The sequence below is a fragment of the Vidua chalybeata genome, chromosome 2, assembly GCF_026979565.1.
Source record: "Vidua chalybeata isolate OUT-0048 chromosome 2, bVidCha1 merged haplotype, whole genome shotgun sequence".
Taxonomy (NCBI): domain Eukaryota; kingdom Metazoa; phylum Chordata; class Aves; order Passeriformes; family Viduidae; genus Vidua; species Vidua chalybeata.
Window position 1 is genome coordinate 89,327,232 of NC_071531.1, and position 143,680 is coordinate 89,470,911.

The following is a 143,680-nucleotide window of genomic DNA, read 5'->3' on the forward strand; positions in this document are numbered from 1 at the left end:
ATTTTCTATGTCCTCTTTTTAAGTATCAAGTCAACAAATTTGTCAGATACACATAAAAGGTTTAGTGACCTATGCATTTCATCATAGAGTTGTTCTAGAAAGCAAGAACAATTATGTCCAGCCCCTTAACCCTTCAGCACTGCAGCTGATTTAGGAGATGGGTTCATATAATGGCTGGGGTTGAAAATGAGTACTTTAAGCAGTATGAAGATTTTATGAGCCAATGCACTGTCAGAATGTGCTTCAACTCCTTGAAGCCATCACAGCTTTCTCCTGTCACGACTTCCCTGTCTTTTCCCATTTAGCAGAGTATTAAAGGAATGTGTAATACAAAGGATTTCAGCAATGATTGCATTATCAGTTGTCCATGTGTAATGTTGTCAGTGAAGTTACATTCACATGACTATGCGGATAAATTCAGGTGAAGTTGCATTTGTTTCTTCAGATAAAGATTTTGATTTATTTAACCATACAGCAATTTTATTTTGTAATTACATTTGCATCGACCAGAAAAGCAAGTACATAATAATTTGGTTAGCCATAAAGAAATTGAAATACTAGATTATGATATAAAGTATTATATCTCATAGATAGGCAGCCTTGACTTGTCAAAGGTGTATTTGTAGTAAACAGATGAAATTTCCTGGGAACACAGCTTCCCAGACTAGGTCTGTTAAAATTGCTGTTGCTTGCAAATATTTTTGAATATAGGAAAACAATGTTGAATTGATGATATAATCTTTTTATCTTGATGAGCTCCTGGTCTCATAGGTGCAAAACCTTGAAACCTGTTCTAGGTGTAATTCCCATGGAAGCCTGTGCACAGGCCAGGATTAGAGGTGGAAGCTGATGCCCTGAAATCAGTGTGTGATCTATTCCAAAAGAAAAACAGTAACGTGGAGACTGATGACTTGTGACAGGCCAGACTGTACTAATGGATTTTTCTGCAGTGACTGAGCCACTTTCAATACAATTACAATGACATTTCTCAGCAAGAGTAACACTTCTGGCAGTCCCCACCCTGCCCATGCTGCCACTATCACTCCATTCCCAGCACTTCCTTGTGCTCCTCCCCTGTGCTGGCATGACTGTCCATGTCACCATGAGCTGAAGTGGTTCAGAAAATCAATCCAGCTAAAATTAGCAGCCAGTGTGTCACTGGGTTGTTTTTTGACCTAAGTTCTCTGTTCTCAGTGTCCTGACCAGTGGCTCACTTATGCCAGCACAACCAAGGGGACCTGGCAAGGGCAGTGGGCAGCCGGAAATCCAACAGGCAACATTTGAATCCTGCCATTGCTTCATCTCCATTGCCTCCAGCACTGCTATGGCACAAGCATTTGTGAAGCTGCATACTTACCCTTGCTGGGCAGCTTTCCTAACAAAAAAAAAAAAAAAAAAAAAGCCCAAACAAACCAAAGTAATCCCTCCAGGTTTACTTTTCAGCAAGATTAATTGCCTAATCTTGAAGGTCCCATGGTCACAAAAACCCCTCTCCCAGGAAAAGAATGACATGGGGCTGAAAAGTCAATGGAAAGAGTGAACACATAGATAGTGCAGTTCCTGAATGTCACATCACCTATAACAATCTTATAATTGAAATGCATTTTGTACCTTATGTATTTTAAAAATTTGCTTCCTAAATACCATGGGTTTGACAGAATCACTCTTACTCCTCACGGGTTGAATTGGGTTGGCTTGGGGATCTGGGGGGCACTGGTAACATGCTTCATTATGAATTTACTGTATGAAAAAAAATCAAGTTTAAAACCAGCTTAAACTAAAAAAACTCAACAAAACTTGGTGAAAGAACAACCAATGTCAAGTTTAAATATTGAGAGTAATTCTCCTCTACAATCAAAAACAGTAGGCAAGGGTCCTGCTTTGGTGAATGGAAGGTAGCAATCCTAATTTATAATCAGTATCTACACATGATTTCTACATGCTGTGACAGTTTACCTTAAAACTTAAAATTTCAAAAGCATTTTGATAATGTATTGATAATTTGTCATAAGGAAAATATTCCCAATTAGGAGTTTAACTGCAGAAGACAAGATCATTTGTTGCTTTACTCCTCTTCATAAGCAGTTCTCCCTGTGCAAATCACCTGCTTCACATTATTCTTAGCTGAAGTGTCTGCCAGCACATTTTTCTGTAATTCTACATAATGTGTCCCTTGAAAGTGAGCATCAGAGTAAACAGTCTTGCCTAAATGACTAGAGAACTAAGATAAACAGTTCTGTTAGCCTCTAGGAGAGTAGAATTGATGATTTACTCAGAGGATGGTTTTCCTCAGACTTGAATTTTTCAACAGGCCAGAGGGGCTGTGTTTTCAGTAAAATGCAGTGTCACAGTAAAATGCAGTGAAACAAGACAATTCTAAGGCTTGGAAGTGACATTTTGTGCACAGAAATACCAACTAAAAATTGCCCTTTACCTTGTCTTGGAGAAAATGGTGTAACTCAAATGAACTTTTTGTACAGATAAAGGAGGGAGAAATGCCACATGTGTAACAAGAAGGTTTCATGCTGAGTTAGATTTGGTCAGCTCATGTTGGGCATTCAAAGGACTTGTGCATTGAACAAAATGCTGAAGGAAGTTTCTGTTGGGATGTTGGGACAGTAAGTGTGACAGGAGTCAGGTTAAAACTGTGTTTACTCTTTCTATGGCTGCTGTTTTGAATCTCAATTCCTTAAAGCTGTTAGTACAGAATTTGTTTTATTTGCTACCATCAGTATAACTTACTGTCAGCAACTGCATTTAGAAATAACCCTTCCAGAATAATCTAAGTAAAATATGCATTAGTGTTCATATGTTGGAAAATGGGAAAAAACACAACACAACAGGCAATAGCAGGTCTGTGGGATCCAGCAAAGGGACATTACAACAGTTCAAACAGTGTAATGTCCCCTGTCCTGTTCCTTTGCTAGCTGTAGTTATGACACCAGGCTGTGTCTGAAAATTAAAACAAAGAATGAAAGAAGAAAAGCAAGAGCATTTTTTTGAACTGGATGAACTCTGAAGCAGAAGGCCAAGGTGATTAAGGCAAATAAACTACGGGACTGTATTTATTAGCCAGGAAATGGTCATTATTAAATTGTCAGCAAATGTGCTGGAGGCTGGTGTACCAACTCCAACATAGCTGTATGTATCAGTCATATTTTCTCAGTGTTGAAATCATGGAATAATCATGGCATCTGTATTAACTTTTGTTTGGGAATAAGCAATTTCATTTCTTTTCAGCCACTCTTGCAACTGCATCCACCTTTATTTAGAAGGGGTGAACCTGGTTTCTCTGTTGTAAATATTTTAGTGAAGATGGTGCTCATGAAACAGGAGTGGCCACCACTGTCACAGAGGGTGTTTGGAGATACGGCAGCTGCACTGTGTCATATGGTGAAATGGCAAGAGCAAGCAGGAGAGACATGAGGAACACCCGAGAGACTCCTTCAACATCTGTCACTGCTGGAGGCAGCTTCTTAAGAAATGCCACAACACTGTTTGGAGGGAAATGGGGTCCCTGAGGCACCCACCTTCTCTTTATTTCATGAAGCAGTTTTGGCAAAATGCTCCCTTCTGTGCTGGGAGCAGCCATGTAGCTTCCCAGCTGATCATCCTCATCTTCGACTGGAGGAATCTTTTCTGGAAACCACAGCACCATTCAGCCTCCATGACCTGTTTAAGTCAGGACTATATCCAGATACTGCTAGTAAACTTCTGCATGGACTACCTGAGGCTGCCTAAGAGAATACCAGCTGCCTGTGTTTGGATCCCATCCCTCCATTCCTCATATCTTCTTTTCAAGTATGACATTTTGCACTTATTCCAGGGGTGCTGTATATTTGCAATGGAGGCAGAACAGCTGGTCTAGCACAACTAAAGGCAAAAGAAAAATTGTCTTCTCTGTCCAGCTTGAGCAGTGGTTCTCTGCACACTCCTTCTCACCTGATGCAGTTGAGGTTCTCCCCATCATCAATCTGTTCTTTTACAAAAGCACAGATGGAAAAGTTGTTGGATGGGGACAATGACCTCTAAACTGAGATCCAGATTGGAAAAGAACAGAGAAGGTCTGACCCATCAAGCAATAGTAGTCCTTTCTCTGGCATCAAGAGATGACCTTTCTGTGGGCTTTATATATATATATATATATATATATATATATATATATATATATATATATATATATACTGGAACTACTCTTCAAATATTTTGCTGCCACTTGTTATTTGAAGCAGAATTGGCCTTATAGCCAACTCTATGAGTAGATGCTTTTTTGAAAACTGAGTATTTCACTTTTTTGAAAACTGAGTATATATAAAAATTACATAGGTAAGTGCCCCTTGTTAGACACATATTAATTAAGCCTGCAGTGAGAACAATATACAAATAATACATACTGTAGTTCAAGGCTTTGTTAGTATAAAACAAGATATTTAAGTGAAATAAGAACTCTTCTGATTTGGTTTCATATTTGGAAAATTTCAGACCATCAGTTTGTTGCTGGCTACAACATGGTGTAACTTTGTTGTAAGCTCCTTGTGAGGTGACAGCTATCTTGGCTTTGCTTCAAAGATCACTGAATGTGTGCACATGTCTGCACTTGGGCCAAAATATGCAGCAATGGAGCATCTCCATTACATTTTCCAAAGTTATTGAGGTCTGGCAGCACCCTGTTCACTTCCTTGACTTGCTGTACTGCAGCCTGCTGTGCACTGCTCCGGCATGAAGATGATGACCTGACTGAGGCAGCCTATGTTTAGCAAGTTTCTTAGTCTTGTTTTAGCATATCTGTGGAGTTGGCATAACTATGGCACTTATTTTAAAAAGCATTCTTGGACACCATTTTTAAAACTGCCAGGCAATTAAATTTAAAATATGAGAAGTTTCTAAAATCTTGCTCAAAAAGAAAAAATCTGTTTTACTTTGCAGCCCAGCTCACCCTGTGACTGGGGTCAGACTGGTGCTCATCCCTGTTGTCAAGCCCTTGCCCAGTATGTGCCTACTGGAAAATGTCATCTTCACTTTTGGGTCTCTAAAATACCATCAGTGTTGCAGAAAGATTGGGGGTGGCTCAAGTTATTTCTTTTAACCTAAGGGCATCTCCTGATGGACTGTTTTAAAATGACAACACAAGTGCCTTACCACGAGATGGCCTTTACAAACCACAGCTTTGGCTTCCATCTCCTACAGCATCTGGGGATTATTATTATCACTGCATTTTACTCCACAAAATGGTTTTGCAATGTGGCAAGGCTGTGGGTTGTGATTACCCTTGGGCTCCACAGTTACTAAACAATGAGTCCTCCTCTCTACCCAGTTCATGAGGGCGTAGACACCATGAACATAAGTTTTTGCACAGTTAACTTGGTTGTAGTTATGTGAATAACTATATGTGAAAATTATGTGAAATAACACCTAAAGGGATCACATTTAGAATGAGATTTCAACTCAGAATCAGCAGGTCCCTCAAAGGTGGTGTCTGAGTCATTCTGTGAGAAGACAGTCCAGCAGCAGGGATGAGGTCCATGCAGGACACTCATGCTGAGAGATTAAATTAAATTTCTAGAACGTTTTTTCCTGTCCTTGGCTGCTGGAGTGGGAACATTTAGATCAGCAGTTATTAAGGTTAGCACTTAATCTAGTGAGTTCATGGGGTGCTCTCAGCTCTCATTAGCATCAGCAGATGCTGAGGACAACCAGACCTCAGCCTTAAAAATGACCAAGAGTAGATCAACAAAAGGGCCATTAGTGCCAGAACTTTGTGCCAACTTGAGGTGGTGTCACCTCAAAGTACACAGCCAGGTCCCACAAATAATTCTTAGGGTGAGCTGGATATCTTATTAGAAACTTATAATACATGCAACCCATTGTTGAAAGAACCACCAGAAATAACCAATTTTGGTCTAGAGAAGAAATCCAACACCTTTGTCACCCATTTGCACCTCTGACCAGAGCTCTGCATCTGTTTGTGGGCAAGAGACACCCAAATCCCAGCTTTCTCACCTGTGGACACACAGGAGGCTGCTTTCACTTGAGCGTAGTCAGTGGCCTCATGGCTGGAGGTAGGAGAGGGGCTCAGGATCTTGATCCTCAGATCTCCTGGAGCCAAAAGCTTCTCTTATCCCTCTTGTGACAGTCCAATTCATCAGAGCACTGGCTGTCATATAGTGGAAGCTCTCTTGATTTCACATGTTAAAGATGCTTTATTTTGTATAAATAGCAACATCAAGCTAGAGAGGGACCAACTGCCTCCAGTTAACAAGGTAGTCTTTTAAAAGATGAATATATGCACTTACAAAAAAATCTCTTGCAGAAAACTAATATAAAATTATACAAGTTATACAGTAGCATCTACCTTCAGATATGGAATAAAGAAATTGAAAAATCACATTCTGAAGCAGGAACTTCACCTACACTGTATTCCAGTACCCCAAATGAGACACAATTAGCCACCCTTTTCCTTAGAGATACCAGAACATGTTTAACAAAATAGTCTGTCCTGGTCAGGTAAGCACTACCTTGTCTACAGTGAAAATCTTGTGCCAGCCTGGCATCATCTTGAAGAAGGATCCTCAGCAACCTGTAAGGAGTGGAGCAAAGTTTGGTGTTTGAGTGTCTTTGCACTATGAATTCAGAGACTCCATGGGATTGGGACTTGGAATGGGGGGGACGCTTTGTGATAGCCAGAGAGTTGCCAGAGTTGTCTAAATGAAGGAGAAGCAACTAAGAAATCAAATGCTTGTAAACACCTTTTAGGAATTCTGTTTCAGCTTCTTCCATAGATTTGCCATGTGATACATCCATCTTTCAAGTCACTGCTCAAGAGTCGGTTAGGGAGAGAGAAGGGAAGATAATCCTGACAAGCCTGTGCATCCCCTCTGCTTAGCCTCTGTGCTACAAGTGAAGCCAAAGGCAAGGGCAGGCTGGAGGGACCAGAGAACAACACATTTCTGAGCCTGCATCTCCCTTGTTTCACTTTCTGTCTACTGGAAGGAAGAGTGTCAGAGGAAGGAAAGCGTGCCACCCATGCACAGGTATTTTTCCCCAAAATCTCCACTGATTCCATACTGGTCACCTCTTGCTTCTTCTCATTGATCAGCTGTAGCTGCCTGTGCAGGGACTTAAAGGGAAATGTTTCACATTTGACTCATATCCCAGGACTTAAAAATAAAGTAGAAGCTGATTTGCAAAGGCACAGGTGTTCTTTAATGTCTTTTCCCTGAGCTTCAAACATCCTTTCCTGCCTCTATATTTCTCCTGCTTTGGTCTCGGGACATTTACCAGTATCTTCTCTAACAGATTCTGGTTATCCCCCTTGTGACCACTTAACTGCTGTTAGTCACTTTAAAAATAAATACAGACACTAGGGGAAAGAATCTTAATAGAAGCACAATATGTTCATGTTAATATAAGTACCTATTAACTCTGGGCTTCCCAGCGCAAGAGAAACCATCTGAAAATCAGGCTATGGAGACTGGATAAATCTACACTATTCTCCCTGGTATACTGCAAGCAATTAAAACTCATTTAAAACTCAGCCTGCAATCTGAGTTTGTGATCCACAGTGTCCTGCAGCACAGAGTTGTTCAGTGCCCACAGGAACTGTAGAAGAACAGAGGGACAAAGAAACCACCACTGATTGCATAAATCCTTCATAGGCAAGCCACTGTTGATTGTAAAGTACAAACAGCATGTGGAATTTGGGTATTCAAGGATATTGTGCTGTGTACAGAACCATTTCACCACTGTGCTCCCGCCGCAGAGTTAATTCCATGTCTGTTGGTAGTAAAGCATCCCGACAGAGACAAGCAGTAATTATCCTACCCAAAAGAGGGCAGCAGTTAAACTTCTACGGCGCAGTTCATGTTATTTTCAGAAATGGTTTTTAGCAATGACAAATGTTGTTTCAAGTAGCTCAATGACTGGGAATTGTGCCAGAGCCTGACAGTAGAAGCTGTTACTTTATTGATATTTCTCAAAAGGAAGTCAAGCCTGATTATCCATGTTGACACTCAAAAAATGCAAAGTAACATTTAAATTCATAATAAAGGGATGAGAATGCTTTCTGTAAGAGTGAGGATGTTAATCATTTAATTTAAATCAGTCATTGAGCTGCAAAGTGAATTTCAATGTATCAGGAAAGAGCAGACAGAACCAGAGATCTGCAATCTGTTTCAGAAAGTTTCCTCCCTGCAACTTGAGCTCCAGCTGCTATTGCTGGGGTTGTCCAGTTGCTGTCTGTGCCACACCACGACTTGTCCTTACCACAAAGTGACTCCTAAGTCCACTGATCAGTACAGTTTTCTTCTTCTTACTACTTACAGCAATGCTTCATGGTTCAAGCTTTTCCCTACTGCTACTCAGCTGCTAGAAAAGAGTTTTTCTTCCAGATAAACTGTTTTCCATCTTATTTGTTGGCTTTTTTTTTTTTTTTCTGCTGCTGAGGCTTCCATCTTCTGGCTGGGGAACCTCCAGAAGCTCCTTGCCGTCCTTGGTGCAGAACGCCCGAGTCCCAAGGGTGGAAGGGGTCCTGCAGGTTCAACCTCCCGTGATGAACTCAGAGCAGGCAGTATAAGGTCATCTCAAGGTGTCTTACAGGAACCAAAGCAGGAATGTGCTGGAAGCAATTTACTCTGCTTTGGCAAAACCATGTATTAAATCAGCTGATTCTTGAGCCAGCTGTTATAAACCCCTCCAAGCTATCGCCACACCAAGCAATTAGAATTTTTGCAGCTTGCCACCAGGTTTCTCCTCACCCTGTGAAGGAGATCTTGAAGTGGGCTGGATTTAACAGAAACCAAACACAAGAGTAAATCACTGCAGAGAGAGGTGCTCAGCAGGCTGCCTCCAGTTGCCTCCAACCTGCTTGAGGTTCTTCATTTTGCTGTGACTTTGAGTTACAGGCTTCAAGGTTGTGACTGTATTAATGACCAAGGCCAAGTGAAAGGGTGCTAGGAATATGGAATTTGCTTTGGCTAGGGAGCTACATAATACAGGGGTTGGTCTTGATTGCTATGTGGAATTTGAGTTCAGTCAAAGAACATCAGGAGGCCCCTCCATCAAACAGCACCAGTTATGGGGACATGAAATATGGAGGCACCCCGGAATATTTTCTCCTGTGGGCATCACATGCCACTCTTAGCCTGGTACCTGTGAGGCACCTGACGTGCCATGCTTAGCTGTGACAGTAAAGACATAGGATTGGCTATCACCCTGGGTGACTCCACGTCCCTCAGATGTGTCCTTCTGCAACAGCAAGATGACAAATCTCCTAGGCAATGACAATCCACGCTGCTTTGCTACTCACTGGCCCTATGTCAGGCTGTCCCAACTAGTGGGGACAGAAAAACTTCCCTAGGGGATGGGACATTAGTCCACTAGTGCCACTAGGATGGGCACAAACGCTGGGGTACCACTTGGCTTTAGGAGTGGTGACTGCTCACTGCTCCGCTTCTGCCACAGCAAGTATAAAAATTCCTGCCCTTGCACCACACTTGCTCCCGTTCGTCTGCTTTGGGCTGTGGGTTAAAGGCCTTAAACCTGCCAGCCCTGAAATGCTTTTACATCAATACATCTTGTCATCTACACTACTCTTTACCTTCTACTGGGAAAGCTGCCAAGCACATCTGGGCTATGGTTAATTTTGAAAACAGCACTAACAAGACATTCCTGCATTGCTGCAAACATGCAGCCGCTTGGGACACCAATCCCAGCCACCACTGTTCCCCTGACTTAACCACAGTAGAGAAGAATACTTCCAAATCAGCAAACCACAACATTTCAACAAACTAAAGGAAACTCTGTGTGTGCAGCAGTGTCAGTGCCTCAGCTACAGGCCAGGGTAAATAACCTTTGCTTGTCCTGCCCTGGCACTTCATAAAGTGAGCTTCCCAGTGATCGACTCGGCCACGGGAATGGGCTGTGTGGAGCAGGCCCAGCAGCTTGGCCAGCTCCCCACTCAGGCTGTGGGTGCTGCTCTCTGTGCTCCTGGGCTGTCCCCAGCATGTGACACCCTCCACTGATGGCACTGCAGGTACTGGCTCCTTCCTGCTGTGATTCCCATTCCTAGCCCTGGCTGGAATATGGATTAAAGTTCAGAAGAGGGCAAGAAGATTGATAACATCAGAGCTACATGCGGGATGAGGCTGTCAATTAAGTTCATTTTTCATTTCAGATGTTAATTGGATTTGTTATTTTTAGAGCTAGTTTAAGTTGGCAGGTCCAACTATGTGGGAAATTGAATGTTAAAACAATCCTTCAGGCCTAAATTGGAATACACAGTTGGAAATTTCCAAGAAATTGTATTTCCAAAATCTGTTCTGGAAACTTCAAAATGACATAGTCACAGCAGTTCATTTTAATGTTTGCAATTCTGAATATAGTGTGTTAAATATAAAATATAAGCCCTTTGCCTTTTTACTACACTTTTTTTGGTTTGATTTTTTTGGAAACAAAGTATTTTTACCATGTTTTAGATACATGATTGTAAATGCACTGGTAAGTTCTCCCAAAATATTTCCATTTTGTCAAACCAATATTTTCCTTGTGTGAAGTATTTTCTTTGGGGGAAGAAAACCCACTATGGATTTGAATTCACCTCCTTCTGCCCAGGGATTTAGTCTCCAGCATCACAAATACAGTTCCCTGAGGGAAACAGCCTGTCCCCAACCAACCCCTGGGAATGAAAAGACAATTTTCTTCTGGGAGATGCTTTTATTCAGATAATTCTTCCAGAATTAAGCATTTGGGGGGCAGAGCACTGACATGTGTCAGTGTTACAGTCCCTCTGTGCAGCAGGGACAAGGCACACATTGAGAAGATGGATACAGAAAAGGCATTATTACTCCTCTTAATGACATGCCATGGGTGTCCCACCAGATTTGCAGCAGATCATCATCATTCCTATCAGTGCTCTGCCATTTATCTAGCATTTCTGCCTGTGAAAAGGTGCCCGATCTGTGGCAGTCACCTCATTCACCTATGGCTGTGTGGGTGCACATTGTCTGAAATGGGCTCCTTTTAGGTGAGAGTTGTGTTCTGGCTGTGCATGGCTCTGCTCAGTAGTGGGCAAAGGCTAGGGAACAGCCAGGGTTCTTCATGCAGCCCTTCAGCCATACTTTCTTTCAGGATCTTTTGGCTGGGCACTGTCTGACCATGCATTCCTGCAGCTGTGGTACAACACTCAATGGTGACATGAGGCTTCTGTGTGGGGCCATGATGCCAAGAACAACCACAGAACCTCCACAGCCAGGCTGTCAAGGGCTTGGCGACCAGCACATCCAGTTGATGACAGCCATCTTCTGCTCCACTCAGCCTCAGGCCCTCGTGCTGGGGGAGGATGTGCCACCTTTGGAGGCTTTTCCTGAACAAAAGTCTGGCTGGCCAGTCCCAGTGCGGGCTGCAGCCCATGGTGAGTCAGAGGTTGGACTGCAGATCTCCAGAAGTCTCTGCCAACTGTGGCATTTCTGTGCTTCTATTATCTGTTCATCCCTGGTCCCAGCCAAAGCAGATCCAGCTGTAAAGCCAGCCTTGATACTCACTGCTCTTCCTGCCAGTCCCTGGTCAGCTTGGGTATCTTCAGTCTTCCTGGTTTCCACCCAGGTGAGTTCCTCCTATTAAAAATACCCTTCCTTTTGTTGAGTTCTGTCATAACATCAGGGTAAACCACACTCTACACAGGTGCTTTTGAAGCTGAATTTTGACTTTTCTTACCTGTTAGATTTCATGCCTAGAAAACCAAACCAAAAAACCTCTTACCCATCCTTCAATGTTGAGGCAAACCCAAACATATAAATAGCTGGAGAACATACCTGTGAAGTATTGGACAACTGAGCCTTTCATAAGAATGTGCCAATGCACAGTTTTATCCTTGTGCCAAGGTCCCAGTACCAAAGTTAGACACATAAAGGTAAATGTGTGTTCCCTCCTTTCCTTTTTACTGGCTGTACTATTGAGCATGATCAGGTCTCTTTTAGTGAAATTAACTGCTTTGAAATTGGCATCAGACCAGTAAAAGCCACAGGCAGTTGCTGAGCTGAGCTTACTGCTGCTATTGAGGCCAAGAATGACCAATGCTATGGAAAGCAGCTGTCAAGAAGACACAGTAACTCATCAGAGCATGAGGCCACTACAAGAGGCTCATTTTCGGACTTTGCGTTACTAAAGATAACCCACTTTAGTGGGTTAACTTTGCCATGTTACTGAGTGACCTGCAGATCCTTCTCCTTTATAGTTCAGTTTCCCCTCTGGCCACAGAAAGCTATCAGAGCTCCCTTTGGAAAGGAGCAGAATTGTGCAGCCAGCTGTTGCCCTGAAAAAAAGAGAGGAAAAAACCTCACCCATACTGCCCAACAGCATAAAAGCAGGAGAAAAAAAAAACCACTGTAACTTATGACAAGCATATTTGTGGGACAGTTGATGTGGCCTTCATAGGAACAGCCAGGAGTTTAGGGGGAAAAGCTTTCCATCTGCGGCTACACTTTGTGGCACATGGTGAGCTCCTCTGTGGCACTTGGCCGGGCAAACCAGCAGCCTCGGGGTGAGCTGCTGTGCTTTGCTCTAAAGCAGCCCAGGGACGGAGGCGGTGTGGGAGCAGGGCAGCAATGCAGCCTCCCTTCCCTGTACAGCAGCACCCAAAGCTGCAGGCCTGGCTCGCTCTGAGGACACGTGCAGGCTCCCTCCTGTCCAGCAGGACTCCCTGGGAAGGCTGCTGTGTGCTCCCAACAAGGGCGAGACCAACAGGAGGTGCCAAGGATGTTCTCCCCAACACGTGCACCCCCACGGGGTAACCACTGCATGCTGCAGCAAGGCTGGACCATCTTTAAAGTCTTTTTCCTGGCTGCCACTCACAGCCTAAGATCAGCTATCTCCCTCAGCCCACGTGTACCTCTTGCACATTCAATTACCCCATTTCTTACAACAGTTAAGCACCTGGGGCTTTCTTGGGTCATGGGGATGAGATGGGGTGTGCCTTTATCTTTTGAGCCCCACTGAAGTTTGAGAAACACTTAAGACCACTCAAGGTCTGCTTCATCAAGCCCCGTTTTCTTCACACATTTAAAAAATAATAGATGCTGTCACAGGTATTTTTCATCTCACAGCACAGAAGTAAAGGCACTTTCAAAACCATGAGGGTTGCAAGTCAGTGCATCCGTGAGTCTGTTCAAATTTCTGTTGTCCATGTCACCAGGCTCCAGTTTCTTCTGCAAGGCCTGAAGCTACTGTTGCATTTGCAGAAGGTGATCCCATCTTTACAGATCAGATCCTCAGTTTGTTTTGGTAAGATGGAACCCAGGACTCCGTTTTTACAAAAAGCTGCCCACTGTTCATTCACTGCTCAGAACAGAAACACAAAGTAGGCACAGTTTCCATGTTCTTAGCTGCAGCAGATTTCTCTGCCAGGAAAAACATTTTTACACTTTTTTTTTGGGGTGTGTGTGTGTGTTTTAATGGTTGCTATTTCTACATTATCTATTCTTATTTCCTGTAGGAAAGATTTATTATTTTTAATTCCAATAGTAAATTTAGTAACAGTTGCCATTTTCTGCCAATGTTTCTGCATTTTGGGATAGTACCAAATTATATGTTCTAAATTCCTCTTCTCATTGCAGTTTCTCTAGGAAAGCTTTTAACGCAGTTATTTCATACCTCAAAAATTACAGGGAAAAGAATTTTCTTGTGCTCCTGAGACCAATTTTCCATCTAGTTCCAGGCTATCGCCTACTTCCTGCATAGCCTCATTCTTCCATTTCCATTTAAAAGTCAAATGCTTCTCTCCCTCATTTAGCTTTCATGTTGCTCAAGCTAGGCACCTGGTTATAACTTCCACTGCCAGTTCTTTTGCATCCAACGAGGAATAATTTGCTTCTCAAGAATTGCTGCTGCTGCTCAACAAATCTGGCCCTGCTGAAGAGTACAGGAATGAAAGGTCCTCCTTTCTGTTCCTGGTAGCCTTGCTATATAAAATTTTCTGACTTTTTATGAAGTTATCTGGGATTTTTTTTGTTTGCTTTGTTTTTGAGGCAGGGGAATTTTAATACCAACCCTGAATTTTTATAACCTCTGAAAAGAATATCCTTGATTTTGCAGGAAGTTCAGCAGAAACAAGAATTTGAGCCAGCCTCAGGATGTGGCACAAGGTTTACTTGTCCAAATTTTATAAAATTTACTCCCAAGTTTCTGTTTACCTCTGAAATGTCTGCAAAGGATGAGAGGTTTCTACAGACAGTGCCTGATAAACTTGAAAGATTGGTTTTTCAAATTGGTTCTTTAGGTGAAAGGGGAGTTGGCTTCTGTTCCCTGCAGCACAGATTGTAAATCAGTAATAGTGGAAGCACCTGTTTCCTTCTGGGCTGGTTTCTCTTGTTTTGCTTAGTTGCAGAGATTCTGTATGTGCAGGTGAATTATTTACAGTTTAGAAATGAATTGGAGGCAACAGCCAGGGGGGGCAAGCCAGCGTTGTGGCTGCCCTGGCACCACCACCACTGCACACAAAGTGACTGTTCAGTTTTATCTATTCCATTCCATATCTATTCCATCCACTGACCTCCTCACTCCAAACCAAGTTTTACCTGGAATCCTGCTCCTTATTCTTAAAGGCCGTGAGGACAGAAGAAACAGTCTGAAGGTACCCTGAGATTCCACATCAAATGCTGCAGGAGAGATGAGATTTGTATCTTATGTTTGTAGCTCAACCCCATCAATAACAATACAAAAAGAAACCCGCTAAAACTTCTGCCTTAAAGGAGGATTCAATAACACATAACACATTGTAGATTTTGATTCAGATTTTTAATAAATTCTGCCAGTAGAAGCTTTCAAAGGCAATGATATATCAATAAATAACAGTTAAATTGAGTTCCTGAGAAAGAACCTACCACATGAAAGAATGTCAGATAGATGTAAATAACAAAAAAATGGCATTACTATATAAAAAAGCAGTAATACTGAATCTTACATGAACTGTCACAACACAAGCACTGCATACCTCAGAACATTCCTTTCATACAAATGTAAACAAATACACAATCATTTTTGTTTAGTTTAGGCTGATGAATTCATATGTTGTTGCTTAGATATCTAAACAATGGATAGAATAGGATATGCTAAAACATTAAGTAATAATATGTGGAATAATATATGGAAAAAATAATGAAGCTCCAGATTTAAAAATAAAATAAAGCAAAACACATTAAAGGAGTGTTTTCATCAAATGTTATTAGGTCAATCACTTTAAATAGGACTGTTACACTAATCTGAATTATGGATTCTTGTGTGTGTTTACTTATTTAGTTATATATAATATATATGCAAATATGTATGGCTTAATTATCTTTAGTATTCTGATATCATCTTGAATAATTCTCACTTATACATACAAGAAAAATGCATATTTTAACATAGTTAAAAACTGATATTTCAAAGTATGCCTATAATTTGACAGAAATGAAGGCCTATTGTGCTCTATCACAGCAACATTTTAACCTCTAGACAACGGGACAGAATGACCTACCAACAATGCCAACATTTTCCAACGTCAGTGCCTAAAACACTAGGATCCTAAATGGATACACATGTGGGGTCTGATGTCTGGAAAGCCATGTACCTCCAGGTTCCATAGGTGTCCGTGGAGCTGCAGGCACCCAGTCTCAGCCTCACTGCACCCGGGGCCTTGGCGCATTACAGGAGCCCCGCGCTGGGAGACGCTCTGGTCTGGATGCTGTGCTGCCTCTGCCAGCTGGAGCCACAGCCTCTGTGCTGCTCCCTGCCTGAGCCACAGCCTCTGGGCTGCTCCCTGCCTGAGCCAGCCCCATCCAGGCTCTCCCCACAAATCTGCTCCGTTGTAATGTTCTGGCTGCTGATCCTCGGTGGGGAAACGTGTGTGCCCGTGACATGTGCTTGCTAAAACCATCTATTACATCAGACCTCAACATCACTACTCAGGTATAACTTTTGCAATCTGTTTTACAAAATTAATATTGGATACAATCATAAGAGGAAACCATCCACACAATACATTATCAACACACGGTTTAAAATGGTCTAATTTTAGACCCTTAGAAAAATGAATCCACAGGACCTGCCTGTGAATGGCAAGAAAAGGCCATTTCAAATAGAAAACCAATGCTCATGCAACATTCTTCACACACTAGACAATGAAATCACACCCAAGTTGCCACTTGCTCACACTTTCTATTACACTCCAATAAGCAGAAGGAAATAAAGCAGCTTTAAGGTTATGTCACAATTTTGAAATGTGGAAAATACATATAATAAACAAAAATCACGGTGTGAATACAATGGCATCAGTAAATTTAGAAAATTAGAGAGCAGTTTTCTTTTTTTGATTTTTCTTCTTTTTTTTCTTTCTTACATTATTGCACAGAGACCTTTCATCACATGTTCTTCAGTTTTATGCATCTTCCTAAAAATGAAGTAAGTGCTATGGATAAAATAAAATGTAGAAAAGAAGAACAGCAGCATGATTTGTCAAAGTTAATCCCTATAATTTAGTAGGAAAAAAACCCCTGCTATAAACAAAATATAAGTGCTCTTTATTCATTTAAAAAACAACACTGACAGTTGCAGAAGTCTGTAAGTGTTAATCTGAGTAGGGGGGATGCTGACCTCAAATAAAAATAGGCCAGAAATGACAGACTGCTGGCCTTGCAGATTTTGGTGAAGACCAGGATTTCAAGTGTAATTATCATCAAAGTTATTTACAGTAGAACTGACCTGAACTTTCAAGAGTGCCATCTTTAGGATCTGGCCCTGCAAGCTTCTTTTACTCCCCAGGATGTCTCCAGCCTCAGCTGAAGGTACACAAGTGCTGCAGGATCAGCTCCTAAAGGATCAGTTAAAGGCCCTATTGGATTTGAGATTAGTCTTATCTGGAGTACTCTATACAATAATTTACACATATACAGGCTGACAAGCTCCAGTATGATCTACCACACCTTTGTCTTCTACATCAGACTTCTCAGACTGGCAAACTTCCATTCCAGAAGGTTTGGGATACCTGAACGGATACCCGTTGTCATCAAAGAATCTTCGGAAAGTAAACTCATAGAAAGCATGTTCTGTGTGTTTGCTGTTGGAAGAGGCTAGTGGATCCCAGGTCCTGGTGCTGTCACCACTAGCATCACTCCAAGGACTTTCTTCTTCAACTGGATCAAAATTTGAAGTGTCCATTGGATGGCTGATCTTTGGAACATAGGGAGCTGGCTGCCTACGGATGTCGGCAGAGAAGTCCATAGAGTGAAAGAAAGAATGGGCTTTAATATCATCTGCTCCATTTCTTCCAAGCCTGTCCTCAGCAGCACAGCAGAGCTTTGTGATCAGATCAGTTGCCTCAGGGCTCAGCTTGATCTGTGAGGGAATGTGCAGTGTGCTTTCCCAATTTATCACCTGTAGGTAACAAAGGTATTAAGGAACTTCTGATCTGGAAACAGAACTCTCCCAATGGCCAACATGAACTGTACAGGAGTGCATACGTAACGAGTCATCTCACAGTCTGCACAGTTCACAGCTTCAAGAACCCAATTACCAGATTGCATTTCCTGTTAGTAATTACTCTAATGAACCAGAAAAACATTGTTGGCTAGCAGAAAAAAGGGACAATTCCATTTTTAAAAAAGGCAAATTCCTTCCCGAATGCTCCCATAATCAGATTTGAGAACAGATTCAGTTTACACAAAGGAATTCCTTCTCTTTGTGTCCAAAATGTAAACTAGGAAAAGTGGTCACAAGACAGATCCTTCTAAAAAAGAACCATCATTGCTCAACTTTGAAACACTTATATTGCCAACCACAATTGTCACTGGCATATGAGGTACTAATAAGCACCCTAAGGAATTAAATGGATGAACTTGTGCTTGAGAAATCACAATTCTGGTGAGAAGACTCATAAAACGAATATCCATCTCTACAGCTGGAGAAGTCAGTTCTAGTCTGATATTCAGCATCTTCATCTACTGGCAAAGGATCTGTGCTTGCACAGAACTATTTAAAATCAGGCCTTTTTAACCATTACTCCTTTCTTTAGCAAAAAAAAAAAATGGGAGTAGGTCTGGGAAGGGACGGGTTAAAATTTTGCTACCACAGACTGGAACTTTGCTTCAACTTACCTTCAGCTGGGTTTCTGTGGGTGTAGGAGCCAGGAAAGGAGGCTGTCCCACTAACATCTCAAAGAGGATCACACCAACACTCCACCAGTCACAGAGCTGAGTGTATCCTGAAAGCCAAGTCAAAAGGTTGACCTCCACTAGCCAAGGAGAATGTGTATAGAGCTACTTGCAATTAAGTATTAAAACATACAGCACAAACTTCTGCCTTTTCTCAGACAAAAGGTTTGTGATTTCTTCTTGCTGACCTACTTCTACTGCTGTTTACTTCTAGTAAAGATCTAATCCTATTGTCCTTGAACCTTCCTGAATAAATTCTCAACGAAAGTGAGTCATGAAACTATCATTAAGAAGAATGAAGGAGGGTTTTTTTTTATGCCTAGTCCCACAGCTATGCAGCACAAACTGAACCTCAAGTAACAAAAATGTTTACCAACTGATGTCCACCTTAGGTTCAGTGGAGGTGACTCCACGACTTTGAAAAGCTGCTGAAAGACACAGCCTGGCTCTACAGACAGAAGAAAGCCACAGACGACTCTCTGAGCAAGTTACAAGCAAAGGAACAACTTTAATCACTTAATTGCTGTGACAAGACCAATAAGGTGTATGTTTAAGATCTGAAATTTAAACACTGATTTCAATGGAATTTGTGTAATCAAATGATGTAGGATCCAATGTGAAATCTCTGTTAGAGAAGATCAGGCTTAGGATCTATCTTGCAGACAACTCTCAACACCTAATCTCCTTGCTACAGTGACCATATCAGTTCTGCATGGATAGTCACCAAGTACTGTACAAATTCCCCAAGCTAACCTTTTGAATGTAGGGTGTCCAGAGCAAATTGTGAAAAGCTTTCTGTTGGGTTCCACAGGTTCTGGCTGGGAATATGGAGGACATATTTCCACAAGTTTACATCATCCATGCTGAAAGGGCCCATCTGAATCAGTGATCCAGAACTGTCAGCTGGCTACTCACTGATCTGTGTGAACTTGATAGAGGTCAGAGTTGTACTCCATAAGTCCAGATAATCTGCTTTATACTTGAAAAATATCACTCTTAAAATCATCCAACACATTTATTAGCAGCCTCACTCAAAGGCTTCAGAGTGTGGACATTACCCACACAAAGTATGGCCACCCTCAGTGTCAGTGAAGTGATGCTAAATACTGCAGCATGAGGAGTTCTCCTTAATCTGAGCTAAGTGTTTGTGGCCTTCAGAATGACAATCTTCCAAAGCAGCAAGCTTTTTCAAGGAAAAAGAAAAAAAGTGAAACAGGAGAAAAATACAGGTTTACCTACCTTTACGAAGCAGGACTTCAGGAGCAATGTAATTAGGGGTTCCAACTAATGAGTGGGCCAGACATCTCTGGTGCTGCTTCTTAGCTCTTTGTTCCAGTGTCTTCAGCCGATCTCCACATCGACAGTTGGACACATCATCCCAAAGATCACTGGGCTCCATGCTGTCTTGTCTGATATGGCTCCCTTTCAAATGGGAGAGAAAGTTCACATTCATGGTCATAAAACTCGACACACAAAGAGAGAAGTATTTACTCAGGTCCAGAGCCATCTCCTACTCTCACTGAAGAACAGTGTTTTTACTTTAAACCCAAGGTATTTTTATGCCCTCCCATTCACAATAGGTTTTCCGTACAAAATGTCCAACAAAATGTCTCTGTCTCAGCACAAGGAAGTATAGTTCCATATGGGGGACACGGAACTATGGAGTATACTTAAGTTAGCTACACCAAGTGTTTATGACCTCTTTGCCAGCAGACACCAGAACTCAACAGCACATACATATGTATGTGGACTACTCCAAATCTGTGATTAAATCATTTCACCACCAAAAGAGACCCTCCAAACAAGTATAAACTGAAAAATTACTGCTGCTGCAGTGGACAGCCACATTACTGGCAGGGTTTTGAACAGTATTGGAAACAAAAGGACTGGAAACAAGCTAATTGAGTGAGTTAGAGACAGACATGTTATATTGCCATTCATTGTTTGTCCTGTCTCCTGATTTCATGTTTCTGCCAAAAAGTAGGTGCTTGTTTCAAAACAAATAACACAATGCCATCCTAGAAAAAGGGTGAAAATATTACCTTTCTGATAGTATTTTGAATTGTGAGTCCACCTGAATCCAGTACACAGTCCAAAGTCAGTCAGTTTGATATGCCCATCGAGGTCTATCAAAATGTTGTCAGGCTTGATGTCTCGATGAATAAATCCCATTTTGTGCACGCTCTCTATGGCCAAAGTGAGCTCTGCAATATAAAATCTAGCCAGACGCTCTGGGAAGACCTCCATCCGAATCAGCAGGCTCATCATATCCCCACCAGGGATGTAGTCCATTACAAAGTACAAATTGTCTTTATCTTGGAAGGAGTAATAGAGTTTAACCACCCACTCATTGTCTGCTTCAGCAAGTATGTCCCTCTCTGCTTTGACGTGAGCCACCTGATTCCGGTTCAGCACATCTTTCTTTCGCAGAGTCTTCATGGCATACAGGGCATGGGTGTCCACTTTGCAGGCCAGGCATACTTCTCCAAATGCACCAATACCCAGAGTCTTGATTTTCACAAACATAGATTTGTCCATTTTGGCCCTTTTAAGTCTGTTGTAATTGGACTCTTTCTGGTAGAGAATTTTCCTCATTTGTTCTTGTTCTGCTTCACAGAGGCCTGCCTTTACAAAGGAAAGCAAACCACAAGAGCTAGTACCGTAATATTCATAGCAAGAGAAAAATAAATGAGCATTCCTAAAACACATTTCTCAGAAAAATTAACCAAGAACCAGAAAAGATATATTCATGAGGAATATACTCTCTTGTCTGTCTGTTGAGGTATTTCTGAAAAAAGGGCAAGCTCACTGTGCCCAAACTTCTTGTCTGAATTTGCAATACCTGAGATTGCTATGCCTGTCTCTTTTGGCTGAACAAGAAGACATGGGGCAATATTGTCAGAGAGAGAATACAATGTAACAAACCTGACCGTGGGATTTGGTTTACACCTTTCAAATGTGCACTCCGCCACTGCACTCCACTATGTGTATGTGCTCTTAAGCCCAGCTTAATTTAAAATGAAACTTAAACCTATGTGCAGCAGTTCACTTTGTTCATGAATGGTTCCCCAGGGCAACTCAGATTAACAGCTCCTACCTTGGGTGCTGTTTGTTTGGTTTTACGTTGTAATTAAAAAGCTGGTTTTGACCTACACATTCCCAAGTGCCTGGGAACCTTCTTTAGAAATTGTGTTTCTTCCTCTGTCATAAACATCCTCCACTCTAAAGGTTTTTAGATCTCCTGAGCATCTGTTCTATAAACTTCTCTTTTTCCCCTCCCAAAATATGTACATAAAATACTCAGGTCTGGTCTCCCCTCAGCCACTGCAGCCCAGACCCTGGTGCTATTTCCCTCCTAAATGTATTCTTTTCCCTCTGCACCCAAGCTGTAGAACAGCTGGCTTGCCCACCTCCTGTCTCCAGAGAGCCTCCCAGTAACTGCAAGTAACATTTCACAGGGCTGTGGGGAAAAGCCTCCTGGAAAAGAGAGAAGCAGCAGGATGCAACCAGACTTTCCCCATCTTCCAAGACAGAGCCTGCAGAGTACCATCTCTGCCAACCTCAGTGTCTGGCCCTCTGTTGAGAGCCACTGGTGGCCTCCAACAGCAGAAATCCCTAGGCTGACCCCCAGGCTTCTCTGACAACTCACTTCCTGCAGCATGCTCTTTTCTTTCTGCACATCCCAGTTCCAAAATCCTGAATTAACTGGCATCAACTGAACTACTTTTGATCAGTGCCTGGTGAGAAGGGGCCATTGGGAGGGTAGAGGGGGCTGAACCTGACTGATTAGCAGGCTAGAAATCCAAGCATACACCCACAGGGCTGCTGCTTAGGCTGATTTAATTTCACATCTGTCGTCTAGGTATCTAAAGATGAATGTGGGCAGCCAGACTATGCAATGAGATCCCCACAGTATAAAAATTAAATCTGTATGAATAAAGGATAGGGTAAGTCTACAGAAACTTGCAGAACAGGTAGGATGAAGTTTCAGACTGAAGGAAACAGCCAAATCAAAACAAGGTATGCTGTTTTTGAAATGAAAGATAACTACATCCATCCATAATAAAAGGAATATTTACTTTTTAGAGTAATATAATGAGTGTGCTCTGTTCTTGCTAATTTCTAGAATAATGCAATATTAAAATAGCCAAAATCTGTATTTTCAGTCAGTGATAAGGTTTCTAGGGGAAGGAGTTGTTTTTGTTTATACTTGAATTATCTCTGAATGAGGTAAAGCCAAAGAGTCAGAAGAGAAGAACTAGCACAATTAGATGCTGTTATACCTCTCTAGAAATCATTCCCTATCTCAGTCTCAGGAAAATACTCACAAAACTCAAGCAACACAATACAACCTGTACTTGTAGTGAGGACAAACTATTAACTGTCAGTAAAATGCTAACGTTTCAAGAGATTTTCCAAGAATATTCTCTTAATTCTAACCTCAGTAAACAAATGCCTGAGTTTTCTGGTGCAATGTAAGCATCAAATCAATTGAGTCTGGAAACTGACTGTGCTAGGGAAGAATGGGTAGTTAATTATTACCCATTATGCATTAATAACAGCTTTCCTTAGAGCTTATCCTTTAATGCAAAAGTAGACTAGTCATATTCCAGTCATGCCTGGGAAGAAAAAAACATCCTCTTCCACAAACAAAAATTAAAAACACAACTGCCAGACCAACCATCAGAGCTTGGCAGCTTTGTTTTAAGCACCACTATCAGCTTGGATTCGAGAGCTACAGTTAGGCATGAAAGAAGTTCTATCACTATGCTAAAATGCATCTCCCAGAGACCTGCCTCTAGCTAGAACAAGTTTTGGCAACAGTCCCAAAATCAGTTCGAACTGGTCCAGTATGGTTACTTGCATGACATTATTACTCACATGTGTTCAACAGACAAACTTTCAGTCAAGTATTACATAGTCATCTGAAAATATGGCACAGTGACTGCCAAGCTGAACCACAGCTTTGGTGAATGGGCAGCAATCATGGGACAGCGAGGAGGAACTAGAGCAAAGACTTTTACAAGAGCTGACGAAGTATTGCCAGAATCATCTCAGCCTCAAGCCTGCATTCTAAGTTCTTATCTATAATATTGGGGGGGGGTGGTTTGCCTCATTTTACTTTTCTGGTATGAAGAAATATCATTTCACAACTCAGATTTTTCAAACAGCCTCCCAAGCCTGCATCCACACTTCTAAGGGGATACAGTCTGCTATAGGGAGGTGTCTGATACCTACTACTTCAGTGGATTCTGCCTTTACCTTTTTTTTACAAATTAAAAATAGCGATAATCAATTTGACCCTATTAGATTTTATTATAACAAAACAAGAATTACTTTTGCCATTTCTTGCTCCAGTTGTAACCTCCTGTTAATTTTCTGCTGGTAGGTCTTTATGACGTTCTCTACATGTTGCTCCATGTAGAACTTGAAGGCAAAAGGTGAGTAGCTCTTTATTCGGGATTCTCGCTTTTCCTCATCTTTGCCATTTTTTCGCACAGGCACCGGAGATGTCTGAATCTGCTTTTTATCTTTGCTTGGTTTTTCAGCTTTAGTGTTCTTGCTGCTTTTATCATTTCGCTCACTGCTCTCTTCAGCCTTGTTGCTTGTTGAACTGGGGACCACACGCAGAGTCTGCTCCATGCCCTTGCACAAGCAGTTGATATCAAACTGCTCAGAGGTGCCAGGAAGTAACAAATGCTTGGGATAGGGTGGGGGTGGACACCTCAGTTCCTGGTTACCATAATCCACATCGAGCTGGTAGGCATTAGCTGCTCCAGGTGGTGGCACATGCTGCTCCATGATCTCCAAGCCATCCACAGCCGGTGCCTGTGCAGGCAACCATGCAGGGTGGGAAGGTCCCACTGCAGTCTGAGGCTCTGGTCTCATCACCCGCATGCTCTTCACTGGCTGGAGGATATGAGCAGATGTGACTGCCGTGATTGTGTTTGGAGACGTAATGGAAGGATCGGGTTTTACTGGAGGAACCTGTCTCATAGACACTGTCACTTGTGGCTGTTGCTGGTGGTTGTTGAAGGAGTTTGTTCTGCTTGGTACGGTGGCATCAGGTCTGAAGGATACATGTTGCCGTGGAGATGTTTCCATTCCTGGGTTTTGTACAGAATCTCTGCGTGATGGTGTTGCTGCCTGCCACTGCTGAACTTGAGGATTGTTCATGTCATAGAGGTCCATGTTTAGGCTATTTCTAGATGGAGTCAATAGATTTTGTGGTGGACTGTCTGAAAAATCATTAGCAAAGGCTGGACCTCTGGATATAACATGCATTTGATGAGAAGAAGGACTTGTCTGTTTGTGATGAGAATGTGAGATATACAGGCTTGCTGGTGCTTGCTGAAATGCATGACCAGTATTGTTCTGAACAACTGCCCCTTTATTTGGGAGATTGGCATATCCCCCCTCCTGCTGCATCTTGTTTTGGAAGGATGGACTCCGCTGAACACCATATCCCATAGGTTCCCCCTGCACCATCATGTGCTGCCTGCTGTAATGTTGGCTGTTGCAGCCATGGGACGCCTGCAGCTGCAAGGCCTGACTGCTGTGATTAGCCACTGGATAATTAATCACAGAAGACTCCATATTTGCAGGGTATGCTTTCTGCTGATGGCTTGTTGGTGTGCTGTGAGTGCCTACCCCAGAGGGTCGCTGTACAGGAGCAGTCATAGCTGAAGACTGAGAAGTAGAGATTAAATAGTCCATGTATGGCCTTGGAACCTCAGTAAGCATATTTGCACCTTCTGCTCCAAAGCCTGTCCCTTCATAGGCTGCATTACTGATCTGATGGTAGGACGGAAAAGATTCATTTGATCCTTCAAAGCTTGGCCTGCGGGTTACGTTATTTGGCACAATACCCTTTCCTTTATAAAAAGAATACAGAAGAACATTAGGGAACAATTCAGGTGAACCAATTACTTTGTATTACTCATGCATCTATACATACATACACACACACACACATGCACACTGCTTAGGGAGTATGTGTTTTAAAAACACCTTTCAAAATCTAAATTAAACACTCTGAACATTTAAAGTTATAGGTGCCAAGTATTCCTACTGATAACGAGCTACTGGCTCACAATAATGTTCATGCCAGGAATCATCCAGGAGTCCTATCAAATCATGAAAATAGAAGCACAAATTCCCTAACTATGAACTCATCAGACTACTTTACAGCCTGTTTCCTAAAGCTGAACCAGTATTAGCAGTTATTGCTCTCAGACAGGAGGAAGCTACAGAGCAGAGTGTTAAGTACAACGGAAGGAAAAAAGCTCCTGGAAGGACTTTCTATACAACTTGCTATAAACTACTAGGCCATCACATAGTCCATCTTCTGTACGGTGAGCCACCTGCTCACACTTGTTTTCTGTTTACACCTCTCTCTTCCATCATTCTCAAAAATCCCTCTTTCCTTCTGCTTCATTTAAACAAAGGCATCATACAGTTTTTCCTGTATTCCTTCCAATGTGTTGGACACAGAGTACCCCCTCATATTACTCATCTTCCATCTGTTAGGGAGGAAAATCTTTCAGGGTCTCAACATATTAATGTTAGCTTGAAGAATGTGCAAAGACAAGAAAGCAGCATTCCTATAGTGGAAGTGTTAACGGCACTTTTCATCAGTTCTTTGATCTGGCTTTGATCTGGCACTGGCTGTGCTAAAAAGACAAGGGGAGACTCTGTGCTGTTGTTATGTTTTTGTTCCCCTTCTGCTCCTTTAGCTCTCACAAATCACAGGACTTGGCCCATTTATGCCTAAACCATTTCCTTTTAAAATCCTGTCTTCACAAAGCCTGTAAGAACAGCCATACTGAACTAACAGGCTTGAACAGTGCGCTACAAGCTTTTTGCAGTACAGCACGCCCCAGCTGGGCCAGATGCAGCACACCTGAGCACAGCTGCTGACTCCTCACCTTGACACACAAGCCCTGCTGCCTTCGGACACACAGGAACATGCACGGTATTAAAACAGGTTTCTGCACACTCTGCACACTGAGGGTGTGCACTACACTAAATGACACCCTCAAAAAGAATGCAATGTTTTGAAATGGAATCAGGTTGGAGAAATAATCAGAGATCTTTAAAGTGAAATCTGTAATTGGCAGCTCTTTCTCCTGTAATAGCACAAGGCCAGAATTACTGAGGCTGTTCTTACAACACCCCTGACAGCTCATCTGCTGGGACACAGTGAGATGCACTGATGATGTTGTAGCAATCCAAAGCATCCTAAGTGGCTGCTCTGGTCTGGACACGGGAGGCAGCCATAAGACCCATTTGTCATCTCTGTCAGCAGGATTCATGCTGAGCCTTGGGTGCAAGCTGACTTTGCTTTCCCTTATCAGAGGCCAAAAGAAAGTAGCAGCAATAACTGTGTTTATTTGGGACACATAATTCAGCTGTGCAAATAATCTTGATGTCAAGAGAGGTATGATGTCCGCCTCCTAGATTTATATACCAGTAAGTCTGTTCTGGTCCAATGGGGGAATATTTGGATTTGAACAAGAGATTTCTGTTTAAGAAGGTGGACTGTGAATGTGTACACAGACAACTCTTTGGAAGCAGGTGGCCTTGCAAAGCCAGGATCACTTCACTGTCTCCTACAAGACTGCTGTGGAACACTGTTGTCCAACACTTCTCCTCAGCGATGACCCTACTTTAAAAACGAGCTTATTGCGAGAAAGAAGAACACAATTTAAAAAAAAGAAAAAACAACCAAAAAACCAAAACATGCTCACCTGGTGAGGTTTGCTTAATTACACGTACTATCTGTTCATTTCTAGGATCCAAGTAGCTCATCTTACTGATGTACTCCAGCGCTGCCTCAATACTTCTGCTCCCTGTCTGCTTCAGTGCTCGGACAGCCATCTCCTGTACAAAACAAACCAGAATTGAATCACGTTGTGACAAAACCCAAGCATTGGACTGCAAGCTGAAAAGCAGTAAGTGTTCTTACATTAGTAGGAGCATTTTAAACACCAGATCACAGCTGCCTGAAGCCAAATGGACTCGTATTTTGAAAGCATTTCCATGCCTCACACAAAAAAATCATAAGAAGAAAATAACAAAACATAACAATCTACCCAGATTCCAGCAATTAAACAAGTCTCAAATTAAAATGTGTACTTCAAGAGCCCTTAAAACAATCTTTGAATAAGGGATGGAAAAGCCAGCATAGTTTCACATTGGATGAAATTAAATGAAAATTTAGCTGTTAGTATTTGAGACCATGTCTCTTAATCACACCTGAACACAGTAAAAACTTTATCCTTTCACAAATACCACAAAGAAGCTAATTAGGCAGGAGTTGATGTCTGCTCACTAGAGTTCATAGGGAAGAAAAACTGCTCTTTTCAGTACAGCTGGGACATCATCCACTATTTGCTTGGAAAACAACTGGGCATCCCAAACTGAAAGCTACACAGTCAGTCTTTTTAGCTGTATTTTATTAACAACCACGGTTAGCAACCCCTGCTCTACTCTACAACTCCTAGCAGTTTGTTTATACTTTTACTTATAGCTCAGGTATATTAAACACCTTTCAATGACTCAAGCACCGCATGGCTGGAAAGCAAAATTCACAAATCCTCATGAGGCTGCATGGTCTTTTCTGAAATGATGGAGAAACTGAAATCCAGAGCTTTAATGTTGAGTTTCACTCACAGAACTTCACCCATCAAAAAGTTGGATACCTACTCAAAAGTAGGTGCTGAGCACCCTTCTGTGATCACCTCCAAAAGGCAATTCATAAAACAGATATAAGAGGAGATAAACCTAAACGTGATTAGAGAACTAACTTGAACTAAACTCCCAGCTCTTAGATGGCTGAAGCTGAATTAAATTAATGCCCCCACCAAGGATTTGTCTGCATGTGTCAGTATCCTATTCTCTTGCCACTTTACCGCTATTTTTAGGGGAATTCTGTCATCACAACCTGCCCACTGAGCGCTGAATCAGAGGGAGGTCGTGCCTCCCTGGCTTGGCTGCCCGGTTGCAGATGTGGCAGCTGGGTTGGCACTGGTGCATGGCTCTCCCACGGGTCAGTTCTGGGCACTGGCTGGTAGTCGGGAACTCCAGTTGGAGCGAAGGTCAGCTTTGCTGCACTATACACGTCAAATGCCTGCTAATTGTTTACTTAGCAAGGGAGGCCTATCTCAGATGACACCAATTCACACTTAGCACAGAGCCACATGCTGGCACTTGGCATCTTGTTTTGCTTATCTCAGACCCCTCCTACTCTCCCCAAAATGGCAGCAGTTTCTTTATTACTCAGAGGTCCTGCTTGTGGAATAGCTATAGCAAGCTGAATATTCTTCATACAATTTATGACTCGTAATTCATAGAAAGGCAATAGTTGGTTTCAAATTTCCTATAGCTGAAACACTTCACTTGCATCAACATATTACCAAGGTCAATTTTAAATCAACAGAAAAATATTATGTATGAAGGAAAGAATTTCCCACAATGTTTTTTCCTTTCTTTTTTTCTTCTTGTGGATACATTTCTAAAGTATTAGCAAATTCACATCCTAGTGCTCACCATTCTCATCATCCAAGGACTCTGGGCTTTACAGCCCTGTTCCACATGGCTGCTAACATATTCTGTCCCATTTACAGCAGCTGGATCTAGCCTTAGGTCACAAGTCTTAGTTTCCTAAATTAAATGTTCTCTATAAGCACATTTGAGCTGGTTTGGATGTTGGGTAACAATAGTATTAATAATTAATAAAACAGCCCACAAGGTCCATTTCTCCCTCTGATCTGTCCTGGCTGCATATAATTCCAAGGGGTTAAAATAGGAGAAATGTTATCACGAGCATATTGATATAATCTCTGAAAGCATACTGTAAATTTCTCCTCTTTTGCCATTGCCTGTGTCTGAAAAGCAAGAGTAAAAACAACACTCATCTTCCTGAAGCTGCATGTTCTACCTTCAGCACAGTTTAGGGGACTCATATTTAAACTGCAGTGGGAATAATATGAGGGAACAGGCACAATACATTCCACTGAGCACAGCTAGATAACCTAAGAGGCCAGCAAGAGCTTGGGACCAGCAGGTGTGGCAGTGGCAATCTCACCCTTGCAAGCCCCCAGTGCAACAGCAGCTCTGTGCTCCAGTTCCCCACTTCTCATCTTTCACTAGGTCAGCTCCCACCCTCCAAAGGGTTTTTCCTCATTACACACCCTGTTTGCTCAGCATTTACATTACTGTTGGAAAAAATGAAGTAAGCTTTTTTGTGGTTCAAAAGAACACCTGTGATTTTCCTGTACAGCATCCCATAGCTTGGGCCCTTTACCTTGTAACTCTCATGAGACACCAATATCCCGAGTTTCTGATACTAATAACTAAAACTAAAAAAAAAACCACAAAAAACCCACATACAAAAGGAAAAAGATTTTCCTCAGAGGCAGATCACAGATAATCACAATTCTCCACCCAGGAGACAAATCCCTCTGGGGGCATGTGATACTCAAGGACAGTGGAGGGGCAGTGTTGCAGCTGGCATTTATCCTCCTCTGCATCATTCTTCCTATTGCCACTGTCCATACCCACAGCTCTCTTCTCTCTGGCAGTCACCTGAAAGAGCTCCATTACCTCCAGCACCTTTTCTTTAGGGACAGAAGATATGCTGATGTGTGGCTGAGGATCACAGAGAGTGTGCTCTGCCTGAGGTGGCTGCTGGCTCCTGAGGCACGGTGGCCTTCTCCTTTCTATGTGCAATACAGGGATGAACTCTGCCGAGCAAGGGAGCATGGCTGGCATGAGGCACCAAAGGGCTGGTCTCCAGGAGCCTGCTGAAGGGGAAGTTGGCTCCCTGCAGGCAGCTGGGGCTGGGGCCTGGGCTGCATTTGCCAGAAATAAATATAAGGCCTGTTTTGAAGTTGAGGAAGAAGGGCAGAAGATGGATTAAACAATTACACTCGTTGGAGAGCAGATGCTTAAATGAGATGGAGGGTGTTTGTGAGAAGCAGCAGAATGGCTCAAAAAGGAGGGAAATCGATGCCAAAATCTTGCAAATCAATACACAGACAGTAGAAGGGCTGAGGAAATGAGGACAGACACTGGGCAAGGATAAAAGTGCCCAGCTACAGTGACACGGATGGAGCTGTCTTGATTTTACACCACTCTTACCTTTGTAAGTAAGATTTTACACACACTCACCTTTGTAAGTACCCTTTAGAAAGAGAAGGGGAAAAAAAGGAACCAGAAATGAGCCTGAGGAAAAAAAGCCACTTGCAACTGCAGCCAACTCCAAAACACTCAAGTAGGCACAGGATCAAATCCATCTTCCACTGAGGTCAACAAAGATTTCTATTAACTGCAAGGTACACTGCACTGGGCCCTCTGCTTCAGATTGTTTCCTTTTCACGAGGCCAAGCGCTGTCAGCCGCAGTACGGGTTGAGAAACTTGGCTGCTGGCTGTGCTCTGCTGCCCCACAGCAGCTGCCAGGCCCACAGAGAAACACCAGCCACTGGCAGTGTGCACAGAAACCACAAGAGAACAGAGCGCTCCCAGCCCCAACTCATTCTCTGTATTCCCTTTGGAGGATTCAAACATCTCTCTGTGCAGGGCTTTTATGCACCTTTTTGCTTCCAGACATCACTAACTATTGATGAAAAAATCAACCAGAAAAAGTAACGGCAAAGAGCTACAGGGGGAAAAATGCACATTTACAATTAACTCTAACAAAGCTGTAATTAATTTAACAGTTGCAATATTAAAATGAGATTTCAGTGGTCAGCTATGGTTGTGGACAGATCTAATGGAAAACCAAAGTCAGGCCATGAACCACAAAATGGACTAAGGAAACTGCAGTATCCCAAATTTGTGGACCCAAATAAAAAAACGGGAGGGTGGAGTTTCCCAGCTAATTCTTACAGTGGGCTACCTAAACCTGACTGCTGCGTGGTCCACATGCTCTCTGTTATTTCCCCTGTCTTGCACTGGTAGATGGCAGCCTTCCAACAGATTTCAAGATTTTGCTAGAAGGAAGGCCACCTATGAGCTCTGATGCTCAATAGGAGAAATCTTTGTTTGATGGTAAACAGATATTTGGATGTGTGCACATAAAGACTTCATCTTACTCTGTGCTTTGCAGACAGTGTGAAAGGCTTTCCCCATTTTACCCTCCTGCCTGGCTGCACTCCACCAGCATTGGCAGAGGTCTGCGTTCTTGCTGTACTACAGGGTTGTCCAGCAACATTTTTCATTCAGAAAGCTCCTCGTTGCCAAGATGTATTTATCATCCAAGTGAAGATTGCACAAGGTTACAATAAGTAAGACTTTTTCCCAAGAACATTGTGTCTAAAGGAGACAATAGGTCCTCCAAAATTTGGCAAGGGTAATTAATTGCTAACAACAACAAAATTAATTACTTGCTTTCCATTCACCAAGAAGGACGGGTGACAGATGCAGGAAACAGATACAGGTTCCCTGCAAAAAGGGAAAGAAATAAAGCTCATGCCAAAAGAGGTGACCCAGCATTGATTACAAGCCTTTCTGCGATAGCCCCCCATTGTAGGATTTTTCATTCATGACTTTAAACATGCAAAACCCAAGCAGTTCAGGAAACAATGTGTAAAATGTACTCTACCAGAACTGCTGCAGCCCCACAGAACAGAGAAACCTATTTTGCAATATTCTCTCTCTGTAATTATTCTCTAGCTGGACACTTCATCCAATTTTGTACTCTACTTTTGTTTTGCCTGTTTTCAGGTTGCTAACATTAGGGCCTAAATTTTGCACATAAATTCCCATGCCTACCATAACCTTGATTAAAATATTCTAGCTACATAATTAAGATATTATCCTGAGTATCAGATATTATCCTGAGTATCATTAGTGCTTCTCAGTTTTAGTGCATCAGAAAAGCAGGAGGAAATCAGCAGAGGCAGAAACCTACTGAGTGCTGAAGAAACACTTAGTCCATTCTGAAACCATGTGACCCATTCAGAAACTAATGGACATCTACCCCGTGATTAGTTAAGGTTGTTTTCTGCCCCCACTGCTCCTGTTACAAACTCCTCCAAAGCCATCCGGCTTAGGCTGTAATAAACCTCCCTCCCAGCCTAAATTATTCAGGGTCAGTTTACTGCCTCTGATTTTAGTTTTGATTGTCTTTTGACAGCAGTTCAGCTGTTACGTACACAGCGAGCCCCTTCATCCTAAGGGATTCTCACAGCTTGGCCTCCAGGGCTGAATTTGTTTTCTTCTGTTAAACAGGAATTTTGTTTCCTTTACTGGTGTAGTAGCCTGTGTCTGTATCAAGAAAGATCAGACAGGGACACGATTTTGATAAGAGGTGCACACACCATTCTTGATGACGTGCCAACAGTGGTGGAAAAGTCGTCCTTGTGGTAAAGTCACTTGGGGCTTTAATCCTGGCTTTTAGCCCTTGCTTACAGCATTTCTACCTTTTGTGCTCCTGAATTATTTTTAATTCTGCTAGCACTCCAGGTCTGAAGGTCACTCATTCTTTTGGCTGGATGCTTTAGCTCTGCTTTGCATTGACTATGCATTCCCACCTCACGTTGTCAGAGTGTCTCCTTCCTTCTTTTTTTTCCCTCATACCAGGCTTACCAGGGGTTATGCAGAGGAGACACACTGTAGTACATAAAACTGGGCAGACAGAAAAAGAATATAGACACATGACAAAATGTACAACTCAGTAAATTAAATCACATCAACATAGGAAAAAAATACATGACTGTAAATTAGGAATGGGGAATTGGAGGTAAGGAACAACTTTACCAGACAGTTTTTATATAAATTTTCAAGGGATATTTGCAGAACTAACACAGAGTATGTGCAAACGACAGAGGGAGGATTTTGTAAATGATACAGTGCTCTGGTAAATGCCCTATCAGAAGAAAAACAAATAAAAATAAATCTAATGTGACAGTCATTGCTATGCCACTGCTCATTCTGTTTGCCTTCCAACACTTTTAGTCTTTATTTAGCCAGTCACCTACAGAAGATCGGTATATTTACTACTCTGTTTGTACAGCATCCAGTACAATGGGGTCCTGTTATTGCTGTGTTTATGGTAGGAGGATAACTTACTATTAAAGTAAGGTAATTAAATCCAGGCCAAAATATGCAACTTTGAGTACTAGGCAAAAAGATGTTGGAGGGTTGAAGTGTCAATTCTACTGGGTCCCAGCACAGAAACCCTTGTATCACGACCATCACAAACCAACTCTGAAATAAATTACCTTAATCCTCAAAGCCACAGAATATGACACATTCCACAGAATCAATACAGCTGCAAAAGACCTCCAAGATCATTGAGTCCAACTTTTGACCGAACATCACCATGTCAACTAGACCCAGGGATGGTGACTCCACCACCTCCCTGGGCAGTCCACTCCAATGCTTAATCACCCTTTCTGCAAATAAATTCTTCCTGATGTCCAACTATATTCATTCCATGGCTCTATTTGCTATTGCTGTGGAAAGAATCAGACAAAATAAAACAAAAGTAACTAGATCATCTGGTTACTTTTTTTTCACTTACAAAACCCTTCTTTTGGTGATCAAAGTGTTTCTAATATCTTTTAGGATTTAAAACAACTCTGGATGGTTAAAAATCAAACAAATGAACCAGAGAAGTGATACCAATATTTGAAATCTATCACTTTGATTTTTGTATTTTATTCGCCTTAGAGTGAATACAAAGTTCTCTCACAAGTATCACAGAAAAGACTTTTCTACTTTTCAGTTTTTTTCCCAGCTGCTTCTCCTGAAGTTGATGAATAATCCAAGCTATTTAAATTCTTCCAAGACAAGAAAAAAGTGCTATATAGATTTAACAGCAGGGTACTTATAAAGAACAGCTACCATAACACCTTCATCGTCTTATAAAGGATATGAGTGAAAAAAACCAGAGTTGAGAACAGCAACTGGAAATATGACATAACTTCTTGTCAGATGTCTCAAAAGGTCCAGTTACATCAAAACACTTTTTAACAATATGCAACTTATACTACCTAGCAGCATAGAACGCCTTTTATTTTTCTTTCCTGGTATTTGTTTGTTCTTTTAACTAAGCCTGTATACTCCACTCCCCCACCACAGCTCATTGAAAGACACACTCTGTTTGGCCATGGGCATTTCATGGGAGACACCTCCCCGCATTTTACACTATAGTCCTTGCGTTCCACAAGTTGTTCAAATATGGCTCTTCCCCTGAGAAGGAGAGATATGAACTTCAGGCTATAAGCCAATCCATGGTCCCAAAGTTAAGACATTTGGAAATAAACCAAGCACGGCTGCTCAACATATTTCCAAACAAATGCCTGTAAAATGAAGGAAGTATTTATAAAAAGGCATCTCCAGATAAAGACCACATATGTAAACACTTCAAGAAGCTCTGATGAACTATTCAAGAGATGCAATCTGTTTAAAGAGAAAACACACGTGCACGACTATGTCCATTTTCAAATCCAATCAGAAAACTTCATCAAGCAACTCCTGTTGATGTCCCAGAGAGTGTGTGTATGTACTGACACACATACAGGTATTACATAATGTCTGCACATCTGTGTAGATTATTTCCTTTAAAATAATCTAATTTCAAGTGAGCCCCCTAAAAGTAATATGTAAAAATAAAGAAGACTTCTATTTGTGTTACAAGTCAGATAAAACAAGTAATTTAATTATATTTGCATATACATTTATTGTACTGTTTCTGGAAGCATATCAGGCACTCTGGAAAAGATGTGGAAAGGGGGAGGCTAAAGGAAGCTGGAAGAGGTCCTGCTCCAGGCAACAAAGCTGCACTCTGCACAAAGCTCAAGTGCCATGAAAGAACAAACAGGCAAGGAAAGACAGACCACAACATTAAGAACAGTAATAGAGTGAATGAAAATAACTAAGAGCCCCCACGAATACCACTCTTCTTCCTTTCTTTTAAGTAGTCTGGGAAGGAAAAACAGACTTGAGCTGCTCTCTTCCAGCCAGGACACAGGCATGAGGAAGGGGAGCAGGGTGTAGAGAGCTTTATCACAGAGGCAACGTAATAGACCTGAGGAACAGTGACAAATAACCTGTTCTCCTTGTCCACACCAGCCTTGAAAAAGCACATTTATGTCTGAAAAGCTGATGGCACAAGCCTTATTTCCCCAGATATTTGGTGAAGGGAGTGATACTGTAAACATCTAAGATCCGTGGTGATTTGCTGCCTACCTCAAAGGCTCTAATGCCCTTTTCTGAAGGCACCTGCTTGCTCCCCCAGCTTTTCAAAGAGCACACACTCCTGATTTAACAATCATACTTGGCCAACAGGAATAGGCAATAGTAGTAGTTCCCTGAGTACAGAAAATTCCCCTTCTGGAAAACACACTGCTTCAGATCCCACATCAGTAGAGAGTTGTAAGGACCAAGCATGCAGCATTCCATTTTGAACATATGTAGTACTTGAGAACTATCTATATTCCAAAATTCACAGGTGTCAGGTTTACATTAATGGTAGAATAAAGGAGAGGGAAAAATGTGTATTTGTACATCTGCAGTGCTTGAATTATCCCCTAAATGCACAAAATCTTTTCTACTGTGATGGTACCCCAATGCCTTCTGCACTGTGCTGAGCTCTGCACAGACACAAGAGAAGAAGCCTATTTTGAAATGGATTTTTAATTTAAAACAGAACAAACAATTGTATATACAGCCGTAACTGTTCCTCATTACTCTTTAAGTATGCTCATTGGAGAGCTATTTAAACAATTTAGAGTTCAAGTCTAACCAAATGACCCATGTCGGGTCCATCAACAAACAGAAAGTTGGACAAATCTCTCCTAACCCTTCCTTAGCACTGGAGCAGGAGCACTATAATGTGCTAATTTAGAAACCTTATAGTGAGGCAAATTATGTTATAAGCAGCATTTACAAATTACTGCACTGGCAGGTTTACATTACAGAGCAGCATGGAGGAGGTTTGCTTATTTCATGCGTGAGTGAATGCACATGCACGCATGTGCAACTGTGTATATAACCCCTTTCCAAAGATCCTATTTTACTTCCCTGAAATCCTCTCACTTTGGTTACAGAAACTGGGAACGTCCCACCCTCGGGATACAGTCTGTGTTTCAGCCTGGGCTCCAGTTGACTTCTGTCTGGCAGCCACTGTAGGGACCTGTAATCCATCACACAGTGCTTCAGCCACATGCCTGGCATTAACTAATGTGGCTTAAGAGCTTCTCCTGATCCCACAAGGCAAGGTACAGCACTACTCCTCCACACCTTTAGTATTGAAAAGATAAGGTAACATCCTACAACAGCTTTTGAACATTGAGGAAAAGGAAACAGAGGACAATTAGTAAACAAATTCAAGTACAAGCTCATGAGTTGTCTCAAACCAAGCACCACTATAATCTGTAATGTTCACTGAAAACCCCTTCCAGGATCCTGTTCACGTTTTTTAATAACTACGGGTGTGATTGCACTCATCATCCCCTTTTCATACCAAGCCAAACACTGGGCAAACTCTGAGGCTTGCAACTCTAACTCAAAGAACAAGAGTCATTTATCTGGTATTCCAAAGCAAATCCTTTCTACACAGCACAGAAGTCCAAGTCAGTGGAGAGTACTTCACTAAGCCTCTGGCTTTTAATTTGTGTTACTGAAGTGTTGAATGCCACACCTCCCATCTCCCTGTTTTCTACTTTCTTTATCCAACAGTAAAGCAGTTAAGTTGATGTAAAGAGAAGTAAACAACCCTTTCAACAGCAGCACTGAGCAGCAGAGTTTGCCAAAAGCTAATAGCAGACAATATCAGGTGTAACAGCCCTTATAACTAGGAGGAAAGTACGCACAAGGCAGGAATCTTCAAATTCTTGGTTCAAAAACCCAGTCGCCATTTGGTTTGAAACTTTCCTCTGGATTGGCATGATTTACATCCAGAAAGCAACAATGAATCCAGAAACTCAATTTGAAGACAGAATTCAGCTTGAAAAGACAAGACCACTAACACACACAGAAGTATTTTATTATCACTTCTTCATAAAGCACATTGATGTAATTAGCAGAGCAGGAAAGGTGCTGTCCATGTCACCAATGCAATCAGAAAGTTTTCCCACCCAAGAGAATGGGTAGACTTCAGCCAGACTAATTCCTCCACTTTTGCCCTTGTCTGACTCAGACTAATGAAATCCGCAAATTCAGCCATCAGTGCTGATATTAATACCAATGTAAGTATTAATTTGAGGATATTAATCACACTGCAGCAAAGAGCCTATACAAGTTCCTGGGGGAAAAAATCATAGCAAGCTGCCTTCAGGAGTTTATTGATTCCACTGGCATCTCACAAACTCTCAACACACATAGAACGTAGCAAAGAGCCTTGCTCAGAAGGCATCTTCAACGTTGAGGTAGAATTGAGCCTAGCCTCGAAGGAAAGGTGCAACACACAGCAGAACAACACTGTTGTTTCCAGAGAGGTGCTCCAGGACACTGCCAGGTGTGTGCCAGGATCCTCATGTATGAAATCCAGCCATGAATAAGAAATGAACCTCCAACTCTGCACCCTGGGAGTCCAAATGACGGCCCCTACACTCAAGGTGTGCAATCTTAAAACATAAAAAACAAAACCCCACCTATTCCTGATGCAATGCATCTTAAATCGCTAAATACATTAAGATAGTGAATTCCTGTAAAAGCAGCACCTTGCTGTGCAAAAGCCAGGTGTCATTCAAATCTACTCTTGGAATTGGGTCTCTCATGGTCTTTCAGGTAGGATATTTTGTGGTACTACAATTTACACTTATTAGCAACCAGGGTATATTTGCTGCAAGATCAGCAGGCCATTCATGCCCTCCTATAGACCTCTTTTCACATCCTGAGCTGTGAGAATGATAGCATGACCCCTTCCTGCTAGCACACATATCTCCCCTCTTTTCTTTTTTCTTCTCTTTTCTTTTTGTTTGAGACAGCAGTTTCTTACTCTATCAGGGCAAGTAAATCAAGCTGGATAGAATAGCAGTTCAATGAAGGTTTCATGATGAGCTTATTCCTCTTCATTCGCAGCAAGTGATGTGTTTGCTAATTTTGTTGCTCACGCATTAGCAAAAATGCATTTGGCTGGCATTACATTTACAATAATGCTATTTCATGTATCAAAGCATTTCTTTTCAGTGGCCACAGACACCAAGATGAGGGCTTCCTACTGCTCTTCCTTCTACTAAAAAGATACATATATATTAAGTTATGTAGAAAACAGAATTTTCACAGATATTCACAGACTTTACAAATTACTTCTTAGACAAACTGGATATGAGGAACTTATAAACAGGATATTTAGACTTAGCAAGATGAGTTATGGAGTTTGCTGTCCAGGAATAAAGCCCCAAAGCATAGAAAAGAATTGTGTCAAAGACTGGAAGAGTTTTTTTTTGTGCTGCCAGAGACAGCTGTTACCCACAAAGTTACATGGTGCTGCAAATTTGCAGTGCATTAGTACTGATTATTGCATTTCTCCATATTCAACTCTACACACTGAATTTTGCACCTATTCTTGTTAACAATACCTCTGTCATTTTTTCAGAATGCTACCTACTTAAGGCATTACAAATTTTCTTTTACTTCAAAAGATTTTAACATTTAAAGAGTGATATTCCTCTACCTGCCTTTTCTTGTAACATTATATGGTGTTTTTTTTCAGTTTTAAACCATTAGAACTTTGAAGCATTGTTTTAAAGCCTCCAAGACACGGAAAATTCAAGTGAAGACAGCAAAATTAAGTTGCCCATTCATATTCAAGGTCAAGTGCAAACAATTTTTCAAACAAGGTTCCAGAGTATTCCTCATATGGCCTTTAGAAGTTTATGACAGTTTGGCTCCCCTAATTTTTCTTTGGGGAATACTTTAAAAGAACTTATAAAATCTCCAGGATGTCTGATTGGAATGCATTACCAGTGAACTGTTCTCTCCTTTGAGGATTTGTACCACAATGGGACCCCAACAGACATCAAGCAGTAATGCAGAGTCTAAAACAAAGAATATATCTGAGAAATACAGCTCTACTGTGAGACAAATGACAGCCTCCCAGCCTCCCAGTGCAACACAGCACGCCTCACGTGACTGAAGAAACATCTGGGTTTTATCTTGAGATAGGATTCCTGATATTTTTCTGTAGAGACACTTATGCACAGAATGCAAGTGCTACGCAAGGCAACTTGCTGTATTTATTGTTCAGACTAGGAAGAGACAAAACTTTTATATAAAATACTATTTTAAAAAAAATTCTTGGCATTTTGAATTTTATGTGTTAATTGTAATGCTATCTTTCTTCCCCCCCGCCAAATTCTCATTCAAAAATATAAAAAGGCATTCATTCAGCTTCTAATATTTTAAAATCAATACGCTCAATTTTGTAATGCAATATACACTGCAGCACTAGGGATCTCATTAGACATTTTCCAGAAGTCTCCATGCAGCTCTTGACTTAGTTGCATTAACTCTATAAAATACATGCATGTAACTACAGCTCCAAAAGTAAGAACTGCTAAACAGCACTGACTGGCATTTAATGATTTTCAAGGCTACAAAAATATCTCTTTGTACTAAATGCTTTATATGACTCAAAGTTACCATAGCTTTCTGCAGCTGCAAGACGAAACTCTCAAATCTACCAATGCTAGAGGCAAAAAAAAGAAAAAGAGAAAGAAAAAAAAAAACCCTCAGCCAGATAAAATATCTTAAGGTCCGGCTTTTTACATGTAAAGCAGCCGCAGCAAAATTATTCACATTCTTAGCACATAGCTGACCAGTACAAGATTCCACAGAGAGGTAAACAATTCCCCAAGAGAGCAGCTGCATCTTCTTCAGACTGGGAGCTACTGGGGCAGTTGAGGGGTGGGGGGAAGGGAGAAATGCCCATTGAGGTCCCCAAAACTGATGAGAAGCATGAAGAAAAGACTACTTCTGCTCCGTGATAATGCTTCACTCCACTGCTCCTTTACTGTGCTCCATGAGAATAGAGAAGTGTAGAAAGAAGTAAACAAATAAATAAATAAATGAAAAAGAAATTGAAGCCAGTTAGTAACACATGCTTTCATTAGTGTCCTAGAGGAACACTGCAAGCAGGAATCCACATCCAGTTCAACACAGAAGAAGAGAGGATAAATATTACATAGTGTTGAACAGAACTGAAAGGAACTGAAACAACTAAGTCATACAGCTTTGCTTTTATTGTGCAATTATTATCAAAAGTATAGATGAAAGTATAAAACTATTTCTTTCTAGGTTTTCACATTATCTCTGAAATTGTCCTTTTTTAAATTGTTTCTTTTTCCTTAACAGTATCTTTACTCAGTTCACCTCAGTGTTACTTCTGATGGCTGCCAGCCAAGTGGCACACTTTAATAGTCAAGACACACAGTCCTGAAGAAGCATCTTTCTCTCTCCACTCCATTTACATGCAAAAGCTGTGACATGTATTTTAGGTTGTTGTAAAAAAATAAATCTTCTGGAAAGATTCTCCTCAATGCCATCCCCTTTCTCAGAAACCTGCCACGAGCCATCAATGAAATCAGCACAGCAATGTAGAAAATTACCACATCGCTACTTTTAGCATTCATAACTTACTATTCACATACCTGTTCCAGCTGCAAGTGTGTTGGCAGAAAACTATTTCTGTCTTGTCCCTGGCTGCCTGTCACTTCTCCCTGTGCTGGAGGTATCGTCTGCTTCCCTCTTGCCTGACCACACTTGCCACCAGAGCCAGTTGGGTTAGCACAGACCTGTGATTCAGCTGTTGAAGCATTTTGCCCCAAGACAGCTAGGGTTAACTCCAGCAGCAGCTCAGCTGGGGCAGTAAGACCTCGGGGAGAGGAGTAAGATAACACAGCATTGAGCAGATGGCCCTCGCTGGAGCACAGCTGGAAGGAGGAGAGCATGTGAGTGCAAGGCTGAGCTTTCTCTCGGCATTTCCTCTGATGGTGGTTGACGGCCAAGGGAGCTGCCACCACTCTCAACTTCTCTGCTACTTTCTGTGCCTTCCTGCATCGTACCCCTCAATGCTCATGTCCCTTCCATCATCCCCAAAAGTTATTTTTAACCTGGATCACTTCTCCGATCAGTCACTGTTCAGCTCCACAAACAGCCCTGTCCTGGCACAGCTTGCAAGAACAAACTGAGGAGAAAGAAGAGGGAAAACGGGCAGCTCTGACAGCAACAGACAAGCTGCTCTCTTGGAGCTCCAGCCCAGGAGTCTCCTCTACTTCCTTCACACCAGCCTACAAACTTCCTAGGTGAAAGGAATATGCTTGTGATATCTCAGATCATAAGGTTTTTCTTTTTTTTTTTTTTTTTCCTGGCCTCTGTGCTGCATTAAGAAAGATTTTAAGTGCCGTATTTTGTATGTTGGTATCATACTAAGTTTAACAAGCTAATCTCTCCCTTACTGGTGCAGTTATCACCTAATATTTCAAGGCAAAACTAGGACATTTTTCAAAAATACATTTGATAATTTAAAAAGATATAGCCAAGGGGAAACAGTCTTACATGACAGGCTATAAATCAACATGTTAGACAAGTAATTTTAAACCACAGAAGAAGGGAAAAAAATCTCACTGTATCAAGCCAATAAAAACCCTCTAACACTCTAGAATATATTGGACCTATTCCACAACAACTATATTTCTTATGAAAATACAGTATTTTGAACTCTAGAGAAGTCTGAACCCGATTAAACTGAAACAAAGGAGAGGGAGGAAAGCAGAGCAGAGGACATAATTCTACTCAACCTTCCTTCACAACTGAAGTCTGAGGAGGGAGTCTGAGAAGGTTCAAACAGATACACTCTCTTGAATAAGTCACTTTATGTTGACACATTTGCTTAGTAGTTTCCAGTAATGCTGGCAGGGCCTCAGTATTCCTCACCTCTCTCCTTCAAGCCTTTACTCAAACTTCTAGGAAACTCTTATTTTCCAATGCTTTTAACCTATATAATTTGATAGGAGAACTGCCAATTGTTTTTCACACTTCATTATTACTATTAAGTTCAATACCTGGCCCAGTATAATTTTGATAAATGTTTACTGATGACACAAAGCTGGAAGGAGTGGCCAAGGTCTGTGCAGCCCTTCAGATGGGCCTCAACAGGTTGGAGAGATGGGCAGAGAGGGACTGTCTGGAATTCAACAAAGGAAACTCAGAGTTCCACACCTAGGGAGGCATAACCCCAGGCACCAGCACAGGCTGGGGGTGACCTGCTGGAAAGCAGCTCTGCAGATAAGGATGTGGGGGGGTCCTGGTGGACAACAAGGTGTCCATGAGCCAGCAGTGCCCTCGTGGCTGAGAAGGCCAAGGGGATCCTGGGATGCATTTGGAAGAGCAGTGCAGGTCGAGGGAGGAGAGTCTGCTCCTCTACTGTGCCCTGGTGAGGCACATCTGGAGTGCTGTGTCCAGTTCTGGGCTCCTTGGTACAAGAAAGACACAGAGCTCCCAAAGGGGGTCCAGCAGAGGGTTACGAAGATGATTAAGGTACTGAAGCATCTCTCCCAAGTAGAGACTGAGGGAGCTGGGCTGTTTGGCCTTGAGAAGAGAAAACAGAGGGGACCTCAACAGTGTATACAAATGTATAAAGGGAGGGTGTCAAGAGGATGGATCCAGGCTCTTCTCAGTGGTGCCAAGCAATAGGACAACAGGAAACAGGCAGAAACAGAAATTCCACTTGAACATAAGTAGGAACTACTTTACTGTGCAGTAACCAAGCACTGGAACAGAATGCCCAGAGAAGTTGTGGAGCCTCCCTCACTGGAGATATTCAAGGACCATCTGGACACAATCCTGTGCCACATGCTCTAGGATGGCCCTGCTTGAGCAGGGAGGTTGAACCAGATGACCCACTGTGGTCCCATCCAACCTGAACCATTCTGTGGTTCTGTAATTCTTATCATCATTATTATTATTATTACAGCCCATGCTCAGTTGCATGAATAGTATTTAAAGACAGCAGTGTTTCTTCTAAAATCTTTAAGGGTGCAAAACATTAAGAAACAAAAAGAGACAAGTGATCACTTTTCTTCCTTGAGGAAACATATTCTTAAAATTGAGGTCTACAGCAAAACCACACTGAGCAATATTCTTCTTGAGTATTTCAGCAGCAGAATGAAAACCAGCCCATGCTTTAATGGGGTAACACTAGCAGTAACAAGCACAACACTACATGGCATGGGAGGGAGGATTCATAAGACAGAGTTCCAGAAACTAAGACTCCACAATGTGCAGCAATGCACAGGTGAATGTCTTGATTTCTGCATGAAGTGAAAAGAATTCAGTTTCTTCGCACCTGTTCGAGCGAGCTGCCAAAGGTAAGGACGTATGCCTGGTTAGGCAATCAAGTTTCTACTTCCTAAACTTGCCCTAAGAGAACTGGGTGGAGACAGTCCTCCCACTGATTGCTAATCTGCAAGTGTGTTGCCAAGTACTGTTAAATATGTCCCTGCATCAGACCACACTGCAGGTTCATGGGAAGATCTGTATTTGTATTCTTCAAGCATGCCAAGCACAAAACAAAGCTAAGCCTCCATGGCAATGATACATAGAGATGGTCCCCTGTAGTTTGATGATCAGGGTCACTCTACACTGCGAGGTCATCTTGGGGTAGTTTCTACAGCTCCAGAGAAATGGTCTTTCCTCACTTCCACTTACTTGGCTTCCAATTGTGTGCACACTGCCTTGGACAGTGCTGTGAGATGCCAAATCACAGATGCAGTGACTCCTGAACAGCAGTGTTCAAGCAGTGCTTCCAAGGCCAACATCTGCTTCCTTTAACAGGCATTGTAACTGTTTATTCCTCTTCTCCAAGGCATTCATCAGCATTTCAAACTGTTGGCATTATGGTTAATTTTAATCAAGCTCTTCAGTGTCTGCCACCACCTTCAGAGGTGACCAGAGGCCAATGGCAGGCAGGCTTAGAAGTATGTGCATACATATACATATATATATATATATATATATATATATATATATATATATATATATACACAAAACTATGTATGAAAACCTGAATTCAGGAATGTTTTTCCACAAATGAAATATGTAGGATTTATATTTCAGAACATGCAATAGCTGAGGTTGTTGGAACTATCCAAAGTACTGCCTTGCAAAAGAAAACTGTAATACAGCCATAGTAGTTCCATATGTAGCCCATTACTTGAGTGACTATAATGATTCTTCTATATCAATTTTAATAGTTGGTTTTCAACTTGCAGCTTCTCTCTGCAAAAGTTTAGAGCCAGGAAACTAGAGTAGATGTACCCTAAACTGTAATAATCTGACAGTCAAAATTTTAAATAGGATCTATGTGCTAAAAGCCAAATGAGCTTTCAGTGAGTATTACAATGCTCCCATTTAAGCAATCTCTCCACCAAGTGACTTTGCATTCTTTCCAACCTGAAGTGTATGGACTGGGCCATCCCACCAGCTGACTACTCATTTACTCCTGTCTGAACATTAAACCATTTTTTCAGTACAACTTCAAGGTGTCCTCTTGTAGAACGTTAAATAAGTAGACAGTAAGAACAACAGAGATCTCTATGCAAGCAATAAAACCTCTGAACATAATTATTCTCTCATCTTTTCTGCATTGCAGTCTTCTCACATCTCTACCCTAGAAAAATCAGTCCAGCTTGTAATGTCTTCTGGGTAGAGACCTCATTTTTTACAACAATGTTGCACCACACAGCTTTACGCCCATGTCAGGGTGAAATGGAGGCTTTTTATTTGATTGTCACTGCAATGCAAATGTGAAATCCAAAGTGAGTAGTAAAACTCTTGTTAGCCATTTACACTGGTAATACCATCCATATCACACTGAGGTTTTATCAGTTTCTAGCATGCAGGTCATAAACGAAAGATGTCGTTCTGCTAGGAAAGGTATGATCTTTTTTTCTTATAATGTCATTAGAGATGCTTGGAAAATTCTGTGAACACTGACAGCATAATTTAGAGATGAAAGAGGGAATATACCACGTATGCTACAAGTTACAGGAATATCTTGGCTGGTTATTATAACTGGTTATTCAGTTGTCCATGTAATCTGAAATCCAAGCTACCAATATTAAAGAGATTTGACCATCATTTAAGGCCAAAATCTGTGCCAAACCCTAAGTCTAAGTAAATGGACTTAGCATGTGTGTGTGTACTGGTCAAACAGGAGGACTCTTTTATTGCTCAAAATAGGCAGCAAAATCTGGACCAATGAAATCACTAGGAATTTTATAGCTGATTCCAGTGAGGGCAGAAATTCAGCTCAAGAATCTTTATATTCTAACATGGTGGGGCTGGGGATACGATCCCAGTCTACACACATAGTGGATCTGAAATCCCAAACACACTGCTCTTCTTTCACAGTACTTTCACAAAATTTTCTCATCTCACTGCATTCTGCACAGTGGTGCTCAGACACCAGATGGGTTCTGAGCAGATTGTGCAGGCAGAAAGTTCACTTTTTGTCTTCTGACCCAAGCAACAAAGATGGACCCCCTGTTGTTGCAGGTGGGGTCTGAGGAAGGAGGACACTGTTACCCAGTAGTAGATGAAATTAAAAGGCCTTCCCATCCCCCTGCAGCACTTCCTGCAATGCTCCATACACTAAAAGTCATATAACACTACAAGCTGGATCACAGCTCAGTGCATTCCACTGCACTTTGTCACGCTTCCCTGACCAATACTATGCCAAAAATTACTAGCTTTAACAGTTCTCTGGTGAATAAAAGAGCTTTTGCAATTCTGAAACAGAGCTGAGTTTTTAATTCATGTTAAATCTGCTTTTCTGTTCTGAAGGAACATTTTTAACGCTGCCTGTAATTCCCCTTCTGTGCTTTTTTTACTTCTGTAGTGACTCTTGTGAAGCTAAAGGAAAAAACCAAGCTGACTAATTTTAAAAGCCTTAAAGAGATCTCTAAAACACGCCTGAAGGAAGTAAAAATATGACCTACCAAAATACAAAGATGAAAAAGACACACATCACATTCATATAAATCTCAAAATACATGGCAATAAGATTCACAAGAAGGCTACCATAGACAACAAAATCCAAAGTACAATTGCCAAATGAGCACAATTTTGGAAAAATACAAGACTGCTCCTACAAACTCAGATACTCTTGCAGTTTAGAACTACGCCCTAAGAAATTTTCCTCTGTAATTTTTTATGCAAAACTCATGCCTACAATTACCAAAAGAACCTGATTATGAGAAAACTGTAAAACAAACACAAGCACTTAACAGACTAAAATGCTCATTATAGCAATGCTTGACTCCTCTCCATAGCAGAAGAATACCAGCATGATGCATGTGCACCCAAAAAAGGGATCCTGCCTCCCTCTAAGCCAGTTAGTTTGCTCAGCAGATCAAGAACTGTTGCCGGCTCCAGCCCATTTTTGGAACAGTGGGTTTCACTATCCAACCCCATCTCCAGACTGACCTGGAAACATGCCTGCCCTGATTTCTCCTTGCATATGGAAATAATAAAGCTATTTTTACCTGAAAAGCAAATCCTTTATTTTCTTAAAAACAAGCACAACCATTGCAACAAGCACAGAAGGCAGGCACTTCAAACAGAGGAGGGTGTTACCTGAAAGTACAAAAAGCAATTAAACCTTGTGAACAGAGCATGTGGGCAGAATGAGGGGTTAAGCATGACTTTAGACAGCAAGCAAACAAAAAACTGAAAAGAGGGTGGGAGGGAGGAATGCAAGGTAACCTGGAGCTCTTAAATTCAGTAAACTGAGGTGGTGGGGAAAGCACCTCTGCAGTGACACCAGCTAGAGCCAGGAGCAGGCACACACTGGGGGAATCTGGTGGGAACCCCACACTGCTCTCCCTAGTGTGCAGGGAGCAGCTCAGGCTCGGGCTGCTGCTTCTTCCACCCTGCAGAGTGGAAGAAAAGGGCTTTCCCAACATCCTGAGCATCATCTCTTCAAGCCAGATACACCAGTTAAAACAACCAGTTTCCTATTAATGGTCGAGTTCAGCACTACCACCTTCGATACCCAACTGCCCTTCCCCCTCAAGTAAGTGCCAAATATCAGCCTCTCTGCTCACACACCCACTTCCTGCTTTTTAGCAGGAGCTTCATCCTTGTTACACTTCCCATTGGCCATCACTGTCAGATATCACTCTCCTGTCAGAGTTTAAACCTCAACAGCGACACTTCCTCTATCCATTAGCTGCTCTAATCTGAGAGTCAAAAAGAAAAAAAAAGAAAAAAAAAAAGAAAGAAAAAAAAGAAAGAAAAAAAAGAAAGAAAAAAAAAAGAAAGAAAAAAAAGAAAGAAAAAAAAGAAAGAAAAAAAAGAAAGAAAAAAAGAAAGAAAAAAAAGAAAGAAAAAAAAGAAAGAAAAAAAAGAAAGAAAAAAAGAAAGAAAAAAAAGAAAGAAAAAAAAGAAAGAAAAAAAAGAAAGAAAAAAAAGAAAGAAAAAAAGAAAGAAAAAAAGAAAGAAAAAAAGAAAGAAAAAAAGAAAGAAAAAAAAGAAAGAAAAAAAAGAAAGAAAAAAAGAAAGAAAAAAAGAAAGAAAAAAAAGAAAGAAAAAAAAGAAAGAAAAAAAGAAAGAAAAAAAGAAAGAAAAAAAAGAAAGGAAAAAAGAAAGAAAAAAAAGAAAGAAAAAAAGAAAGAAAAAAAGAAAGAAAAGAAAGAAAGAAAAGAAAGAAAGAAAAGAAAGAAAAAAAAGAAAGAAAAAAAAGAAAGAAAAAAAAGAAAGAAAAGAAAGAAAGAAAAGAAAGAAAGAAAAGAAAGAAAAAAAAGAAAGAAAAAAAAAGAAAAAAAAGAAAGAAAAAAAAAGAGCCTCTTCTTAGACTCGAAAACCACAAAACTACTATGTGAATGTGGCAAAACAAACTAGCTCTCTGTTTAGTGGCAGGAGTTTCCCCAAATTCATGGCCTCAATAGTTTGTTTGCGAGGACGGCTCCACTAGCTTGACACAGAGCTTTTTCTAAAGCTAGGCAATGGTCCTGCTTGCCTAAGTTAATGGGAGAGAGGAAGAGAAGGAAGTTACATGCATGGCAGAAACCAAGATAACTGGCCTGCCCTAGATGTAGATGCTGTGCTGATGCTGCAGCTGTTGCTGTTTGGCCTGTGTAGGGCAGGGTGAAGACTGAGTTCATACTCCACTACACAATGGTGAACTTGGGAGCACAAACCCTCCTGCTCAAAGCAAGAAATGGTTCTTTGCAAAAAAACCAAAAAATCCTGCTAAGCATGTAGCACTGCTATTTGCTCAAAATAGTGCTCCTGGAAGTGCTGAACGCATACCAGGACATTCTGACCTTCCCAGGAATCTGGGAGAAGGCAGCTCTGCCTCCAAAGCAGAGCTGTGTCCCAGACTCTCTCTCCTGAACAGTGGTGTTCCAGGCTCGGGGGGCAACAGATTCTCCCCGGCAGGAAATCTGAATGCCCATTTCTGCCTGAGGAGAAGGAAGAAGGGCCTATAACAGCAAATTCTCAACCTCCACCAGTTTCTAATGCTTACAAATTACAGAGAAGCTCCTGGAAAAATCTGTTGCTAATGCTTTTACAGCACAAAAGTAATAATGAAAAAATACTTTTTCTAGTTACTTTCATGTGGTTAAGAGCCCTGAAGGTTCTCTTCTCAGCAAACAGAGAGATGAGGGACGGGGGGAGGCACACAAACGCAAATGAAAATTCTTGTGGTTTGCTTTCCAATTTGCTGGCACTTCCCATTGAGGTCCTCTTGTAGTATGGGGAGGTGGCTCATCACATGTCCTAGCTGACACTGATGACTTTTGCCCACTTGTACGTTCCTAGGCTCTAGGTCTTCAATTTGCACTGCTGAACACTGCACCAGTAACTTCTCTCCACTACTTGCACGACCACAACACCACACATTTTACAGGCTCGTCATTAAACACCTTCCAGAAAGCACTCAATGGACATAGTGCTTGCATTAATGAACATAATAAAAAGATTTTCTAAACAGGAGGGATGGCCAACGTGCAAGAAATGATCACAGGAAGAAGATGGAAGTGAGTTGCCAGCATAGTAACTGCTGAAGCACCTGGAAGAAAAAGAAAAATTCCACCCTGCTCCAGCACACATCCAGCAGGTTGCTACCATGTCTGGGCAGCACAGATCACATGGGCAATCAGGGGATCATCTAAACTACAGGGATCCTCTGAAATAGAATAAAACAGTGCTGGACAACCAGAAAAAACAGGCTCCACCGAGGCGTAATGCATATCATTTGGAGCACTCATTTGGAGACAGGACAAAACCAGCCCAATATGGAATGAATTTATCTTGATTCAAAGGTCTCTGTCTTTTGACCACAACTTTTTATATTTTTAATTGGTACAACCAGATTTTTTTTGTATCCTTGTAAACAAGGATATCCCACACAAATTAGTATTTCAATTACGTTGATTGAATTGGATTTTATGCATCTTTATCAGGCTGACATCTGGCAGGATGGTGGAATGAATACAGCAACTGTGGCAATGCTGGAAGAAAAGCATGAATAGGACAGGTGGCTGGTTTAAGCACAGCCTATGAAGTCCTGACACTGAATAGAAGAAAAGATGCAGAAATGAAAACATAAAGGGTGTGCTGGGAAAGTTACATTACAGTTGCATCTATCATTCTTTAACATGTCACACCAAATTTTTCATATGAAAGGCTGAAGTCTATAAAGGAGTTATTCCTTAGTAGTTTGCAATTATAAAAAAAAAATAACTCATTTAGGGTATTCAGAGGCACATAGAGAAAGGCCTGTAGGAAGTGTTGAATATTAGTCATTCAAACCAATGGAGCAGAAAAAGCAATGCAATAGGACAACAGGTAAAGAAAGGAAGGTATAGACTTGAAGAGGCTGGAAGATAAGAACTGATACAGTGGGAGAACAAAATGAAACAAACAGGGAGGGAATGAAGCTGCAGATAGCAACAGTGATCTCTAAGCCTCAGCTGACATTTCCTTTTGTTTTGAAATAACCCCCATCCAACAGATTCAAATAGTGGATAAAATCCAAACGTAGCCATATAAAGACTTTTACAGGAGTAATTTTACACTGCTAGTTCTCCATCTAAAGTCAGTCCCTTTAAAGGGCAGAAACTTAACCATATTATCACACAGTAGCAGCAGCCTTCTTTCTAGCATTTTATGCATGTGAAGTGCAAGACCCTACATCTTTACATGCTTTGGATTAAATGAGTAATTTACAAACATTGCATTAGAGTAATGAAGGATGTAGAAAAGGAGGATAATGAAGGGTATAGAAAACAGTTGCAAAATGCTTGGTCATTCAAGCCGTATACATTTAAATCCCACCATTTTCCCAGTTCCCACTGTATTTGTATTTCTCTAAGTGCATAAATGACTGTGTGTGTCACAGTAAGTTTCACACATGCACACATACACTGATAATAATTAAAGACAAAGCAGCAGGACAGGACATAGTTATTTTCACAGACTGTCCTTGCCATGGCCATTACCTGATTCACAAAGTTACAGGTACCCAGTGTTCTTTGACTTCAGCCTTCTGAAAATTAACTGACCTAAAAATAATTTTTTGAAAGTATTTTCATATCCTCTCTTGCTCTTTTCATCCTTCACCTCCCTAAGGAAATATTTTTAATTACTTGGATTCACTCAAAATGAAGAGCACAAATTTCTCATCAGGAAAAAATCCATCTCTTACACTGCAGGGAAGCAGAACATAGCCTCAAACATTAGAATATTGTTTCCTTAGACTGAAAAAGAAATCCTCAATACAATACCAAATCCTGTGGATTGAGATCGTCACAAACAGCTGGCACGGTGCAGACACTGCAGTCATCCCAATACATACATGCACACATGCATTGCTTGTATGAAACCAAATTTCTATGTGTCAATTTATAACCCAGAAGCTTCTTGTGAACTGCCAGTGACTGCCCAGATGGCAGGACAAGTCCATTAGGAACAAACCAGTTTTGCTGTGCTGCAGCCATAATGGGAGACCCCATCAAGATCAGAGCTGACAGAACCACCTCAACAGAAGCGGCCCAGTAACATAAAGCCAAAAATATTTCTACCAGCAACAGTATTTTGGGTGATGTGCAGCAGATGTGTAGAGCAGGCAGACAGCAAGAGTTTGACTAGCTGACTTTCATCAGGCTTTCATTAAAGTATCTTCTGGAGATGGGAAACTGGGATCCCTCTCAAGCCTGGACAATATGAGACTACTACTGCTAGGATAAGACCACAACCACAATTCCACAGCAACTTCAGCCTCTAATCTGGTAATCAGAGGCATTGTTAAATTAATTTTTTTCCAAAAAGCTAGGGAATCATAAAAATTTAGAAATAAGGGCCAGCATTTCCCACTCTATGTCTCAGCTCCAAGCAACATAAAAATGTCAGATCTAATCTACACTTACAATTAGCTTATGAACATAAGCAGAAGGAGTGAAAGAAGTTAGATATATTGCACATGCTATACACATAACCTACATAAGTTTAAAGCCCAAATTAACACAAATATTTGTAGCTTTAAGCAAACAATGATCATATGTCTGTCCCTGCTTGATTTTACTGGTGCAAATTGCATTTGTTCCAGCAGTACTTTATTGTGGAACATCTACTCTATAGCTAAAGTAGCCATAGCCACAGGCAGCTTGTAATCCACTCAGAACTCTTTCTGAGGTCAAAGAAAGGAAAACCTTGGTCTAACCAGCTGTTTCTTAAGAGTGATTCAAGGCAATGGTGGGGAATTAATGGACATATCCACTACATGAGAAAAACAGCAGCTGGCATCACCAAGTAGAAAGATACGAAGGGCTCTTTCACATCTCTCTTCACCTACTTCAGACAGCACTGCATACAAGCATTTGCAAGTCAGAGACAGGCAGCACCCAAGAAGCAAAGAGTGCAAGTACTGGAGCCTGATTTACAGAAGATTAGGGGGACACATGGACAACACACATGGCACATGGACATTCTATAGGAGTTGACACCACAAGCAGCTGCTGAGCAGAATTTGAATGCTGAGCCCATGTGAGCACCAACAAGCTGTGGTCTGCTTGAGATGGTGGTACAGCAAGAAAAAACTGAAGAAAAACAAATGTAATTGTATGTTATTTTATGTATATTTGCCCATGCTTTAGGAAAAAGAAAATATTTTTTTTTTAAAAATCTCTCCTCAGAAGTAAGGCACATACCTGTGTATCACATGAGTAGCAAGGAATTTTTATTTTCATTGTACCAATATTTAATTAGCAGCTTTAACATAAGCTTTTAATTAGTTTAGTAACTACTAAAAGACATTCCTAGGTTGAATTGAGTTCTAAATGCACAACTTGACCTACCCCTAAAGACTGTAGCATGCAAAAGTCTTGTATCAAGTCCTTCCGCTGAAATCTCTCTAAGTTTAAAAGTGTTATTCAATTTCTTTAAGAAAGAAGAGAACCCCCACAGATAAGCAAAAAACACCCCACATCCCCCTTCCAATGCAGAGATGCTATTTTTCCAGTCTCAGTACAAAAAATAAAAATCACATTGATCCCTCTCAGATACTGAAGCTAAAAGAACAGTAGAGATTTAGTCTGAGAACAACCTAAAAAATGCAAAAGGAACTGTTACACCCTACTACTATTGTGATATCAGCTTCCTGTTAGAATAATAATGGCAATCTTCACTTTTGGTCACAAGGGCTTTTTATTCAGAGACTGAAGTAAATGCTTATGCAGATTTTTCAGTGACTGTGAAGAAGTCATTTCCTTTCTCACAAAAAAAAAAAGAAAGAAATCCATAGCTCAAAATTCTACTCACAATTAAATTTTAATAAACACAATTTAAGTATCCAGTGCAAGTTAATCCTGTACCCTGTTATAGCAATATACAATTTTATATTTTTACATTGATTCCCAAGCTTCTAGAATGTTTATCTGATATGAGGAATAGGAAAGTTTAAGATAACTCAAGATTCACACTTATCTACAGTTGAAGTCTAGCATCTGATTCCTGTCCTGTCATTTCAAACACAATCCTACTATCAAGATGTAATTCATTCTATAGTTTGATAAAGAAGAAAAAAGATAACAGGAATTAAGGGCAGAGTTTAAAATATTCTTGTTCAGTGCAATATTACTGCCCAGCTGCCAAATCTTGTCATGCGAAGGAGAACACACGATCATTTACAACTGTTAATAAATATTTCCACCACCACAAAAACTCAAGGGAAAATACTTTTCTGTCTTCTGCAGGACAAGCATATTCCAAGCCATGCTCACACAGAACAATACCAAGAGCACCTTCTCAAATACATTGTGAGAGTTGCGTCATGACACAGACAATCTAAGTATGCTCACTAAGCCAGTATCATCAAGAAGTGACAGAAACATAGGAAGACTGGTGACAAGAGAAAGGGCTTAGGAGAGAAAGGTGTCAGAAGCTTTCAGCTGAAAAGCAATCTCCACCTCTTATTTTCAGCCCCTGGAAAGCTATGACTCACTTTTTTTCTGAAGAACTGAAATGACTTAAGTTGCTAACCTCAGGCATATTAGTAGGAAAACACATTCCGTTACATGCTTTGATGGAAGAACACTGCATTATACTGGAAATCTCTCAGAAAGACTGAAACCAAAAAGGGAGGTTAGAAAGAAAAAAGTGTAGGAAAAGGTTATGAAACAAGTCCTCAATACATCTAGTAAAGAGAAGGCAGAGTGAACAACTTACCTTCAAATGATGGATGCAAATGAGACACCCAAGAGACTGTTGGCCTGAATTATCAGATCTATTTCAGTTGCTAAAATAAAACCTTTCTCCTGCATTCAGCAGCGAGTGCCCTTATTTGAGCATCCCTTTTTTCCTCCTTGTAACCCAAAATACTTCTACAAGCAGCACAGCTTGTAATGACTTGCACCACATTAACCCAGCTGGTCAGAGCATGGTGCTAACAACACCAAGGGCACAGGTTAGATCCCTGTATGGGCTATTCACTTAAGGGCTGGACTTGATGACCCTTGCAGATTCCTTTCAATTCAAAATATTCTGTGATCCTAACCTTTAAAGTATGTCCCACAGAATAACCCAGGCAATCTTGTAACAGCTCATTCTTCAGTCATTTTTCATTAACCAAAAAATCTGGACTGAAAACATCCTGAAGATGACTAAGATGTTCATCCTGGAGGTTTTGGTAAATAGCTGGGCAGGCAAAACTCCTAACACAGGTAAAGTTTACTCAAGCAAACACAAAATTTTATTACAGGACAGGCCAATGTTATGAAATTAATTCTCTTGTTTGCTATTACAATTTTTGCTGTCCTTCACCTTGAAGGCAAGCTGTCTCTTTAGACTTGTCCTCTTAACAAATACATCACTACTGATATTTTACTGCAGCAAAGCTTCAGCAAGTCTGTTATCAAAACAAAACTCTACACTGTATCTGTTTCCTGTCACCACTCCAGCATTATGGTGAAAAGTCCTACTGCTCAGTAACACACTGCTTGATGGCACATGGATCATAGGTGGACAAGCATGACCTATACAGAACAGGAAGAACAGAATACTAGTTCTACATGCTAAATGCAAAAAAAGGACTTTTTACTCAAGCTCTATTTGGCAGAACAGAATTTCCCTCACTTAAAGGACTGCAAATATTTGTTCAAATTGAGAGAAATACTTTATTCTCCATTCTCAAAATCTGAAACCAATCAGCATTCCCAAACCAGGGTAGAATCTTTGCCAAATGGGTTCAATAAAAAGAAGGTAAGCCATGATGAAGAGACTGAAAGAATCCTGGAATGCAATGAGGAATTAAAAAAAAAAAAAACCAAACACAAAAACAAAAGCCCCACCCCACTTCTACAAACTGAATTTCATTAATTCAGCATAGCACTGATAACAAGGTAGTCAACTTGATACTCTTACACACATTATCACATCATTCCACAAGCACCATTCAATTTCCTTGAAAGGCTCTACAATTAGTAACCAATGGACAGTTCTTCCCCTTCAAAATATCCTGATATTGGCACAGGGGGTACATGTTTTACTCCAGATATTTATAAAAACCTCTGGAGAAAATGAAGCATAAGAACTTCCCCACTTCACATATTCATAGTTGAACAGCAGATAGTATGTTACTGGCAGTATGTAGCCTGTAAAAAATCCTAAAACATGATTTTTTCTTAAAAATAGCTGCCCAAACAAACCATGTCTAGAAATCTTCACCCAGAAAAAGCACCCTTTGCTCAAAGGAAAGTTTGCTTGAGGGAGAGAAAAAAAAAACCAACAAAAGTGACAAGTGTGTAACATTCCACAGTTCATCTAGAACTGCTGCAGCCCACTCTAAATTACAATGTCAGTGGCTGTTTATGCTCTAAGGAAGTACAGTAAGTACAGTACAGCCCATTCAGGTTGTTGGAATGCTACTGATCATACACTCAATTGCATCTATTCATTAGAAACATTCAGTCCACAACAGCAGCTGCTTTTACCACCACACCCCAAATGCTGCCCAGTTGCCCCAGGTGATTCCAGTGGTTTACAGCCCACAGGGACAGATGTCCCCCACTTTTGTCCCCCTACACTCTTGTCCTTCCAAGCCCAAGGACTTTTATTTACTAAAGAATAGCATATTAGGTGTGCTTTTGGCTTCAAGCTTTTACAAAGAAAAAGCTCTTGTCTTTTGCAGTCATGCTCTGCGAGTTTCAAAACTATTGAGGCTGCACTAATTATTTTTGATTGAAACTCCCTAAATAATTACTGTTGAAAAGATGACTTAAGCAAACAACAGACAAGTTGCGCCATTTGTTTCAGAAAAACAAAGACTAGTTATGTGTGTTATTTTAGTTTTTATCTCTTAAAAACAAGAAAATATGTCATCGTGGCTTCTTTCAGGTGAACAGCGAAGTCCCCATTAAGTTTAGGGGATCAGATTTCACTCTAAAACCAAAAACTACACAATGGCTGAAAAATAAATCTTTCTGGAAGAAAACAGGTCATTTAAAAGAATACTGGCAATTTTCTAACCAATTAAAAAAAAGTCTGTTTTCATATATAACACCTACGATGACTGCAACTGAAAGACATGAGAATTTGATATTTACTTAATAAATTACAATGCATTTCATATCCTTGTTAAGTCTACCAATTGGTTTATAATGAACCTCCTCGCTGTGTGGGACTTTCATAGAGCAAGAGTAAAGTAATAAAATGTTATGCTTCCTTTTTATTTAATAAAACCAAATTCAACTTCATCTTAAAACTTAAGAGTCACTTTAGGTAGAACAGGAAGATACAAACCCCAATAAGCAACATCGCCTGTAGGATGCAAAATGGTTGTTAAAATCTACCCATGCTACAGATATGTGGAGCTAGTTAGAGTAATTTAAGTATCCTTTCCCTAACCTCTAAAATACTTTTCCTTTTCAATTGTCACTACTTTCTTTCACCCTTCCAAAAGCCCTTATTGTGGCTTAATAAACAGACTGAAGAAGAATCCTAATCCTTGCATGGTGTCCACCACAACATTTTCCACAAGGTGTTACTTTTCAGTGTTCCATCCAGGACACCAAAAGTCATCAGCCCAAATCCAGCTGGAAAATGGAGTTCCCATAAGATAAAACTTTCAGTGTTATAGCCCTCTACTCCTTCTTCACAGCTTCCTAGAATGCTCGTGAATAGAGCTTCATATGCCAAACTGCCAGATGCTTCACGATACTTGCAGCACCTGAAGAGCTGATTTGTGTACCATGAAGCAGGATCAGGAGGGGTAAGATTTTGTTTTCTGCACGCTTGCTCTAGTGGAAGGATCAAGTACAACATTAACTGTTCATGGACTGAAATCCTTAACCTCAAAACAGCTTCTCATAGCTTTTGAAAGGGGAAAGTTGGGTGTAGGCTTCAATGCCCATTTACCAACCTCACACATGCATTGGGTTCAGAGGTAAATAAAAACACCCCCAAAGAAACTGAAGCTGCCTTCACTTCTCTGTTAAATCAGAGATATTTTGCTGCCCACAGGACTACAGAAGATGTCCACGTGGTAGGCATTTAAAGGCTTTGATTCACAAGCAGGGAAAGGATAGCTTGGGATCACTGATTTAAAAAACATCATTATACAAAACAGTTCAGCGTCTGATTCAAATCAGCTCAGGCACCAGGGGGAAAAGAAGAATCTATAGGTAGCAATCAGGTCTGTCACCCTACACTATGCCATCTCCAAGGTCAGATACCATCCACATCATCTCAAGAAGCTCTACTCATTCACAACCCTCCAGGACAGGGAATCTTTATGTGGTCTGGACTCACCCTAGGAAGCTCAGCATTTTTATTCACAGGATTCCAGTCTTGAAACCTCTATTTGGACTCTAGCCAAATGTGACCCTGGTTAAGCCTAGACCTCAGTGCCAAATGCACCTAAAGAATAGGCCCAATAATGCCATTGCCAGGCAACAAGTCACAGCAAGGGAGAAACAACAAATGGGAGGATGGAAGGATCATGATCAATGAGGAGGGGCAAAAAAAAAAAGCCCAACCAAAAATGTGAACAAAATTTAAGGAGCAAAAATCTCCACATCAGAGTCAGAACTAGGTTCAATGCTCTAGAAGCAGAAATACCACTGTATGAACATTGAAGTCAAAATAGCTGAATATACTAAAAAAAATTACACATATACTTCATTATACTGCTTTGAATACCAAGACCTTTTAACAGGTGTTCAGGTATTTCTGTTTTATATATTGGCTGTGCTGTAGTGTGCTCAAAGTACTTTCCAAGATTTCAGTCCAACAAGCCAAGTTCTATGTGTGAATGATTTGTCCCTGTAACCTACCAAATGTGCATTTCCAATCCAGAATCCAGCTGTGCTCATTTAACCTTGGCTCATATGCACAGGGAGTGTTCCCATCCTAAACAGCTAGGGAAATTTAGAGGCTAGAGTTCTAAAAAACACTGGCGTACTAGAGATCAGAGAAAATCTTTAATTCCTCCAGTTAAATAATTCAGTACTGCATCTTGGTTCATTGGACTAGGAAGTGTTTAGTTGTTCTGCAACACTTATTAGATATGCAATCTACTCTAGCTCTGATTAGCTTGTGCAGCATAAACTCTTTGGCATAGAAACAGCACTAATTAATATTTATATAGCTCCAGGGAAATGCATGTTGTTATACTGTTTGTAATAATGTTTGATGTTAGTTTTGTTATACAGAATCAGAATATAGTCTAGGAGAGTGAAAAGACTCACATTCTGCCATGAGTGAATGGGGGCTAAGTTTTGAAATCAAGGAGATGCCACTGAAAGCACTTCGGTTTTAAATCTCTCCAATTTGTATCAAGGGCTAAAAATGGAAATGTTTCAGCTTGTCAACAACTGCTATTCAATCACACGGGAAAAAAAAAGTGTTCCTACAACACTCAGAATCTGAACCTAAACCAGCATTTTTTCTCTAAAAAGCAAAATTTTGAACTACTTCTGGACAGAGGTGAAAGTTGACACCAACACTGGAAGCACAAGCAAGATGAATGCAGCTCAACACAAAAAGACTGTGTTATGCACCATGTAAAAGGTCTCTGAATTAGGAATATATTCTAGCATCAATCCCAGGATGACATAAATAAAAAGCATCTCTACATCAAGTCTCTGATCTGAGCAGTGCTACCACCTCTACATAGAAGCAGAGAAAGCGAAGAAGAAAAGGTGTGGACAGAATCACTGCAGTCAGCTGAACATCCATCCAAGCCCTCCTGCTTCTGGCCAACAGCAAGTGAGATTCTTCATACCAGATACTGTGTCTATCATTTCTTACAGTTTTTTCTGACAGTGAGCTGGGCTTAGATGTGCTAGACAAAATTCCACCCTACTACTCACTACTAAGGCTTGTTACTAAGCATTGCAGGGAAAATGAAGAAACAAAAAAAGAAAAAAGAAGAAAAGAAAGCTAAACAAAAAAAGACAAGCTACCCTGTTCAGTCTCATATATCAACTAAGGAAACTATCGAAGAATCACAGAAGAATCCTAGAGGTGACCATGACTGTCTTTAACATAAATGAACCCAACACAAGTCACATCTGTCCCCAGTAAGTCCATCTATTCTGCTGCTCATACAGCAATATGACTGCCAGAAGAATCAGTGCATTTCCATGATTTTGACAGCCACCATCAAAATCCTTTCTTCAGCCCAGAGTATAAATTTGTTTTGACAGCAGTGCCAATCCCCCCTCCCAACTCATACATACCTGATCACAACCTGCATTCACCAGTTCCTGGAGCATCTGCCTGTTGACTTCCACAGCTGCTGTGGTGCTTGACTCATTAGCAAAGGGCAGCAGAGAATATCTGATTTCTCGAAGAGCTTTCTGATATGGTCCAAACTTGGGCGTTTGTCTCATCTGCTGCTGCCTTGCAGCATCCTTCCCTATTAAAATCTTAGGGTCCAGAGAAGTTTCACTACCTGCTCCAATTGGCAGTCCCTGACCTGAAGATTTGGATGGCTGCTTTAAACCTTCTCGAATCTCTTGCAGCCTTTGTCTGCTGTTTCCAGAATATGTCGTAGCAGGAAAAGTCTTTGGCCTCATTGTTGATCCAGTTTTCTCTAAGCATAAATACAGCTTTATTCTTTGTTTCTTTCAAATTATTTCCAAAAAGTGTCACTTGATGGTATCAATTTCTTGTAAACATAATCCTTGAAAGAGAAGAAGAAAAGGCAAAATTCTCAAGAGATTTCTGCCAATGCTTTACTTCAGCTCACAATCTTCACATTTCCTATGGAAAATGAAAATCTGTGGAATCATCATTTTGCAGACTGACAGTGACTGAAACAAAAGAAAATAGAAAGTATGTTCAATTAAGTAGATATTGTAAATGCCTCTGAAGGGACAGCATGACAATTAATCAAGTGAAAATGAATCAGTTTAACCTCTTAAGCTGTCACAGTTGGATATCCATTAATGACTTTCACTTTATCTGTTTTCAGCAGGATTCTAGAATGTTCTCTCAACATAACCAATAAATAACTCATTTTTCTTGTAAGCTTTATCTTCAAAATAAATTAAAATAAAACTCCTAAAAATCAAGGTTTAAAAAAACTAGTTTAAGAATTTTACAGTACCTAATTGTGGCAAGTTTCCTACCCAATTGCATAACTGAATTCTGGACAAGCCTATCCTATTTCATAAATAGGGAAGAGTACACTTATGAAATGTTTTTCCCCCACTTAAGATTTTGTTTGTTTTACACTAGCTGAGCACAGTTTCAGAAGTTTATGAAAAAGATTTATAATGGAAATATTGATGACTCTAACCATAGCAACTTCTAGTATTTCAACAACAAAGTGAATAACAGAAAGACAAGATATTTTGCCTTTCCACGTGATTAACTTAGCAAAGTCCAAAGGTAACAGTTCTCACCAGAACTGGAAGGAAGAGAGGAGGAAAAAAAAGAAGAGAGGAAAGGGTATATGATATTTCATTAGCTGTGCCTTATAGGGCAGAAAGGGAAAAGACAGGTAAATGGAGCTACACAGTAAGAGCAGAAGATGAAGAACCAGATCATACAGCATCCCAACAGAAAAAGAAGACTTTGAGACAGCTTTATGTTCTCTGCTGCATGTCAGCTCTTCTGAACACCTATGCAGCACAGCTGAGCTACTGTACAACTTGTGATCTCCATGCAGCAGAGGTTACAAGAATCCTACCTTAACTAAATCTTTATGCATCACGATAATACAACCATGAAATAATGGTGTGTTTGGAACAGGATCAAGACAGCCTAATCAGAAATATAACCTTGCTATTGATGCTGGTTATGCAAGTTGGCTTCTTCTGCTGCCATTTGCACTTGCAAAGTGACTTCTGAATGGTGCTCCAGCCACCTTGCTGGTAAGGGAAGAATTCCATTCAGTTGTTTCCAAATTGCAAATAGAGAGGATGGTAACACACTGTATGTTTCTCACCGGTACTCAGAAGTCGATTGGATTTTTTTTTAAAGGTGCTTCCCTTTTGATCATAGGACAATTATCACTGGAAAGGGCTTCTCTGGGAAGTACTGCTCTTTATTTTCTCATGCTCATACTAAAACCTCTTTTTGTTGTGATAGCTGTACCATTTCCCAAAAAACCAACCATTTCTATGCATTTACCATCACTTCTCACTGCCAAGCAAACAGCTTACTGCTGTGAAGCCCAAAAGAATCAGAACACATTAACCTCTGAAGCCCACCACCACTTCTTCATCAGGACAGAGTCTACTTCAAGCTTTCCTCTACCAAGGTCTAAAATGCAACAGTGCAGTCAGACCCCAGACTCTTCTGTGATGGTTTAGCAGTCTGAAATGCAGGAGCACAGATTAATCACTTGAGATTAACCCAAGTCAACCTTTTTTGTTTAGGATTTAAATGCTCCATTAACTAAAAACCACCTATAAGGTGTTTGAGTCTTGAGCTCCTCCATTCAGTGCTCTCCATGAATACCCTGCAACGCTAACTCACAGAGAAGTGACAGCAACATTTGCCAATTGTTTTAAGGGAAGTGCTAAAGCTGTTCATCCAGATTTTGATGTTTCCACAAACCAGCTATTGGTCAGTAACAGATCAAACTTTCATTGTCCCAAGCGAAACAAAAGCAACTGCAGGATGTCAAAAAGATTTTTTTTTTCCTACTTGGACAGAATATAGCAAAAGATAATACACAGGCTTAGTAAAAAATAAAACACAATAGCATTGCAGCCTTCTGTGGATTACATCATAACTAGCTAGTGCTTAGAAGATACAGAGCAATTAACTGGTCAATAATTTTCTTTCTTTTCCTGCCAGCAGCAGGCACCATATGGCTTGGTTTAGACATCTAGGTTGTTCTTCCTTTTCAGTCCCTGTGCCAATCCTCAGGCCTGGGATGCACTGGGAAAGCTTGCAAGCCCCCCACCTTTTTGCAGCAAAAGACTGCTTTCCCACTTACACACATGCTTCACATAAAGAACTTCTGTGACCTTTAGCCTCAGCTCAAGTCTAATAATGCTGGGTCAAGCCAGCTGGCAACTTCCTCAGCTTACATTTACAATACTGCTTAAACCAGAAAGAAATGTTGCTCGTTCAGAAAGTATGGATGAGAGAAGCAACAGCAGTATTGGAGCTAACTGCAAACCTGTTTCATATTTTGCAGGTTTTTTTTTTTTTAACTAAAAATGTAAGATAAGCAAAAAAAAAAAAAAAGGGAACTAATTATTACAGATGATTTACAAGGAAAGACAAGCTGTTGGCTTTTTTATATCTTCCTGTGATTTGCATTTTTCAGAAAAAAACAACATAAAATGGTTGTATGCTTTAAAAGATATGTAGTGTGTCTCATTCTGTCTAAGCATTTCTAACTGTACATCAGGATTTGGATAATTTCAAATCCTTCTAATTTGCACCCTGCCTGCAGCATGGATGTAACAACAGCCTTCCTGCCATCAGAATAAATTATTTTTGAGTTGTTAGCCATTCTGACTAAACAGTCCTAAGGTCTTTTCCAAAATGTTACATGTTCTGTACTAATTAGAAACTTCTCCATTATCCTGAAGGATAATGGACACTTCAAGCAGGTGCAGCATTACTTTAATTACATCAAGTTAAACAATTTTTGAGTAACTGATTATTTTGTTTCATTTGAGAAATACCAATAGCTGCTGTGTCAGCAACCAAACAACCAATCAATGACACACTGAAATTATATGTTGATGTCTGTTTTCCCAGCAGCACTATCTATTCACTCTCCTGTTTCTTCATTCACCAACAGGCTGCATGTGCTAGCGGCTCTGTGGAGCTGGGACACAGGCAAGAAACTAAAGCTCACCCAAGCTGGTGAGCTGTTTCCCTGTAACTGTGCAGGCACTGGAGTGGGCTGAACTTGAAATCACTGCGGTATAGGAAGGAGTAAAGTTTTAAGAAACTGCTACAACTTCCTTCCATCTCTCAATTTACAGGTATTGCTTTGTGGGCTTTTTTAGAACACCAATTCAAGAAAGCAGGGGCTGTTCACTTTGTGTTGGAGGTCTACAATGGGGCGGGAAGCGTTTCAGGAATTTCATTATTTTACAAACCGTGCTCCTCTTTTATAAGTGGGCACACTGTGGAAGCGAAGAAAAGTGGAAAGGGGATTTCCCCTAAAACGATTCCGCCTCTCCTGCTAACAGAACTGTCCAAAACTGACTCTGTGCCCGTGTCCCACTGCCAGCCACAAGCACTGGCCCAGCTGAGGGCTGTGGGAAATAGCTCACCTTCCCCCTCCACAGCAGCCCGGCAGTGACCGACCGCAAAGTCCGGACACTCCAAACGAGCCCTTTTTGCGTCATTTGCGCGAGTGCCTTTCCCGGGGAAAGGGGTATTTCAACACGCACACCGCTCACGAGGCAGCGGAGAGGGTGGCGAGCTGCTGGCTTTTGGCAGTGACCTTCAGCTGACTGGGAACAGCGGGGCCCCCGCCGCAGCCAGACGGGACCCCGCGGGCTCTGGATGCCCCCGGCCAGCTCCCCGGGGCCCTCGCTCCCTGCGACACCGGCCCCGCAGGGTCTGCCCCGCCGGGTCTCCTCCCACCCCCGCAGCCCCTTCTCCCCCAACTCCTTTCGTGGGCAGAAACCTCCCAAAATAAACTCCGGCCATTTATTAGCAGCTCCGGCCAGCTGGGGCAGAGGCCTCGGACAGGCGGACCCCCACCCCGCTCCGCCGGAGCAGTGCTGCGCTGTCATACGAGTGTCCGGAAAATGTCGGAGGGTGCGGGCAGGGCGCCCAGGCTGCCCCCACGAGGGGACGCACACACGGGACGCTCGCTCCCGCTTCGAGGACCGACCCAGCTCCGCTCGCCCGCACCCCCCGCTTCCCCACAGGACTCTCCCTTCCGCGCAGAGCAGTTTTGGGGGATGGGGAGCGCTCCCACCCGGAGCTGAGGGGGAGCCCGCGCCGCCCGCACCCGCTCCGCTCACCTCCCCGGGGCGCCCGGCGCCGCCGCTCGCCCTCCGGGGGTCGGCACGGCGCGGCTCAGCAGCGGCGGCGGCCGCGGCGGCGCGGGCCGCTCTCCATCTTCCCCCTTGGCCGTCCCGGGCGCCGAGTGCGGGGAGCAGTCGGGACATTCGCTACATTGTTGGCATTCCATTCGCGCCACGTGACCCCGCGGCGCCCGCGTCATTCCACTCCCCTCCCGGCGCATTCCAGCGGGGGGAGGGGCTTCCAGGGCGGGAAGGGCCGGGAAGGGCTGGCGCGCCCTCAGGGACCGAAGTAGGGGCCTGCCCTCCGCCCGCCGGCCCCCTCGGGCGCCCGTCCGTAGGTTTTCGAGCAGTAAGAAGCGACACTTTCTCCCCTCACAAAACCCGCTCCGCGTCACAGCAGCTCCTCGCTGGGTTCTGGCGGGAGAGGGGCGGCACTGCCTCCACTTGTTGAGGCAAAATGGGCCGGGGTAGAATCATGGAATAGCTTGGGTTGGAAGGGACCTTAAAAGACCATCTAGTTTCAACACCCTGCCCATGGAGGGCACCTTCCACTAAACCAGGTTGCTTACAGCCCCATCCAACCTGGCCTCGGACACTTTCAGGGATGAGGCATCCACAGCTTCTCTGGAAAACATAGGTGGCTTGGAAATGCTCTTCCACTCACCCCATGATCCAAACTCATTTAAATTGAAAGGTCTCTGCTGATAACCATTATTTCTACCAGTATCCATTCCATGCTGGACTAACCAGGCACATAAAGTGACAGCACTATCAATGCCTGCTTGGGGTTTCCTTTTGGTTTCTGGTTTGCTTTGTTTTTGTTTTTGATTTTGTTTTGGTTTTTGTTTTTTTTTTTCCTGAGGAGCAGTTACTTGTTTTTCATGTTGTTTCATAATGGTGAGGAGACAAGGGAGCTATGAGGTATCAGAGGACTGGCAGGGAATTCACATCTGGAACAAAAATGCAGAATGAAGCTGCAAAGGATATTTGGATGCAAAGTTCATATTTGATCTTGCCTTGATGGAGGTACCTGGAACCAGATTCATAGACTCACTAAGACTGGAAAAGACCTCTGACATCATCGAGTCCAACCATTAACCCAACACTGATGTGTTCACCACTAAATCACATCCCCAAATGCCACATCCATGTACCTTTCGAACACTTCCAGGAGTCGTGACCTCCCCACTTCCCTGGACAGCCTGTTCCAATGCCCCAACCACCCTTTCAAAGAAGATCTTTTTCCTAAGATGCAATCTAAACCTCCCCTGGCACTACTTAAGGCCATTTCCTCTTGTCCTGCTGCTTGTTACCTGGGAGAAGAAACAGACTCCCACCTCACTAAACCCCCTTTCATGTAGCTTCAGAGAGTGATGATGTCCCCCTATTAACCTGTTTTTTATGAAAGCAGGAATAATATAATTTTAGATATCTCTCTGGTCTTTAAAAGACAATTCACAATGAGAAATAATCCCCACGCTCCCAAATACAGTAGTGTTTGGATCTGGGAGGCTGGCTTTGACCCCCCAGCATGACAGATACGCGTGCTAGTCATAACCAGGGGGTATTCATATAGAGTAAAAACCATAAGAAAATAAACTTTCTTATATATAGGCATATATCTTTAGATCATTAGTATGGAAGAAGCCTGCAGTCCTGAAATTCTTCAAAATTCTTAAAATCCTGTTGCACAGCTGAGAGGTGCTCATTGTAGGGTTGCTCTGTTTGGCAGGGAAAATGTCAGTCTTGCAAACTGTTAAGACGTGTTTAATCATGCAACGAGCCCCAGCGTCTTCCACTGGACTGCAAGCATGTATAAAGAGAAGCCTGTGCATAACTGTCTTTCCAGGATGGGAGCTATATTTACAGCCTTTTCCAAGCCAGGGAGACTATTTTTGTAAGTAATATACTTACGGACAGTCCTATCTCAGGATATTTCTCTGAGCTTGTTTATTGTAATTTTTTTTTTAATGTCTTCCATGCAAAACTGTCAATAGTGCCTATATGAATGAATAATGCTTATTAAAAAATAGTGCTTATAAAAGTGCTGGTTTGGGAGAAGAATAGAGTGCTGCATTTAATGAGAAAAATGCAGCCTGGTGCATAGAAATTGTTTAGCATCTCATCTGAAGGCAGTCAGTTACTGTATATATAAATTGCTGTCAGAATTTCAATAGTGTTATTGACTGGAATATATTGCAGGGCAGGGTCAGGGTGGGGAAAGAGGAAGCCTCTCACTCTGGAAAGCTAAAGATATGGAAATCCATTAGGTTCTGACCAGATTCCAGTGTTGGCAATATATTGCAGGAAAATGTGGGTCATTTTGCAATCTTCAAATACCTGCAAAACTGAAGTAAATTTTAAATGATATGACAGATGCAGCATGGCTTCATTTTCTGAATTACTGCTGTGCTTATCCGATGAAGCATAGCAACATGATTGCCCAAACCAGACATTGCTCAATGGCTTGAGACCTTTTCCCAACAAAGTTCAGGCTGGTTTAAAGGAACAGCATCAAAATTGCTTACTCTGTTCTATAATACTCTTTTGTAAGATCTGCTTATTAACCACTTTCTTAAATCTAAATAAAACAGATCTTTTAATTTACTTTTCCCCTTTGGAATTGTTTGTTTTCCTATCGCATTCTGATCCATCTGGGAATGAGACTCAGCTGCACTATTTTGCTTCCTGGTTCCAGCCAGCTGCACTTTCTGAATTTAATGCATTTGCACAGAGTTGGGTATAGAATTCCCACTAGCAGAGCAGCAAGTACAGGTGAGTTGGGTTGCATCCATCCTCTAGAAGGTGCCCATATTCAGCAGGTGCACCACAGATGTAAATACTCTGTAGACTGTTTCTGTTTTTACCCTTTTAGAAACCCAAACTAGTGGAAATCACGTTCCTCAGAAATACTAGGGAAATTGAAGTCTAGGTTGATACAACAACTTGGTTAAAACATGATTTGATCTTTGTAAGGTTTTTGGAGATTACCGTGAAAGTAATCTCTTCGGAAATTACTGTCAAGTCTTTCTTCCCAGCTATCTTCTCCCCAGTAAGGCACCTCCAGAAGGAAAGACTCCATAAAAAGAACAATACAATTTGGGCTGTGTGGAGCAGCAAGTCTGTTCCCAGACTAGACTATGAGATAATAATCGACCATGAGTAAGGGTCATTGTGTTTATTCATGGCTTTGCTTCAAGGAGTGATGCTGCTGAGTCTGTGGTGATTGCAGCACTCACCTGATGACTTGCCTGAGCAGCTGTCTTGCCGTGTGGGCAAGTGGGAAGGACCACAGATCCACTATTTCACATTCTTTCTCCTTCCACCCACCTGCAACAATGAGGGTGGTGGGAGCTCTACGCAGCTCCATCCTGACATCTGATGTGTGTTGCCTCATCTCCTCCTTGTACTCTTGTGTTTCACTGTTTGCTGGGCCACAGTGTCTCTTTCTAAACTATTGTATTTGGAACCAATTACCAAATCGTGCTGCTAAAAATACTCCTAGCAACCAAGTAATTATGATGTGGGTGGATGAACTTTTTCTTTACACAGTACTAATCGCCAACAAAAGCTTGAACCCGTTCAGAAAACTTGAAAAAGTAAAGCAGGAATATTATCAGCAATGCCTAGTTCTCTGCTAGTATTTTTCAAAAAGAGGAACACACACATGTGAAATAATAGTGAACATGTGAACATATGTGAGCATACATACACAAGGAATTTGCTGACAGTGACATCCTGTTTAGAATAACAGTGACATATTTAGAACAAACCAGTGTGACATAACATGAATGATGTGCAAGGAAAAAAGACTTTACAATGTCACTGAAATGTTCTTGTTTCAACACATTGATTTTCTTTGCAGAGTGATACTGGGGAATTGCTCTTCCCAAGTCACCAACACAAAACCAGTTTGAAACAGCAGTTCTGAGTTGTCCAGCACAGTACAGACAATACAACCTATATGTGAATATAATATACATGTTTAACCCTGATGCAAAACTGCATTTCTGGTGGTCAAAGTTAGACTCAGTGCTTCAATAATTGAATAGGTGAAAAAAATAAACTGTAACCAAATTCTAAGTATAGTTTAGGTATGCTTTTTTTTTTCCCCCTTAAGAGTATGCTTATGGGATCTATCACAGCACTCTTTTGGAGTGGCAAAGATGCAGTGAACGTGAGACCTGGTATTTCAGAAATTCATTTTATTTCAGCACAAAGTAGTGAAATAGGACAAATCTAACCGAGAAACTGTCTCAGCTTGCACACAGATTGGTTAACTGGGTAAGGCATTCTGGATGCTTAGACTGCCTTTACAGCACTCATAGGTTCAAAAGGTTCAAAACTCTGAATTTCACAAGCACCCACGTTCCTATGTACTCTGCTCCCAGACCCAGACTTTGTATCAATTATTGACTGCAGCTGGAGCCCAGCAGAGCCCAAGAGGACTGTAGGAATGTCGGGACTTTGTGTGGAATTTCACCAGTGTGAGCCAGTTGTGCTCTCCATTTGGAACTGAATTGCTGAGCCAGTTGCGCCCTCCATTTGGAAATGAATTGCTGAAGTGTTCAAGTCCCTGCAATCAGCTTGACAGCATCACTTTGTTCAGATGCAACACAGATGGCTTTTGAGCAACACTGCCACCCAATCTGGAAATTTTAGAAGTTTTAGGCTGTGCCCTTCTGATCCTGGAGAAAGGGTAATGCAGGACATGTGAAGTCCTGGTGACAGGTCTGGGCATCCAGCAACCATCAATCTAGCCTGCAATTTTCTTTTCATTGAAGGCCTGGCACAGCAGCATCTCCCAGCATAACAATACCCCCACCACAGCTTTGTCCTTCCTGCCACATGCTCTGAATGATTCACACTCCGGACAGAAGGAAAAGGTGTGGGAGGAACACATGCGTATTCAAAGCCCTTGGCTTGCTGCAGAAAATGAGGGACTGGTGAGGACAAGGGTAGTTTCCCAAAATGTCTGTGTGGAGGAAAAAATAATGAAGGAGTTGTGAGGAACCCCTATCCTGAGGGAACAAATGAGGCACTTTTGAATTCCCAGAGCAACTGGTACGAAGGTAAGGATTTGGGACTAGGATACTTCTAAAGGAGCACAGCATGCAGAGGCAGCACCAGAGCACATGGGGAGGAATGAGCCAGATGTGTAGCCTGTGGAGTGCCCCACGCACACACACACACACACCCCCCAATTAAAGGGCATTTTGCAACCGTAAGGGACCATCCAAAGCTTCAGAAGGCTGATACACCACCAAAATGTTTCATGGTGATCTGGGTGGGAGGGGGGTGGTAGCCAGGTCTGTAGAGCCAAAGATAACATAGATCAGTATTGCTTGGCTGGGGGTCTATTTTAAAGATTCTATTTTAAAGATTCCCACAATCAGCTTTTTTCCACTTCTTGTCCCTTTTGGGACTGACAGCAAGCTGTTTCACTTTTCCACCTGAACTTCCCTGCCTGTAAGGAGAGAGCAGTAATTCCCATGCTTTGGAAAGGCTAAGAAATCTCTGGATAAATAGCTCTTTCTGTGACCTATCATTATATTAAATTGACATCTCAAAGCCCAGCGTCAGAATTCAGCATTAATGTAAAGGAAAGCTGTATTCATTTCTCTGATCATTTACTGTATCTGTTTAGAAGGTCTCATACTAAAGCCCTGTGCAGCTCTATCCATGAGTAACTCATACACAGGGAAAGATCCAAGTCTTGTTTAAAGATCTGATCCCATTAGATAAGACCCTGGAATTAGATAGAAATTATTCATGTGACAGAGTGCAATTTACTCATATGAAGCCAAAAATAGCATTTAACAAAACTTTACTGAAAATTGGTATTTTCAGTTAATTACTTGCTTGCAATTAATGCCTAAAGCTAAGTGTCACATTCCCCAAAAGCACCTTCTAGGAAGGCACCTTCTCGACACCTCACCAGAGAAATCTGATGGATAATTGTCAAGTGGGAGACGAAATGTAGTAGTCACAGCAGGGAATGCACACGGCTCACATTCTCAGAGTAAGTTAGGAACCCAATGTCCATTTGCTTGCAAACCAGACTGAGTCACAGGCATTTTGCCACAATTACTCGTAATCCTTCCCAGAGCAAAAAACCAAAACCATCTCAGGAAGCCTTAAGGTGTACAATTCTTAGAAACTTATCAGGATCCTTCTTGTCCTAAGGAAGGACAAATGGCTAGAGAGAATAAATACGTTAACAAAGGAGTTCAGCAGTGAGGGCTGGCAGTCCATGCCCTTGGAAGATGACACTAGATGGATTATAACCATCTCACCTTAGAAACATAGAAATGGTTCTCCCAGCTAAAGGCTTGAATGGAGTCACAAGTTAGCACATTTAATAGGCTGCCTTATCAAAAGCTTTACAAGGAAAAGTAGTACTTCAGAAAAGGACAAGGAAGTGCCAGATTAGATATCAATCAAACACCTTTTGGGTTCCCAGCATAATGTGTGGTTTGGACTACATGTGGGTGTCAGAGGAAACCATTCCTCTTCTGAGATGTTGCTGGATCTGACAGAGTCAGAGGAAAAGGAGGGAAATATAACTGGAAGATTATAAAAAAAAAATAGTGACCATGGTAATGAGCCTTGGATCAGATGTTTGAACAAGACTTGGATCTTTCCCTGTAAGCCTTGTTATTATGACTAAGCCAGCTCTAAAGGGAAAAAAATAACAGCAATGAATTTCAACTGATTAAATGCTGAGAGAAACTGGACATGGAACAGGGTAAAGGAAGGAATGGAATAGAAAAAGCGGCAGTGGCATATGTTAAGAAGCACTATTAATGTGCATTCAAAGACAATTAAAATAATAGTACAGATGGGTAAGGAAGTACATGGGTAAGCAAGACACACTGCAGAAGAAGAGAACTAGACAGATTGCAGACTGATATCAGTAATGCACAAGGAAAAAGGAGTGAGTCGATATAAAACATGGAAGTCAAATTGTAAGAGATTGAATTATGTGCACTCAAATACTCCAGAAACACTGAATAAGACTTCAGTGGAAACAGAGGTAGAGGTAGATGTCAGCTATAGAAGTAGAAAACACTTATTTCTCCCTCTATTTTTAAAAAGTCTGCTTTTGCATCAAAGAGTGAGAGAAGTAACCATACATTTGAAAAGAAACAGAAAGAAGACTATGCTGTGCAAGGCAATCATGTGTGGAACAGCTACTTAACGAGAACATTCCAGAGAGGCATAGGGAAAATATCAGTTAGTCTTGCTATATGTGATGGTGCACCAGAAGACTGTAATTGCTACCAAAAACCCCAAACCCATAATAAGGGACCACCTCTTCAGAGCAGAGATTACATCTCTGCAGATAAGATGGACAGAGGAGTTGAAGAGAGAAGCAAGGCTGCATGAACATTCACAAGGAACACAGCAATTTAGTGGCAAAGCCAGGACCAGAATCCTCATCTACCAAACAACGATCAACAACTACATCATACTGTCACTAAAAAAGAAATAAAATAACAAAAGGATGCAAAATACAAGGAGTCAGAGGGGATGTCCAATTTCTCAGTTCCTTTGTATTGCCCAGATACAAAGTTCTAAGGCAAACCTGTAAGACTTAGGTCTTGCCCTAGTCACTCTGCAGAAATTCAGATCCTCACTGCTTAGCCTCTCTTTGACACAGTAATTTTCCAGTGGTGCTGTAAGCCTGTTGCTTCATCTCATTTTCCTAAGTAAACTGGCTTTTCACAGTGACTGTGCCAATGGAGCTGGCCTTACATTCGCATACCTGCCACATCTGCATGACAGCGTGGAGCTGCCCAGGGCCTGCCGCTGGCTCACGACATCTCCTGGGCTCGGCACAGCAGGGTTGCAGAACTCTCCTGTTCAGGGTCTGCCCTCAGCAGGCACTGAGCCACCACGTTTCTTGTGCTGTAAGAGAGGGCCTGAGAGCTGAGCAGTTGTGTGATGCAGTTGTGAGGGGCAGGGCTCCTGTGGAAGCCTCCACTGTTTGGATTGCCTGCAGGAAGGAAGTGGGATAGCATACAATTTGGCAAGGCACCTCAAAGCAGCATGAGAAGCTCCAGTCAACAAACCTCGCATATTTTCTTGGGGGAGAAAGAATGATACTAAGTAGAGGAAAAACTACAGTCACACCTCTGTGTACTCTGGGAGTCAAAATCCTGTGTGCTTTGCACTTGTTTACACAGCTTTATCAGCAAAGAAGGATACCAGAAAACTGAGAGAAGTATTTGCTATTGTCTGTGAGGTGAGCGACTTGCACAAATAAAATAACTTGGCCTGACCCATTGGAAAGATGGGGATTAAGTATCACATGGCCTTGGCAATAGAAACATAAAATTGTACATTGGGACTTGTCATCCATATGTGCTATACGTGCATATAAAGGAGAAAGTTTTATTGAAATTGGGTTCAGGATTACAGTCCCTAAAAAGTTGTTGGGGAAATTTCTGAGCGGACGCCTGTGTAGGTCTATTGGATTTGCATGGCAAGGCTTTGGTAGTAAGGGATTACAGGGGTGGCTTCTCTGAGAAGCTTCTAGAAGCTGCCCCCATGTTGACAGAGCCAATGCCAGATGGACCCGCCCACTGCTGGCTAAGGCTGAGCCCATCAGGGTTATAGGCAATGCCTCTGGCATAACAGACTTAAAACGGGGTGGAAAAAAGCTGCACAGCAGCAGCCAGAAAGAGTGAGAAAACATGAGAGCAACAACACTGCAGGCACGCAGTTCAGTGAAGGAGGGGCAGGAGGTGCTCCAGGCGCTGGAGCTGACATTCCCCTGTAGCCTCTGGTGCAGACCCTGGGGAGGCAGCTGTGCCCCTGGAGATTCAGAGAGGAGCAGAGATCCACCTGCAGCCATGGAAGAGCCCAGACTAGAACATAGGGAATGCATGAAGAAGGCTGTGACCCCATGGGAAGCCTATGCTGGAGCAGGCTTCTGGCAGGACAGGTGAATCTGTGGAGAGAGGAGCTCATGCTGGAGTAGGTTTGCTGACAGGACTTGTGACACCGTGAGGGACCCATGTTGGAGAACTCAGTGCTAAGAACTGCAGCCTGTGGGAAGGACTGACATTGAAGAAGTTCATGGAGAATTGTCTCCTGTGGGAGGGACCCCACACTGGAGCAGGGGAGCAGTGTGACAAGCTTCCTCCTGAGGAGGAAGAAGCAGCAGAGACACATGTGATCAACTAACTGACTGCAGCCCCCATTCCCTGTCCTCCTGCACCACTGTGGCGGAGGAGGTAGAGAATTCAGGTGTGAATTCAGGAAGGGAGGGGTGGGAGAAAGGTATTTTAAGAATTAGTTTTTATTTCTTATTATACTACTCTGATTTGATTGATAATAAATCAGTTTTCCCCAAGCTGAGTCTGTTTTGCCCATGACTGTAATTGGTGAGTCCTTTGTCTCCTTGTCATTAACTCAACCTGTGAGCTTTTTGTTTTATTTTCTTTCCCCTGTCCAGCCAAGAAGGGCAGCAATAAAAGTGGCTTTGGTGGGCACCAGGCATCCAATCAGGGTCAATCCACCATAGTAGGACACTGAAAAATCCTCAGCTCTCCATAATGCTTTGCTAGAGTATCATCACAGAATAATAAACATGAAAACAGCACAGAAATTGAGTTTCCCCTCCAAAAATGCTTCACCACGTGTTCCTGTTTGATGACTATCATTATCACCGCGTGTCTCCTAGTCTTCCGCACAACCCACACCTATTTTGAATTAACTTCCCACACCAGTCGCTGCTTTTAGCTCACTTCAGGAATACAAAGTTCTGTGTTTAAAAAGCATCACAGCAATCCTAAACATGCTTTCAACTTTCTAGCTATTTTCTTTCAGTCTCTTCTCTATGTTACATTTACATACTCTGCTAGAGCTCATAAAAGCTCCAGGATTAAAGAAGAAAGGCTCTGAATGTTAGGGGGTAGCTTTTATTCATCACCAGTAAGTAAACTATAGGTTGGATAATATGTGATTTGCAAATAATTAAAATACAGATTTTGATTATAATGAATCTGTAACTTAAATGAGTAAAATTTTATTTAAGTCTTGGAATGTGATAAACACATGAATAGGAATATTGTTATACTGTAAATCAAAGTGAATAGAGACACAGAAGTCACAACCAATTGTTTTAAAGCAGCATCTCATGACAGAATGTAAAACAACTTGAACGGCCCATGCTTTTCTCTCCCCACGATTACAAATCAAAGAATCATAGAATGGTCTGGGTTGCAAGGGATCTTAAAGATCATCTAGTTCCAACCCCCTGCCATTGAGACAGGGACACCTTCCACTAGACCATGTTGCTCCAAGCCTCATCCAACCTGGCCTTTAACACTTCCAGGGATGGAGCATCCACAGCTTCTCTGAGCAACCTGTGGCAGTGCCTCACCACTATCACAGGGAAGAATTTCTTCCTTATATCTAAGCTAAACTTGCCCTCTGTCAGTTGAAAGCTACTCCCCATTGTCCTCTCACTACATGCCTTCATAAAACGTCTCTCCAGCTCTCATGTGGCCCCCTTCAGGTACTGGAAGCCTGCTCTAAGGTCTCTCCAGAGCCTTCTCTTCTCCAGGCTGAACAATTCCAACTTTCACAAGCTGTCTTAATAGGAGAGGTGCTACAGCACTCTGATCATCTTCATGGTCCTCCAATGGATCCACTCCATTGTTACACTGGGAACCCCAGTGCTGGATGCAGCACTGCAGGTGGGGTCTCACAACAGCAGAACAGAGGGGCAGAATCCCGTCCCTCCCACTGCTGCCCACACTGCTTTGGATGCAGCCCAGGATGCAGTTGGCTTTCTGGGATATGAGAGCACACTGCCAAAACACACCCAGGGGTGCTGCTTGTCAACTGGCACCCCTAACTCCTGCTCAGTGCTGCTCTTAATCCATCCTGCATTCAGCCTGTATTTGGGCCTGGGATTGCCCTGACACAGGTGCAGGGCAAGTGCAGCTACACTTGGCCTTTTTGAACTTCATGCGGCTCACATGGGCCCACCTCTCAAGCCTGTCAAGGTTTCCCCGGGTAACATCCCTTCCCTCCAGCATGTCACTCGCACTGCACAACTTGATGTCACTGGCAAACTTGCTGAAGGTGCACTCTATACCACATCACTGACAAAGCTGTTAAACAGCACCAGTCAACAATCCCTGAGGAATGCCACTTGTCATTTGTCTCCCCTTGGACATTAAGCTGTTGACCACAACTCTTTGAGTGTGACCATCCAGCCAATTCCCAATCTATTAAGTGGTCCACCCATCAAATCCATGTCTCTCCATTTTAGAAATGAGGATGTCATATGGGACAATGTCAAATGTCTTGCACAAATCCAGGTAGATTATGTCTGTTGCTTTTACTTTATCCACTACTGTTGTAAACCCTCTTATAGAAGGCCACCAAATTTGTCAGGTATGATTTGCCCTTAGTGAAACCATGTTAGCTGCCATCAGTCACCTCATTTTACATGTGCCTTAGCATAGTTCCCAGGAGGATCTGCTCTGTGATCTTGCTGGGCATAGAGATGAGACTGACATACATGTAGTTCCCTGGGTCTTCCTTTTTTCCCTTTTTAAAAGTCTTCTCTGTGCTCTGGCCATTTTTTGCTTCGAGTACTGCAATTACTGCACAGTTTTTCACCATGCTCCCTTTAGCCTAACAAGAGCAGTCTAATTGCTCTTCTGTTTATTTTCCACTTCTCAAAGATTCACATATAAGTCCAGATACTCAAATGCCTCTCTGCAATGCCAAGCCCTTGGTGCATATGGAGCAAGAGGGCAGGGTCTGGCTATGACAAGAATTTCAATGCACACCAGGTCTGTTTAGCCTTCTCTGCGTACACAGTGATATGGCTGTGTAAATTTGGAGATTACTTTTTAAGCCTTGTGCAATGTTGTGAAATGCAAGCAAAGACTGTGTTCGTACACAACAAGTGTTTTCTTGGCCACTTGAAATTTCAGTTACTGCTGCTCCTCATGACCATTTGAAACATCAGGCTGAATCCTCATCTTGACAAATGAGGGGAGGTGTGTGCCCAGAGTGGGTGACATAAAATGTGTAGGTGGAGATTTTTGTCTCGTGGCCCCTGAAACATGACACTGCTGATTGTTCCATGCTCCTCTCCTGATTGCACCTGATTATTTCTGCCTGCACCTTTCTAGAGGGTAAATGAATTTCTATTCTGTTCATGACTATCCAGTTGTAGATCCCTGTGGCTTTTAAAATTTCTTCTCCTGAAGCTCTTGCTACTATTACATATTCATTCTTCTAATTGTTTTTGCTTGATACAAAAGTATCAGTTCTCTCAAATCTGATTTCTGTAATTCCTCTATTTTTTTCTGGGTCCAGACAGTTTTTTTTTTAAACTTCATTCCTTCTACTTCACATTATTGGTCTCTCATGAAAGGCCTAATCTGAAGCATTTCATTTCTGTCTCAGTACTTCTTCTTGAAGTGGTCCTTGCTTTGCTATCACCATGACTACAGTTCTTCTCTATGCTCTGGCCATTACCTGTTTTAGCTACTGTAATTCACTGAGAGTTTCTCTTTCGGGTTTTTGTACTCCCTTGAGCCTAACCAAAAATTTGTTAATCTACCTTCTCCTCCCCTACACTTGAAGGATCCCCATCTCATTTCTTATTCTTGCCATTGGCTCCCTTCCTCCTCACTCTTCAAAGGTTTTCCTTTGCCCCGGTTCCCTGTCTTGCTTCCTGCATGCCTTCTGATATTATCCTCCCTCAGTACCTCTTGTCTTCTCCCAGTCTCTGTTTCGTAGCCTGTCTTTATTTTGGAAACTGAGTGAGTTGAAGTAATGCCAGTTTTACAGGGAAAACTCATGCACAGAACCCTTGACTCCTGAAGGTCACCTATGAGATCCATGGCAGATTAGGAAAGAAACCACTCAGTGTTTGTTTCTGAGTGACATCCAGTCATTCCACTCAGGAGTTCCTTTTTCCATTCAGACCTGCTGCCCTGGTGATTCTTCATCTCTGCAGGAACCATTTTTCCCTGGAGACAATTGCCTTCTGTTTTTTCTTGATCACTTTCAGAGTTTGACTCTGAATTCTTTGGGAAGGACTTTAATGTTTTTGTACTTGCAAAGCAGTTCACCTTTATAGTGCCACATAAATGTTTTCCCCATCCTAATTATAGTAGCCAGTGGCTCAGACATGCTGTACTGTAATTGGGAAGGAAGCAGAGAGATTTCTGTGCATTGCACAGAGGAAATTGACAGACTGTGTTTGCTTGCTAATTGAATGAAACATTTCACTGACTTCAGCTTGAGCAATATAAAACTGTCTTGAATAGCCTAAATGTGCCTCTGTTAAATTTCAGATAAGATCTCCTGCCAGAACTGTGATGCTGCCTTGGTAACAGTGATGGTCAGGGTAAAGTGTTGGCTCCAAAGCATGGGAACATAAAGCATGACCCTATCTGTTCCCTCATCTTCTGGAATTTAAGGGACAAATATTCTCAGAAAATTCTTTGTCTTTTAAAGGGTGAAAAATCTTCATTGTTTTTCTGGATTTATTGTAACAGGTTCAGAGACCCTTGGTCCTCCTTCCACTATATTAGCACAGCACTGACTGGAGGAATGGCTGCTCCTGTCTTGAACTGGGAGAGTTCCCATGGGACCACAGTGTGTTAATCCCATGTAGTACCCAACTGTCTCTTTGACTGTCTTTTTCCCAGAAATATGCAACTGGGTTAAGTATGGATCAGCCTTGGTCCACATAATTTTATACCCAGTCTCAGGAGAACCAGAGTCAATGAGTGAATATCAAGTACATTTATTCAGGTTGTACTTTAATAATTTACCATAACGGTGAAAAGTGTCAAAATGATCCATACTGACATCAGGTCTTTGGTCATTACCTGTCTGTTCAGCTGCCCAAAGATTCTGCAAAGCCTCCATAAGTGGAGATTTGTAAAATCTGACTGGACATGGTCCTGAGAAACCTGCTCTAGGTGATGCTGCTTGAGTAGAGGTTTGCACTAGATCACATCAACAGCCCCAGGTATTCTGTTACTCAGGTTTGTATCATCAACAATCCATATGTTCCTTCCAGGCAGCAAAGAGAACTCCTGCACAAGATGCAAAGTCCTTTGTCTGAAATCAGACAAAGGGTGGGGGAGGAGGACCCCTGTTCATCCTGTAAAGAAAGTTTAGCTGGAGAATTGCTCTTTTCCTAACCTTATTCTCCTTATTCACATATTTTATGAGGAACACTTGGGAACCCAGAGTACAACAGGCTGAATTTATTCATAGTCTGAGCATTATGAAAGCACCCTCTGAGGCAGTTTCCTCTCATGCTGCCACACCATTGAAGGCAGCCCTGACCTTTGGGGACCACCCTCTTCAGGAATGGAGGGTTATTCAGCCTGCATCCTGTTTAAGAACCACACGCCCCTCCTGAGTACCGGCTCACTGCTGAAGCACAGGCCTCGCCATCTGTTTCAGTGTTCCCACCGTGAAGCAGCATTCCTTCAGGTGACCAGCTGTGAGAGTGTGACCCACTCTTCCTGGTGCTGGGTCAGAACTGAGCTCCCTCTGGGTGTGCACAGCTAAAGCAAGACTGAGCCCACAAACCTGCAGGTAGAGGTGTCAGCAACTTGGATGGCATCAGCAGGAAAGCACACCCTTGGGATATAGCCTTGCATATCATTTAACCTCAGCTGAATACATGTAGGAAACAGTGATCTGGTTCCCTCAATTCTTATTCAAGATAAGCCCTTTGAAGTCCTTGTATTCTGCAGGCAGGGCCAGCTTGACATTTTTGCCAAGTCAGTGAAACATTTTGACATCAACTGCTTTCCTCTTCCCCAAAACAACAACTGGCTCTTGTTCTGCTTATTTTAATCCTGAAAAAAACTTCATTGCATTTCCATCTTGCTCTGCATTACTATGAGGGAACACCATTGCTGCCACAGTTTCTCTCATGCATGAATACACAGACACATTGCATACAAATCTCCCTTTTCTCAGTGTCCAGCCCCAAGTTTCTGTACTAGGTTTCACACTGATTCCAGCAAGAGGCTGGAGAAGGAGAGAGCAGGTTGCAGAGCAGAGAACAGACTGTGCTTGCCATTCTTCATGCTGCAGAGAGTCAAACTAGTAGTTTTTTACAGGAAATAAGGCAGTGAGGGATCTAGTTTAGGCTGACTTCACTATGGCAGATACTTGTCTAGTCTTAAAAACTCCAGTGCAAAGATTCCTCATATTTCTCTTTGGAAGCTTGGTCCAGTGTTTCATGATGTGTTGGAGGCTCTGACTTGGGGCTATCCTCTGTCTCTATAGGCTAGATATTTTCTTTTTCTGCCCAGAAAATTCGCCTGCACAGATGTTTGAGGATTGTCTGTACTGCAGCTTGGATAGGAAGGCTACACATGTGGAAAACCTGAACATATCCCCAGGACCTATGCTGACCTATTGTACAATCTGTGTACAGGAAACCAGACCAGGAAGCACTGATCTTATTCTATGAATGGGATGTGGTTGCTTGGTGAATACACAGTACATTCAATGTCCCAAAATTGTGGGATTTACTACATATAAGCAATGTATCTGTTTACAGAATCAGAGAGCAGTACTGGATTCACTGCATCCACGCTGCATAGCATGACAGAAACATAGTGAAATGGGGATCCTGAAGACACACAACAACAATTGTGTGATGCTGAGGTTATTAGACACCAACACTTCTGCAGTATCTTGGTTCCTGCTTTGAGTTGCAGTTATCCTTTGTGGCGTGGCCCAGCCCTCCTAGGCCTCTGCCTTCTCATTCTTACCCAATTATTATTTTCCCCCCATATTAGGTTCAGTAAGTACCAAGTATATTTTGGGAGGACACCCTGAACAGAAGCACAGCAGTCCTGTGCTGGCTGCAAGACATGACATAGTCACACTTAATCATCTGGAGGTGCTGCAGCCCTGGCGTGCACTGCAGGTGGGGGGTGGCAAAGCACTGGGGTGAAGAGCAGGGGGAAATCAAAAGGTACTGGGTAGCAGTGCTTCCCTTCTTGTCTTCCACCACTCCTCACTGTCCTGCTTTTATACTGACACAGCTGTTTGCATGACCACAGGATGATCTAGAAAAAGGGAAATTCCACACTAAATAATGTTTTGGGTTTTGCTTGGGCTGTTTTTACTTCAGCCAACAAGCAATTGCCGGTCTCATTGAAGCTGCCATTTGACTGTCTCTGAGCAGAAGAGTGCAGCAGGGCCAAAAGTCCCTTAGACCAGTGCTGTGGAGAAGATCACAAATTAGGTGGTACATAGCAGTGCCTGTCCAGCTTCTTCATTCCCCCTCTGCCATGTCCCCTTACTCTTGTCATCTCCTCCACTGACACTTGGGTATACTGTGCAGTGCCATGGGTGGCTGCTTGGCAAACCAGCCCAGGCAACCAATCCAGCTGCAAAAGAATCCATTAGAATAAAACTAAAAGGGACCATTTTCAGTGCCACCCCTTCCTCAGTGGGGTCCACTGCACAGGTGGAGAGGAGCAACAAGGGCATGGCTTGGTTCATCCTGTGCTCCTGCCTAAGAAGTCCCCCCATGACCGTCAGCCTTTGCTGTGTGAAACAACAACAACTTTCCTCACACCTAAACTAACTGTATTCTCATATTTTGTTTCCCAGCACAATCTTCCATTCTGAAGGGAGGGTGGTAATTTTTCATGAAAATTCACATTGTTTTGTTAGCAAATAAACTCATGTTTGACACAACATCCGCCATGTCTGCCAGATTGGCAGGGGTTTTCTTTCTCTGCTCTGGCTCTTTTCCTCCTTGTTTTATTTTTCCTTTCCAATAATCTCTTAATTTAGACTGGACCCTCTTGTAACAGCAAGTCAGCGACTTGCTTTGGGCAAAACAATTTGTATACACTAGATTTATGGTCTTCCTGCTTGGATGTCCATCTTGTAATGTCTTCCACATCGAAGCCCATCCAAGTTTCTTTCTCTCTTTTTTCCTCTGTATTTTGAGCTTAGTGTTTTGAAGGAAGTTGATCAAACTGAGCATTCTTGTGAATTTAAGCTTGGTTGCCAAGAATGTAAGTGATTCATCCCCCTGTAAGGAAAAGTGCTGGCAATAAAACATTCCCCATTCCCCCTTTTTTACATGCAAAATACTGTTACTGCTCAAAACAGCAGATCTTTTTACTTAGAACAAAGTGTTACCCTATTAATTGCACAACAACTAGAATTCTTAAAATACCTTTAAGCTCTATTCTTAGAAGGAAATATTGCCAGCAAAGGCCTTGAAAGTGATGAGATGTAAATTACAAGCACTAGTAAAGCACAACAAAATGGTACCTTGTCTCATATCCTCCACATTGTTATCTTACCCTCAGCAAGACCAAATTCTAGCAGTTCTTCCTTTATGCTTTGTGTCGTGGATATTTTAAAAACCCTTCAGGGAAATACAAAATAATTTCAGGGGAGAAATGTGTTATTTCCTTGCATGAGGACAGTGCAGGAGCTCAATCAGCTGTGCAGTGAGAGGAGGTTAACATCCTAGTTTGTTCCCGATGGCGGTGCTGGTGTGGCTGGACAGGTGCACACCTTGGCTCAAACTCCCCAGAGACCTGCCATAGCCACATTTCCTGTGCAGGGACACCCTGCCTGAACCATGCCTGTCTCATTCCTCTTCTGCTACAGCACTACAGCAAGTGAAGGTTTGCACATGTTCTCAAATATTGAGCCTGGTGCTCTGCACACTCCTTCCCCAGAAGACAGAGGGCTTTGTTTACAATTTGGCAGCAAAAGAAAAGGTGGTTTGGGATTAGGTACGCATTGGTACAGTCAGGAAAACAGGATTCATCTTTTCTGCAAGTTTTTTAAAAGCAGAAAACATTAGCAAAAGACTCCATTGCTATTTGTCATAGTTTTGGCTTTGCTCCTGGCTGGGCCAGGAAATGGTGTGCACAAAGTATAATTCCCATGTTTCAGCAATGCCCCTGCAGCCTTGCTCCAACAGTGACACACAGGTAGGGCCAATGACTGTTGCACCTGATGTTTTTCAATCTTGCCAAGGACCAGCTGCTTTCAACTGCATTTCCCCATCTATTATCTCTGCCAGCTAGCCAGTGATGAAGCCACTCACAATCCTGGTGGCTGGAATCATAGGATTGCTGTCCCAGCAAGAAGCCAAGACTCATTCAGGCAGCCTGAAGAAACTGTAAACTCCCCTGCAGTTCAGCTGTCAGCATGTGTACAGAGCTAACGGAGCTGTGTAGCTCAGAGCCCACAAGAGAGCAGGAGGAGGATGAATTTTGGAGCTCCCAGGAGCAGGTGCACAGCCCATTCTTGGTGGCCTTCCACCACTAACACCACCAAAAATTACCAGCTTAAGACAAGAGGCTCAAAGAATGTGGGATAAAAAAGCATTCATCAAAATCCAGGCATCCCTGAGTGCAAATTCAGCAGGAACTTCCCTGTGACTGACCAAAAAAAGTCATCTGCCATCTAAAGATAAAAAGAAAAATGTGTAATGCCTCCACTGGCCAAATCATTTGCATCAGCTGGCCATAGCTCAAAGAACAACTACAGCTATGTTAGCACAAATACAGAAATCTTCCCACTTCATTTGCAGCCTGAGATGGACAGACGCTCATCAATCTTTCATTCTGACTGGTCTTCATGGTTTCTAATCAGAAACCAATTAATAACTTTGACAGTGTATTACTTCATCTTTGGCCATGACTAAAATCCTTTCTGAATCTCATTCATGTGACTGTTTGAAGCATGTTTGAGCATCAGCTCCATATTTTTTTGGGTGAAGCCAGACTCAAGTCTGAGAGAAGCAGCCAGGCTGCTGAACTTCATTTTAAGATATAGCCCATACAGCAGAATCTGTATGCAATAATTTAGCAAAAACTGTGCCCTGAATTCTTGATATTTCACTTTGAAATTTTCAAACCTGTATGCTTAGCAATTGCTTACCTCTAACAGGCAGGGGAATCTATCCACGTCTCTGGGAACAGAATTAGTGTACTTTTCATATTCAAGAGTTTCAATTCCTTTCATATAATGGGGCTTTCTTTTTCCAGTATTTACATTTTTTGAATTTGAAAATTCAGAGATCTCTTTTTAAAGGTAACTCTGACTTATTATCCCTCTTTAAGAACTCTGAACAGCTGCATTAAATTGGTGTATCAGCTGGTAATTATTATGCCTTTACATTCCTTAAACCCAAATAAAATTGAGTTTTTTATCTTGCTTCACATTGAAGAAATCTAATATAAGAAGTGCCATTTCTCCTGCTCTTCTATGCCCTGAAGCTTTTAGAAATGATTCTGAATTATTCTTCGATTTGTAACAGGTATAACAAAACATGAAGCTAACTGTAAAGAAGTGTTAACCCAAGATTTTTTTTTCTATCCACTTCTTTTGAAATAGTTTCCTTCCTCCCCCTTTCTTAATTTGCAAGAATTTTCCCTTTAGCATGTCTGTGAGGCACTTATTTATTTTTTGAGTGCTGTGCTTTCTTACACAACTTGTGAACACAGAGTGCTGCTCACAGCAATCTGAAATGTCACAGTCTGTCATGCTGTCACATAACCTGTCACATTGTACAGCCTGTCATTTGAAAGCACCAGGTTATGGACAGATGTCATCTTCTGACTCCAACTGAACCACAGCAAGAAGGATGCCTTTTATCACCATCCCCTCTGGCCCACTGATGTGCCAGCACAGCTGCTTGTGTGAACCCTTTCTCACCCAATCCAGGCAAGAGCAGCAGGATTTTTGTAAACTCTTTAAGTATGAAGCCTTTGCTAAGCTGCTTCATTGCAACAACTCTTTGGAGAGCTCATCATGACCAGCTCTGCCAAGAGAGCTGATAGGGAAGGAACAGCAAGAAATATAAAAGCAGTGATTTCTTCTGCCAGCACCCTGCGCACTGTGTGTACTTCTTCCCATGCCCTTATGACCACTCATCTACAACCCCAGCTTTAATTGCTCTGCAGCAAGACTTCCTACATTTGCAATTTCCCCAGCACCTCCTGCCACGTGCAAAATGGAATATAATACAGCTGATAACCATTGTTATGAGAGGTTATTCTTTCTTGGTCTAAGGAATAGGTGTGCACAAATTTTCTAGGAACTTTTGAAGTTACTGTGTGTGGGAGCCAAAGCAATTCTGCCTTGCATTGTGCCTGCAGCACATTCTGTTTTACTGGCGCTATTCTGCCACTACAATTAGGATTATTTCAGTCTTTCCACTAAGTACTGTGTCTCTGAGGAGCTTATGGTAACCAAGCTATCAGAACTCAATCATCACATATTGTAAACTCCCACTGATGGACAGTTCCTTTCTTTTAAAAAGATTGTTAGAGTTAATTGATATCGCATAGCATTCAGTAAAGAATTTGGTTTTATATTGAATTATTCAAAATGTTGTGGATAATTTATGGCAGCCAGAACATTTTCGTCATAAGTGGCCATTCAGAAAAAACAAAATAAACCAAAAAGAGAAAGAAAATTGTGTTTTCTGACCTTCTTGTTGAGCCACAAAAGATAATTCTGCAAGGCAGCTGAGCTGTCTCGGGGTGCTGAGGCTTTGCTTTGTGCTTGACAAGGCTGGCCACATGGAACTACTCATTTTGGAGAAAAGTTTTGCTTGACTCTTTATGACAATGCTTCTGGAGGCAGGACACACGTAATGGCTTGCACAACATCATCCTTTCTTATGAAGGATACACACTGCTCTCATAAACCTTCCATGGGGCTTTGTGAGCCCCAGAAGGAAGCCAGAAAAAGCATGCCTCCTACTGGGGCTGCCCAGAGAGGATTTACTTGTCAACAGTTCCCTCATCATTGCAGAATCAGTGTGAAATGCCACAGACACAGGAGGTTCTTTCTGTTAGGATCCCTCATACTGGGGCAGAAAACAGAGAGGGAAATACCTGTTCTCGGCATGTGGGATGCATCTTTATCCATCTAATATTTTCAACAGGAACAGTGTGTGCCACAGACTGGAAACTTCTAGGAGTGTATGGCAAAATTAAGAGAAGCGTAGCCAGGTAGCTGCATATAAAATATGTGTATGTTGGTACACTCAGTTGGAGTTTTCTTCTTCAGGAAAAAAAAGCTTAAGTACTTTAATATGATTCTTCCATGGAAAGGGAAAATAACAAATATTTGGGGGAAGATACTTAAATAACCATCAACCTAATCTGTTAACACTTACTCATGGAAATGTTCCCACCAAACCATGAACAGGAATGTGTCTTTGATAGAGACACTCAACCCCTTCTCAGGTTTTGTGTTGTGTTCAAGGATAGGATAACATTAATCCAGGAAGCAGGCAGGGAAAGGATTTGTCTGCACAGGAAATGTGGAAGACAATATAAAGAACATCTCTTCCAGCTGCTGATGTTGCGAGGGAACACGCTGGCTTTGCCATGCAGGGCACTTGGAAGACAGTGCTGTTACCTTAGAGCAGCCAGCACAGGAGCAGCGGGTCAGGCAGCCTCTGTGTCCCCAGGGAAAATCGATTCACTCAGTGGGCAGCAGCAGCATCTGCAACTGGGGAAAGCACCAGCAATGAAAGTAACCTTCACACTGCCTTGGTTTCTCACCACTGCTTCCAGTAGTGGAGCTGACCCAGTGAAGGCAAACCAGGAAACACAGCTCCCAGGAAGTGCAGGCAGGGATCTAACTATCTGCAGTGAATTACAGGCTGACCAACTTCCAGTGCTGATTGTCTTCTCTATAAAACACGTTTCATACACAATTTAAAAAATTTCCACTGATTGAAATGACAACCCATTTGTTCCTCCCTCACAGCGTATGAACGTTTTTGTGCTGAGGTAATTTCAGACAAACAGTAGGGGGGAAATCAGGAATCTATGGTAGAGTATTACCCAAGTTATAAAAGCAGTTTATTACTCTATTGTGTGTCTAAAATTTCTGGGATATTGTAGCAGATGTATTTTATAGAGAAATGACAACACGTTTTAATGAAATCCAGGTTTAGATTCTGGCAACATTTTTTTTCTTAATTTTATATTTTGTAACCAAGTCCACAACTCCACCAGGAAAAATCAATACAATATTTAGCATACCTCACCATCTCACCTTAATGGGTATTTGTATAGAGAAGAAAATATCTCTATGTGACAGACCAGGAGTTACTTTTTCTTTACTTGAAACTGAAGTCTGTTTTCCTCTGCTGACAGCTACAAGCTCCAGTTTGTTCTGATCTGCTCCAGGTGTAACTCAAGCGGTCATTACAATTTTTTGCTGGATCTCTCTTACATAAGATGCACTCTCTAGCTGATTTAGATTGTGAGCAGTTTTGCACTGGATCAACCGTGGCTCTCCAGCTCCCTCCTCACACTGATCAGGGGATGCAGGCAGGGTCACATCCTGCATCCTTTATCACTGCCCACTGTGGGGAGCAGCACCCTAAGGAAAACAAGATAGATCCCCACTGTTCCCAGCTCCTGTGTTCAGGCCTGTGGCAGAGCTCAGGAGCAGTGTGGACATCCTTCTAAATCCCTCACATGCCCAGGTGTCCAATATTAGTCTCAGCAGACTTCAGATAAATCACAGGATTTTTTTTTTTTTTAATATTACTGTTCAATCCAGTGTATTTGCTTTATGAGAATATTTCTAACAGGAGTAAGCATAACTGACAGATTTTATTTCTTTCTCAAAAGAATGTAGATGCTGCAGGTTTCTGACAAACTGATACTGGTATCTAAAATGAACATAAGTAACAGAAATGTGAGTGATAATGCTTATCCGCCTAACAGATTACTCTTTGAATATTTTTTTCTGAAACTGAAAAAATGTATCCTGAAAATACTCTTTTAGGAAACACCTGATGTGGAATAGTTCCAGCAGAATGCCAGAATTATAACATTTGGCAACATCACAAACCACTTTCAACTTTAATCAAGGTCTTACACTGGCAGGTATGAGGCAGCTTGTTTACAAGGCACAGCAGTGGCTCTGCCTGTGAACCTGGAGCGAGCACAAAGCTGCACAGCCTGACTGGTGCTACTGTCACATTAGCAGTTAAAACAATTTTGCAATATTATAGAACAGTAAATAACCTTCAAAGCATTTTTATTAACTTTTGGTCCTTCTGATGACTTTGCAGGAAAAAAAAAAAGATAAAAACAAATATGTAATTTATACACAAATACAGATTCCTCCCAGGTAGCTAAGTCTTGGTGCTCCTGAATCAGGATGCTGCCTCGGGGGTCTCTGTAGGCTTTACACATCCTGTGCCAGAGTTCTTTTCTAAATCCGAGTCCCACCAGTCTGTCCTGCACTGACTCATTCACCTGCTGCCTCTCAGGCAGGTTGAATAGGACCACAGAAGCCCAAGAGTTACAGTGGATTTTCTGAGCCCAAACCATCTAAATTCAAAACAGGGAACAGAAACTGAAGCTTATATAAAACCAGTGTAATTGTCTAGCAGCACTACAGGCTTTTCCAAATTCACACTAACTTTGGTACAAAACACAGGACATTAAAACACTGTAGTGAAATCTACTGCACATGGAGCATTCTGAGCATAAAAACACACCCATGATATCACCATGACACAAAACGTAGGAAATACCAGTGATTGCATTTGCAAAGAAGTTGTGCTTGTGTTCTTCCTCCACCAGTTAAAGCTGGTTTGCAGTAGAAGCTCTGTCAAATTTGAGACTTTGCTCTCTCAATTGATTGTAAAGATATTTGAAAGTTGATTGTGCTGTTGCCAGAATAGGGTAGTTGAACTTTCTACAATCAAATTAAAGACCAAGTCCTCTATCAAACAGACTTTATGAGATACACATACAACTAAGAAAAATTAAGGGGCTATATGTAGTCCTGGTTAGAAAGAACTCAGAAACACAGCCAATAAGCCAGAAGTCCTGGGAGCCTTGGGAACCTGGAATTAGTATGCAGCTGAGGCTAACTCAGCTTCCTTGAACTCATATTTGATACACTCATAGGTCTGAAATGTGTGGAGTTCTTTATTCTGGTCATGCTATAATTTTTCTAGTTTTTGGGAGGTTTGCCTCCACGGCTGATATCCCAGGTTCAGCTACACCATTACTTCCTGTATTTTCCCAAGGACATTTGTTATTTGCTACAATCCTTCTGTTCTGCCTATAAAGTTTTAAGTTACCCCATCCCAACTGCTCCTTTTGTTTTTCCCATTCAGCCACAAGTTACAGTGTTTTGTAGGCCAATGGGCTCCTTGACCCACAGTGCTCCTCTCTAAATGGCTGTGGCAGCTTTGCCCTGTCCCAAATCCCAATGACACCAACTCCTCATCTCATTCATGCCTGTCTCAGATACCCCCACAAACAACTCACAGTTTGCTATTTAAATAACCACTTCCTTAAGAACACGTGTTAACAATACATAAAGGGGCAATTCACGCTTCCAAACCACTCATCTCCTGCTCTACAGGCATTCACAGCTGGAAAAGTTCTAGTCATATTTTGGGTCTTTCCACAACAAGGCTGGAGACTTGCTGCTATGCACAGTCTTACCCTGCCTCACTACCTCGGCGAGGATCTTTCCTTTTCCTTACAGCGTACCCTATATATATACACACGTGTTTGCATGTACAGACATTTTTTGCATAGCACACAGTGACCCTGGACAAGCAGAAGAGACCTCTCGGCCCCCAAAACCTAAGGAAATGTGAAGGGAGGGTGAAGCAATCCAGCATCCCGCTACCACTGAAGGGACTCGCCCTACTCCAGGCCTATTCTCTCCCTCCGCCCCCCAGCTGCTCCTGGACATGCACTTCCCACCACTCGCCTTGCACCAGGTCTAGCAGTCGTGGAATCAGTTTAGAAAGTATCAAGTGAAATTAACTAACAGAGAACCAGCCCCCACTAGATAGTTTTCTCTTAAACTGGGGAACTTAACTTGTATTAGGAAGCATCTGGTGAGAGCCGTGGCTGGCAGAAGGGAGGGGGAAACCCATCATGTGACTAGGGACAAGCAGCGGGAGCAAATCCCCCTCTGGCAAAAGCAAGCAGTTGGAGCAACTCCAGTACACGTGAGACCTCAGCCTGAAGCTGAGGGAATCCCGTTTATGGTGTTATGCCTTGTTGAACCACACAGCCCCATCCCGAGTAAAACCCACACCCTGCAGCCACAACACTGCATTTTCATTTCCAAATAAATGCCAACCTTTGTTTCCAAGCACATGACATAAGAATCTAAGATTTTAGACTGAATATAAATTGTATTCATGCATAAAAAAATCAATTATTTAATTTACTTAAAACTCAGGCCCACTAGGGTCATTTTTCACATAATGTACTCCAAAAATTCTAGCAGAAGGAACTACTCAGATTCGTAACAGAATTGTGCTTTATTTGTTACAGCTGTTCCCTTACAATACTTGACATAAATTCCTTTGTTTCAGAAATGTTAGTTCACACACTGAGCCCAAAGTGTGTATTATCATGGCAGAGATAATTAAATTTAGCAGAGTAATAGACTGAATTGTTGCCTGGGAAATCAAATTCCACAAATGGTGGCAGGGCTGACTCATTGCCTATGATAACAAAATGATGATACACTGTAACTTAATGTAGATTAAAAACTGTACAACACTATCCAGACTACTACAAAAGGAAGTTAATAAAAATTGAGGGTGAACTGTAGAAGGTTGCTGGCTCTCTTATCTTCTATTTGGCGAGCCATAAATCAATATTTTAAACCAAGTACTGTTGATTACATTAGAGTGAAATGCAAGAGCTTTTTTTTTTTTTAGTATGGACTCATAACCTTTTTTATTCTTTATGATATACACATAAACATAATATGTGAATATATTTTTATAATATTTATCTCCCTGTATATTTTTATAATATTTTTCTCCTCCAAATATTTTTTCGATAAATAATACCATTGAAACATGTTTGGAAGAGTGAAATCAAACCACATCACCCTCAGAGCACAGGTACTTCAACACAACACCTTAACAAGCACCTGCTTTTTGCATGGTGCAGAACTTAGAATACTTCCTTCTGGTGCTACTTACACTTGGGACAGCAGCCCAAACGCACCCTGAGCCTCCTGACTCAGGGACGTACACTGCACAATGGGGACCCTGAGACACAGCTCCGGTGGCACACGGGCTGTTCTCTGCCGTAAGCACCAACACGGCATCGTGTGAGGAGCGCAGGCACACCGCAATAATATGGCATCAAATACGCCTTAACGGGGTGCTGAAGGGATGGGAGGATGTGTGGTATGAGGGCAGGCTGAGGGAGCTGGGACTGTTCACAGACATGGCTCACTGTGCGGGAATACCTGGTGGGCAAGAGCAAAGACTGACAGCCAGGCTTCTCAGCCATGGCCTGCCACAGAATCAGAGACAAAGGGCACAAACTGACAAAACAAGAGGAATTTTTTTTTTTTTTTTTTTTTTAAACTGCAAAGGTCACTGAGCACTGGGGCAGGTTGCCCAGAGATCTCCATCCTTGGGCATGGAACCCACGCAGCCCTTGCTGATCCTGCTTTGCGCAGGGCTTTGGAGTGGGCGGCCTCCTCCAGAGCTCCCTTCCAGCCTCAGCAAATCTTTGAGTCCCTTATATGTGATTATTTTGCGTCTGCAAGTGCGCTTCTACTTAATTTTACAGAGAAACTTAACTTTGTATAACTCTCAAAATTAGAAATAAATTCAGATGAAATAATCAAAGCGTAAACTCAGTGACAACTACTGAGCCCCTCTGTCCCCACCTCTTTGAGTAACAAGCAACTCTCGACATTTTAAAAAAGCTATCACAAAACCACATATTTTGTATTCTTTTATAGATATTATACATTCCCGCTTATTTTGTAAGACACAACCACAGACTCAAATTTAACTCAACAAAAGATTCCACTTGTGGAAAAAATAAAAAAGAACGTAACGGGAAGAGTATGCATTTGCCCTTTCCCTGAATGTAAAGGAAATTAGATTCTAAGTAGATCTCCCGCTAGTTTATTTCACCCTGCTGCTACTTAGAGCGGCGGACCCCGCACTTTCTCCCTGCAGGAGACCCGCGCCCGGCCGCGGCTCCCGGAGCCCAGGGCGCCGCCTCACGCCTGGGGAGGAGCCCCGACGGGGCCGCCCCGCCCCGCCCCTGCTCTCGCGAGATGGGCGGTGCGCGGCGCGACATCCGGGAGCGGCGCGGCAAGATGGCGGTGGAGTCGCGGGTGACGCAGGAAGAGATCAAGAAGGAGCCAGAGAAGCCGATCGACCGCGAGAAGGTGTCCAGGGTGCGGGTGCTGGGGCCGCGCCGCTTCGCCGGCCGCTCCGGGGCGGACAGCGAGGGTGGGGGGAGTGGTGAGCGTCTAGTGACGACGTGAGGCCTCCGGCGGAGGGGGGGGAGGGCGTGGGGAATGGCCTCTCATCCTAATCCCCACCCCTGCGGCTCCTCGCTGCCATCCCCATCCTCATTCTCACCCCCGCCTCACCCCGCAGACGTGCCCGCTGCTGCTTCGCGTCTTCACCACCAACAATGGGCGGCACCACCGCATGGACGAGTTCTCCCGCGGCAACGTGCCCTCCAGCGAGCTGCAGATCTACACCTGGTGAGTGACGCCGCCTCTAGCCTGGCCGTGGCAAGGGGCCTCGCCTGGGCCCCGGGAGCCAGATGGAGTTGTGCAGGCTCCGGTCGGAGCGGGGCACGCCGGGGAGGTTTCGCCGCCGCTGCTGTGGGGCGGTTCTGGCTGTGCCCCGGCAGCTGAGAGGGGGCATCTCCGGAAGCACAGCTGTGCGCGGCGGTGAGCGCTCAGAGACAGTGCGGCTGAAGTGCCCAGTAATCGGTGGCTTCTGCTGTGGCCGTGGTTATCGCAACACATCTACTCAATGCAGAGGTTTTCCTTTAATGTTTATGTGTTGTTCCAACAGCTCCGTTAATCCAGTAGAAGCAGCTGTCCCAGAAGGCTTGAAATGCTGTGTGTATAGTTTGTGGGTTTAACTCAGACCCTTCTGAGAGTGGAATAATGAGTATGCTTTTTGTATGGTTAGGTAGCAGTGCTTTAACAAAGATCTGCCTTTTATCACTGTCAAATTTATTTTGGAGAACTGCCTTAGTCTCCATTGCAAACATGTTAGGTTTTGTTTGTATTATTTTGAAGAACGCCTTTGAAAAGGAATTACGCTGCTTTTAAAACCCTTCATGATGTTTGCCAGAGTTGTAACTTGTATGTTGAGTAGTTGAATAAATCCATTTTTGTGGCTACTAAAGTATGCAGTTCTAATGTACTTCTAAGTGGGATTTATGGACTCTGTCCAGGCTGTTGGTGGTGCCTGCGTTGTTTCCCATCTTCAGAAGTCAGAATGGGCATTGTCTGTCAACACACTGCTTCTTGGTTGCCTGAAGCTCAGAGTGAGTGCACAGTCTGTATAATTGGAGACACTTCACTTGTGATGACTGAGTACTTTTGTTCTTGAAATTCTAGACTTGAGCTTTAGCCCTGCTCTGGCTGAAGGCTGGGTAGAGTGCTGCCTGCTAGGGCAGAAACAGAAAGCTATTTTACTTTCCTGCTTTTCTTACATTTCCTCTAATAGTTAATAACCTTATTTTAATACAGATGTCAGTTTAGGTGAGAAAACTTACACTGTGGCTTGTATGAATGTATTAAAAAAAAAGGCTCCTGCTGTTTAAATGGTAACTCTTCAGAGAGACCTGGAAATGCAGATGTTGAAATGTATACAGAGATGAAAAGATTCATCTGAACATTGCAGTGAATCAGACACATTTGCACTACAGCAAGTTGCCTCCAGTGTGCAGTAAGTGGTGAATTCTCCCAGGTGTTGCAATCAATAACTGTGGACATAGGGTATGCCAAGTCAAAGAAATATGGTTAGGTTTTAGCAATATATTGATTCCATCTTAAATGTTTTGGGAAGCTTTTTTTACTGTTCCTTTGAGAGTGTGAAGTGCTTTGGTTTGTTTGTTTAATCTAGGATGGATGCAACTCTCAAAGAGCTGACCAGCTTGGTGAAAGAAGTTTACCCAGAAGCACGGAAGAAGGGCACACATTTCAACTTTGCAATTGTTTTTACAGATCTCAAGAGGCCTGGCTATAGGTAAATGGCATGTCTTCTCTGAGTTAGTAGAATACTTTGGGCACCAGAATAGTAAATTATTCATCATTAACACTGATTTGAAGTTTAGAACCCACATACCAAACATCTGAAGTTCTGTGTGATGACCTCTATAAACCTCTAAATTGTGTTTGGTGACCATCCCTGTAAATGTGTTCCCAAAACTATGAACCTGTGTGCTTGAAGGCTTTGGTTTGTATTGGCAACTGGAACATGGCCCTCCAACTTGAGATAATGCTTTGTTCCTGATAGGTCTTTCACCTGAGTTGCAGCAGTGATCTTGTAGCAGGTGTTTCTCTTCCGAAATGGCATGAGCTAATCTTTGTCAGCATCCAGTGGATGTACCCTGCTTTGGATCTGGTGGGGTGTCTTGTGCTTTGTCTGTATGGCAGGGGGTAAGGGGCTATCACTATTATTTAGCATAATAGGGTAGAAGGCTTCTCTGTGCTGTCAGAAAGACCATTTGGCATAGCTTTTCTTGATGCATCCAGGATTGCAGAGAAAAACCCCAGTGTTTTGAGTACACAGCCACATGTGTGCAGTGCAGGGAATGGCATGGGAAGGGAGTTATGAGCCACTGCAGTTCCTGTTTTGGACATCTGGAGAGATTGGCCACTGATAACTAACTTGCCTTTCCTCTGCTACTCACAGGGTGAAGGAGATTGGCAGCACCATGTCGGGCAGGAAGGGCACAGATGATTCCATGACATTGCAGTCTCAAAAATTCCAGATAGGAGACTACTTGGATATAGCAATTACTCCTCCGAATCGTGCACCACCCCCATCGAGCCGCATGAGACCATACTAAAGTCTTGATTCTCTTTGTATGATTATGTGTTCTGTTTACTCCTACTTGCTGTTCTAAAGCAGGCTTATTTTTTTGCTTTTGTTGCTAAGCACCTGAAGACAAAGCTGAGCATAGTAGAAGAAAGTTAACTCTTAAACATTAACTTTTAGTTTGTTTAGAAGAAACCCCTTCAGCAGTGCCATCATCCTATCCCTGATTGTTATAGTTTGAATAGTAAGTTAGTGTTTCCAGTGTTCTAAAGACTTCCATGAAATATGACCAGGAGGATTACAGGAGTTCTGTCTTGTTTGGAATAAAAGTTGATGTTATTAATCCTTTGTTTAGTGGTGTATCAATGCTCAAGGGTGCTCTGTGTTAGAAGTTACTAATGGTGCTGGGGCGTGTTGAGGGTGTTCAGCAGTCAGCTTCTAGAATCTGAAAATGGAGGAAAGGGTAGCTCAGTGATCTCAGTTGTCTGTGGGGCAATTGGAAGACTGGTGTGTGTGGTGTTGCCTGGTACCCTAAAGAATGGGACGGAAGAAGGGGTGACCTATGTCTCAGCCAAGTGGTGCTCGGTGCTTGCTAGCTTGACTCCCTCTGTCACTGCAGGGGGAGATGCTGAGATGTGCAGGTGCCTCTGGTCTTCCAGTAGGGTCCAGCTGTCCTTGGCTGACTGGGAGCATCCAGCTGGTCTGGGCAGGACCAGGTCTTTGGTTTCTGCACCTTGAGGCCCTGTGTGCCAAGAGCAAGGCAAGGACAGGAGTAGAAGCAGTAACTCATTAGAATCTCCACCTCCCTTGCCTAAGGCCTGAGTAGAAGCTAGGACTGAAGTAAATGTTCCTGTCTGCTGAGAACAAGGTGTGCTTTGTGTCATGAACTGGGATCTATATAGGTTTGTTTTTTTCCCTCTCAGGAGTCCCTTAGTTCAGTATAGCCTGAGGGAGTTCTGCCCTTGGCTTAACCCTCTTCTGTCCCCCTTCTCTGGGTTCTAAATTAGGGAGTTGCAATTTCAGCTTTCATGAATGTCTCTCATTTGCAGAATCACCTACATCTGAGTCACTTCTCCCCTAAGACTGAAAAGTGCTCCCCACCTTTTTTTTAAAGAGAGTTAAAGAAAAGACACTTATAATTGCTGCTTATTAAGGACTGAGCCTGGAAGTAGCAGTGGAGCTGATTATTGTTGCCAGAGTTGGCATGGGCGGGATGTTTTTTTTTCTGGTGCAGTCACCTCTGGTGTGAGGCAGTGGTGCTTCAAATACTGATGCTGTGAGAAACCCACATGCTGGAACCACTCAGGGACTTGTGTTACCAGGGGCAAGCTTGCTTAGGTTGGGCAGGTTGGGCAGACAGAAAAGCAAAGGCCACTGCTAAGTGGTCTCACTGATTGCCCCAGGGCATCATCTGTCCTGCAATGTGAGTGTGGTGAGTAACCAGCATATAATTACTTGCACCAAAGGGAAGGACAAACCTGCCATTAGAGGTACACAGGAATATGGGCATTTCCTCAGTCCTGTGTCCTGGTTTTTGCTTCAATTGCATTTAAGGATAATTCTTAAATGTAGTCACTATAAAAGGCAACAGTAGCAACTGAGCCTGTGTCTGTGACTCAGCTGCTCTGGGAGGCGACTTGATTTTGCTGCTGGAATGGGAGCCATGGCCAGGGAATGCTGGTGTCTGCCCAGCTGGCAGGGAAAAAGAACATCTACTGGCTTTATATGTGGTGGCCCATGAAGCAAAATTGCCAGGAAATGAAAGTGCAGAACTGCCTTCAGTAGCAAATACTTCATTCAGCTTGTTTGGTTAAGGAGTTTACCTTCCCTTGACTGCTATGAATGTATAAATGTCAGCTGATCTCTTCCCCAGCTATTTCAGGATAAACATCTTTTGGGATCTCTTGCTCTCAAATCACACAGAAAGGTAATGTGGATGTGCAGAGCTTATTATTATGGGAAAAGACACTTGAGAGAAGTATGTAGTTCAGGTTAGGGGTTTCCTATATCAATATATATCAGCTGGCAATCCAAGCTGATGACAGCAGCTGTGGAAGCACCAGGGTACAACCATCCAGATGTAGCAAGAGGTGAAAGGGAAGTGAAAGCTGTTACCAGCTTAGCTCCTAGTGCACAGGAGAGAATTCAGTCACAGTAACCTGGTTGTGTTTGTCTCTTGAAAGCTGCTATAAAAGTTGAGGAGGGATGTCAGTCCCTAAAAAGAGCAAAATATGTAGAGCACTGTGGTTTGGGGAAATTAAACCATGGTCGCCAACAGTGAACAATCCCATATGCTCAGGAAGTGGTGTAGACAGCACTGCATCCAAATCTGTCAATCCACAGGATTTGCTTTGTAGGCAGCAATTTGATGACGAATTTTTGTCCCTCATCAAGGCAGCTGGATAAGGTGCTTTCCTTTTCTTTTTTGGATCCTTAAAGGCCTAAGAGACACAGCTCTGTTATATATCTACAGTGTCAACAGCACCACTCCTCCAAAGCTTTTTGTCTCCCAGCTGAGTAAGGCAAAGAACTAGGATGACAGCTCTCCAGTAAAGGTTTCCTGACATTGACACTTCTCAGAGGTAATCCCTCCCCTGCCCAGCATCCAGACAGCTCTCACTTCCTGCCAGTGCGCTGCCAGGGATACCACACCACCCTTGCAGGTGTCTCTCCAGGCCTCCCCTTCTTCCTGTCCTTTCTCAGAGGGCCATTTTTCTCTACCTCTAAACACTGACAAACATACAGATCACTCCTGCAGATCTCCAGCCTGTGTTCCCTGGCCTCTGGCTGCAGCATCAAGCCTGGTGAGCTGTGCTCCCTGGCAGGGCCAGAAGCATTCCACATCCTGCCTGTGGGGTGCAGCACAGTCAAATAGACCCAGCTACAGAACCAGGGTAACGTCCCTTAATTTCTTTTTTACCCTCAGCAGCACCTACTGAAGGCTGTCCTGCTCCCATAGATGGGACTTCTTCCTCTTTCTATGTCCCTTCTGGTGTGTCTTTCCTGCCTGTCCAGGTTTGGCTTGTCATGAAGGACTCTCTGCTGTGCTTCCCCAAACAAACTTGACTCTTAATTCTATTTTTCCCCCTCATTTTGTGCACCTAAACCAATGGGTTTCTTTTCAATCTAATAAACAGAAAAGAAAGCATATAAAAATACTATTTTTTCCCTCACCAAGAATCCCCACACCATCACCTTGTTACACCTTACATAAATGTTGATGTCATTGTTGATCATTAGCCAGGCTTTCAGTTAACACAGGGAGGAGAAAAGATTCTTTTCCACATGCTTGGGCCTTAATTAAGTTTTTACAGTCACCTTCTGATTTCATCACCCCTCCAGAACAGGCACATACAAGTGTGTATACACACATAGGTATGCACATCCACGAACAGGGACTAGAGCATCAGAAAGCCAGTTCCTTTCTTGTAGTGGCAGCACAAGCCTGATATAAATTCTGCAACATTTTTGGGAGAGGTCCTGGTGTGGTTAATTCCCTCCTTAGTTTAAAGAGTGAGGACAACTCACACACTTTTTCAATAACCTGGGCAGCACCAGACATAGTTCTCCCTCTCTGTTTGCTATCTGACTGGGGCAGTTGTGGAGAATTAAATTTTACTTTAAAGCTCTAGTCAAAAGCAGAAACAGCTGCTATGCAGCAGGAACATATTAAGCATTATCCGCAAGTTCTCACTTTTGCAATGGAAAGCAGGAAAAATGAGGAGGTCTCTGAAATCCTGTTGTGTCAGAGCAGGTGAATGATGATGGCTAGGGTAGTATTCAAAGAGCAGCACTGTAAGTAATGCAACAGCAAAGGTTCAACCTGCCAAAACTAAAACAATTATCTGCTGTTGTCTAAGCCCTCATGTCTGGACTTTGTGCAACTCAGATGGGTTAAAAACAAGAGTATCCATTCCCCCCACGGAATGTGCCTTGCAAAACACCCATGTAGTGTTGTGCACCTGGCCACAAACACCTGTTGGTGGTGAGGAGGTCCCTGGCTGGCACACCTGGGCAAGGTCCTAACTGCCTAAGGGCTGGGTTCAGAGGGGCTGGGGTGTTTGGGGCCCTCCCTGGGATATTTCCAGTTTCACAGACAGGCTTAAATAGAGGCAACCTGACCCACTCAATTGACTTCCTCAACACTCAGCAAGAAAATCCAGTGCAAATGACAGCTTCAAGGGTTCCTTTGGGTGAGCTCCTCCAAGTGCTGGCTGGGCTGTCAATTCCCCAAGCCATGCTTCAGGCAAACACAAGGTAGTGTTTTCAGACTTAAAAAGACTTGGGGGTCTTTAACAGGGGCCTGCACCTGGCCCAGGCTTTAGAGGATGGGGGGGGGGGGGGGGGAAACCACAACAATGGTTTCAGGGAGGGCATTTGAGGAAGAGCACCAGGCACACAGCAGTCCCCGACCCCCAAGTGCCTGCTCAGCTGGGGCTGTGTAGAGTCCAGGTCGGGGTCTGCTGGCAAAACGTGCTCCACTCCTGCTGTCTTTGCCTTAACAACTGCTCTGGAGAGCAGGAGGCTTCTGCTAGAAAAGGAGAAGGGAAGCACGTGCTCATAGAAGTACTAAAGGTTTGAAATAGGTCCCACCAGCCAGAGCAGTCTACACGGCCAGGAACAAACCACACCACTCTGCACCTATGCACAGGGCCCTCTTCCAAGTGTCAGGTTGGTCCCAGCAGCTCTGTTCTCTCCAGCCTGATTCATGCGCAACCACCCAAGCAGTTGTCCCAGGGAGGGGGAAGGGGAGTTTGTGAGCAGTGCAGTGGTGAAGAGGAGTTTCTTCAGCTGCCAATGAAGTGATTATGGAGGAACAGCCTCAGGCAACCTTCCCAAAGCAGCTGGACAGACAGGATGGGATTCACCCAGCCAGGGAAGGAGGACATCCTGGCTCCCATGCCTGTCCTTTCCCTTCTCATGCCTCAACAACCATCAATGGCTTCGCAGGCATGCAGTGATTTGGGTCAGTGCACAGTCCCTGAACAATTTAATCCTGGAAAACAGTAATTAGCTCCTGGTGGTTGGGCAAGCAGGAATGGATTTCCCTGCAGTCTCAACTGCTGTGATGCAACCAACAACCTACAGCGTGGGACCTGCAGCCAGGGGAGGAAAGGTGGGAACGTGCAGAAGGCCCTAGATTGGCTTACAACAATTTCATAAGCAATCATTAGAGAATGTAACCCCAGGGCTTTAAGCCAGGAATACAATATGCCAAAAATTATGGAAGCATCTGAACACCTTCCTGCTGGGTATTCTGCAAACTATGTTTTCCTTGGCCCCTCCCCAGGATAAATGCCTGTGTGACAGAGCATCTTATTCCATGGATCATTTCCCATGCAGACACTTTTTTAAAAAACTCTTCAACTCGAGTAAGGCAAGATAAGTTCAAAGAAGTTCCTGGATCTGGTCAGCTCCTACTATGATGTCAACTGCCTCTTTGTAAAAGTAGGTATTACTGTAAGAAAAGCATAAGGTTTTATATTTAAGTTGATATAGGCAGCATCAGCCAATGTCTGCCTGGCAGAAAATTGCGCTCCTTTGGACTAACACACATGTGATTCCATAGTGTGGCCACTGGATATTGTCTTTGCTCCTTGTAAATGCCATAATATCTGTATTACTGTCCCACGGGGAACAACAAGGTACTCCCAAAACAAGGCAGATCCAACACCAGCTACAGCTGTTGATGGAGCACATGCAACCACCATGAGTGCTAGAACATTTGAATAGTGACAAGTGAGAGCAAAGCAAATATGACATTTTACAGGAAATTTAAAGCAGCCATGGTGCTTTAAAAAAACAAGGAAGCCCAGACTCCAATTATTGTTCCAATGGTTAATAAAATCTTCAATAAAAGCAAAATGGGAGTCACTAGAAGTAATCCTTGTCAATTATCCCTTTGACAACCATCTGGGAAGTTTCATTTCACTGAGACCTATAATTGTGTCCAACCTCAGGCAAAGTATTTCCCAGATAAGAATGCACTGACCACCTTATTAAGGGGCTTCCTGGGCAGAACAGTCGAGATGCTCCTTTGACAACAAATGGGATTAGGGGGAGAAGTTCCTGTTAGCTGACACATTTGATATACTTAAATATTAAGAACCACAGCAAGTGAAGGAAAAGTAAAGGCTATGCTTTTTTGGTCACTTCCCAGATATTTTTAAATACTGAAGAGCAATTTTGTGCTGGGTTCAATCTTTTCTGAGAGCAGGCACTGCTAGGAGATGTGATCTCCCTTCTCACCCTTCCCTTACATCTGATTCAGCACTCACATGGGCAAAAGCTGAGCTTGAGATTACAGTTGGGAAGGACACACTAGATGAGATAACAAAAATAATTAGCCTTTCAGTGTCTTGGCAAATGAATAAATCTATTGGTAAAACTGTACAACCCCTAAATTCTGTGCAAGGGAATTGGTGAAACAACCTCTAGTGGAAGCAGCCCCAGTTAAACGAAATAAAGCACAACACAAAACTGTACTCTGTCAATTTTGCTTGTTTTCAGGTGATGACTGTCTCTTACAGAACCACTGTGTTTGCTACTTATGTAGCTACTGTTTATCCAAACTGCACTTCCCACAGGCCAATGCTGTTAGAGATTCACCCCACAACAAACCAACTTGAAAATTTAAGTTCCTTTGCATCATTACCACTTTGACATGTTATTAACTTTAGAGTGCAGCTGGATGAGCCTTTCTGCAGCAGCAACACTGACTTAAGAGGCGTTTTACCCTCCTCCAGCCCCGTGCCTGCATCCTTGGTTGTTCCAGTGTATCAGACAGCCACACACCCACCTGTCCCACCTCCCATGCTACAGCAGATTGCACAGGATTGCATCCAGGTAGGTTTCGAATATTTCCAGAGAAGGAGACCCCACTGCCTCTCCGGGCAACCTGTTCCAGTGCTTACACTTTCACTGCTGACATTTCCCCCCTGCCCCCACCCCCCCTCCTCAAACTACTATTTAGGACATCCTGAAACCTAAAAGAATTTCAAAGGTGAAGTACAGCAAACTAAAACTAGTTTTTCTTTTGCTGTCATGATTTTATCTCAGAGCAATGCTTTGACTATAAAAAAGAATACAAATACAAACAACAATATTATGTGTATTAGAGTAATATTGAAGGCAAGAAAAACAAAACTGATGCATACAACTTCATTTCTTCATTCCAAAAAGTCTCATCCCTGTATGTCACAACAGCTTGAGTAGACCAGAAGATTTTAAGGTTTAAATTGTCATATTGAAGATAATTATTAGTTAATAATATGTAGCAGAAAATATTAATAGGCAAGCAAAATTATGCAAGTGCCTTGCAGTGAGAACCCCAGCACTGCAAGGTACAGCTCCACAGTTCCCTAATGGAGGAAAGCACAGTGGAGTGCTGAGTTGTTCTCAAGGTAAGGGAAAAGACTTCCCTAAGCCCTTTTTTGAATTTCATTAGTTGGAGGCAGGGGGAATACAGCAGGGTCTGTAGCAGTGCTGCTTGTTCCATTTCATGTTAAAAGGGTATCTGGCTTGCTGCAGGGCAAGACAGAGACTGCAGGCTGTGAAATTCCTCCTGTTTAGTGCTGGTAAATCTGTCTGGTTGAAACCTTCTTGCTCTGCAGCAAGAATACGTTGTACCTTTCCAAGGCCATGAAATGCTAGAACCAGCACTCACCCCACCAGGTTTTAATCGACGAAAAAGCTGGAAGCATGTGCGGCCTTCACTCTTTGAAGAGGATGGGTAGAACAAATAAGTGTTCTTATAGCAGACACCAAGCTTGAGACAGATTTATTTAGTATCCAAAAATGTTAATTAAGCTCACAGACTGACACACTAATACCTACATAATTTTAAACAGAAACTAGCATTTTCAATGACTGCTCAGGTCAGAGCCAGTAGAAAATTACCTTCTCCAATTAATTTGATGTACACTTATCCTGGAAAATTACTGTAATAACAAGTAAAGGTGCCTTTTTTCTGCTAAGTTTTAACCAGGACAAGTCTAAGCAAATGAAGAAATACTTGTGGGGTTCTCTAGTTTTTTGCATATCCTGAAGACTTAAAAAAAAATGTGAAGCTGAGTTCAGAAAAATATCCATTTATCCCCATCTCGTGGGACAGTCTCTCCCTTCTCATGTGTTGCATGTCTGCCCTCACATAAATTACAGAATTTCAGTCATTGACTGGAAGACAAATACTAAGAACAGTCCTGGAGTCACTTAGAGGAATAGCTGACACTGGAAATAGCAAAGTGGCTCTAAACAAGGCTATGGAGCTGGGTTTTCTGGTGGAAAACAATAAAAGTGCTGGTACGAAAAAAAAAAAAAATCCTAATTACTATGACTACCAAAAGAGTGTCAAACAGCTCTGAGAACTTCAGCTTGGTGAGCTACTACAGGGTTAGATGTGCACATTTAGAAGTGACACCAGCACTGAAGAGAATACACATGGCAGCAGCAGGAGAGGAAGCAATCATCTACAGGCCTGCCAGCAAGTTCTTCCAAGCAGCTGAAGATACATATAACCAGTAACAATTGCACATTTTCAAATGATTCACAGTAGAGCTGGAGTCACCTTCTAGGGCTACAAAGAAACCAGATGCATAGCACCTGATGTTATGTCGATGTATAAAGAAAGAAGCTGCATGGGAAATGCCTATCTGCTGGAGAGGTAACAGTCAGCCTGATGCAAGAATGTCTCAGATCTTAGCACTGTAGAAAGGACTAAAAGCACAGAATTGCTTTAAACAGTAAAGCAGGAGTTAGTCTTCCAATACAAAAAAAATTTACTTGTTTCTGTTGAAGATACCAAATACTGTTGAAGTACCAGACTTCAGCCTCAAGCCCTGAAAGAATGTAGTCAGCAGAATAGCCAGAGATAGCCACTTTTTAAAGCAATATACTGGACTTCCTTTTATTACAACCTAACTGCACTCTACAGCCTACTGCAAATGCAATCCTACACAACAAACAACTGAAGTACCACCTTGTACACGGACCTTCATTCCTCTTTGAAATGCACTATATATTTAAAACCCCTCAACACATTTTGCCAACAATGTCAATAGAAAATTAAGCACGAGATGTTAGTTCAAACAAGTTTGTCCATGTCATGGATAAAGAATTTTTCTCCATTAAAAAAGCCTTTTCTCGGTATGGCTCTTTCTTCCCACAAGTATTTCCTTTTGCTTTTTGAACTTGTGATGATTTGGTGATAAGATCCACGAATGTGAAAGTTTCAACATGGTCTTCAGTTTCATTTCAGATGTTTGTCTTGAAAACTCCATGATATCCTCTGAAAATATACCCAGATGTGTTCATGAGCTTATTTAAATCATATTTTGAATTAGCAGAAGATAGAAATATTGAAACCTTGTCTTTTTTATCTTGACAACAAAAAATGAAGGGTCAGCTAAAGTGAGATTACTCAAATGGATTCTAACTTCCAAGTATAGTAATTTTTTATCAGTTTCATTCTGGGTTGTTGTTCCTTACATGTTCCTTGTACCTCCTATTTAAATAATCTTTACAGACCCTAAATTTAACAGACAATCAACAAGCATAATATATATTACATTGAATCAGGAATATGTATGCTTTGATAAAGTTGTCATAAAAACTTCTTTATATTCAAACTGATGGTGTTCTTTATAAAACTATAATTCAGTTGTTCTAAGATTACTTATTATAGTTTTCATTTAAAGAATTTTGTCTTTAGCAAAACAAATGTGAAATCAATTCTCACTAAATTCTTTCATTTTATTGCCTAAATTTACCCAGAAAGCATCGACAATTTTTTTTTTCACTTGGGAGGATCCAAACACACCATTAGCTATAATATTTGTTCTTTACAAACAGTCATATACCATGCCAAAACCCCAGTTATTTAGTCACAGAAACAAGAGCTGTTTGTATAGTTGAAAAGCAAGCAACTATATGAATTTCTAAGTGTATCAAAGCTTCTTTGTACCTCCTACAAATTAAATTACTTAATCAAACTTGTCAAATGTAATCATACCCGTTTTCTTTGTTGCTGTAATCAGTGGAATAACTTTCATATATTGTAGTATTTCCTGCCTTGGTCTTCATTTCCGTGGCTTTAGAAGAGTCTACCTTATGATTATATTGGGAAAGCATCTATAGGAAACATTAAACAGGAATAAAAAGAATTACTTAAGAACTCAAAACAGATGTATTACAGATAGAACTAGGCCCTTTTAATTCTAGTATTTTGATATTAAAATTAGTTAGGGAAAAAAGCGTATAAGCTAACCTTTAGAACATTATCTGGTATCCTTGTTATTTCTGGAGGTGGAGGTGTATTGAGTAAATGGTCATAGTTTTCCAGTTTGGGAGGGGAAGGGTCCCCAGTATGTTTAAGATACTCATCAGAGCTTGCAGCAAAAGGAATTCTTTCTTCTTTGTATGGTGTATCTTTTGCATCATTCTTTGTCACTGACTCAAACTTCCCCCCTGGTGTCACCTGCTGCTGCAAAATAAGTATTAAATATACCTTCAGTTAATTTACTTATGTTAGGTAAAGTATTTAGTAAATGTTCTTACAGAATTACTATTAGAAAGAGCTTTTATAGTGACATAAGAAAAAATAGTATTGGAAAAGAACCCCAAAGTGACATTTTAAAATCTGCTTTTGGCAAAGTGTGCGAAAATGACCATAATTGCTATTTGCTACCTTAGCTTCTGCTTTTAGCCATCTTGTTTGAAAATCTGGACACTGTGGTGTTGCTGCATGACTGGGAAGAGGCAGTTCCTTTGTCTCTGGTGACCTTGATAATAATGCATTATTTTTTTTGGAAGAGTCCTTCACATCAGGAGTACACAACACAAATACCATAGGAGAAGCCATCCAGTCAGCTGCTGCTATCAAGGGTGAGCAAAATAAAATTAAAAATATATATGTACACACACACATATATAACTATTACCAGTTCTAGTTTCATTTTCTAAAACATGTGTATCCTTTTAGTTGATATTTTGCTTGATCCATCCAAATTACAGTACTCCTTAAAGGCAGCAAATGCAAAGTAGTCATTCTAGTCCCACTACTGAATATAACTGAAGAAGCCCAACTTAAATCAGCATTGCTTGACCTTCTCATTCACCCAATTGTCACTATGTTTGTCTCAAGATTTTAAAAATAACCTATTTCTCCTCTCAAAGAAGTTTTAGCATTACTCTTGAAAGTCTTAAATTACTGTCTTGCTAGACTCTTTCTTTCCTGTCTTTAAACAGATCCAATGGGTATTATCAGGAAAAAAAAAGGCTAAGTTGGCAAAACAGTATTTTTATTTCAAATATGGATAAGCTGCAGTTACAAAATTATTAATTCCTCTGCATAATTCTAATTGGATATGAGTACAAGAATGAGAAAAAAAATTATAGGGAGTAAGAAACTTTCCCATAGAAGCCATCAACATTTTTTAGACATGACTACTCATACAATGACTTGCCCTGAATTAACCATATTTAACCAGAAACACAAGTTAACCATGTGTTTACAATGCATTTGCACATGCATTCTGTAAAAATGCATATGTATATTAATTTCACAGATTTTTAACTTACCATTTTCAGCTCTCTTACTGGATTTTGATCCAGGAGTAAACACGATTTCCTTGACTGTCATTTCTGGCAAATTCCCTCTGTTATCGTCTCCTCTTTTAACCAACCTGAAAACCAAATCCCCAGTTAGCTCTCAAGTATTGTGAAGAAGTCACAGTTAAAGGAATATTGCCAACCTAGTCACTTTTCTAGTATTCATTTATGAATATGCAAGTAAAAAATTAGTCTTCTCAAATATGAATTTTTATAGATTTTTTTACTCTGTGATTCTACTGCAATTTGTGGTATGCGAATGTTCAGTCCAGCCACAAATGATCAAATACACTGAGATTTCAGTCTAAGCCATTAAGAAAAAGCCAAACCCAAACCAGATGTCCAGGGCAGAGATGATCAGTTCTGTGTTAGGGGTCTCACTTTGCAACTGCCTGTAGCCTATGAAATTTATAAATTTTAAACTAGTAGGAGTCTTGTGAACAGGAAAAGATTTTTTAATTGAATTTTTAAGTTTAAGTAAGATTGTTTATCTTAATCAAATACTATAGAGCTTTCAAGTAATTTTAGTAATTACATAACTATTTAAAAGGAGAGATCCCAAAATTATTTTAAAAGAAAATTTAGTGATTTCAAAGTGACAAGCTATTTAATATCGATTCCATAACACTGGAAAGAGAAATTTTAAAAATTATTTTTTCGTATCCAAGATTTTCTAGTGAAAAAATGGCATATACAGTTAAGAGAATACTAGGCAAAAGGTGGAAACTTACCTTACCTACACACAAATCTGTGTCTTTAAAAAAATATTTTAAATGTTTAAAAAGTAATCTTAACTATCATAACCAGATTTAAATTGTCTCTACAAAATATCTAAGCTGAAAAAATCCCCCAATAAACAGTATAGGCAGTATATGAGGCAATATATTTTAGTTAGATGAACACATCTCAAACTTTGGGTTAAATAAAAAAGTAACTTTTCAAGTCAGTTTTGTCTTCAAAGCCTTAGAGGTAGTTGAAACCATATGATTTTTAGTTTTTACAATGAGTAGAACCAGGAGAATTTTTAAAGTGGTTTTCATGCATATGATCCTTGTTTTCAAAACAATTTCTCTAAATATCAAGTATTTAGGTACTGTCAGCTTTTAAAATGGAACATACTGCTAATACTAACTAAAAAAACATGACCTATTAACTACATGCATGACTGCACTGCTGCAATTATTTTCCTTTATAATTAGAACAGTGAAAATCTAGATAAGTCCTTTCAAGAGAAGACTGGAGCAAAAGGAATAAACTGTAAGGTGGGGCTTATGTTAGAGAAAATAAAGTGCTTCTACAAATTTACTGAATGCTTTACAAGCTGTTTTCTGTTTATATTAATATAGCTTCTGCAACCTTTGACTGACTGTGTAATATCTATGGCAGACAAGCCCAGGCTCAAACCTTTGGTTAAGGAAAACAACACATCACATTGTGCTTTTCTCTTTGTAAATACATTGTCTATGTGTTGCTGTACACTACAACATGTATGGATGATTCTTATGGTGCAGTCAAGGCAAGGAGCACAGCAGATGTATTTCAAGTCAGCATCTGGCACTGCAATGGGTATGCGAAAAGATGTGTAGGGAGTTAAATGACACAGGACCCAGCACCTGAGAGATAGCAATCACCCACCACAAGACAAAAAGGAGGGCAACAGGAGCAAGAAATTAGTACAGCAAGAAGAAAATAAAGAAAATTCAGTAGAGAAACAATCTGAACTCCAGTAACTTACTTTTGGATTGTCTGAGAAGTTTTATGAATAAGGGACATCGTATAATCTTCATTCATACACACGGTATGTTCACTAATGCCGAAGTGTTCAAGTTTTGGTGTTACACACTCATAGTCATCCATCCTTAGCTTACATTTCGGTGTTTTGGGCAGAGCCTGCGGCGTTCGCAATCTTAGTGGAGTCTCGTTCTTTGCCTTCAGCTGACGCGTGCTCGTTGCGTGCTGTGCTTCCAGCGCGCTCCAAGGCCTGGAGAACATGTATTGTGAAAGACCAAAATCAGAGAGCTGGGGGTTACGCAGGGGATCTTTGGGCAACGGTGGCTTCTCCGTAGAAGCAGATAGGTGAGGTACATCATTTGCTTTTGCTTTTTCTTCATCAGATTTATTCTGGACAGACATTGCTGATTCACTGTTAGCTTCATCCTCTTCTTTTTAAGAAAAAAAATGAAAAAAACATTACGTCAGAAGTTTCTGTTTTAGGAATTTTTAGAATAAATTGTGGCACTTCCCCGGTATTCAATTTTTTTAACTTGTTGTTGTAAAAAATAGATTCCTTCTTTCACTTTAAAGTACTAAACCTGAAGCTAAAACAGGTATCAAAAACTCATATGGCTAAGCTATGTTTATAAGTCACACATTTACTGAGTTTCACTCTATTGGTAAATATTATTTCTAGGGAAAATGAAATTCAAAGATTTTTACATAAGTGTATTTTTCTCCCTGCATGGAGATGAAAAGGTTTTCGGGGAAAGAGCAAAGGCTGCATACAGTACTAAAATGCTCATTCTTCAGAAAAATAGTATTGAGGAAAGGTTATGAAGCAGCAACTAAAAGCTTGTGAAAGGAGACAGCTTTTTCAGTAACAATAGTTCACTGCAAAAATATGTAAAGGTGTAATTTGTACATTTTTGGAGTTTGATAAAGCAAAACACCCCAAAATGTTTATGAATTTCTGCATGATGTAGTAAGTAAAGGACAATGAATACAGTGAAGGGTCTGGAGCACAAGTCCTGTGAGGAGCAGCTGAGGGAGCTGGGGTGTTTAGCCTGGAGAAAAGGAGGCTCAGGGGGACCTCATCACTGCCTGACAGGAGGGTGTAGCCAGGTGGGGGTCAGGCTCTTCTCCCAGGTAACAAGTGATAGGACCAGAAGACACAGTCTTAAGCTGTACTAGGGAAGATTCAGGTTGGACATTAGCAAGAATTTTTTCACAGAAAGGGTAATTAGAGATTGGAATGACTTCCCAGGGAGGTGGTGGAGTCACTGTCCCTGGAGGTGTTTAAGGAAAGACTGGATGTGGCACTCAGTGCTGTGGTCTGGTTGACTTGTAGTGTTCAGCCACAGGTTGAACTTGATGATTCAGAGGTCTTTTCCAACTTAATTGATTCTGTGAGGTGGGTAGGGGGAGGGAGGCTTTTTAAAGTAATATACCTTCTGGTGTGCAGTGATATGTCTTCAGATACACTTAGCTTAAAAATACAACTTAAAAAATAATTTAACCTTGTAGCTCTGTTTGGAGACTTCTTTAAAAGCAAAGAAGGTACAGGAAGAAAGGTATTATAAAAAAAAAAAAAAATCAGAGTTTTCTGCCCTATCTGTGTAAAACAGCTATAGGAGGTTAACTTGGACATCAATATGGTTCACAACCATAATTTTGTTTTGTGTAATGAGTGGATAATAATCAGAGAAAGTTAAGACCACATCAAAAACTTTTTGAAGCCTGATTGGGCCCTTGATACCAAAAGGAGTATGTGTAGCATTGACAGGTGTAGTACTTCAAGTCATTTGGCACATCTGGATTTTTCAGAGTTCTATGTGCATTTTCTGACTGGATTAAGGACCTCCGTCCCCTCCAATGATCAAGGTGCTACTGCTTGTCACATGCCACCTAATACAGGAGCATTCTTCTCTTGTCCCATCTGTGCTGTGAAAGAGACATTTTAAGATTTTCTCTAGGGTGATTTAAGTTAATGAAACCAGCACATGTGAATACGAACCGACTGAGGTTCATCTACAATTGTTCCTCATGCATGAGAAGTTGAAGCAGCGTAATTCTCTGGGTTATGAAAACATGCTTGCTAACATGTTTTCTGAATATATTTATTACTGAAAAAAAACCCAAAATCCAACACGCACTAACTTAAAGGCAAGCCAGAAGATCTAATTTCAAGCGTTTGTGTTCTAGTTAATTCCTACAGCACAAATCACAATAAAATCTTTTACCCTCTGGATATTATTAAAAAGCAAACAACATGGATGTACTTGATCTCCTAATTAATAGAAATATACACATAGCTAAAGAGGAACATTTTATAAAAATGATACTTTTCTGCACATACTGTACTGACAAGAAATATTACCTGTAGAGTCTTTGACATGTGGTTTGTAGCCATATTTCTGGAACAGCTCTCTTATTTTTCCAAGATCTGCTGCATTTCTTTGTATCAAGATTTCACTTGCCTTCATAAACTCATGAACTGCTTTTTTTTCAGAGCAAATCTTACCAAGACTGGCACTAATATCTTCCTTTGGGGACAGAGAAGGGAACATAGAAATACTGGTTTTCAAATAATCACATGGTAGTTGTTTCCACATGAAGCATTTTGGAAGTAAGTATTTAATTGCAATTCAGATGAAGATAAACAGCAAATTTAGGTCTTTTTTATACCTGAAAACCATCAGGTATATATACTTATGGAATACCAAGAATATATAGAGCCTAAGTGTATGGAAACTTATAAAAGTAACTGTAATGATAGTTCACAATATGATAATTACTTACTGGTAACCTTGCCAAGGAAACTATATGCTTTTTTTCAGGAAAAATATGAGGCAACAGCAATTAGTATAGACTTTTACTCCATATGTACAAAGAATTAGTGCAGAGCAGAAAGTAAACCTCATTTTTATATCATTTAATTATTTCTATATTGCTCATTTCTATAACCCATTTCTTCTTCTTATGTATAAGGAACAGACAACATTTTTCATAAATTTAACTGAATGGCTGAAGGTACTGAAACTTCTGTGAAGACTGATTTTATTCTAAAGGTTGGTCATTGAAAACAAGCAAGCTTGCCTTTTGTTGGGAGCTGCTGTTCCTGAATCATTCTCCTCATACCTTGGCACCGCTCCAACTTCCTTGTAACCTTTGTTCCCTGCTTACCTGAGCGACAGTAGTGACTGCAAACTAAGAAACATTGCTAAACCTACTTTGGGTCACCCAAAGTTTTTGGGCATTACCCCAATATCCATGGCTATTATGAGGACCTAGATCTAAGTGAGTAAAAATAAAGGTTATAACTACTGACTAACAAAGTTGAATTGTGGCTTAATGATCAAAACAGAACCATAAGTTTATGGAACATGCACACACATGTAATTTTTCAAGAAGGAAGCAGGTTAAGACGTTACCTTCTGAGTCTTGATTTCACAATGGAGGTCATGCAAGATTGCTAGTGGAGATTCATCTTCATAGTCTTCAAGATGAATGTTCACATAAAAGAGTTTAGAAAGTAAAAGAGGTGTCTTAGTGTCTTAGCATGAAAATAACATTCTACATGGGAATGCAATCTCCTGTATTAGCAGAAGAGAGGCTGGCCATGAGCTGTCAGTGTGCTCCCACAGCCCAGAAAGCCAATGGTGTCCTGGGCTGCATCCACTGGTGGGCAGCAGGGCCAGGAAGGGGATTTTGCCCCTCTGCTCTGCTCAGCCCCCACCTGCAGGGCTGCATCAGCTCTCCAGCACATGTGCTCTCCAGCACAGGGAGAACAGGGACCTGTTGGAGCAAGTACAGAGGAGGGACACCAGGATGATTAGAGGGATGGAGCTCCTCTCCTGCAAGGAAAGGCTGAGAGAAGTGGGATTGTTCAGCCTGGAAGAGAGGCTGCTCCAGGATGAACTAATTGCAGCCTTCCAGTACCTGAAGGGAGCTTCCAGTACCTGAAAGATGGAGAAAGACTTTTTTTACAAAGGCATGTAGTGACAGGGCAAGGGGGAATGGATTCAGAGAAAGAGAGAGAAGATTTAGATTAGATATTAGGAGGAAGTTCTTTGCTGTGAGAATGATGAGGCTCTGGAACAGGTTGCTCAGAGAAGCTGTGGATGCCCCATCTCTGGAAGTGTCCATGCTCAGGTTGGATGGGGCTCTGAGCAACTTGGTCTAGTGGAAGGTGTCCCTGCCCATGGCAGGGGGTTGGAACTAGGTGATCTTTAAGTTCTAGTCCAATTCAAACCATTTTATGCTTCTATAATATTAGAGATGTTGGAAGTATACATTAAAGAAAGAGAGTCAATATAGACAAAATCAAAGAGAACTAGTTCCTATGAGGTACCTCACACAGCAAAAAACTGCTCTTTGTACAGTGTGTTAAACTCCACAGAGAAACTGCCTGGGCTTCCACTTGAACTTTGCAGCTAATACTGTTGTCCTAGGGTGACGTTATGGTGCTTGTACCCCCAGTCGTGTGTTCTGTTTATGATTTTATGTTCTGTGCCTTCAGGACTGACTCCGAAAGTGAAGGATTGTTTTGTCTTGTTATCAGCCGGCTCACCTCCCCCCATGCTCTGTGTCTAGGAGAGGCTGGGCTTGCTTGCTTGCTTTTGCTTATTAGTTAGTTTAGCTAGGCAGTCCAATTTTTACCCTGGACTGTTTCTTTTTCCCTTCCCTGAATATCATCTGAACCTGCTCTGGAGCTGGACCTGGGAAACACCAAGAAACACCGAGAGCCTGCATTTTGTGACCTGCAGCAGCCATCCCCAGCGCAGGAGACCGAGAACTGGGCGACCACTCCCAGGAGAGATTTTTCTGAATTTGTCATCTCTTCAGAGTGGTGAAAGAGTTTTGTCATCTGGTGTTGTTTTTTGTATTGGGGAGTGTTTTGCTTATTAAATAAATAGGTTTTTTTCCCCACTTCTCTCTGAGGAAATTCTTCCCGAACCAGGTGGGGGAGGGGCCGTGGGGGGTTTGCTTTCTGGGGGCTCCTTCCGGAGGTCTTCTCCCAAATTTGCCAAATCTAGGACAACTGTATATGACAGATATTGATAAAACAAGTACGACCCTGGGCTGTCAAGAATTACTTGTGTTAAATTTTTTTCCTTAAAGAGGTTGGATAAGAGGATTCCTTAAATCGGAAAAAAGTGATATAGAGACCAATGAAAAACAAATCTCAGCAGAAAATTGAATTCTTCCATTGTATTTGCACGTAGGCAGATGCATTGCTCACTTGCACAACGCAGCAGACATGACATTTTTCACTGGAAACCAAGGCTAATGGAAATAGTATAACAGAGGACACCTGCTAAGTGACAAGACATAGCACAGAGAGAGAGAACATCCCCTGCAAATGTTTTCCTATATCGATCCGCAAAAAGAAGAAAAAGAAGCAAGAACACGATTCTCATTTCATCTCAGTCATTCTGTTTTTCTCCGTGATAAAGAAACTCAGCCACACACCCACAGAAGAGCTCAGAAAGACAACGAGACGAGGAGGAGCCCAAGCAATTCCCAGCCGAGCAATTCCCAGGCTGACCTCCCACCAAAGGCGCTCCCAGAGGAGCACGGGGGACAGCGGCAGGCAGGAACGCAAACCGAGCAAGGAGCCCCGAGGAACAACTGCGAAGCCACCAGGCCCAGGCGTGCGGCCCAGGGCCGCGGGCTGCTCTTACCCGCGTCCTCGCGGTACATGGCCCGCTCCAGCTGCTTCACCTCCTTCTCCACCGTGAGGGCCAGCTCCCGCAGCTTGCCGAAGAAGACCTCGGTCACGTCCATGGCTCCGAGCGGGGTACGCGGAGGCGGCGGCACCGAGGCGGCCCGGAGCGAACCCGGGCCGGGCCGGGCCGCGCGCGCCGCTGAGGGGCTTCAAACTGCCGCCGGCGCGAGCCCCATTGGCGCCGCCGGGCCCCGCCCGCCGCCGCCGCCTCTCGCGAGAGCCGCGCTCCCCGCCCGCCCGCCCGCCGCCATCTTGGCTCCTTCGCGGGGCCCGCAGCCGCCGCCGGAGCTTCCCGGTGAGTGAGGCCGGGAGAGGAGCTGGGAACGGGGCAGCGGTGCCCCCGCGGATCCCCGCGGCTTCGCTTCTAAATCGGGCAAGAGAGTGGGACGCCGGCGTGCAGCTGCACCGGGGGAACGGGGTGGGTTGACTTCAGTTAGCGGCAGTGCTGGTTTGTGCCGTGCTAGAAGTGCTCCGGTGACTTACTTGGTCACGGCAGCAAAGCTGACAGAGTTCGTGAAGGGTTTGGACCACTCTCTCAGGTACATGGTGTGGTTCCTGACGATGTCGTGTGCAGGGCCAGATGGACTCGATGATTCTTGTGGGTCCCTTCCAACTCCGCGTATTCTGTGATTCTCTAAACCTGATGAAATTCCGTGTAATGTGAAACTTGGGCATTAGCGGGTGTGGGACTAATGAACAGGTTAACAAAGAGCATTTGTGTAAAGTTTAAACGTCATTCGGTCTTCCTGCCCCTTACACTCAGCGTGTTGTGTCAGGGTCTGTTGGTGCTTTCCGCTTACGCCACTTGGTCTAATTCAGGATATTGCTTCTCCCTACCAACCAGATTTCCCTCGGTCAGGATACAAGACTAGGTAATTACATACTAATAAGCTTACAGAGAGACTGTAGTCCAAAACCTCATGCTGAGGAAAGGCCAGATTTGGATCGAGAAGGCAGAGCTGGAAATACTCTGTATTGACAACACAGCTACTTGAAGAAGGCATGAGCGAAGTGAACCCTTCATTCTTGAGTATCTGTGACTGGATTTTTCTTAAATAACTTATGGAGGATATGCTTTAATTGCAGTGTAAGGATAACTGAATAAATTCTTAGGTTATATAGATTTCAATTCCCTTTTTCTGATTGTTAAGTTTCCAGTGTATCTGGCCTCGTGCTGCCTGCTGTGTGTGATGGTTTGTGAGTACCCGGCTCTGAGCTTAAACCTTCAAAGCAGCCAGCTGAAAGGCAGTGGAGTGAGTGTGGAGCTTTTCATCTTTCTTGTCAAAATTTTATTTTTGTCCCTAAGGTAATGAGTATTTTATATTTCTGTTTATGTTTTAAGGCAAAATGTTTTTAACAACAGTATTACTGCGGAAGAGAATTCCTGGGAAACAATGGATTGGGAAGTACAGGCGACCAAGACAGGTTACCATTTCGATGAAGCAAGCAATGATCCGGAGGTTGGAAATTGAAGCAGAGAATGAATACTGGCTCAGCCAACCTTACCTGACACAGGAACAAGAATACAAACACAACACGGAAGAGAGACGTGCCAAGTGGGAAGCTTTCAAAAGCCTGAAACAAGCCAAGTTTCCTGAGCACAGATACATCAGTGATCATTTAAACCACTTAAATGTGACAAAGAAGTGGACATGTTGAATAATACAGCACATTTATATTTGGCACGTGTTGTGCACTACCCTGGAATCTGCTTTCATACCTATTATGATATTTCACTGTAATTAGAGTGGGTGACAAGATGTTGCTGTGGTGCACAAAATACTACATTAAAAGTAGTCCTCTGGAACAGCGTATGTTTTATTATTATTGCTTTGTTAGAGAAGTTCTTTGTGTGCCTCTCTACCATCTGCCCACCCTCTGTTCTTCAGGGCTTAAACAGCAAGTTACCAGGTGCAGTGGTGGTGATTTATAGATAACCTAGTTTATAGCTTCAGTGATTGCATTCTGAAAGCCTGGAGAACACTCCTGCTGTGTTGAAAGGGCTCATCTGCCGGTCCTGGCCACATGGCTTGGGCTGGTCACTCTCCCTTCCTCAGGGATTGTTCTCTGTACACCAGGTACTTGAGACATGACTATGACACTTGCCACCAGGCATGCAAGGACCAAGGGGAACTAGAACTGCAGAGACAGGGGGATGAGGCTGGAATTCATGGAATGTTATAAAATGTTCAATTTTTAAAAAACTTTCTGGAAAGTTGGTCTTAACTGCCAGCGTCATTGTCATGTCAGTGTCAACTTGGGTGTTACAGCTCTCTTACACAGATTGTTCCTGATCTAAAAGGAACATGGCTGATTCCTGTTTGAGCAGTTGACTTCTAAGTCAGGCTTAGTGTCCTGGAGAGGTAAGATTTAGCCACAAGTCAGGCTTTTTATTTCCCCACAAGATCCAGTGACCTGGAAGATGTGTCAAGAGTGAGTGTAATCTTAGGTTTGTTGCAGCTGGAGTGTAAAAACCAGAGCAGTGGTGCAGTGTTTCCCAGGCAGGCAGTTTTCCTCAGTGATCTAATAACACAGATGCTACAGCTGAGCACTTTCCAGATTCTTTCACATACCTTTATTAAGTTGATGTTGCATTCACTGTTGAATTCAAGTGTCAAGTCCATTCATATCACTTTGGAAAAGAGGCTTAAAATGGTACTTTTTTATTAAACATGAATTATACCTCAGAGAAGTATGAACAGGTCTGAACACTGGTGTACAAAATCTTGAATGCACTTTCATTGGTTATAAATGGCTTAAGAGAACTTTATGGAAAAGTATACATATGGGGAAATACAATTAAAACATGAAGGAACTTCCAGGCAAAGCAATGTGATTTTGTATTTAATTCGTTTATAAAAGCCCATTTCAAAAAGTTACTTCAAGTATTAAACTATAAATGGCAACATTTTCTTTGTGCATAGGATGAGTCCTATCTGTAACATACAAAAAAATACAATAAGTGCGTCGTTATTACAGGTATCTTTTACATGTCATCCCAAACTTAAATACAGCTCATTCCAAGTTTAGGCAGCACAATTAAAAATAACTTTGTGGGACATTGTGATTAGTGCAAATGTTGATGACCGTTGCTGGCAAATACAAAAGGAACTGCAGAGATAGAAGAATGAAACATCCTTGGGTTAAGTTAAAAGTAGAACAGACTTGACAGCAGGAATGCTGTCTCTCTCTGGAATAGCTTCATGATTGTAAATTATCATTTAGGAAGATTTAAGTTTCCCACAATAAAGCTGATAACAGGGTAAGGGACAGGAGAAATCACAGAGGACCATGCTAAGCATCTTTGTCAGCTAAGCAGTGTAAATGGAAGGGAATCAGCATGTCACTCCCAACACTTTGGTGACAAAGTAATACAAATTCTTTATCTCTGACACATCTACTTGACTGCTGAGCATGAGCTCTCTGTTTCTTAGGACAGGGGATAGGAAGAAAGATGGGGAAAGCTCCCAAAACCAAAGAAAGCAATCTGTAAACATTATCAGACTTCACTACCTAATGGAAACAAATTCAAGTAATGGCTTCAGAAAACAAATGACCAAACACCTGTTTTAACCCACATGAAAACAAACTACTCGTAGCTTCATGACATTTCATGACAGTTACATAATTAAGAAAAATGTGTATAAAAAGCTCTATATACAAAATAAATTGATAGAAATGAGTGTAACAAACGTGTTCAGTACTAAATACTTTACGTGCAGCTGCTCTCTTTGGTGCCATTTAGGGATAGAAGAGCCTCTGAAGTTGCACGCATCGCTGTTTTTTAGGTACTGCAAAAAGACGTGTTTATGAGCTAAAAGTAACTGCTGTTTGGAGCCTCTCCAAATGTTCACCCAAATGCCCCAGTCAGAACATACACTCTCCCCCTTGGAGAACATACACTATGAAACTCAAAGCTGTTGTGGTTTTGCTGTTATTTAACTTTTAAATAAAAATCTGGTCAGTTGGCACTCCAGATCCCGGCAGATTTGATCAATCTGTGTCGGAACCAGCTCATCTTGGTAAATCTACCAGACGTTAATACTGCTGCGACCGCTGCAGTTTTCGTCCTCTTGGGGCTCTGCTTAGCTAAAACTGGACCATACTTCGGTTACATCATGAAGTCTTTGTGTGCATACTCAATGGTACTGAAATTCGTCCCAACCCAAAAGATGATTTATAATTAATAGGGAAGAACCACACAAGACTAAAGGAAAGAAACAGTACCTGAAAACTGTGAGTATTCAGCACTCTGGAGAACAGGACCAGTTTGTAAGAACAGCATACCAAAAGTAGCTTGGTACTTGCAAATTCCACACTTGAGAGGCAGCTTTAACAAAAATATTACCGTGATTTCTACTCAAATCACTAAAAATAGAAGTGCCCAAACTTCCTCTAAACTAACCCTCTGATTATTTTAAATGGAGGTTTTTAATCACATCTGACTTGTATCACTACAGTCTCAAAATAATACTGTAGGAAGTCAATTAATGACAGAAACCTACTCCTCTTCCTGCCCTTCTTCCATAATACACCTTTGGTAGGCACAGCAATGATGTGTGTGTCGTACATTCTGTAAATAAATAACAGTAAGAAAAAAACCAGTATTGCGTAGTTTTAAGTAATTTCTATTTGTGGATTTTCCTGCCTCATATTCACAGGGACAGGTTTGTTTCAAGACATTTCAGAAAAATGAAATCCTCCCCTACATCAGGCTTCTGTTCTCACACTGGGAATTTAAAGTAATTTTTAAATTTTTTTTGACTGTATGTATATTTTTTTTAAAGAGAAAAGCAGAAAGAAACAAGAAAGCAGTTTCTAATTGCAGCCAATGTCAACGATCCTACAATAACTACTATGTATGGCTTGTAGTAGTCATTACTTTAATGGATCTAAAAGCTTAAGGGCTGCTATTTTTAATGACAACCTAGGTATTTTCAAGACTCCCTGATAAAGAGTAGGCTAAAGCACAAAACCAGCATTTACAATATGGCCCAGCACCCTAAACAGCTGTTTTCTCAGGATCCATCCCCATTCTGACCTCCTGACCATGGGGCAAAAGTACCCCCTTCCTGCAGCCCCTGCCTCTGCTGGCAGGGACACGTACGGCTGCTTGCAGCCCAGCAGCCAAAGAGCCATCCTGCTCCCTCATGGACTTGCTGGCACAGCACAGCCTAGGGAGTGCTCAGGACAGAATCCAAAGGCAGAGGATGTAATCCTGGCTGCCTTAGCCATGATACCTCCCCCAAAGCCCAGGCCTGCCAAGAAAACCTAACCCATCCATCCCACTCGCTGGCATGCCCTTAGAGTTCAGCAGTACAATTCCCTCAGAGAACTTAATTCCTTTAAATCAGCCTGGGGTTTCTCTTAGTCCCCAGTTCCCCAGGGGGAAAAAACCAAAAGGGATTAGGGGTGGTGAATGTGGGAGAATCATCTTTCAATCATTTTACTATGTTTTGTGGTTGTCAAAGTGACTTTCAGTAATGCCTACTTTTACACCAACAGTAACTCTGGCCTCAGGATTATCCTAAAACCACTGCTCCTTTTCTCACCTCAAATATGAAGAAAAATCTAGGACAAAATATTCCTGTGATCTGCGTAAACATGTCAGAAATGTCAGTTCTTCATGAAAAGCCACAAAAATGTCCATCAGATATACAAATAAGTGGTTTCAGAAGAGCAGCACTTGTTAGAAAATGCACATGGAGATAGCATAGTCTGTTTACTTGCAGTTTTTCCTGTAGATTCACTATCCTGACTAAAGAAATCAAACAAGTTCTCCTGATGTTGGCCTACAGGATACATACATTCATGGTGGGGGGGGTAGTATATGAAGTACTTTGGGGAGCAGGTGGGGGGAGCAGAGACCATATTGCTGAGTTCAATGATACTTAGGATTCTGACATACATTTTGCTTATAGTTCTGCTAGATGATGTCTGTGCATAGATGTGTTATACCAGCTATAATACATGGATGCAGTAAAAGCCAGATGATATTCCAGGCCCTCCATGACAGTTCCACCAGTGTTTGGGGCTGCACATTTTGGTATTCGGAACAAGCTGTTTGATCATGCAGTCTTCTTTCTCTGTTATCTTCCCCAAGAAATTTTGCTGGTGCGATACTGCTGAGAGCTTATGTTAAGATGGGCACTAGATGGGCACTTCTCACTTAACATTTAGAGAAGAAAAAGCTAAACCTTTCAGATCAATGTGTAGCAAATGGTTTTGTAAGTTTTGGAATTGGCAAATGCAAAATTTCTTGTACTAAGTTTGATGAAACATTCTGCAACTTTTATAAAGCATGCAAGTTTGGACCATTGCTTCTGTCTCAAGAATATCCAACAGTGAAATCATAAGTTCTCAAAGAGTTCTTGTTCCAGAAGATTAATATTTAAGAAAAATTTATTATATCCAAAGACAAAAAATACTTATTTTAAACCTTACAGTATACTTGATACCTTAGTATTTCCATCATAAACATATTTAACTCAAGCAGCAATCAGTCTGGGAGACAAACCAAACAGGTTTGTTTAGACTAAGTCATCAATTTGACTACTACCTTCAGTCTGTATCAAAAGGGCTCATGTCTATTTGTAATCAGCAGCAGCTGAACATCAGAAATCTTACAGACAGAAAAATAGTATTTGTCACTTTTTCCAGGTGCAAAATTCCAATACCACCCAAAGATGAGTTAGAAGTCTTCTCTGTAGAGAAGTGAGGAAAAAACCCCCCCCCCATGTTGTTTGCTGTAGGTCTTGAGCTAAGGATGGGATGGACTTGAATCCTCACACAGGAAACACATTTTGCCTTTTGTAAGCAGGTACATTGCTGCACAAAGCCATCAGTCTTTAGCAATTTCAGCATCACTTAAACTGGACTTGAAAGTGGGAGACTAAAGGATGCAATTTTTCAGTGTGCTAACACAGATCTATGATCTAACACTAAGCTTCTCATAAGTACCTGATATTTGTACTTTAGAACCAATAAAACCTTGTGCCTTTATTAAAAAGATAAAACAAAAGTATAAAACAGTATTTATAAACCATCAAAAGTCCCATGGAAAAAGCAGTACTCTGCTGGTTCTGTTTTCTAGCAACATACAACTGCAATATGATTTTTCTCAGGGGTACTTTACCATTTTGTTGCTGCCTTACACAGAACACAGCAAACAGTAACAGAAAATGTAAGAACTGTTAATTCCTTTTTGGACTGCCTTTTCCTTGTATGCTGACAACTGTTGGAAAGTAATAATCCATGTTTTTTTCAACTAAAACACAAGTTTTCTTTTTTGAGCTCTGTCCTTGGTATGGTTAAATAAATCAAGTTAAAATGATAAGGAAGCTCAATCCTATAGCAAAAAAGCAACACCCAAGTTAAAGGTTTTTGTGTTGTTGGCATTGCCTTGCTCCAAAGCACAGCTAGTAGAAGCAGCCCTCAGTCCCAAAAGACTTGGAGAGCTGTGATCATGGGGTAGACTGGTTAACAGGGAGAGAGAAGACATCATCCAGTCCCTTCCCCATCACCTGGCATCTGAACTATGTATATTCCCACTTCAGACTTGCTGACCATGCTCTAGGCTGACTTTTTTTTTCTTCCTTTTCTTCTGTACTCTGGAGACCTGCTATGGAAGTGACTTCTGCAGTGCCTAAAGTATGAAGTTTGCCCGTGAGGAGGTAAGAGTCTCTGCAATATACCCCCGCCACTGCAGCATAAAAGAAATGCATAATTCCCACTCTGGACCTTGTGCATCCAAGCAGGGCACTTCTGGATCTGGCCCTTTGGTAGCAGTATATAATTCAGTGTTGCATAAATGCACATTAAGCATCTTAAGGCATCTGTCTTAACTTCCCTGCTCTGCAATAGTGCTTACAAGAATCCATTGTACTGTGCAGAAACTTGAATTTCTTGTCTCTTCCTAAAATGTTCATTTTCCATTTTTTCCTGCTCAACTTCTTCCAAACAAAATTAAGTAATATTCAAGCTCAAAATGTGTTGCAGAAACCTAGTGGAACAAAAAAAAGGTAATTAATGGAATTATTCAATTAGCTTTGAAGAAACACATCATAGTGCATTACACAAATGCACCTGGGTAATATGATTTACAGACTTCTGATTAAGGTAAGTAGTTAAAGCAACTTCGACTCAGAAATAGCCTTCTGAGAGGTGTGAGTTTTTGTTTCACACTTCTTATGTTTTAGAAGCTTATCAGTGCTAAGAACATAAATCCATCACCACTGATCTGCATCTAAAGTATCCTGGATCCCTGACTGCCAATCCTGACCGGATCTGCATCTAAAGTATCCTGGATCCCTGACTGGCAATTCAATTTTTGAGTTAAATTGATAGATGTGAGGACACAAATGGTATTTACCTAGGTAAGGCCTTCTTCTGCAAATCAAGCTCTGTACACTAGAATAAGCCATGACTTTGCTTCTGCTGCGTGTTATGGGCCCAAAATCCAAAAATACAACTATTGGCTTGTTACAGGGTTTTATGGAAGTGCATTGAACAGATCCTGGATCTCACAGCTACTGTACAGTTGCTTAGAAATGCAGGATTGTAATTAACCATCTTGGCCTAAACCATGATCAAATCCAACTGAACTCAGAATGGTTCAAACATTGTGTTACTGAGTGGATTTAAGGTAACACATACCCAAATGCTTTTGCATTGGGTGCAATTATGCACTTTATTTATACAACTTTTAAAACTAGCGTAGTTTGGGCAAGTGTTACACAAAGTACAAATTCTTCCTTTATTAAATCTGGCCTCATTTTAGGAAGAGAGGGAGGATAGAAAAGAAATAAATCTCAAACTATTACCAATTAACTGTCTAGCTTAAAACAGTCATCTATGCTCCCTCTCTAGGTCAGTGGAAAGAAAGATTAAGACCTTTCTATAATACCCTATCAAAGGCTGCTGGGATGAGCTGCTTTCAGAAACTTCTATTCCACTCCATGAAGAACAGAAAAGCCTTCGTAACCTATTTATATCAGATTAGGTTTTATATAGCTGGAGGCTGAAAGGAACCCCTTAGGATATTCTTTTGCACATTTACACAGCATTAAGAAAAGCTGGAAGGGGAAACTTACCATTGGTGAGTTCTCATGGTTGAGTAGGTTTTTCAGAAGTCGTAACTAACTAGTCTAATCTTGGTCTTGTATGAGTTTACACTGAGCAGTCTGACCAACATGAGCCCAAGCATCACACCATCACCCACAAAGACCTTTTAGAAAGATTTTTTTTTTCCTTGAAAACAAACTTACCCCCTCCCAAAACTATAATTTTAGGTCAGAAGGCTCCTTTAAAAAAATAAAAGGAAAGTAAATAAAAGTAATCCTAAAATTACTGAGCTTACCAAATTCAAATGTAGTGTTTTATTTCTGATAAAAATGTGAATTACTTGCAAAAACATCCCTCCCACCAAAAACCCCACAACAACTAAAAAAAAAAAAAAAAAAAGAAGCAGGGGCTAATGACTCAGCTAGAGCTTTTACAGCTGTTAGTTGACCAAATAAGATTTGTTTCTCTTCCAGACAGAAAAACTTAATGGTAACTTATAAGCTCACTACAGTAGAAAGTCAACATAAAAGAAGTCTAATTTAGTAACTGGAAATCCACCAAGAGAACATTCATATATGCATCAGAATACACTGTATTTCCTAAATGCAAAGTGCACACAGGATACTTTAATGCAAGAAGCATTCCAGAAGATCACTGTCAATTCCAAATGTGACAGAGCAGTCTGTATGCAGAGACCTGTATTCACTTACTGGCCTTCCTTCCTCATGTGCATGCACCTTCCTAAAGAGCAGAACATGGCCCACCAATATGTGATTAAGAAAAAGACATTTAAGGAGCTCTTCCTCAAGACAGTGTTTCATCTCAGAATTGCATTTAGCATCAGATTCTTTTCCCTGGTCAGGTAAGAAATCCAGCACTACCCACTTTAATCTAAATTACAGGATTAATCTGACTCATCCCAGGCCTAGCCAACCCATGTTTCCTGCACTACAGCATTACTCCCATTCTTGTCTTCTCAACAGCCATTCTGAATTTTGTTTAGACTTTGCTATTACTCATCCAGCATCAGAGGACTCCTCTGCATTCTGTGACTAGTTGATTTTCGACTTTGAGATGTCAATTTTATTCATACATGTACAGAAACAGCAATCAATTATGTTAGTCTTACCTGTTTCTCATTGAGATGGTTGGTTAGTAATTAGCTGAGATCAGCTTTCCAATGAAACTATAATATGCTTTTTTGCACCTAGAATGTGAGAGAATCTCAGTTTTTGCAGATTTGCATAACAAATAGCAAAGATTTCAAATCAGAAAGCACATTGACCGTGTTGTGCCTACTTTTACGAAAATATTTTCCTCCCCCTGACCAAACATAAAAGATCCCAAGTCTCAGAACTGAAGTGCAAAAGTGGAATTATCTATCCGTCTACTATCCACTTACTACCTTAACACAATAACAAATTTTGGAGCAGAACATGGGATGCAAGTTATCCTTAAGTTCTAAACATCCTGACTTGATTCCATGAAACACATTTTCGTCTATATCATTCCAGCCAATTTCTAAGGACTTTCTAGGTGCCAAAAACAAACAAACAAACAAACCAAAAAAAAAACCAAAAAAAAAAAGGAAATCTGAACCACAAACAAAACCACTACCTGATTTCACATTTTCCTCTTCAGGGCCAGTTTCCACCCACTGACAATCACCAGATAGCAACCGATTTTGTGATTCACTGAGTGGTCGAGTAGGAAAGGACTGATTGGCTACAGAGCTGAAAAGTAAGCAAAGTCAACAGGAATTCTGTAATACCAGTAGCTGCTTCAGACATTTCTAGAATAGTGAAGTTACTTAAATGCAAAACTAATAACAAAAAACCCTACAGTGCCAACTGGAAATGGCCACCTGCCCTGAACCCTAATTCCTTTACGGGCTTGTTCCAGTCATCAGTCTAAAATAAACCCCAACCTGACACAGGCCACTCACATCTAATGGAAAAAACCCATGGATTGATACACAAGAAATGGCACCCTGACAATAACACTGCCACACAGCTAAAAAGAAAACCTACGCAGTTTCATCTGGAAGAGCAACCAAATGCCATTTTTTCCCATGCAAATGCCAGGGCCTTCTTCTGAACAATCTTCTGATTGTAAAAAGATACTTTGCTGTTTGCACAAGGGTCCTGTTCTTGTGTAAATTCCACAGGTTATGTTGCACTGGAAGCAACTTCTTCTCTGTATTGCCTTTGAATCCTCTAATGTCTGGTAATTCAGGTGACTGCTGTTGGCAACAACCTTCAGCTTGCAAATTCATTAAACTGTGCAGAAAACTTCTGAAGTGGCAAATGTAAACACCCCCAGAAACTGCACACAGAGACTCTTGTCGCTTTGAAAGTACACTGAAGATACAAAACAAGCAAATTTGGGAGGGATAAAAAGAAATGAGCTAAAAATCCCAGCATGAGAGATCTACTTCTCTTGCAAACTGTCTCAGCATTTCTTGTTTAAAAAAAAAAACAACAACAAAAAAAAAAAAAAAACAACAACAAAAAAAAAAAACCACAAAAACAAAAAAAAAAACAAAACAAAACAAAACCCCAGGCAAATAAAACACTTTTCCCCCCCATGGATAATTATTCAGTCTTCCCTAGGGCTTTTTTGATTGTTGTTAACAGCCAGTAAGCTCCCTTACTTTCTATATTACTGCTTCCTTAGAGCCTTATTCTCTGTTACAACAAAACCAAGATGCAGTCAAGTTTTTAGTCTTAATCCATTCTGTCCTTCACTGAAGACTTACAAACTTACTCTGAAGATGATAAGAAGCATAAAGAATTCAAAAACTAACTTTGAAATAATTTTTTCTCTAGATAAGTACAAATCAGTATAAAATCAGTATTTAAGTGCTATAGTTACCTTTTGGCAGGTTCATTTTGGCTTGAGACTGTAAGTTGCTCTGGATCCATAATCACCAAACGAGTTGGGAAATTACATCCATCACCCAAACTAAATGAGAAACAAAGACTCAAATCACTGCTGGTAGCTGACTTAAGTGAACTGAAACAAGGACCCATGGAAGAGGAAAAGGCTACAAGGTCAAATAAATTAGCTGAGCACAGTGCTGAACTCCAGCAAGGCAGTTCTACCACTAAATCAGACGATCAGTTAATTAAATCTTGGAGCTCAATTGATTCCTACTCTATCACTGAGTATGGATTGCTGTGCACAAGCACAAGTCTGTGGATTTCAGAAACACAGGTGTATTTCAGTAGACTGTAGCCCTAATCTTCCCCCAAACCAGCATGCACACATGGTAAGACTCTCTGGTATTTACAACCTCAGAAGCTGTATAATAAATAACATTCTGGTGGCTATGCTTTCCCCTTCACCCATAATTTTGAAATTAGCTAAGCCTTCTTTTAAATTTTAACAAAAGTTTATTGAAATGTGGTAGCAAAACAGATCGAGCCATCGACAGTGGAGCTTCTGTCTTTAATGACATGGTAGTTGAGCAAACAACTGAGTCAACTTAAGCTGCTGGTATTACCTCTGCTGTTTGATACCAGACCTCAGCTTCACAAACAGGTTCAGCAACATTTTTACCTGATACATAGCCCCCTGAGAGCAGTGTTGAAACACAATTCCTACTTCATTCTGCTGAAATCTGGTAGTGGTGGGAGTGGGCAGCACGTCAGTCTTGCTTCATCAGGCTTGTCTGCAACTCCCTAATGCTGGCTCAGCTGATGTTTTAATTCCAGCATTTTTCATCATATGAGATTTTTTTTTTCCTCCTCTGTTTCTTATTTACATGCACTTTCTTAGATGGCTTTTGATTCCTAAAGTGTCATCTACAGCAAAAGGAAAGCGGTCAAGTTTTTCCAGGGGCAAGAGAGGGTGTTTTTAACCTGATATTGTTGTGATGCAGCTGTTTGATCTCCTCTGAGTTGCTGATTTCTGCTCTACAATCACCGAGACTACCACCCAAAGGTGTACAATTTTTGCAATACACTTCTCAAAGTTTTTCAAACTTCTGCATTTAAAAGGCTCTTGTCAACAAGGGCTCTTTCCCTGTCTTTGAATGAAAACCCTGCGTGGAGTTTTCTCTTGCACATTTTCCCTGCACCAATATTTACTGTACTGGATATACAAGTTGGCTTTTCAGCTGTACTTTATTTTTTAGTAGAAAGGGAAGCAAGGTGGAAGTAATAGAATCAATTAATTCCCTAATTCTTTACTGTTCAGACTGAATACCTGGTAAAGATAGGAAGTAACCAATACTTCTTTTCATCTCCAAAAACCTCCCTTAGATTTTTGCTGCATCCAAGAGAAAAGCCATTTTTATCAGGACCATTTCGAAATGTGGGTGCACGGAATGTTTCTGTAAAATAAAAACATGCAATTCCTTAAACCAGTAAGAAATCAGGGAACATGAAGAAACAAATGCAAACTTCTCTGCTGTGGACCCAGTTTTGGGCAAGGTGAGGTGATCCTGATGAGGGAAAAAAAAACTTTAAAATCTCAAGAAAACAGAGAAAAAAAACCGCAGGGTTAGTGAAAAATAAGAAAATCAGGTAAGGAGAACTGTCACCTTGTCAGCTTTCTCTCTTTACTTTTAACAAAGACTGAGATAAAGCTAAGTACCATCAGCATGCCAAAGATAACCACATACATCCCTTATTCCTTGGTGACCTGCTCTCTCTTCAGCCTTCTTTGAGCAGACGACTTCCCCTTTTAGGAGTAATTTACCATAAGCACTGCTGGACCTAAGCCCATACAGAAGAGGTTTTTCCACATCTGCCAAGTTAGGAAGCTGAATTAAGAGCATTCCATGCTATCAGAGGAAGATGAAATCTATTACATTAGAAAAAGACACACCATGAACTATAACAAACCACCATCATTTTTCCATTCAGTCCAGTTACACCCTTGGCCAAGAACCGAGAGGACTCATTGCTCTCTCTCCATCCCAATACCTTGTCTTTTAAGATCATGATCCAGAAAGCAGATAAAGAATTGTGTTGCCAATTATGACCACTGACTTTTGGGTAAGGCATATATTGAAGTTTTCTTCAAAGCTAAAAAGAAACTGTGAATATTCCTTACCTGTTCATATGTCAAAAGAAAAATAATACAAAAAACACTCCTATTAACCAATCAAAAAAACTATCAAAAATTCTAGCTGAAAATTATTTTACTTTTAATCAACCCACTTATTTTTGAGACTAGAAATTTAAATTCCAGTGAAAGACATAAGATTTTGACTGACTTAGTTGTAGAAATACTCATCAGTCTCTGTCCCCCCCATACACTGCAAAAACCACTCTCAAGTGTTTCCTAGCCAGAACTTAAAATACTTTAATTAAATGCACATAGCTTGTTTATGCTGATCAATGCCATTTAAAATGTTTACGCATAAAATTATGGGAATCTCTTATTATCTAGGAAATGTGCATCAGTGTTTTCACTTTTATCACACTTTTACAAGCCACTTTGTAACAATAAAGTCAGTTTTCTTTCACAGGATTTAAGAATACTCATTTGTATCTAGTTCAAAATGTAGTACATATTCATGGACAGCAGAGCCTCCGACTTGGTAGGGATACCCAGCTACTCAAAGTATTAGAACAACAGAGTGGCAAGTAGCAATTGGGTTACATCACATGCCGCAGAGGTCTCAAAAATACAAACAAAAGAAATGAACAGTCATCATGAATCTCAATGCTTGGCTCCAGCAGAGGACCCCCCTACAGGCTCCACCTTCCCATTTGTTTCATCTTTAATTACTTCCACCAAATATGCTTTTTATTGCACAGTATTGAAAAATTCAATTTATATGTGATGACATATCATGTAGGCCTCACATTCTCACTGAATTGTCATTTTTCTGGACCAGGAAGTGTTTCATATCCCAATGAACTGACCTATAGTTGATCTGTTTTTGCCAACTAGCCAGCAGTGGTAGCTGAAGAGTGACAGTATACTGATGAAGAACATGGCTGCCACAAAGAAAAGGAATAGTACGTGGAACTTTGCATGGGTATCTGGCAATTCATTCTGGGGAGAAAGAGAGAAAGAGATTAATATGTTAACACTTCCCAGCAACTAAGGCACTATTGTTGCTGAACATTTCCTGCCACACCCAGACTGCTATAGGTCATTCACCTCTGTTTTCATCAAGAAAGAAAAGCAGCAGCTATTCCTTTCACATTATGTTAAACTGAAAAACTACAGCATTTAAATCTCATGGGTACCCCTTCCCCCATGTTTACTACTGTGAGTGCACTTGTTCATTCGTGGTTTTCAAATGCCCAGTAGGGGGCAAGGCAAAACATTTTCTATACCAGAAAATGTTAACTGTGCAGCCACAGCCAAAGAGACATGGGGAAAATATGTTCAAAGTCACTTCCTCTGAAGGGGAAAAAAGTACAATTCCTGCCACAAGGTAGTAATACTGAACCTAATTCTTAACTGGTATAATGAACATAAAAGGTAAATGGATGTCATGAACAAGTCCTAAACAAGAAGACATAGGATAGATCTTCAATTTTTGATCACCTCTAATGTTTAAGCAACAACAAGCATATACCTAGCGAAACAAATTTGCCATGTCTGACCAGGTAGAAGTGAATCACCAGAAATCTATGTGGAAAACAACAATTTCACTATAACCACCATAAAGAAACCAATTCCCACCCATATCAGATTGTCAATTCCACCCCAAACTATTTTCAGACTTTCAAAAGGCCAATGGGATTTGTAATAATACTATTCCAGCTCTCTATCCTCAAAATCACAGCACTTTCAAGCAGTTGACCTTTAACAACATTATGAAAGCAGAGAGGCTATTTTTACTCAGCTATTTACTTAGCATTACTGCCATTACTTTTTCCATTAGTGTATTCAGTACACCCATTTATCTATGGCTGACTTTCTTTTTTAAGCTAAAACACATTTCAATTAAGATCAAGTGCACATAGGTATATCCATTTCCCTGTACATGACTTATATTTATAGGCAACAGATTAGCAGTCTTCCTCCTGTGAAGATGTAAATACCTGCCATGAATGACTGGACTAGAAAAATTGTAGTAAGAACCACATTTAAATAATGACAGCAATATTGGATTTTACCTTTGGACAATTCTCTGCAGCTTTCCTGTGGCAAAGCTTTGCGCAAAGAAAGACAATTTATTAAACACTAGTATTACGTTAATACAGGGTGGTTGAAAACAGCACAGGCTTTGCTAAGAACAAAATGGCTGGTGTGCAAATGTGCTCTTGGATATGCCAATTTCCAAAGCACATCAGCAGCTTTAGCCCCTGTTCTCCAAGAAAATGAAGAAGTATGCAAGAGCCCACTACTAACTTCCAAGGCATGAAATCTTCTACTGAAGCACAGATGTACTGGAATTCAGATTGTGACTGGATCACTTTCAAGTGGTCGCTCAGCTTGGTCAGCATGACTATACCAATTTCCTTCTTTGCTAGTTGTTTTCATCACAAATAAGATTTATGTGAATATTCTGTATGATGAAACCATTCACAAAGGTCTGAAAAGCTCAGAATACTCCTGAGGTATAAAGTAATGGTTTATTAATTAAAAATCTTTCTGACTTCAGAACACATCCATTACCATTAGATGTATTTTCAGCCAAAACCATAAAAAATAAATTGCCATTCTTTGCACAATTTTCTTCATTTAAAAGAGATCTGATAACAAATCAGTGCACTTTTTCTTCTTCCTAATTTCCTTCAATACAGAGCAGTTTGTAGGGTGTACCTTTAGTATAACACCTGAAATTGAACCAGTGCTTGAGAAAACAAAGGAAGAAACAGGAAAGCTGGGTTCAAATTAGCTTTTAAATTCTAAACTTTATACCAAAAGAGTGGTATCTTGGCTAAGATGCTAGCACTTAACTGATCTGTTATAGGCAAGACGTATGGTTTTTAAATTCCATTAATGCGTGCAAAAAGCTTAGGGAGAGCCCAAGCATCTACATTAGAGTCAGGCAGATATACACAGCATTTTCAAAAGTGCTAGCTGCCATCAGATAATTCTACAGTAAGCAAGTGACAAGCAGAGTCCAGCTCTCTAAACTGCCATTTAAGTTCAGCTTCCTTTTTACTGTCCATTTTATTACTTATTTACTCACAATTCGTGCAACAGTCCCTCTTCCACCTGCAACAGGGATATGTTGTGTTTTGCAATCCACTGAAATCCAGCCTAGCAAAATACTCCAGTTGCTGCTTATTCCTAAGCTTCATGTTGAAGCAATAGTAACTCTTTCTACCTCAGAGCACACTGCAGTGTTCGCCACCTGCCCAACTGGTTTTTGTAACTTGAATTGCTATGACTTTTTTGAAATTACATATTTAAACAAAATAATTCTCTACAAGGAATTCTCAGGAGCTTATTTTGATACTAAAAGAGCAGCAGCAGCTTAGTCTTCATGTGTTCTGTGGGTCAGAAAATCTAAGTTTATTTCACTTGCATCTTCCTAAACCAGCACCTCTAAAACCTGGAGGATTTTTTGAATTATGCATGATTACTCTGCATAATCCCCAGGGAGCATTTACCTCTTCTGATTACCCAGTTTCAGCTACTGGTTGTAACTTCCTGAATGACTATTGCAGAACTGAAGCATCTTTCAAAAAAGGCCAATTCTTTACTGGAGAGAAGCATGCAGTCTTTGAGTGTGTATAACAAGCTTATTCACAGTGGTGTTCTAGCAGCAGTCCACATGCCCTCCACATGTGAGAAGAGTGAAACTTCATACATTGGTTATTTAAGATCATTATGCTCAGCAGCAGTACAGAAGCAGAGACTTGCAGGTGAGAGAGTTGCAGAGTTTACAAAAGGAAGTAATTTGCACAACACAATCTGGACTAGTAGCACACAATAGGCTGAAGTCAGTCACTATTCAAGAGTCCCCTACAAACTCTTTAACAAACAGAGTCATTTGATTGGTATCAGGTCATTAAACCCCTCAAACAAAAAAGTGCTCTCTGAGCTTGATTTGTTCCTCATTTTTCAGTATACAGATCTGGCTTAATCTTTGAAAAAAAACTCAGATCTGGTTTACATCCTTAGTATAGGCAAGAAGAATGAGTTCTAACTAATGATGTGGAACCACTCATTTTTTTTTATCCCCCTATTATTAATACAAAGTTTTGCAGAAGCACATGTATCTACCCAGGACATGCATCACATCCTTTATTTATCTATACTCAGGATTGAAAATTAATCTGGAGGACAGTGAAAGACACTGAAAATGACTAGAAAACATAATGGTTTCAAGGAGGTGGCAGTGCAGCAAGAATAAGAGTAGACACAAAGATAAGCTGGGAAGCATCACCATGCACTGTGTAAACAAGGCATCAAGCACTGGGCGTCCGGCCAGTGCTGGTGTTTGTGTCAAAGACATTTGGTTAAACTGTCATTTTATCTTTAACAACCTCTGAGGTAGAAATAAAAATGACATGAATATAGAAAAAGCAGTTACAGGTATAAATAAAGAAATCAGTCACTTTCCCTTGATCTACAAAACAGATTTTAACATCAGCATCAGGGTGTACGCCTGTGGTAAACATAGTCAGTGTAGTTGTTCCACTATTGTATGCACAGAATCAAGACCTTTCTTCAGCACTTCTGCATAGAGCATGAAATGTGCTGTGTAAAAGTCCTGCACGTGCAAGTGAGAAATAAAAAGGCTTTCTTCAAAAGAAGAATTTGGTAGGTGTGTAAGTCTCACAATGTTTCCAAGTATCTGCATAGGAGCATCATGTCTCTATGCAAGTATTATCAACAGTGCAAAACAATGGATTGCTACATTTGTGTAGTTAGCACATACACCTCCACAACCTCATTACAAGTTCTTCCCCCAGGCTACATTCCCCAAGAAGCAGTCCATACTTCTTTCAAACACTGGATATATCCAGCAGTTTGTTGCACAGTCTCTGAAAAACATCTGTGAGGAAGCAAACAATAAGCACTACTTTCTGAAGGTATACTGTAACATTTCCTGTTGTCAAGCTTTGTGGGGAAAAAACAACCTTGATTTGCTCAGTTTTAGAGCATGGTGCTCATCAAGCTTGTGGGTTTTTAATCCCCACATGGGCTGTTTACTGAAGATTTGGACTTGATGATCCTTGAGGGTCCCTTCCAACTCAAAATATTCAGTGGTTCTGTGCATCTAGACAGCCTCAACAGAAAATGTCCAAACAGCAATCTGTCTGATGCTGTAGCAGACAAAGCTGAGGATTAGCAATATACTGAAGCAGTCTACAGACAGCATGTGTCAGCAGCATTCTGCTTGGGTTTGCATACAGATGTAGAGAGAACCTTCCAAGAGAACACTTGCCTAAAAGCTTATGCACAAGAGACACACAAAAATTTGCAAGCCTACATGATTATGGAGCTGCCACCTCTTTCTGGAAATGTACTTTAACAAGTCAGTTATAAGCTCAGAAGAGTCTTAGCTTTGTGAAGTGGGTGACTTAATATGAGTAATGTGAGTCAGAGACCTATTCTACTGATAAGATCAGGGCATCACCAGATTCTGTCTTGGAAGTATCCGGAACTGAAAGCAAATACACAACTACATTGTCTATTGTTACAGTTCAGAAGTAGCCCATTCTTGCAGGAAGCATTTTAACAACTGAATCAATAATAAAAAAATAATCCCTCTTAAGTTTACTTCCTGTGCTCGAGAGTCCACTTCAACATTATGTCCGATGAACTTTGAAAGAGTCCTGCTGCAAATGTTGGTATTAAATGTTTGTTCATTGTAGACAGTTGTCCTGTGGCCTCTTTTGTTGCACTAACCATTATAAAGTAATGTAACAAAGCAAATTCTTTTTTTCGCTCCAAGCACTGACTGGTAAATATGTAAGAGCGCATCTACAGTTTCCTTCGAAATTGCGTACAAAGCACTGGAAAGCAGCCAGGCAGATGTTTGGAAATGGCACACTCACGGATTGAAAATTTAACTATTTACAGCCAAGCAAAACTGAACAGCAGAATCCGACCATTTAATTTGAAATATCTTTTAAGACCCAGCTGTGACATGTTTATGGCTTTCACCTCACAGTACTGACAGCTCAATTCCCACATGGCTCCTTGCTCTCCAGTGACAGGCTGCTATACAGAATTCACAGGTTAAGAGAAACACAGTACTTTGGCAGATCAGACCCACAAGTTTAGATGAACACAAACATTTTTGCACAGTTTATCTTACCTAATGCCAACTGTCTTGAAGTACAGCTATTTTGAATACATGATCAAGCTTCTCTTACCCTGACATGGCAGCAACCTTTTGCTCCAATAAAGCAAATATCAATATCTACTGCTGCAGATAATTGCTACTTTTCCCAGTTACTCTGACAGCAGCCAGCATTTAAGAAATATGTGGTGTTATTTACCCAAAGATGTGATCGAGACCCTTCCACTTGTGGTAACTTTTCGTGTGCTCATTAATGGAAACGGATTAAGGGAATTCTGCCACTAACACTTCAGCCTAAATATAGGAAGGCACACTACAAGTTTTTGTAGATGAAAGGGAACAACTACAGAAGGCACTGTGTTCAGCCTGGAATGTGATTGGAACAAAACTGATAGGAGCAATATAACACTGACATACAAGGATGGTTGCCTTCACATAAATGTTATTAAACATACAAAGATGCTATGGGTATTAACCATTTGACAACCGATAACAGTTGCAAGGAAGATGTATAGCATTTACAATGTACATATCTTAGCATTCTACTCATACCAGATCATAAAAGCCACTAATATGAAGTTCAAACATGCCTATGTAGGGACTCCAAAACAGAGCTCAGACAGTTCCCAACAAATTAATCTGCCTTATCTGGCAGCAGATTATCCATAGACAAGTCTGGGAAGATACAAAATTATTATTTATATTTCACATTTGTCAGTATTTATATATATACATATATGTAATTGTTTGATATGGTCTGTTCCTTCTTTATCTACATATCTGAATCCCATAGTCTCATAAAAACCTGAACTGTGCCACTCAGTTTTGATGGAGCAGAGAAATTGCACAGTGTCCTCATCAAAACTTCCCCCAGTTCCTCATCCTGGGCAGTGTAATACATTTACTTCATCAAAATTCATAAGGTTCTCCTGCTTCAGTCACTTTGATTGATGTCCTTAATGATAGTGAACCACAGAACAGAGTAAATGGTGAGTGACAACATGCTGATGCAGCCTCCAATAACACATGCAAGATTAAACAAATGAAAAACAACCAAAAAAAAAGCCTTAGAACTTACTGTCCAAAACTTTATGAAGTACTGCAAGACTGTAGCAGCAACAAACAAACAGTACAGTAAGGAATACATTAAAAACAGGAGGAAGAATTTGTAGTTAGAAAATCCCACACAATTATTCACCCTAGAAGGAGGGGAAAGAGAAAGAGGTTACTAAGGTATACAAAAAATAAAACAAACAAAAACCCACAATACATTGCAGAGCAAAATGTGTATGATGTCAGTGGTATGTCCAAAACATTCTGGCACCAGTGTTTCAGAAGCATTTTAAGCCACTATTTTGTAGGAAATTTCTCAGGCTGAATGATCTGGGCCTTTCACATGAATTTTGCCCCCCATGATTCTGTAGGACAGGACATGAGCTGGCAAAGCGTTACAATACAGACAGTCCGTACAGGAAGCAATTCCCACTACAATCTGACTGCAGTCACCACAGAAAGTAACAGGAACCTTGCCATCAATTTCAGTGCATGCTGCTTTGGTTACAAAACCACCCCTAAGTCAACTACTGGTAGTATTGTTTTTCACAGTGACAGCAGATAATATGTTTACTGACTACCAGTGAATACAAACTGCAGAAGAGTCTGTCTGAGGGGGTCATACATATCATCTAGAATCCAGAAATTACTCTCCCATTGCAGTGGGCATCTCCTCTCCTGCCAACACCAACAGAGTAAACAAAAGAAAGAAATGGATTTTCTCACAGCTCTTGTTAATGCCAAGGTTTCTCTATACAAGGAGAAACTGCATTATTTGGACTACTGGGCTTACAACTTTACACAGCATCGCACATTTATTCCCACATATTGAAGAACTTTTGTGGAAACACAGGTTTACTCCAGTAGTGCATTTTTGAAGCAACATCTAATTCATCATTCTTATACTGATTTTTTTTATTTTTTAATAAACTTACCATGGACAGTGGTGGTCCATTTTTAATACACATCTGAAAGAGAGAATTTCCAGCAAGTTAAGAAAAACAATACATTTTCTTTCCAAGATACGTAACTTTAGCTTCTACAGTTTCAGGTGTTGTTTTTTATTGATTGAATTTTTTCAACTATTTTGCCCTAGTGTATCTTTTTCAAGCCCTTCTCAATTCATACCAATTCTCTTGATTAGAGCAGCTGTTCTTTCACCCAAAAGGACCAATTGAGATTCAGAAGACTTAAGAGGAGAGTTTCTTAAATTAGCATGGGGAGCATTACTGAGCAACACCATGTAGCAGTTCATTAAGCTACACTAGTTTTATGTGCGTGCAGAGAAAACAAATCCAAATAATCTGTCAGGGTTGTGTGGATAAGGTGTGTTAGCCTGGCATTCACTTCAACTAAGTCTACCTTAGAGCTAATTTTTCTACCATTTTGTTTGCTGTTTGTCTTTTTTTTTTTTTTTTTTTTTTTAAGTTAATGGAGGAAAAGATCAGTACAAAGGGCAATTTGAATAGTTCACATGCCACTTTAATCCCATTTTAAAGTAAAGACAGATACTGGACATTTCAGACACAGAGACATTCATTGTATTTGCTAACAAATCGGATTTTAGCCAAAAGATGTGCATTAGGTTCTCCAGTTAATGAGATTTCCTCAAGCTCAGCCTACTGAACTCTCATGCATAGCCTCAGCCTTCAGTGCCTGTGCAGACTCCTCTGCTGATTCACAATGAAAATAGGGAATAGCAGTGATGTTTTTGAAATGTTAAAGGCATATGATTTTACTTGTCAATTTTTGAGATAAACATTTTTAGCAGAACACATCTGTTTCAAAGCTACAGAAACAAGATACAATGAAAGAGTAAAATAATAAGCTTTTGCTGGTGCTGGCATCTCAGACCTACCTTTCTTTACTTTCAATCTATATGATCTGTTTAATTAATTTTTTAATATAAGCTTTGTTTTACAAAGCTACAAGCAGGTTTCCTAAAAAATTCTGCCACTTTAGCCAATAGGACTGTACCATAATATTGCACCAACAGAAGGAACTGACCCACTGAAGACATGAACACACTAAAGTGATGAATGCAGGAAAGAGAAAATCTGTAATTCCAGATTCAGACACTTACACGTCACATGCAGAACAGTGGTGGCAGCGGTCAGGTTTGATCAGCTGGCATCGATCACAGTATCTGATTGCTGTATTTAAGTGCAAGGGTCAGGTCAGTAGAACTCATTTGATTTTATGAAAGCTTTCCCCCTTAACGTGAACTGAATCTTCAAAGAGCTTCCTGCCCTCCCCTGCCACACCTGTTCTCACAGACTGTCACACACTTAATCTAATAAGATATGTAGTTTTCATTTTTTAAAGAAATGTAACATATGAAAGTATTCATAAGTATGTATTACTACTCTACTGAGTCCATTTTCATTTATTCTTTGACTCCCAAGTCTTCCCATCCTTCATCCTCTGGTACTGCTCCCCCTTTCACCTCTGCACAGGGTACTAAGGCATTTCATTGTGAAACTACATTCTTTCAGCAAGTCAACATTCTGCACTGGCTTTCTCTATCCACTTCACCAAACAATGATCTAGCAGACTGGCCAGTAAATCAGTTCTTCCTCATCTTTCCTGGATATTTTTAAACAGACCTTTAGGTTTTTCTCAATGGAAATAAGACACCAGCACAGAGAGTTTGAAAGCAGGAGGAAAGCCAACACCTACAGCTAAACAAAACTGGTAAGAGCTGGTAACAGCTTCCCAGACCACTCCAGGAACTTAAGACTGGGATTCTCTTAAATGGAGGCTTGTATTCAGAAGAGCCAGGTGTCCTTAGACCTTCTTTGGAAAAGTCACAGTAAACTTCGGCAATGGTTATTCTGAGAAGTTTACATTTTTGGAAACTCTACAGGGTTGCTAGTTTCAAGAAAGAGAAAAAGATATATACACGTATAAAAGCTACAGATTTTAAAAGAATATACATATGCATAAGACAGAACTTTCACAGATCATTCATCTATAAATTGGAATAATATGCCTACATATATTAAAAGCAAATCCAGAAACAGTCCATAACTAGATTTGTACTGAATTGCAGATGGGAATGAAACAACACTTATTTGTTTTTAAATTGCAAAAGTATGTTAAGATCTTAAGTATGTTTCTCCTCATGCTGAACCAAAACAGCTCAAAAAGAAAAAGAAAAGAAAAAGTTTAAGTGGGGATAAAAGTGATTATAAAATTGAGCAACACATTTGATCTTCCCTTTTTCAAGCTATCTTAGCTATATTTGTTGACTATGTTTATTTTTAATTGCCACAACTGGAGATAACTGCTGTCATCTCTCTTCTTGCTAGAAGATATTTTTTTTTTTTTAATTTCAAGTAGTGGCTTTATGTTGAGAACCCCAGAAAAAGGACTGCTCTTTCTCTCAGGACAAACAAATTACAAAACATCATAGCATTTGCAATATATGCTTAATATATTGTTCATTCAATGGCAACAAATGAATAAACAGCAACTTCAGGAGCATACAATTATCTTTATATCTTACCTCTCGATGCTGTTGTCGTATAGATAGGTAAGTCTTTGGCAGCTCTTCTTAAAATCTCCTGCTGGGATTCTGGTCTCTCTTCTTTTTCATATTGCTCTTTATCAGCTTTTGACAAGCAGAACTAAGAGGGATGTAGAAAATTGATAGGAGAGTAAAGATTAATTATTACTTTGCTTTCCAAGCAAAAGACCCTTTGGGTGTTCCCATTCACTGACCCAAAAGCACCACGTAAACAAAAAAAAGAATGCTACAGGAATTACTGGAGATCTTTAGAACTCCTAAGTTTCTGGATGTATTCTGGATGTATTTAATCTCTGGATGTATTTTCAAGAAAATAATCTTTATCTCTGTTCCATTATCTATAGTATTTTCTCTTCAACACAAGGGAACACAGAGACTCAGTGAATTTTAAGGTACAAACTTTCCTTTAATTCATGATAAGCATAATTTAAGTGAACTGCGAACAAGAGGAAGGTGCTACAGTCCTTTGCTGCTACAAGGCACTGAAGTTCTCTTATCCCACTTCCTCTCTAACATAGAGAGGGGAACAAACTAGATGGGGGAAAAAAAAGGCAGGCGAGGAGTGTGGTGAGCTTCACAGCTCCAGCAGAGAAGCTGGAAGAGTTTAACTGGATTTTTAACTCAGGAGTAGTCAACACTAGTCTCAAAATTCTTAAATTGTATTGAAAGCAACTTCAGCAAAACCTGTACAGTTTGAAAGTGTGCTACAATTCTGAGTAAAGCCTGACAAGCATTCCTGTTGAAACCTCACTGAATTGTAAGCCTTTACCAGAAAATCCTGGAGAGCTTTTATTCATTTGCGAATCACTTAGTTTGGTATCCGCTGAAACAGTATTTCCCAGCAAGCCCCACAAAACCCTGCGTGCTGACAAGGCTCTGTGCAGCGGGGGCAGAAATGACCATTTTCTTTGGTATTTTTCTGTTCCAAAGTACTTCTAAACTCTGAGCTTCCTGCATGGACTACAAGAGCCCTTTTTATGAGCACACATAGACAAAGCATTCATGATAGAGAGTGGAAAATGCTATGTGTGCAGCTGGAACAAAAACTGGCTTAGTGTGGTTTAGTATGATCACATTTTCCTACCAAAAACTTGTGCATGATTAATTCACATAGATTTTCCTTTCATCCTGTACTTTTTTCTCTTTTGGATTACAGTCAGTTGGCAAGCAACAAGGAAGACTCCACTTAGAGCAAGGAGGAAGCAGTAAGACATTGCTGCAATTTCTGCTGCTATTTCCTAACCTCACAGCTCACAGGATCTAGTTAAGCCTCCTGTCACACATAGTACCATCCCAGTTATTGTACCTACACACCCTTCAAGGGTGAAACATGAAACACCCTTTTAAATAACCAGACACTAGAATTAATCTATGCAGAGGCTGAAATTAAAGTTTAACATTTCAGCCATCACCAAGAGTTTGACCTAATTATTTAAATTTAACCACTCAGATACATATTTATTCAAGCATGAAAACTGGAGACGCTCACATCAAAAGTTTAAGACAGATGTGAAGCAGCATTCCAGCAAACAGTAGTGCAATACACCTTAATCCCTACTACCCTTGTGAGTCTGCTAGGTGACCCAGGTCTCTGCAACCTGCAATCAAGCAGAGATTGCAGGAAACATGAGTACTCCCTCTACATGACATTTCAAGGCAAAACATTAGTGCACAGAAAAGGAACGCAACAAAAAGATTTAAAACTTTTTAAATTTGTCCATGTAACAACATAGTATTACTCCAAAAATCCTGGATAGGATTTTGGTTTTCCAAGAAGCTGCATTTCTGTTCTAATTTCAGAGCTTAATAGGGTTATGAGACCACAGTCTCTCAGGACAATAGCAGGATACGTTCAAAGGCATCAAAAGTTGTCTGTTACCACACAGCAAACAGAATTCCCAATGAGGTTCCAGCAGTTCTTATTGAAAACAGAAAGAACCCCTTTGTTTCCTTCCTCTTTCTGGATCTTGTATAATGCTGATTGTTCTTTCTTAGGACAAATGCACAGGGATTACACTAAGACAACAGCAGCTGCAGAATCTTTTTTTTTTAGTTCAATAGTAAGATCAGAGGATGCTATTTGTTTTGCAAGAATGGCCAATTTGAATGATTAAAAATATATACATTTACACTCTCACACAATGGAGAGATACTGAAGTCATGTATGTCTTTAAGTATAAATAGCATAAATTACTCACTAGTACAGGAACAGAAGGGATTTGCCCAGAAACAGAAAAAGTGGTGCTAGGTTTTAAATTTGGTTGTTTTTTTGCTTTTTAAATTTTTTTTGAGTGTGGTTTTTTTTTGTTGTCCTGATGGGAGAGGTTTTTTGTCCTTTTTCATTTAAAGCTAGCTGTAGAAGAAAATTTTATTAAATCTGATCTCTCTCCACAGTTAATATACAAAAAAATTCATTACATGCCATATGCCCAAGCCATCCCTTTCACTTGATGAATACAAAAAGCCTGCTACATCATCACTGTAACTACAGGAAAAGTACTGCCCGAATAAGCTTGCTATTAATGAAGAATTCAAGAAGACAGTAAAAGTTACTAGGCATTAGCATTAAGAGCAGCTCTAGTTCACATAGCTTTATAAAACCTAGAATAACACCATTTTGACCACATTTTAACTAGTTAACCGGCTTAACCATTTTCCTGCAAAACCATCCCAGAAAAAGCAAAACCAAATTACCCTGAAGACAAGTCCTTTTGAATTTTTAGGTTTAGCAATTCACAGAATCATTTAGGTTGGAAAACATCTAAGGTCATCAAGCCCAGCCATAAACCCAGCACTGCCAAGTCCACCACTAAAGCACATCCCCAAATGCCACATCTATAGGTGTTTTAAAATGTCCAGGGATGGGGATACAACCACTTTTCTGGTCAGCCTGTTCCAGTGCTTGTGACAACAAGCCTTTCAGTGAAGAAATTTTTCCTAATAGCCAATCTAGACCTCCCCTAGTGCAACTTGAGTCCATTTTCTCTTGTCCTATTGCTTGTTATCTGGGAGAAGAGACAGACCCCCACCTGGCTACACTCTCTTTTCAGACAGTTACAGGGAGCAGTAAGGTCTCATCTGAGCCTCCTTTTCTCCAGGCTAAACACCCCCAGGTCTCTCAGCTGCTCCTCACAGGACTTGTGCTCCAGACCAACAGCTTGTACTCCAGCTTCAACAGCTGCATTTAGACTTTTTGCTTAGCTGGACAGCAGAATAGTGTTTCGCTTTTTACACTTTATATTCTATAGCTTTAACATACAGATCTCTAAGTCATAATTAAACATTACAGAGCAGTGTTTGCTTTTTCTTCAAAACATGGGAATAACTCCTCTCAAGAATGTTTAAGGTTGACATTAGCACTGGACTTCACTCTTGCTGAAACAGAATAAAAATTCAACCCCCACAGAGCAACCAACACCTCCAACAGTTTGGGCAGTTTAAAAGCTTTGTAAAAACAAGGAAGAGAAGTGCAATATTTTAAATTCAGTGCCTGTATTTAATCCTTACATACACACACATTAGAGAAAATGGAAAACAAGGTAATCATCTTAGGTTTATTGGAATTAATATGGTTCTTTTTCAAAACAAAACTTCATCATGCATTCTTCCACTATTATATAAAGCTTCTTTGTGTAGTCACATCTCAGTGTTCCTAAACCTTAAACCTTGACTAATAAGTGAGTTCAGTCCTCCAGGTCATAAGTATACATTGCATTACTACCCTTTCTTAGTCAAACAATAGTCAAACTGCCTAAAAAGGAAACATAAAAATGCTGTCACTGTATTTCATTTATCAGTTTTAAAAATTCCAGGTTTCAAGCAAGCTACTTCATAGCATAGCACTGTACAAGACTGCTAAGCTTGTGATGATTTAAGCACACATTTCATATAAGGAAATGTCATTACACAAAGCATATGGTATTTTAAGATTAACTTGATCATTTTCATTCATGATACACTGTCATGCTGTTCTATTTTAGACAATGAGAAGGGAAAGGTGAATCATGCAGTACTGCAAACAAATTTCACCACTGAAAACAGTTCAGCTATTTATAAAAAAGGCATTGACATTTTCATAACATTATACTTACCTCATTAGAGGGGGTTGCAGGAGATGTGAAAATTGTCTTCCCATAGGACCATACAAACATGACAAATGACAGATGAAAAACTACAAGGTAGACAACTGCAATAAAATACAAATAAGAATTTGGTGAATATAGCTGAAAAGAACAAAAACTAAACCCCTTGATCTTTGAGGAGGGCTAAACAACTACACTTAGCACTCTAGGACTGTTCACTTAAAAACAATTAAATAAATACCCACCCTCACTCCCCAAATGTTATAGCTGCTCTTCCTCAAGGAAATAATGCTTTTATTACAGACTACAAAGTGACCTTGAATGCTTCCAGGGATGGAGCATCCACAACTTCTCTGGGCAACCTTTGCTGCTGCCTCACCACTCCCACAATAAAGAATTTCTTTCTAATACCTAATTTATACCTGCCCTCTTTCAGTTTGAAGTCATTCTCCCTTTGTCCTATCATTCCATGTCCCTGTAATGTATCTTTCCCCAGGACTCCTGTAGTCCCTCCTTCAGGTACTGGAAGGTGCTATTAGGTCTCCCTGGAGACTTCTCTTCTCCAGGATAATAAGCCTCAGCTCCCTTAGGCTGTCTTCAGCTGGAGAGGTGCTCCATTCCTCTGATCATCTTTGTAGCCTCCTCTGGACTAGCTCCAATAGGTCCATGCTCTTCCTGTGCTGGGACCCCAGAGCTGATGCAGCACTGTAGGTGAGGTCTGAGCAGAGCAGAGGGGCAGAATCCCCTCCCTGGCCCTGCTGCCCACACTGCTTTGGATGCAGCCCAGGACACCACTGGCTTTCTGGGCTGCAAGCACATGCTGTTGAGCCCCGTGGGTCTTCTCATCAACCAACACCCCAATGTCTTTCTCCCCAGATTGGATTGCCTCTCAATCCATTCTCTGCCCAGCCTGTACTCATGCTTGGGATTGTCCTGACTCATGTGCAGTACCTTGCTGAACTTTCCAAAGCAGATTTTGCAGGAGAAAAATTGACAAAACCCACCCCCCAAAAACCAACCAAACAAAATACATCACCAAAAAAAGCCCCCCACAAAACAAAACCACACCCTCTCCCCACAAACAAACAAACCAACCAAAAAAACCCCAAACACAAAAACCCCAAACCCCAGAACTGAACACAGCCTCACTTCTGGCATGTAAGTGACTAGCCTTTTTGGATAAAGATGATGCTGTAATTCTCTTCTAGATTATTACAAAGTAATTGATTACTCACTGACCTACATAATTCAATTTAATTTCTACTTCTAACAGAAACAGCACAGTACTGTGCCATTACAGAAGGCACTGGTCATGAATGACAGTTAAAGTCCTCAAACAGGGATTTGGAGAGTACTGCACTCCAGTCATGTCAGATGTGAGTTAAAGATTTTCTTACTATTATCTTTCAAATCATCTGAGAAATACAAGCTGTAAAAGTCCTATTACAGTCACAGTGGCAAAAAAATGTAGTTGGGTTTAGGCAGGAGCTCAATAAATTTTCTAATGAGTATGCATGATATTGCTGTCTTAAAGAACAGAAATGCAGACCTTATGACCCAGGAAGCTCCTTCCAATCTTGTTTCCTCTAATGGTTTCTTTTATCACTTGTCAAGAGGAAACAGATCAGTTGTGCCAGAACAGCAAATCTTAGAGAAGTCACATTAAATATTTATATTATCTTCATTTATATTATCTTCAGTTGCAGTAAAGTAGGAAATTTGACCTACTTTTCTGTACAGATAGAGTACTTTGAGAAGCTGTATGATGTACTTAA

General features: G+C 41.3%; 5 protein-coding genes and 1 long non-coding RNA gene across 18 annotated transcripts in view; 3 read left to right on the forward strand and 3 right to left on the reverse strand.

Moving 5' to 3' along the window:
* Positions 1-14,964: 14,964 nt before the first annotated feature.
* Positions 14,965-64,418, reverse strand: LATS2 (large tumor suppressor kinase 2). Of its 4 annotated transcripts, none has more exons than XM_053935350.1 (9): positions 64,092-64,167; positions 59,376-59,951; positions 26,930-27,062; positions 23,517-25,054; positions 20,222-20,804; positions 19,419-19,601; positions 18,123-18,229; positions 16,953-17,403; positions 14,965-16,840 (listed from the first exon to the last, which is right to left on the reverse strand). In XM_053935350.1, the coding sequence occupies exons 2-9, from the start codon at positions 59,712-59,714 to the stop codon at positions 16,755-16,757; spliced, it is 3,420 nt and encodes a 1,139-aa protein (XP_053791325.1). In that variant the 5' UTR covers positions 59,715-59,951; positions 64,092-64,167; the 3' UTR covers positions 14,965-16,754. The 4 variants fall into 4 exon arrangements, with proteins under 4 accessions (XP_053791325.1, XP_053791326.1, XP_053791328.1 ...); XM_053935351.1 differs by having other exon boundaries at positions 59,376-59,821; positions 64,092-64,163; XM_053935353.1 differs by lacking the exon at positions 59,376-59,951 and having other exon boundaries at positions 64,092-64,418.
* Positions 64,419-91,196: 26,778 nt separating this feature from the next.
* SAP18 (Sin3A associated protein 18) lies at positions 91,197-94,291 on the forward strand. The gene is made up of 4 exons (XM_053932130.1): positions 91,197-91,325; positions 91,540-91,649; positions 93,031-93,153; positions 93,823-94,291. Exons 1-4 carry the CDS (start codon positions 91,212-91,214, stop codon positions 93,977-93,979), a joined length of 504 nt encoding a protein of 167 aa, XP_053788105.1. The 5' UTR covers positions 91,197-91,211; the 3' UTR covers positions 93,980-94,291.
* Positions 94,292-100,662: 6,371 nt separating this feature from the next.
* On the forward strand, positions 100,663-112,231 carry LOC128782046 (uncharacterized). Its single transcript, XR_008428634.1, has 3 exons — positions 100,663-100,794; positions 104,758-104,829; positions 109,781-112,231. It is a non-coding gene; the product is annotated as an uncharacterized LOC128782046 (long non-coding RNA).
* On the reverse strand, positions 101,040-113,148 carry SKA3 (spindle and kinetochore associated complex subunit 3). 4 transcript variants are annotated; one of them, XM_053932111.1, is made up of 9 exons: positions 112,956-113,148; positions 110,703-110,767; positions 109,649-109,814; positions 107,291-107,714; positions 105,526-105,629; positions 104,633-104,820; positions 104,213-104,428; positions 103,958-104,076; positions 101,040-103,234 (listed from the first exon to the last, which is right to left on the reverse strand). In XM_053932111.1, exons 1-9 carry the CDS (start codon positions 113,056-113,058, stop codon positions 103,201-103,203), a joined length of 1,419 nt encoding a protein of 472 aa, XP_053788086.1. In that variant the 5' UTR covers positions 113,059-113,148; the 3' UTR covers positions 101,040-103,200. The 4 variants fall into 4 exon arrangements, with proteins under 4 accessions (XP_053788086.1, XP_053788094.1, XP_053788079.1 ...); XM_053932119.1 differs by having other exon boundaries at positions 104,633-104,817; positions 107,291-107,717; XM_053932104.1 differs by having other exon boundaries at positions 104,213-104,425; positions 107,291-107,717.
* Positions 113,149-113,194: 46 nt separating this feature from the next.
* On the forward strand, positions 113,195-114,806 carry MRPL57 (mitochondrial ribosomal protein L57). 4 transcript variants are annotated; one of them, XM_053934459.1, is made up of 3 exons: positions 113,228-113,294; positions 114,151-114,252; positions 114,342-114,806. In XM_053934459.1, the coding sequence occupies exon 3, from the start codon at positions 114,347-114,349 to the stop codon at positions 114,656-114,658; it is 312 nt and encodes a 103-aa protein (XP_053790434.1). In that variant the 5' UTR covers positions 113,228-113,294; positions 114,151-114,252; positions 114,342-114,346; the 3' UTR covers positions 114,659-114,806. The 4 variants fall into 4 exon arrangements, with proteins under 4 accessions (XP_053790432.1, XP_053790434.1, XP_053790433.1 ...); XM_053934457.1 differs by lacking the exon at positions 114,151-114,252 and having other exon boundaries at positions 113,195-113,294; XM_053934458.1 differs by lacking the exons at positions 113,228-113,294; positions 114,151-114,252 and adding an exon at positions 113,307-113,417.
* Positions 114,807-115,646: 840 nt separating this feature from the next.
* Positions 115,647-143,680, reverse strand: part of ZDHHC20 (zinc finger DHHC-type palmitoyltransferase 20) — a 49,418-nt gene continuing 21,384 nt past the window's right edge. Inside the window, exons 3-13 of one of the 4 annotated variants that reach the window (XM_053934453.1) lie at positions 141,915-142,009; positions 137,803-137,923; positions 136,378-136,447; positions 135,230-135,262; positions 134,320-134,440; positions 127,942-128,074; positions 126,272-126,398; positions 124,937-125,026; positions 123,680-123,795; positions 123,192-123,269; positions 115,647-121,001 (exon numbers count right to left, since the gene is read on the reverse strand). In XM_053934453.1, the coding sequence (XP_053790428.1) occupies positions 123,232-123,269; positions 123,680-123,795; positions 124,937-125,026; positions 126,272-126,398; positions 127,942-128,074; positions 134,320-134,440; positions 135,230-135,262; positions 136,378-136,447; positions 137,803-137,923; positions 141,915-142,009 (944 nt within the window). In that variant the 3' untranslated portion in view covers positions 115,647-121,001; positions 123,192-123,231. Of the gene's footprint in view, positions 121,002-122,203; positions 122,302-122,744; positions 122,804-123,191; positions 123,270-123,679; positions 123,796-124,936; positions 125,027-126,271; positions 126,399-127,941; positions 128,075-134,319; positions 134,441-135,229; positions 135,263-136,377; positions 136,448-137,802; positions 137,924-141,914; positions 142,010-143,680 lie in introns of those variants that run through there. The other 3 variants (XM_053934454.1, XM_053934455.1, XM_053934456.1) reach the window with 3 other exon arrangements.

Coding starts and splice junctions, on each gene's coding strand:
- SKA3 (XM_053932096.1), bottom strand. CDS start 113,058: ATGGACGTGACCGAGGTCTTCTTCGGCAAGCTGCGGGAGCTGGCCCTC. Junction 110,768..112,955: donor CATGTACCGCGAGGACGCGG/GTAAGAGCAGCC, acceptor TTCATCTTGAAG/ACTATGAAGATGAATCTCCA. Junction 109,815..110,702: donor GTGAAATCAAGACTCAGAAG/GTAACGTCTTAA, acceptor CTGTCCCCAAAG/GAAGATATTAGTGCCAGTCT.
- SAP18 (XM_053932130.1), top strand. CDS start 91,212: ATGGGCGGTGCGCGGCGCGACATCCGGGAGCGGCGCGGCAAGATGGCG. Junction 91,650..93,030: donor GAGCTGCAGATCTACACCTG/GTGAGTGACGCC, acceptor TGTTTAATCTAG/GATGGATGCAACTCTCAAAG. Junction 93,154..93,822: donor CTCAAGAGGCCTGGCTATAG/GTAAATGGCATG, acceptor TGCTACTCACAG/GGTGAAGGAGATTGGCAGCA.
- MRPL57 (XM_053934457.1), top strand. CDS start 114,347: ATGTTTTTAACAACAGTATTACTGCGGAAGAGAATTCCTGGGAAACAA.
- LATS2 (XM_053935350.1), bottom strand. CDS start 59,714: ATGAGGCCAAAGACTTTTCCTGCTACGACATATTCTGGAAACAGCAGA. Junction 25,055..26,929: donor AATTAAGCAAACCTCACCAG/GTGAGCATGTTT, acceptor CTTTTTATAAAG/GAAAGGGTATTGTGCCAAAT. Junction 20,805..23,516: donor TGGAGCAAGAAATGGCAAAA/GTAATTCTTGTT, acceptor TCCTTTGTAAAG/GCAGGCCTCTGTGAAGCAGA.